At 47.5% G+C, this 108,938-nt stretch overlaps 1 protein-coding gene and 1 pseudogene across 1 annotated transcript; one reads left to right on the top strand and one right to left on the bottom strand.

Moving 5' to 3' along the window:
* Positions 1 to 26,758: 26,758 nt before the first annotated feature.
* Positions 26,759 to 71,982, top strand: LOC136548582 (carotenoid 9,10(9',10')-cleavage dioxygenase 1-like; annotated as a pseudogene).
* Positions 71,983 to 78,852: 6,870 nt separating this feature from the next.
* Positions 78,853 to 85,122, bottom strand: LOC136551612 (nucleobase-ascorbate transporter 2-like). Its single transcript, XM_066543167.1, has 14 exons — positions 84,534 to 85,122; positions 84,280 to 84,472; positions 84,073 to 84,170; positions 83,647 to 83,823; positions 83,376 to 83,476; positions 82,877 to 82,952; positions 82,264 to 82,508; positions 82,087 to 82,183; positions 81,831 to 81,917; positions 81,504 to 81,562; positions 81,316 to 81,407; positions 81,130 to 81,207; positions 80,869 to 81,029; positions 78,853 to 80,661 (listed from the first exon to the last, which is right to left on the bottom strand). Exons 2-14 carry the CDS (start codon positions 84,371 to 84,373, stop codon positions 80,449 to 80,451), a joined length of 1,578 nt encoding a protein of 525 aa, XP_066399264.1. The 5' UTR covers positions 84,374 to 84,472; positions 84,534 to 85,122; the 3' UTR covers positions 78,853 to 80,448.
* Positions 85,123 to 108,938: the final 23,816 nt, after the last annotated feature.

The following is a 108,938-nucleotide window of genomic DNA, read 5'->3' as shown; positions in this document are numbered from 1 at the left end:
AGCTATCGTCGGAGATATTTCTCCTAGCCACCGCCTTCCTATGAGCTCGCAATGGCTATTAAAGCCAGCCATGGCTGCCAAGCTCACCATCCCCACTCCCATCGCCAACTCGCTCTCTACTCTCCCTTTCTCTCTCTTCCTCTCCCTTCCCTCCTTCCCCTCTCGGAGCTACCTACGCCGGCGGCAATCCTCGCCGGAGCTAGCCCCGTCGAAGCCACCGCCAAGACCACCGTCGTGCTGCTCTTGCCATCCCTTCCACTCTGCTTTGCTCTCCCCCGCCTTGCTTTGCTTCATCCTTGTCCACCTCCCTCCATCTCCGTCTCCCTTGCTCTGCTCCTCCCTTCTTTCCCCACTTCGTCGGCGACCGCCACCGGCCTACGCCCCGGCTTGCCGTCCCCGGGACCACCACCGGCGTCACGCGCCCTCCCCTCCGCCTTGCCCCTCTCCCCCTTCTGCCCACACTCCCTCTCTTTCCACGCCAAAGCGCCACCAGGCACCATTGCCGCTGCCGTCACCGGTACTCTGCTCTCCGCCAATCCTCCTCTCTCCCTCTCCCTCCACGAGGACGAGGATGAGGACAACGGCCAATGGCCCGTGACCGAGCGGCCACGCCACATGAACCAATGGCCGCGCCCCATGTCGCCCTTGGGACCCACGGGGCAGCTAGTGACCCACTCTCTCTCTCCCCCCCCCCCCCTTTCTTCCATAGATCCGGTCCACTTCGACCATAGAGAGGGAAAGAGCCGGTCCACCGATCGGTGCATAGCACAATGTGGACCAGCGCCAATCAGCCCCGAAGGATGACTGGACCCACGCGTCAGCCAAGGAGAAAACGCTACGCGCACCCAGAAAGTGTACACAGAGGAGTGAAAACCCATTTTCCCTATATCAAAAAAATTCTCAGAAAATTACTAAATAAACTAGGTACACCCCAGATCCTATCCAATCATGTACATCCCATTTCCATCATCCCAATTTCCAGAAATAATTCCCAAGCCTATATTCCACGTATAGATTCCTTATTAAAACTTTGTTAATTCATATGTTTTTCATCCTAGCTCCAAATAAATTGATTCCACCACCAAAATTCTTCTAAATTCAATCTCCATTTATACATACCATTTGTTCTATTATTTGGTGCCCATTTAAATTCTAGTTTGATTGCTTTCCTTTTTCTATATTTAATTAAATACTAACAATAGTAGTAGCTATCACTGTAATAGTAATTAACCCCATATATTCACGTATGTGTATGTACTGTGACACATACTTGAATATATCCGTACCCAATCATCTAAAATAATAGGATATCTATACATACAAGGATATGCTCGATACCCGGGTATATGTCTATGCATGGCTAACCCTAGCAACCTAGTTACTCAATTCTACTTAATCATGGGTATATATAACGCTAAGCCGATGAAAGGTCCTAATGGCTAGAGGGGGTGAATAGCCTATTAAAAATTTCTACAACAACACTTAATAAATCGGTTAGATAATTATGAGACGAAGCAAGTGTTGCGCTAGCCTACTAAAATAGCAAGCTACCTACCACAATTCTACTTTATATAGTTTCTATCCACACAAAAGCTATGATACTACACTAAATTAATGTGCTCTCAAAGGCTATCTAAAGAGCCACACTAACCAAACTAACAAGCTCTCACAACTAGCTACACTAAAGAGCTTGACAACTAGTTTACGGTAAAGTAAAGAGAGTGAGCAATTTGTTTATACCGTCGTGTCGAGGAAGGAGCCAATCAATCACAAGAATGAATACCAATGAAGACCAATCACCTCGGAATCAAATGATGAACACAATGATTTTTTATTGAGGTTCACTTGCTAGCCAGCAAGCTACTCCTCGTTGTGGTGATTCACTCACTTGGAGGTTCACGCGCTAATTGGCTTCACACGTCAAACCCTCAATAGGGTGCTGCACAACCAACACAAGATGAGGATCACACAAGCCACAAGCAATCCACTAGAGTACCTTTTGGCTCTCCACCGGGGAAAGGTCAAGAACCCCTCACAATCACCACGACTGGAGCCGGAGACAATCACCACCCCCCGCTCGATGATCCTCGCTGCTACAAGCTATCTAGGTGGCCGCAACCACCAAGAGTAACAAGCGAATCCCATAGCGAAACACGAACACCAAGTGCCTCTAGATGCAAACACTCAAGTAATGCACTTGGATTCTCGTCCAATCTCACAAAGATAATGAATCAATGATAGAGATGAGTGGGAGGGCTTTGGCTAAGCTCATAAGGTTGCTATGTCAATGCAAATGGCCAAGAGAGTGAGCTTGAGCCGGCCATGGGGCTTAAATAGAAGCCCCCATGAAATAGAGCCATTGTATCCCTTCACTAGGCACAGCACGGGGTGACCAGACGTTTCAGTCATATTGACCGGACGTTGGACCTCAGCGTCCAGTCACGCGATGTGTGCCACGTGTCCCCTCTCTTTAAATGTTGATCGCCCGATCTCAACTGTCAAGTGACGACCGGACACAACAACTCAAAGTGACCGGATGCTGGACCTCAGCGTCTGGTCGTTTCTAGTAAGCATCTAGAAATAATTTTTCATGACCGAATGCATCCAGTCATGCTCGACCGGACTCACCCAGCGTCTGGTCACTTGGTGTTTCCCCTGTGCATGACCATGTCAGTGTGACTAGACGCAGCCAGCCAGCGTCTGGTCGTTTCAGCGCCAGCATCCGGTCGATGACCGACGCTGTGCTTCTTCTGCTGCTACTAACCGGACGTGCTGGTCCTTTAGAGACCAGCGTCCGGTCACTTACAGTGACCATGTTCACCTGAGTTGAGGGCTGAAAGGTCCTTGTGTGGTTTTGGTAATTGAGTGACAACTTAGATGGACTAATTGTGTTTATGTGAGATACACAGGTGATTAGTCCACAGGTACATGTGTGTGAACAACATATGCCATGAAGGTGAAAATAGCATGGAGATGTTGCAAAGCTCACACATGTGATGATGAAGGAGCTTAAATGCACATGAGACATGACATTGAGTCATGTGATCAAGGTGGAGAAGAGCAAGAGAAGACTTGGCTTGATGGACCGGTTGCAAGCATGAAAAGCAAGTCGAAGGCTTTGGAGTGATGGACCGCGTGGCGGTGAAGCTTGAGCAAGACTTGGCGCCGATGGACGATGGCAACGGTGAAGAGCAAGTAAAATCAAGATCGATGAACCAATATGATCACGTGATGATATGAAGTGGATCATATCATTGTTGATCGTATTGGTGCATGTGTTGCATCAACATTGGAGGAGATGGAATGGAATGCGCAAGGCAAAGGTATAACCTAGGGCATTTCATTTCACCGGTCATAGGTGTGTAGAGAAGTTTATGACTGGGTTTAGGATAGATGGCCATACTATCAAGAGGAGCAAATTTGTTTGCATATCGGTCATCTAGTGCCACTCGAGTGATCTAACTTTGCATCGTCGCTAGGATCGAGTGGCGTGGCAAGTTGAGTGGCTAAAATCCTTTGGAAAATGATTATGAAAAGCTAACACACATACACATGGTGGTGTACACTTGGTGGCATTGGCACATTTACATAGGAGATGGAATTGGAGTTGATGTGGATCAACTTGGTGAAGAAACTCCACCGATGAAGTGCCCGCCTGTAGAGTGCGGACAGTCCGACGGTGCCACCGGCGCACTACATAGAAAAGACAGGGTCTCACAGAGTGCATTGGACGCTGGTCACGTAGTGACTAGACACTGGTAGGGCACATCCGGTCAGGCTGATGCATGGTGACGCAAGAGCTAGAGTATGACCAGACGCTGGGCTGCGTCCAATCACGTGCGACCGGACGCGTCCGGTCAAGGTTGGTACCTTACTATAAATGACCGGACGCTGAGGGTCCAGCATTCGGTCAGTTGAAGCTACTTCGTCTAGTCAGAAGATGACCATTGAGATCGAAAGAATGCCGCTGAACATAGGTGACATGTGGCTATCATCGGGCAACCGGATGCTGAGGTCCAGCGTCCGGTCAACACGACCGGAGCATCCGGTCGACCCGACAGTTGCCTAGTGAAGGGGTAGCAGCTAGTATAGCCCTTGGGGCTATAAATAGAAGTGTCCTTCGGCCATGGCTAGTGTTGAGCACCTTAGGGGACTTTGTGTCCATGCTTGAGAGTGCTTAGGAGCCCTCCGTCTCACACATACTTGATAGTGATCATCCGATTGTGTGAGTGAGCGATTCTAGTGCGATTGCATCGTGAGGTTGCATCGAGTGGCACTAGGTGATCGAGTTGCAAGCCGATGGTGCTTGTTACTCTTGGAGGTTGCCACCTCCTAGATGGCTTGGTGGTGGTCTCTATCGAAGCCTGCAAGAAGTTTGTGCGAAGCTCCAGAGAAGAGCTTGCGATTATTTTCATATACATTAAGCTTGTGTTGTTGCTCTTGTAATTAGTTAGCTCGTGTAGCTTACTAGTTACCTGCTTGCTTGAGTAGCATAGAAGTAGCTCCCTTGCATGGCTAATTTGGTTTGTGTAACCTTGTTAGTCACATTGCTTAGTTTGTGTAGCTAAGTAATTGCGCTCTCTAATTTGGCATTGGTTGCCTTGTTATTGAGCATTAAGTGGCTTTGTGCTTTTGCTTACTAGCATGTGTAGGAGCTCCCTTGTTGCTTAAAGTACTAGTGGCATAGGTTTGTGTGACCTTGCTTCTAGAATTGGTTAGGTGAGCTCTACCTAGCCCGGCACCTTTGTTGCTTAATTAGTATCTTTGGAAGGTGCTAAAGAACATAGATAGAGGGGTGTAGTCTTGGCTAGACCGATCGTCTTAATTCCGCACTTATTTCGGTTAGCCGACACGTTTAATTTTAGAAAAGACTATTCACCCCCCCTCTAGTCCGCCATCTCGACCCTACAAGTGGTATCAGAGCTAGGTCTCTCATTTGTGGTCTTCACCGACCCGAGAGAATGGTGTCTAATGGGCTAGATGTTTGTGAGGCACATATTTTTTATGGCACAAACTTTGCACTTTGGAAAAATCATATGATTGATCATTTTCGTGCAAAGGGACCTAAATTTTGGTGGGTTGTCACAAGTGGTCTCACCCATGTCTTGGATCATAGAAATCTCACCAATGCTCAAAGAGTTCTCTATGAATTTGATGCACATGCTTGTTGTTTTCTAATGGATGCTTTAAGCTTTGATTTGATGAAACAAGTAAACATCAAGGGAACCGCTCGTGAGATATGGGAGTCCATCAAGGAAACCTTCGGTGATTCCTCCACATGGGATGATGGTAAATTCAAGAAGGAGGATGAACCCAAGAAGGAGGTGCATGAGTGTGTTGAGCATAACCACAATTTGGTGATTGTGGAAGATTGCTCTACCTCACGGTCAAGTGATGATGATGATGATCAATCTACTACAAGTTCACTTGACAAGGTTGATGATGGTGCCACAAGTGTTGCAAGTGATGATGCTACCCCATGCACACTTGATGGTGATGATGGTTCATGCTCAAGCCATGATGATGCTACTACAAGCCCATCTAGTACACCACATTGTCTCATGTCACAAGGTGACACCAAGGTATCAAATGATGATGTGGTTGATCATGTTGATTCATATGATGAGCTTGTTAGTAGACTTGCTAGCATGACCATGTCTTTAGAAAATGAGAAAGCTAAAACATTGAAATTAGAAAATGAAAACTCATTTCTAAAGAACTCTTGTGAAGAACATAAGAAATTACTTGATGCATATAAATCTTCACTTGATGAGCTTAAATTGAATCATGAGACACTACTTGTATCTCATGATGAATTATTAGAACAACATGCTTCTCTCATTAAAGTATTTACAAAGAAACTTAAAAATAATGAGAGCTCATCACATGGATCAAATGATAAATTGCAAAATATTGCTAACCCTTATGATGTAGGCAAGAAGCATGTATCCACCTCTTATGACGATTTATTAGATATGCCATGCTCTTCACATATAGATGCTTGTTCTACTTCTATATCTTGTGAGACTAACATTTTGAAGGAGAACATTGAGCTCAAAAGTGAAGTAAAGAAATTGAGCAATAAGTTAGAGAGGTGCTACAACTTAAAAGTCACCTTTGAGCACATGTTGAGGACTCAAAGAAACTATGGTGACAAGTGTGGCCTTGGCTTCAAGAAGAAGATGACAAAGGGTGAAAGAAAGAGAGAAAGGAAGATGAAGAAGCTACAACAAAGAAAGCTCTCTCATACCATGTGCTACCGGTGTCATGAAGTGGGACACCTTGCAAATGGTTGCCCTAACATTGAGAAGCTCAAGAAGATAAAAGAAGAAAAGAGGCTAAAGCATGTTAAGTGCTTCAAGTGCCGCACTTAGGGTCATCTTACCTCAATGTGCCCAACCAAGCAATTGGTGAAGCAACAAGTGAAGCCTAAACCAAAGCCACAAGTTGAGCAAGAGAAGACACCCCAAGTTCAAATCAAGATCAACCATGAAGATGGTGGTGATTTGATGATAAAGAAGAAGAAAACAAGAAGGGGTGGAAAGACAAGGCATCCAATGCAAACTCAAGATGCCAAGATGATGAGCAAGAATGAAGATGAGAAGAAAGATCATGCTCACATCAAGTGCTTCAAGTGTGGAAGTGTGGGACACTTTGCCTCTAAGTGTCCTACCAAGCTTGAGAAGAAGGCTCAAGCAATCCATGAGAGGCAAGGCAATGAGAAGCACCACATGAGCAAAGAAGAGAAGGCTCAAGCAAAGAGAAAGTGCTACTCATGCCGGGAAAGGGGACACATGGCACATTCATGTCCCCTAGGTAAAATTTCTAAGTCTATTTCAATTAATGATCATGATATGCTTAGAAAGGATGGTGATGGTACCTCTATGATTGCTATTGCAAAACATCTCGCTACTCATACTAAGGCATCTCCTAAGTATGTTGCTCCTAACTTGAGAGGACCCAAACTTGTTTGGGTACCATCAAAAAGTGGATGAATGTGTGTAGGTACCATGGCATTGGAGGCTTGATTCAAATTGTTTTCATATTAATCATCATATGTTGAATCAAGTATGGAAGCTTAGTGCATATCCAACCCAATGCTTAGTGAAAATTGAGTGAAGTCCAAGTGCTATCAATATACAAGTGCTACAATTCAAGTAGTTGGTGATTCATTGGATATTATTTGATGGCTTGCAAATATTTGAGTTAAAGCTTGCTAGTTGGATGATCATGAGCTAACCAAGGTATATCTTTTGTTGATCATTTCATTTGGGTGCATATGAGGTGATTGAATTGGATAAATATGCAAAGTTGCTTGCTATAAGTCGATTGAATGGATAATTGATTAGTAGTCAAGTTTGGATTGATTTGTGTTGGATAAGTTCATAAGATGACATTTAGTAAGTGGTTTAAATGGATATATGTCTTATGGAAGTATTCAAACAAGTTAGTATCAAGTTTGATTCATATTTGATTGAGTATAGCTCAATTGTTGAAATCTGTCCTATATTGTAAAATCTAAGCTAGCTGTGAACTTAGCCATGTTTGAGAGATCAAAACCTACTGGATTGCCATAAAAATTGGTGTATATGCTCTAGACTTATGGCATAATATGCTGTAAAATTTTCATGAGAATTGGATAAGAAATACTTCAGTTTTGGAGTGGATCTTGTCAGCTATAGTGTAGCAGTTTTCAGCATATAGCAGTGGTGGAAGAATTAAAATATGGTAGCAATCTAGAAGTCAAATTGAGCTCAAATTTTTATAGATGCTAAGATAACTTAGTATTGCACACCTCCACCAAATTTCGTGGCATTTGGATTTATACTTTGGGAGATATGCTTATTTCTTTGAAGGGTACAAAATCTGTCAGAAAAGTGATAAATGTTGGATTGATCAAGAGTCACCTTCATTGAAAGGTCATCAAAATGGAAACACGTTTACAAGTGTTTGAGGTACCTAAGTTTAGTTTTGAGATGATCTAAAAGCATGACAAAATATGAGTACAAGGCCATTTGATTGTGAAGTGTACTTTGCACACATTCAGTACTCAAATTGAAAGATCAAGATCAAACTCAAGATAAAGTTGAAAGGTTAAGTTCTAGTGACTATTGGAAATCATTTGGTAGAAAGAAAAGAACTTAAACAAGAAGAAAGAAAAGCACTTAAAGAAGGAATCAAGTTCACTCATCAAGTTAAGTCCATCACTTGGATCAATCAATCAAGTTATTTCAAGTAAGTATCAACAATGGTTCTTGGAAAAAGGTCACTTCTCCCTAGTGTAGGGGCTTGCCGCCTATGTGTAGGTAAACCAAGTGTGGTACTTGGAAGGCTAACATGGAAGTGGTGATCCGAGGAACATTTAAGATGCTTAGTTGAAGCAATCAAAAGGGTTGATCAAGAAAAGCAAGCAACACCCAAAAGAGAGCTAATCATGATATTTCATGTGGTATTCTCAAATTGATACTCTAATGCAAGCAAAGATCAAAAGATAAAGAAAGTCAACCACAACAAGAAAGTGCACTTGATCATAAGTGGCATTCATTTCATATGGGTGAAGAATGAAATTCAACATGGTATCTATTGGTCTTCACCAAGCTTATAATTGGACTTCACATTGCTATTGGAGTAATGAATTGGAATCTATGTGACTATCCTCTACTCCAACATAGCAAAGGTATCATTGTAATGTGCATGATCATTTCATCCCTTACTAGTATGTGGTTAGTGCATATAGTACATGCTTCATAGGATCATGCATAACAAATGAAATGTTTAAATTCATAGTCTACCACTATTGTTTGAATGATTACTTGATCTAGTGGTTAGTACATGAATTTGTTCATGAGCTAGTGAACCCAAGTACTTGACTTAATTTGGATTGCTAACAAGTGACAAGTACAACATTGGCAAGATAACCCTTGCAAGAGGTGTGAAGAAGCTTGTCATTGGTTCAAACCACACTTGGAAGCTTAGGCAAATCATTTTAGTTCAAGTCAATCATAGAAGCTCATGATAGTGATAAGAGTACAAGCACAAGACAACAATGCAAATGGATATCTAGTTTATTTCAAATGGTATCTAGACTCAAGTATTTTATCAAGAATCTACAAATAATGTCTAGATCAACTCACAAGTGATATTCTATAAGTGGTACTCATGAAGATAGCAAATGTTCAAGAAATGATCTTTATTGATAAATCAAACAAGTGGTTCCATACTAGAAGATTCTTTCAAATAGTATTCACTTCCTACAAGTATCAACCATGAAAGACGATGGTTCCACAAGTGATCCTCAACTTTAAGTGATCATCAAATGAAGAATGCATCCCTCACCTACAAGAGCTTAAGTGTATCAAATGGATGACCCATGCTATCACATAGGGGGAGGTGTCCCACAAATTGATATCAAGATCAAAAATCTTATGTGTGGTGTCTCAAGAAGCCCTACACAAGATACAAGTGGTATCTACAAGTGGTGTCATTCCAACAATCAAGTGATGTCCATAAAAAATGCAAGATTCAAGCCTCAACCATCTACCCCAAATGCATACCTTTGCATCAATAAGAAGCTTACCTTTTATGGAAATTGATGACAAAGGGGGAGAGATTATACAAAGATATGAAAGCTTGATTGAATAGGGGAGAGATTGTACAATGGGAGAGATGAGATATAAAAGAAATAGAGGTTGGACATGAACATGGGTAAAGAGGGAGCAACATTGGAGAAAAGAGGCGGATCAAAATTCTTGGACAAGAGAAGCACACAAGTAGGGAGAGCAAGCTCATGAACTTTGATTGATTGCATTTGATATGTGCATATTCATGTGCTTGCTTGCATTGCATAAGTTTTCAAATTCAAAATGCATGCTTGTGTGGTGTATGCTAGTTGTAGAACTTGAATGATGATTTGATAACTAGCATGCATAGGATGATAGCTAGACACTTGGTATGCTTTTCAAGTAATGCTAGTACTTTGCTTTTAATGTTGATCTCACAAGGTATCTAGTGTTTTTATTGCCAAATGATATCTAGCTAACCATGGTGCTAAGGATGAACTTCAAGGTGCAACTCCGATTGATACACGCTTCAAAGGTTTATTCTATACACCTTAGCATCATTCGGTAGTAATTACTCTCCTACAATTTAAATCTATGCATATGTACAAACTTAAAGTCAAACACTCTAGCACATATGTAGGGGGAGCTAATACTACCATTTTGGGTTTGTGGTACTTGTCCAAAATCATTTTCACATGTTAAAATTGCTTGGGCAAGCAACATGAATCCAAAAGAGCTTAATTTCCATATCTTAGTAGAGTTGTCATCAATTACCAAAAAGGGGGAGATTGAAAGGTCCTTGTGTGGTTTTGGTAATTGAGTGACAACTTAGGTGGACTAATTGTGTTTTTGTGAGATACACAGGTGATTAGTCCACAGGTACATATGTGTGAGCAACATATGCCATGAAGGTGAAAATGGCTTGGAGATGTTGCAAAGCTCACACATATGATGATGAAGGAGCTTAAATGCATATGAGACATGACATTGAGTCATGTGATCAAGGTGGAGAAGATTAAGACAAGACTTGGCTTGATGGACCGGTTGCAAGAATGAAAGGCAAGTCGAAGGCTTTGGAGTGATGGACCATGTGGTGGTGAAGCTTGAGCAAGACTTGACGTCGATGGACGATGGCAATGGTGAAGAGCAAGTAAAGTCAAGATCAATGAACCAATATGATCACGTGATGATATGAAGTGGATCATATCATTGTTAATTATGTTGGTGCATGTGTTGCATCGACATTGGAGGAGATGGAATGGAATGCGCAAGGCAAAGGTATAACCTAGGGCATTTCATTTCACCGGTCATAGGTGTGTAGAGAAGTTTATGACCGGGTTTAGGATAGATGGCCGTACTATCAAGAGGAGCAAACTTGTTTGCATATCGGTCATCTAGTGCCACTCGAGTGATCTAACTTTACATCGTCGCTAGGATCGAGTGGCGTGGCAAGTTGAGTGGCTAACATCCTTTGGGAAATGATTGTGAAAAGCTAACACACATACACATGGTGGTGTACACTTGGTGGTGTTGGCACATTTACAAAGGAGATGGAATTGGAGTTGATGTGGATCAACTTGGTGAAGAAACTCCACCGGCAGAGTGTCCACCCATAGAGTGTGGACAGTCCGACGGTGCCACCGATGCACTACATAGAAAAGATAGGGTCTCAAAGAGTGCATCGGACGCTGGTCATGTAGTGACCGGACGCTAGCAGGGCGTGTCCGGTCAAGCTAACGCATGGTGATGCAGGAGCTGGAGTATAACCGGACGCTGGGCTGCGTCCGATCACGTGTGACCGGACACATCTGGTCAAGGTCGGTACCTTACTGTAAACGACCGGACGCTGAGGGTCTAGCGTCTGGTCAGTTGAAGCTGCTATGTCTGGTCAGAAGATGACCATTGAGATCGGAAGAATACCGTTGAACGCAGGTGACATGTGGCTGTCATTGGGCGACCGGACGCTGAGGTCCAGCATCCGGTCAACATGACCGGAGCGTCTGGTCGACCCGACAGTTGCCCAGTGAAGGGGTAACAGCTAATTTAGCCCTTGGGGCTATAAATAGAAGTGGCCTTCGGCCATGGCTAGTGTTGAGCACCTTGGGGGACTTTGTGTCCATGCTTGAGAGTGCTTAGGAGCCCTCCATCTCACACATACTTGATAGTGATCATCCGATTGTGTGAGTGAGCGATTCTAGTGCGATAGCATCATCAGGTTGCATCGAGTGGCACTAGGTGATTGAGTTGCAAGCCGGTGGTGCTTGTTACTCTTGGAGGTTGCCACCTCCTAGATGGCTTGGTGGTGGTCTCTGTCGAAGCCCACAAGAAGTTTGTGCGGAGCTCTGGAGAAGAGCTTGTGAGGGGCATTGTGCTTGCCGCACGGGAGTCGCGAAGAGCAACTTTAGTAAAGCGTGTCATTGAGCTACCCTCACCTTCGGGGTAGGTTCTTGCGGTGCCTAACATGCGGGCTTGGTGGGTGATGCCAATTAGCCGCCGAACCACCAAGTGAGCAGTCGACACAACAGGTACTAGCGTGTTGGTAAACACGTGAACCTCGGGAGAAAAATCATCGTGTCAACCTTGTTCTTCCCGTTGGTTTGCATCCCCGTTACACAAGCTTGCGATTATTTTCATATACATTAAGCTTGTGTTGTTGCTCTTGTAATTAGTTAGCTTGTGTAGCTTACTAGTTACCTTCTTGCTTGAGTAGCATAGAAGTAGCTCCCTTGCGTGGCTAATTTGGTTTGTGTAACCTTGTTAGTCACATTGCTTAGTTTGTGTAGCTAAGTAATTGCGCTCTCTAATTTGGCATTGGTTGCCTTGTTATTGAGCATTAAGTGGCTTTGTGCTTTTGTTTACTAGCATGTGTAGGAGCTCCCTTGTTGCTTAAAGTACTAGCGGCATAGGTTTGTGTGACATTGCTTCTAGAATTGGTTAGGTGAGCTCTAGCTAGCCCGGCATCTTTGTTGCTTAATTAGTATCTTTAGAAGGTGCTAAAGAACATAGATAGAGGAGTGTAGTCTTGGCTAGACCGGTCGTCTTAATTCCACACTTGTTTCGGTTAGCCGACGCATTTAATTTTAGAAAAGACTATTCACCCCTCTCTAGTCCGCTATCTTGACCCTAAAGGGCGCCGGTGGCACCGTCGGACTATCTGCACTCTACGGGCAGACACTCTATCGGTGAAGTTTCTAACCCTTACTCAAATGTGCCAACCACCAAGTGTATCACCTTGTGCACATGTGTTAGCATGTTTTCACAAACATTTTCAATGGTGTTAGCACTCCACTAGATCCTAAATGCATATGCAATGAGTTAGAGCATCTAGTGGCACTTTGATAACCGCATTCCGATATGAGTTTCACCCCTCTTAATAGTATGGCTATCAAACCTAAATGTGATCACACTCTCTAAGTGTCTTGATCACCAAAACAAAATAGCTCATACTATTTTGTACCTTTGCCTTGAGCCTTTTGTTTTTTCTTTTTCTTCTTTTCAAGTCCAAGCACTTGATCATCACCATGGCATCACCATCATCATGTTATGATCTTTATTTGCTTCACCACTTGGAATGTGCTACCTATCTCATGATCACTTGATAAACTAGGTTAGCACTTAAGGTTTCATCTATTTACCAAAACTAAACTAGAGCTTTCAATCTCTCCCTTTTTGGTAATTGATGACAACCCTTTCACAAAGATATGAATTAAAATTCAATTGAATCCATGTTGCTTGTCCAAGCATATTTACTATGTGTAAAAGGATATGGGCAAGTTTTATGAACTCCATATGGTAGCAATTGCTCCCCCTACATATGTACTAAGAGTTTGGATTGTAGCTTGCACATATGCTTAGATAGGAAATATAGGAGACAATGTCTACCTAATGATGCTAAGGTATAAAAGATGGACCTTTGAAGCATGATACCAATCGGAGTGCACCATTATACCATTCTTAGGACCATGGTTAGCTCGATACCACTTAGAAACACTTTGGAAATGAAATCACTAGATAACCTATGCATGCTAGATTTTCATTTCATCATTCAAACCTACAACTAGCATACACCACACAATCATGAATATTAAAATTTAAAACTTTTGCCTTGCAAGCAATACATATGAAATGCACATTCAAATGCACCATACAAGTTCATGAGCTTGCTCCCCCTATTTCTGTGCTCAAAGTTTTAATTGATCCCTTTCCTTTGTCATATTTCTCCCCCTATATCAAATTCTCCCTTTTGTTGTCTTTTCACTATCTTTGTACACTATTTCTCCCCCTTTGTCATCAATGACCACAAAGGCTCAAAATGTAGATAGGTTGAGATTATCAATGTCAATCAATGGGATGAGGATAATTTTCCCAAATTTGGTCCAATCTAGATCATTTACCAAAGATATTTAACTCGGTTTGATCCAAGGACAAGCTTCTTCACACCTCTAAATAAGGGTTATCTTGTACCATGTTGAGTTAAACACTTAGAGCTCATTTTCTAGATCAAACATTAGGTTTACAAGCCCACAAACATGTCATATGTTACCACTAGATCAAAATAAGCATAGAAGCAATAGTGGTACCATATAATCATTAAATTCATTTTATTTTCATGAATGAGCCTATTAAATGTGAAAGATGTCTAGATGCACTAAACATGTCCTTAGTAAGGATGTATGCCATGCCAATCAACTTTTACCTTGGATTGCTCGAAGGAGAGGCATGTCATATAAGTGGGGGGTGCATCAGCACATATTTGAGAAATCCAATATGTTCAACTCATTCCTTAGCTTGAAAAACATTTTCTCATCCAATAGCTTGGTGAATATATGGGTAAGTTGATCTTTGGTGCCTACACTCTCAATGCAAATGTCCCCTTTTTGTTGGTGATCTCTTATGAAATGGTGGCGGACATCAATGTGCGTTGTTCTTGCATGTTGAACCGGATTGTTGGTCAACTTGATTGCACTCTCATTGTCACATAGCATGGCACTTCCTTGAACTTGATTCCAAAGTCACTCAAAGTGGCCTTCATCCAAACTATTTGTGCACAACAACTACTGGCGGATATGTATTCGGCTTTGGCGGTTGATAATGCAACACTATTTTGCTTCTTTGATGACTATGAAATAAGTGATCTTCCCAACAATTGACATGTGCCTGAGGTGCTCTTCCTTTCAACCTTGCATCCTGCATAATCCAAGTCGGAGTAACCAACTAGCTCAAACTTTGCTCCTTTGGGATACCACAAACCAATATTTTGTGTCTGCTTCAAGTACCTCAATATTCTCTTGGTAGCCTTCAAATGACTTTCTCTTGGTGGTGCTTGAAATCTTGCACACATGCATACACTAAACATGACATCCGGCCTTGATGCGGTCACATAGAGTAGGCTTCCAATCATAGACCGATACAATTTTTGATCCACCATATTGAAGCTTGCATCACTATCCAAGTTGCCATTTGTTCCCATTGGTGTGCTAATGGCTTTACTATCACTCATGCCAAACTTCTTGATCATGTCCTTGATATACTTGCCTTGACTCACAATTGTACCATTCTTCAATTGCTTGATTTGAAGACCAAGGACGTAACTCAACTCTCCAATCATGGACATCTCAAACTCGTTAGATATCATCTTTCCAAATTCTTCACAAAAATCTTGATTGGTTGATCCAAATATGATGTCATCAACATAGATTTGCAACACAAATAAATCTTTTCCAATCTTCTTGATAAAAAGAGTGGTGTCAACCTTGCCCATTATGAATCCTTTAGAGAGTAAGAAGTCCCTCAATCTCTCATACCATGCTCTAGGTGCTTGCTTCAAGCCATACAATGCCTTCTTCAACATGTACACATGGTCGGGCTTCGTAACATCTTCAAAACCAGGAGGTTGCTCAACATATACTTCTTCAATGATGTAACCATTGAGAAATACACTCTTAACATCTATTTGATAGAGCTTGATGTTGTGAGCACAAGCATAGGCTAGCAAGATTCTAATTGCTTCCAATCTAGTAACCAGGGCATATGTTTCTCCAAAGTCAAGACATTCAACTTGTGTATAGCCTTGTGCTACCAATCTTACTTTGTTCCTTACAACTATCCCATCTTGATCTTGCTTATTTCTAAACACCCATTTGGTTCTAATTACATTGTGTCCCTTTGGTCTCTCTACTAATTCTCATACTTGATTTCTTGTGAAGTTATTCAATTCTTCATGCATAGCATTCACCCAATCAACATCCTTCAATGCTTCATCTATCTTCTTTGGTTCAATGGATGACACAAATGAAAAATGCTCATAAAATGAAGCTAATCATGATCTAGTTTGCACACCTCTTGAAATATCACCAATGATAGTGTCCAATGGATGATCCCTTGCAATATTGGTTGGTTGAAAGATTGGAACTTGATTGCTTGCACTTGCTTGATCATTGGGTTGAGATGATATACTAGCCACTTGATCTTGTTCATTATCATGAGAGCCACTTGTACTAACTTGATTTGTATCATCTTGCACATTTGAGTTAGAGAGCACTTGCACTTGATCATCTTCATCATCATTCACTTGCCTAGGCCTCAATTCACCAACATCCATGTTCTTCATGGCATTTGAAAGTTGAATGCCTCTAACATCTTCTTAGTTCTCATTCTCTACTTGTGAACCCTTGGTTTCATCAAATTCAACAACATGAACTTCCTCAAGAGTACCATTATCCAAATTCCAAACTCTATATGCTTTGCTAGTGGTTGAGTATCCAAGTAGGAATCCTTCATCACATTTCTTGTCAAACTTGCCAGTCTTGTGCCTTTCTTCAAGATATAGCATTTGCAACCAAAGACCCAAAAATATGCAATGTTGGGCTTTCTACATTCAAGAGCTCATATGGTGTCTTCTCTTTCAATGGGTGACAATAGAGGCAGTTGCTACAATAGCAAGCCGTGCTAATAGCTTCAGCCCAAAAAGATTGACTCACATTGTGCTCACTAAGCATAGACCTTGCCATATCAATGAGTGTTCTATTCTTCCGCTCAACAAGGCTATTTGATTATGGAATGTACTTGGCCGTGAATTGATGTCTAATTTCAAATTCATCACACAACTCATCAATTCTAGTGTTCTTAAACACACTGCCATTGTCACTTCTAACTCTCTTGATGGTTGTTTCAAACTCATTGTGAATGCCCTTGACAAATGATTTGAATGTTGCAAACACATCACTTTTGTCCACTAGAAAGAATACCCATGTGTATCTAGTATAATCATCCACTATCACAAAGCCATATTTGTTTCCACCAATGCTAATGTATTGTGTTGGCCCAAACAAGTCAATATGCAATAACTCAAACGCTTTACTAGTGCTCATCATGCTTTTCTTAGGATGGGTGTTTCCAACTTGTTTTTCGGCTTGACCACCTCCCTTCCACCACCACTACATTCTACTAGCCTCCACCAAAAACCACCATTATCCATCCCCACCAATTAATAGCCCAACCTATATTACTTGAAACCCCTTATGAATTAATGAAACTATAATTATGAGCTTGATTATGATAATGTGATTAATGATAGGGTAACGGTTACCTTGATATGATATGAGCATTATGAACTTGAGGATAATAACTATGGAACTTATTAAACTGGTAAAACTGGATTAAACCTCGATAGGGTGAAAGGTAATAATGGCTAGAGGGGGGTGAATAGCCTATTAAAAAAATTCTACAACAACACTTAACAAACCAGTTAGACAATTATGAGGCGAAGCAAGTGTTGCGCTAGCCTACTAAAATAGCAAGCCACCTACCACAATTCTACTTTATATAGTTTCTATCCACACAAAAGCTATGACACTACACTAAGTTAATGTGCTCTCAAAGGCTATCTAAAGAGCCACACTAACCAAACTAACAAGCTCTCACAACTAGCTACACTAAAGAGCTTGACAACTAGTTTACGGTAAAGTAAAGAGAGTGAGCAATTTGTTTATACAGTCGTGTCGAGGAAGGCGCCAATCAATCACAAGAATGAATACCAATGAAGACCAATCACCTCGGAATCAAATGATGAACACAATGATTTTTTATTGAGGTTCACTTGCTAGCCAGCAAGCTACTCCTCGTTGTGGTGATTCACTCACTTGGAGGTTCACGCGCTAATTGGCATCACATGCCAAACCCTCAATAGGGTACCACACAACCAACACAAGATGAGGATAACACAAGCCACGAGCAATCCACTAGAGCACCTTTTGGCTCTCCACTGGGGAAAGGTCAAGAACCCCTCACAATCACCACGATCAGAGCTGGAGACAATCACCAACCTCCGGTCGATAATCCTCGCTGCTCCAAGCCATCTAGGTGGCGGCAACCACCAAGAGTAACAAGCGAATCCCACAACGAAACACGAACACCAAGTGCCTCTAGATGCAAACACTCAAGCAATGCACTTGGATTCTCTCCCAATCTTATAAAGATGATGAATCAATGATGGAGATGAGTGGGAGGGTTTTAGCTAAGCTCATAAGGTTGCTATGTCAATGCAAATGGCCAAGAGAGTGAGCTTGAGCCAGCCATGGGGCTTAAATAGAAGCCCCCATGAAATAAAGTTGTTGTATCCCTTCACTGGGCACAACACGGGGTGACCAGATGCTCCAGTCATATTGACCGAACGCTGGACCTCAGCGTCCGGTCACGCGATGTGTGCCACGTGTCCCCTCTCTTCACATGTTGATCGCCCGATCTCAATGGTCAAGTGACGACCGGACGTAGCAGCTCAAAGTGACCGGACGCTGGACCTCAGTGCCTGGTCGTTTCCAGTGAGCATCCAGAAATGATTTTTCATGACCGAACGTGTCCGGTCATGCTCGACCAGACTCACCCAGCAGCCGGTCACTTGGTGTTTCCCCTGTGCATGACCATGTCAGTGTGACTGGATGCAGCCAACCAGCGTTTGGTCGTTTCAGCGCCAGCATCTGGTCGACGACCGACACTATGCTTCTTCTGCTGCTACTGACCGGACGCGTCGGTCCTTTAGAGACCAGCGTCTAGTCACTTATAGTGACCACGTTCACCTAAGTTTAGGGCACTGGTGAAGTTTCTAACTCTTACTCAAATGTGCCAACCACCAAGTGTATCACCTTGTGCACATGTGTTAGCATGTTTTCACAAACATTTTTAAGGGTGTTAGCACTCCACTAGATCCTAAATGCATATACAATGAGTTAGAGCATCTAGTGGCACTTTGATAACCGCATTCCGATACGAGTTTCACCCCTCTTAATAGTATGGCTATCAAACCTAAATGTGATCACACTCTCTAAGTGTCTTGATCACCAAAACAAAATAGCTCCTACTATTTATACCTTTGCCTTGAGCCTTTTATTTTCTCTTTCTTCTTTTCAAGTCCAAGCACTTGATCATCACCATGGCATCACCATCATCATGTCATGATCTTCATTTGCTTCACCACTTGGAATGTGCTACCTATCTTGTGATCACTTGATAAACTAGGTTAACACTTAGGGTTTCATCAATTTACCAAAACCAAACTAGAGCTTTCATAGGGGGTGAGTGGGGTAATTTATGGAGGTAAATTACCTTAGCAGGATCGCCTGGTGAAGGTTCCTATGGGAGATACTCGCCTCGGTAACATAAGGACCGGTTCGTAGTCCCTCTCACCTAGTGAGATACAACGTACAGCCATATGTCTATATGGGTAGATTTGATCTCCCACCCTGTTAGATAGAAGTATAATTTCTACTAGGAGGCTGGTGTAGGCAGCGGAATATCAGTAGCAAACATGGATGCTATGTGATCTTTCATGGTCTGGTTGGCATGGATGCTATATGATCTTCCATGCTAAGCTTTAAGAGTTTTTGGCCACGTTTGAGCCCATGATTATTGTTTTGGCTGTGTTCGAGCCATGTTATTTATTAAGATGATTAGGTATCATCATGTTGGGACAATTAGGTATCTTCTCAAGATTAGTGTGTTTTCAACCCCTAAGAAGCCATGGTAGAGTTATATGGACATCTAAGGTCATGTACTTTTAGGTACGGGTCTCGTTAGACCTGTGTAAGCCATGATGATGGTGTTGGACTGTGTCTATCTTGTGGGGAAATTTGTACACCTCTGTAGAGTTTATTGAATCTATTCGAATAGCCACATCCTTGGAATAGGCAGATGCTAGGATGGGATACTATGATTATACTTCTACAACTATGATAATATGGTAAGACATACTCTACTGATTTGGTAAATTGCAAATAACCTCAGAAACTGCTAAGAATGGTTATGCTCTACTAGGGTCCAACCTATAATTATGATTACTTCACCGTACCACTTTTACCTCAACCACCTCCACCACCATAACCCACTCCACATATAGCCTTCTCCTTCCACTCCACCTCCACCCAAGTTTAGGGCTTGTTGAGTACTTTATGTACTCAACCCCCTCCATTCTATGTTTTTAGGAGTAAAGCTATAGGAGCACATACTCAAATAGAGCTATCAAGGACTATGCAAGGATAGGACACCCGGGGTATACTCGAAGATGGAGCCATATGAATACTTGAAGGAGCTATGCTAGGACAACTATTAGTGGAATATAGGAATATGCTTAAGGAATAAGTCTAGAATTACGTCTGCAACCCCAAGTTGCCTGTAGGAATGGAGCCACATTGACATAGGACCACTGTCTTAAAACTCTGATATACGATATAAGGCCAATGGTCCTAGCTATGTAACCCGAACCATGTAATATGTTTTACCCATTAGCAATAAAAGTATGGTTTTTGATATCAATCTTGTTCGAATTGTGCATATCAGCTACTGATCCAGGGACTAATACATGATGCACAGAGGACCCTTAATTAGGGGCCCGACATATAGCGGCCTCATCCTCTACTGGTGCATTGGGTTTCGTTATGTTGTCTGCAATCCAACGACTAAGAAATGGTTGTATTGCCTGATGGCATCTGTGTTTTGATGGTTAGGCTCGCTTGGGGTTTGATCCGATAGTCTCCTCACACTTCCATGCGATTGAATATGTCAAGAATGATGGTGAGTCCATATGTCATCCGCTATCCTAGACCTACTAGGAGTCTATATATCAATAGACTTCACTATATTCCTTATGTTCCCTTGTTCTTGGAGACATTAGCTGAGTAGTAAATCCGCATCTGTTATATCTCTTTGTTATGACATGTCTTCGTTAAGGTAGGGAGTTCTTTTGATTCAGTATAAAGGGCCATTTTGACTTAGTAATAAAACAAATGGTGTGTTGAACATTATTAACTTTACTACTTCATGCAGGTCAGTGTGGATGCTTTTCAACAGATTTCTTGCTATGGCTCAGAGATCAACAGGAGGGGTTCCATGGTGCATTGGCTACCAATCTGAATGATGCATATTCACTTTGTGAAGCAAGCACTATTGGCACATAGCAGGAGCACAACTACCTAGTTTTCGTTATGTAAGTCTGTAGACAACTACCTAGTTTTTGTTATGTATGTCTATACTCTTATTTGTGGACATGATGTATGCATTTGATGATTATATCTATATGGTGTTTGTTCAATAAGCTATTGAGGTCCATTTGAATTAGTTATTAGATTGTGAAAACGGATGCAGTACCATTATGTAAAGTCGGTTACGCATAGATCCACTGTTGATTATTTTGTCATGACCATCATACCACTTGCCATTGTACACTCCTCACTGTCGGAGTGTACCACTATTCGATGGTGAAGCAATTGTCAACACCACCGGTACAACATATGACGTGATGGGATCAAAAGTTCATCACTGGCGAAACGTTAAGTAAGCCGACACCGACTACACAATCATCAAAGGCAGATCATACTGCAAAGCAATGGTGATCATGACCTTTAAACAAACGGGTCACACTTCCATGTGACGATGATCTTCATGTGGTTACAGACGGGTTAGGTTTTAAAGCGACGATGAACCCACACTTAACACCGATGGGTCATGGTAAAAGGCATCGTTGATCATGAGTCGTACACAAACAGCTCATAGACCAATGCCGTGGTTGTCAACTGACTGTGATAACCAGGACCATCACCGTCGAGAACTCGCTGCCAAGGCCAAACACCAGCTGTGATGAGGGTTTATGAACCGGCTAGATAGGGTTGCTGTGTGGTTCCATCAAATGTTAGATACTAAACAATTTTTTGAAAGAATACTTTGCTGTAGTTGCTAAATCAGGCAAGCCATTTGTAAGTATCATACTTCTGGCTCTTGAGATGTTAGCAGAGTTTCATCCCTGTAGTTGAATAGTTTATACATTTTTCTCATGTGAATATTGCATTTGTGGTACCACTTGCAACATTGTACATTTTAGTGGAACCTTGTTCCTCCAAAATGAACAATATTTAGCCAAATTAGGTTGAAAGTTTTTATTTTTAACCTTTTTAAATCAATATTTTGAAAATAACCATCTTAGAAATATTTTTCATAGATCTAACACTTTTGATCATATCAGTTCATGTGGCACAACAAAATAATGTTGTTGCACCACATGCATTGGCATGGCAAATATGACATGCTTGCGACATGGCGAGGCGTACCTCCGTCATTCCAACCAAAGTGGCCGGAGTGGCATGACAATGACCGAACATCCCACTAATCAGATTGGTGGGGCAGGGGGCGCCGCCTGCCCTTTCAGCTACATTTCTCTCATTCAAATAAAATGTTAAGCAGACTCGAAATCTCATGAAGTTGGACACGTTAGTTTTATGTGATGTAAATATTCCATTTTAGTGATATGCAAATATTGTGATGTAAGTATTCCATTTCAAAGTAGGCTATGTGTTATACATACAACAAAAGCACTTGTAGATTCTAAGTCCTAAAATAACAAACTTAATTCAGCTCCTTCCTCGCTTAAATTCACTTTGTCAAAGTGAACCTAAAAAATTCCAAACTTTGACATGGATGTACAATGATATGCAGATGTTATATTTTAACAATAATTCCATTCTCGATGCATGTGGTGCGACAACCACTACCAGAATTCTGATTTACCTTGTGGGCTGAAATCAAACCTCTAAGGAAATTGTATTTTCCTTAGCGGTGCAAGAAAACCTCCAAGGTAAGCTTTATTTCTTGAAGGTTTCTAGTAAGCACAAGTAATATGGAGATTTCCTTGATTGTTACACTCAATCTCCAAGGAAATCACATATTTTCTTGGTGTTCTTCGAAGCTTCCAAGGAAATAGTTAATATTCTTGAGTCTTGTTGCCAAATGCCAAGGAAAATACATTTTTTATTAGGTGTTCTTGGAAACTCAATATTTGTAAGTGTTGCTGCCAAACTACTAAGAAATGTGCCAGCTTTCTTGGGGATTGATCAAAATTACATACCAAAGTGAATCCTTGTTTTCCTATACATATATTCCTCTAGACCATCAATAGTAATATGCCACCAATTGTATACTTTGAAAACTATTTGGCTCACTTAGATATATGTGACATGCTACAATGTGCACCCATCGACATGTGGCTTTAATTCCATGTCATCAAAATTAGTACCTAACCACCAATAGAATGTATAATCTATATGCATTGGTGTTATAATTGTATATATAATTTTTGCACATGCTTGCTTCAGATGTTTATGGAATGATATGTAGTTTGTTAAAGGTATATTACAGTGCAATAGTGACTTGTATGTACATATTTAGTTTTGTAAACCCACAACATAACTTTCTAGTCCTTTAATTAGGTTCTTATAATTATAATGTGTCTACATTACCCACTTGATGGTTAATACACATTAGTTTCCTACACACAATTCCTCACAAGTTATTTATGATTGTGTTATGTGACAACACTTTGAATTAGCGGTGAACATAGTCATAGATCCTTATTTGTCTATAGAAATACATAGTGCTGCCAATGAACATGTGGTTCCAATCATAGGTCCCTAATACTAAGTAGGGGTACGATGAGCTTGGCCAAAGGAACATGGGGTAGGGAGTTTATATAATTAAGCACAAAACATGAGGAACCGAATGGCAACAAGAGTGATGGTGAATGGGAGCCTCAAAATTCTATTCACAAGCATGACACAGAGGCCTATATCCAGATAACACCCACGAACCTCTCGAACCCAACTAACCAAAGTCATGTAGTCACAGCGGATGAACCTTAGAAACTAGGTTGGAAGGATGAAGAAACAAATAGAGGTCAAAACAAGTGAGAGATTGACCTCAGCAAAAACCAGCCTAGGCTGGTTTTCAAAATTCAGCACATTTAAGAACAAAAGTCAAAACCTAATTAAATGACCTCCAAAAATCATGAGATCTAGTGGAGTTTATAACATCACAAAAGAACATTTCCACCAAAAAAATCAGCTCCAATCGAAGCAAGTTGGAAAAACCTGGCTTGGGCTCGTTTGTACTGGCCTGAGATGGTTTCTACTATTTTAGCATAATTCTCTCTAAGAAAATTTTGAAATCAACAAATGGGCTCCAAAAAATCTGAAACTTTGTACACACCTTGAATAACCTATTTAGGATCTATCCCCAAGAGATCAATTCAAAAAGTTCAAAGCTTGAACAGAATTTCAAAATCCCTCTTAAATTGTGGTTTTCTCAATTTTCTCAAAATGGAGATTTCTAGGAGCTCGTGGGAGATCTACCAAGGGCAGTGACTATGTGTATTCTCAAGCCCTTATTGCACCTAAAGATCATTCAAGTACGTCCCAAATAAAGCCTCAACATAAAGATCTTCAACAAAATCATCAAAAAGAGGCTTGAAAAGAGGAGTTCTGGGGTTTGGAACAATAGACATTGGTGCTAGGCTTCAAGGCATGTTTTGAAAAGATCCAAGGGTTCTAAAACACTACAAAATCAAGGTTGCAATCTAGTGTCCCAAAAAACTCTAGAATCAAGGTTGCAACCTAGCCAAACACCAGATAAAAATCACTAAAATGGCTCAGAAAATCAACAAAAAGGACAAATTTCAGATCTAGGAGGAGAGAAGAAGTGGTGCATGAACTTGATCTTTGGATTATTTCACCATGTGCGATTATAAGCCACTCCTAGTATATTACAAATCTTGGACTGCAAAAAGCTCAATCAAAGAGCCTCTCTTCTCTCTCCCTCTCTCTAGGCTATGCAAAACTCTAAACCTCACAGGTGAGATCCTAATCCGTCACTAAAGGCGTTCAAAGGTATGGCTTCACATCCATCCATCTGTCATATATATGGGCACTTGGCTATTTTTCAAGTTGCCCTTACATGAAGCACTCAACCCAAATACCCTCAGGGGTACAACCGCCCAAGTTTGCAACCACACATGTGCCGATCCACCACTCCCCGCTTTTGAGGCCCAAACCGGTCAAACCCGTCGCCGATGGTTTTTTAGACCCAAACCAACAAAACGTCCATCCCAAGTTTTGAGGACTAAACTAGCAAACCCTCATGCACACCTCGCCAGTCACCAGGTGTGACTTACCGATGTCGATATGCATTCGACCTTCATGTCCTCATCCTAGAGATCCACCAAGTTCTAGCGATGCCTCACCATGACTTGGTCCATCCCAGTTGTTGACTCGGTCGACACCATCTCCATCACCATGTGCTCTTGCTCTTCATGTGCCAGATGCTAGCCACCCATGGTCCATCATCGACCTCTAGTCCCTTGGTCCAAGCCTACTCATCCACCCTTCACCACTCTTCGTCCATCATGCACATACGTCCTCGCTTGTCCTTCTCCATCACTTGTCAACCACCTCAACACGCACAACACCTATACATTTACAAGCCAAGAGACATGTCACACCACAAACTCAACATAACATAACACAACAACACCTCCGTTACACATTAGCATAATCAAGCACATATGAATATGTACCTAACAGGAAAGCCTCAAACCTCTCAACTCTTGTGCCAATCATTCATCACAGATGAACGAGACTAAGGCACTTATCAACTTGGTCTCTCAAACATTTTTTAAGAGAATTATCTATTTGGCACTGGAAAAAATCATTCTTCCTTCTAAGGCACTACCAGAATCAAAGTTCCCTATATAGCACCAAGTTGAAATTTCCTTCTCTATTTGGCACTACTGCCCATTTGTCTTCACTAACGGTGCTAAGTGGCCATCAAAATGACCCATATGCCCCTCTCTATATCAGAACTATGTGGCGTCAAATAAGAAAAGCATGATTGTTTGTGGTGTCAAGTAAGGAAAGCATGATTGTCATGGTTGTGAAATAAGAGATTAATTAGTTCCAATTTCAATCAAAGATGGTTTTCATTATATGTATTTTCTAAAACTAATAAAATAATAGATAAATCACTATAAATCATCAATATTTCTTTTTAATTCAGAAAAAATATGCACTTAGTTCAATTTTTTAGAAAGTAAATATAATCTATCTCCTCAAGATCTACAACTTTAGTTTTGATATTTCTTCGTTCATGTTCATTAGAACAATTTGAAATTTTTGAATTTTAAAATATAAGAACTTCAAATAGAATTTGAGGACTATAGATGATTTTAAATAAAATAGTTGTCAACTACAAAGTAGTAGGTCTCAATGACATATACAACTTTGGTTTTGATGACCTTTCCATTTGACATCATTTACGGTCCTCAAATTCTATTTAAAGATCTCATATTTTCAATTGCAAATCTTTTGAATTGTTTGAATGAACTCGAATGGGGAAATGGCCAAAACCAAAGTTATAGATCTCAGATCAAACCTACTACTTTGTAGTTGATGACTATTTAATTTGAAATTATTTATTATCCCAAAATTCTATTTCAAGTTATATTTTGAAATTCAAAATTTTTAAAATATTCAAATGAACATGAAAGAAGAAATACCAAAACTAAAGTTGTGGACATTGAAGAGACAGATTATATTTTTTCTAAAAAGTTATACCAATTTCATATTTTCCTAAATGAAAAGAAATATTTATAATTATATCGATTTATCTATTATTTTATTATTTTTAGGAAATACATATATAATGAAAACCACCTTTGATGGAAACCAGAACTAATTAATCTCTTCCCTATTTCACAACCACGACATTCGTGTTTTTCTTTATTTGACACCACAAACATCATGCTTTTTTTATTTGACACCATATAGTTCTGATATAGAGAGAGGCATGTGGATCATTTTGATGGCCATTTAACACCCTTAGTAAAGAAAATGGACGGTAGTGCCAAACAGAGAAGGAAATTTCAACTCGGTGCTAGATAAGGAACTTTGATTTCGCTAGTGTCTTAGAAGGAAGACCGATTTTTTCTAGTGCCAAATAGATAATTATCTCAATATTTTTAGGATAGGTTGTTTTTAAAATATTGATTTAAAATGTTCAAAATTGAAAAATCAATTGGGCGATAGGCTTTCAGGTGTACCAGAGATTGCTGGATGTGCTGGTTGATGCAACCTTCTAATTCACTGGTCAACCTCTGTATCCCTCCGAGGTGCTCCTACTTAGTTCAAGAGAACTCCTCTCTAGCTCCATTGTATAACTATATATAACATGCTTCTGAAAAAACAATAGCCTAGAACTTGCTTCTGATTTTGGGCTGAGCTTGCAGAGCAATTTCTCACCGGTCGACGAGATCGGTGAAGCCATAAAGATACACCAGATTGAAGGAGCGATACCAGATGGTTTCCGCAAGGGGGTGTACATCAGAATTGGTGATAGTTTGAGTCGTCTTTTCTACTAGTTTTTGTTACGACGCCCCATCTAAGCCAGCCCAAGGAAGCCCAACGTCCAAGGAAGAGCGCGAGGGCCTGATCTAGGAGCATCCACGTCTATGGCCCGGAATGGGTCTATAACCGATGTGAGCTGGCGAGAGCATAGAAAAGCAGAGATAAGGGAGAGCACGCTTCTTCATCGTCTATCTTGTAAGAGAAGTTAAACTCTGTTCATGTCGGTCCTCATTGGTTCGAGCGAAGGAACTCGTTATCGTGAGCGAGAGATTGATCGGAGATCCTACTGGAGTCCGCGCCGGTCACCCACGAGCACTACATGCGCCTGCAGCGAGCCCGGGGAGCGATGGATCCGGTCGTCGCCAAGACGTTCGACGAAATGCTCAAGCGGTTCAAGGACTTCGACGCACGTTCCGCAGATAACTGGGAGAGTCTAGAGAAATGCTTCGAGAACGCGTCCGCCGCCCTTCAAGAGCATGAGCAGGCCATCGACAGCCACCTCAGCTCCTTGGAGGACTTCGCCTACTCCCAGTACACCGCCATCATCGTCGCCGCAACTGGGGCTCCAACTTCGACTCCCGCGTCTCTGACCTGGAGCAGTGCATGGCAGACTTGGAGCTCATCCAGTTGGCCAAGATCTGCAATGAGCACGATGACCCCATGGAGGCATTGGAAGGCACCACCGGGGAGCTCCAAGGCTGGCACACAGAGGTCGACGGCAACATTGACGACATCCGCCGCCACATCAATCCTCCAGCGATGCAGCCTCAGCAACCACCGTTGACGGCACGTCGGGAGTCGGTCGCCGCTGTGCTTCATCCTGGTGGATCCATGGTCGACTGGCCCACCGAGCACTGCATCGAAACGATTACACGGGAGCAGCCCTATGGTTCGGTCACGGCCATAGTTCCGTCCCCGGCCAATGGTACGTGTCGCGCTCTGTCGACAAAAAATGCTCGACAGTCCACCAAGGCGGTACCCACGATGGTAGATTTGTCATAGAGGTGCGCGTGTTTAGGAACCAGGTGGTCACACAAGGCGTAAAGACAGCGATTTAGACAGGTTCAGACCGTCTGATCAATGTAATACCCTACGCCCTATGTCTTTGGTGTATTGTATTGAATATGAGATCTATGTAGATGTATGTAGCTCTAGCGACTAGGGAACCCCTGCCTCTCCTTATATACTCTAGAGGGTAGGGTTACAAAGAAAGTATCCTATTTGGTACTATACAATATCTTACGGTGCACGTCGACCAGTGTCGTGCATGTCTTGATCTTGTGGGTTGGGCCACCTCTGATGGTGCGGCCCATGTCTTATCTTGTGGATACCGGGTGTCATACTTCCATAGCTAGTCTTCAAGCCTGACAGTAGGTGACGTAGTCATGTGGTGTCAGGGTCAGAAAGTAGAAGAAAGGCAGAAGACCGGCCGAGCAGGCAACCAGTCCACGGGAGGAGCTCTGAATTGAAAAACGCGCATTCACTGTAAGGTGAAGTGTGCCCACTTAGTCTTCGAGCCTGCTGAAAGATAAAAAATGAATCTTGTAGCAGGGGCTATAACACCCTAGGTATTTGGCTTCCACAAAATTACATTTCATTTCATAAACATGTGCATCATTTATCTCATCATGCCATTGTCACTGAAACATACATATGCAACATTCGCAATTCTGTTTGTTTCATACTTGATTTGCTTGTGAATGGTAGTAGTGCAACATGTGAATGCAACATGAGTTTCTCATACCTTGAAACATGGCAACATGGTAGGAATGTGGCAAGTTAAAATTGCAACAAAAGTAATGAAACATGTGAAATATGGAATTGCAACATTTGAGTGAATTGATTGTTTTGTTGCTTCATCACATGTGATCATTAGAAATTGGTATAGCACTTGTGTAAAGTGGTTGATTATGGTCTAATACACCTTAACTACACTTAGGGTAATTGTTGGGACATTGTTCATGTGGATCAAAATGACAAAAATGCCCTCAAGTGGAGGTTTGACTTTGAATGACCCTTAGAGTGCCACTATTTGACTGATTCAAAAGACTAACTTAGAGACCTTGCATGGCTATGCACCCTTTACCAAAGTTGTAGCTAATTTATCAAGGAACAAAAGTTGTTTTATGATCAACTCATGAAAATGTGTGAAACAGCCTCAAACATGGCCCACAGGTCATTATTGATGGTGGATTCAACACTGAAAAATGTTTCTAAGTCCTAACTACATTTTCAGTTTGATTGAGCCAACTTTGGCTTGATGTAACTTCTGATCCATGGAGAATTAGATTGTGATCCTTGAATAGAAGTTGGAGATGGAAGGTAGGGCTACAATTTTCATGTACCTAGTTTTCGCTATTGATCAACGGTTTAGTCGTGATAATGTGTTGAAGTTGCACTGTCAGGTGGATCATGTAACTAAATGGGAACTACAGTAACTGACAGCATTCAGAAAACAAACGTCGCGTGGGTGACACCCGTCGTCGGCCGGCTAACCGCGCTGCCACGCGCCGCGGGCATCCTGGCGCTGCTGGCCATGACATGAGCACCCCGCGCGCCTGCCCGACCGGGTCGTCAGATCCATTTGCATCTCCTTTGCCTCCACTGCGCGCAGCGACAAGCCACAGCAGCTTGCCATCGCCTTGCGTGCTCGCCACTGCAAAAACGTGTCGGCCATCTTGCCCCTAGCTTCGCTGTGATCTCCTCTCCATCCTCCACCTTTTAGTCGGGTCATTTGAGGCTTGGTAAGGGCGTATTCGCCATTTCTTCCACTGCCGCCATGGCGAGACCTCGCTGGAGTTGGCGCTCCACGCGGCCAACTGCCATCACGGCCTTCCCATCCCCTCTTCCTCGCTGGTTTAGCTTGGTAGTGAACACCGAAAGCTCGTACCGAACTTAGCCACGCCCTACGGGGTCGAGCCTCGCCGGAGCCAGCCAAGCCGTGGCCGTGCACCGCCATGGCCATCGCCATTGCCTTTAGCCACGGCAATAACTTCAATAGATGGTTCCACTAGATGTGCATGGGTGAGGCGAACACTGTAGCACCGATGACCTCGTCGAAGCTGTCACCGGCGACGAGCTACGCCGTTGGCCGTCCTTCCCTCCCCTGTCTGTCTCGCTAACGTGAGGGGCCCCCTTGTCAGCGGAAGCACGTAGGCGGGAGTCTAACCTAGGTCGCACCGAGTTTTGGGCTACGCCAGCGCGTGCGTCGTGGGCCGTCGTGTGCTTTCGGGCTGGCCCAGCAGTAGGGTTAGGGTTTCAAATTCATTTTGTTTTATTCTTTTCACAAATTTGTGTATATATTCAAAAATATGTATCTCCTAGTTGGTAGATTCAAATGATGTGGTTCCAATTTTGTTGGGTTCATGATAATGTCTAGTTTATATTAAAAATATAATTTATGCCTTGTTCTGTTATGAAAAATGGAGTTGATAATTATCTCTTTTAATCATGAAGGAAATAGGGGTAATTATATCTTTTTCTATGTAGCTCCAAATGGCATGAAATTTTTATGGTGTACTGCTCATATCATGAATAGCTTATAGTTAAATTTTCATACATTTTGGACACTGTATGTAGGAGTTAGGAAATTCTCTTGTTTGCATGGATGGATCTTGTGTGAATTTTCATAATTTTCTATAGATCCAGTAAAGGTAAAATTTGGTGAGTGCTATTCTTATGCTAGGATGATGCTAGGAAAAATGTGAAATCTATTTCTTGACACTTTTCATTAGGGTTTCCTAATTATGCTAGAAATAGCCCTACCATCTGTTATTTTGGATACAGCAAGTTTTGCTTGCCCAATTGCTTTGAAATTTTTATGGTAGTCTATGTGAAGCATGAGATAGCTTCTGTAATTTTTGTAGATTTTTCTGAATAGTTTTACTATATATTGCTTTAATCACCTAATTAACTAAATAAATTAGAAAAGAGCATTAAATAATTTATTTAGAAGTTGGCACTATACTTTCTGATGTTCCTCTGATATGTGCAACAAGTTGGTAAATTTGGTTTGGTCCAATTATGCATTTGCATCATCACTAAATAATTAATTTAGTAAACCTGTCATTTCTGGAGAGATTTTAGGTTTACTGGAATTCGATTTGGTTAACGTAAGAATCATGCTTTGATGTTTACAAATGATTTGTAGAGAATTTCATAAGCTTTCCAGAATGTCCTCTTGCAAGTCATTTGAATTTATAGAACTCTGGTTATGATTGAATTAAGGAACTACTCGTTGCATGTAAAACCTTAACTTTGATTTAAGTATGCCTTTACTATTTCCTAAGCTTGTGGTAATGTTCCTAGGTGTTAGGCCTTTAACTGAAGATGAGCACCTTTATCTTAGGTTATGCAAGTTAGGTAAGTAGATCTCATTCTTCAAGTTAAGTTAGATACATGTTTTAAAGTGATTTAAATAGAGCTATTCTTAATCGGTAAACGAGTGTCCAGTGATGTTTCGTTAAACACTTACGGTGATCCATTCATCATGAGCATCATGTCATTCCTTATGCATCCATGATATTTATCTTGTGCATCGGCATGCAATAGGTGTACGGAAGGTATGACACTACCGGAATTCGAGGAACCGAGCAGGGAGCAGCAGCAGCCAACACCGGAGGTTCAGGAGGTGTAGCCCTCGGGAGAAGTGCCAGACGAGGTCGCCGTTGAGTGCACGGATCACTGTCCGTGTAACTTTGTGAAAGGCAAGCCCCGGAGCATATTAAGCCTCCTAATTTTCGAAATGCAGTTAAAGTATTATTGTTACATATATATATTGTTGCATTAAGTTTAGGTGTTGGATGTAAACACTTGCTGCATTGGTTATCCAATCCTTGTCCAGATATTGATACCCTGAATCCTATGTAGCTCAGGTTCATGTAGTGCTTAGCCCTGCTTAAACGCGGTAGAAGTCAGGTGATTTCCTGTCACCTGCGAGATATAGGGACATACATATGGCACGGTTGGCTATATTTGCTATCGTGGAAAAGAACCTGTCTTAATTTGAAGTGAAGACCGGGCGGAGGCTTGCCGGTTTGTAGTGACTCCGTCTATGTCACTTAAGGACTGAATCTTGGAGCCTTTCCTGTTCATGTTGAACGCATGCCTCTCTCTTAGTTGGACGGGTCTGGAGACCGACCACGAAGCCGAGTAGCTCAACTCAGGCCGTGAGTCGATAAGTATAAAGTATGCCTCGGAAGGGAGCCGTAGGCGTGAGTCCAAGGGCAGGTGATTTAAAAGTCTTGATCGTCCTGGTAGAAGGGTAATCCCTGAGAGCGCTGGTGCTGATCGACCCCGCGAATTTGGTTCCTGAGTTGTCCCAAAGGTGACCCACGGCTACCCTTGCAAAGTATGCCAGGGTGAGAGTTGGGAATACCCCCTCAGCTGAGTTGTAATTCGATTCGAGTCGTCGTCTCTCCCGGTTAGTGAGAACTTGACGGGCTTATCTCTAATGTAGATACACTAAATAACATAATGGTTCGGAAATGATGATATGATGATGACAGCCTTATCATACCTGCTATGGTTAATATTGTTTGCTCCTAATAAGTGAGTGCTCTAGTACAGGTGCAAATCTAGTGGATAGGTAAATGATGATAAACTTGATGCGAAGTTTAAATTGGTTACTTTATTTATAAGCTCTTTTATGCAACTGTGTCCAGGTAGCCCACCTCATAAGCCTTGCATGACCCTTGGTGTCTTTTATTTCTGGTTTTGACAGGTAAGTCTAGCTGAGTACCTTCTCGTACTCAGGGTTTATCTCCCACCAGTTGCAGATGACCAGTTCTACTTTGGTTGCTGCAAGTATTGCCTTCTCTCGGCTGGGGATGAAGACTAGACCGTTGGGCGCGGTCTCTCCTAGTTCTCATACCTGAAGATGCTTTTGTGGAACATGACTAAGATCTGGCAATGTATTTGAAACTATGAAGTTATGTACTAAACTATGTTGCTTCCGCAAATTTGAACTTGTTTTGTAATATTTTATTTGCACTCTGATGGATGTAATCCGGATGCCACTTGCGAAATGTTGTAACGAATGATGTGTTGTGTTGAATCACTACGGTCTTGGTTTGTATGTCGAGAGTTGGTTGAAATTATTCGTGATCTCCGGACTACCGGGATTATAGGAGCTTAAGTACAGGAATTTGATCACTTCGGTGATTGTTTTTGTACTTACGTTCTTATGATTTGGTCGGTTCTATTACAGGGTCAAAGAAAAAGAAGTCTAAAAGCTTGTCGTCATCGTCTGACATGCGCGTATCAAGACCCCAGATATGCTGCCCAAGATCAGCACCCTGATGCGAACAGCATGGGGCAACTTGATAGCACACCGATGAGGCATAGCAAGATCCGACCATCAAGGGAGTCTCCGGCGTAGATGGCGACGTCCGAGCACCGAGGAGTTCCCGGCGTAGCTGGCGATGTCCGAGCACCGAGTAGTTCCCGGCGTAGCTGGCGATGTCCGAGCACCGAGGAGTTCCCGGTGTAGCTGACGATGTCCGAGCACCGAGGAGTCCCCGGCTTAGCTGGCGATGTCCGCAAGGTGAAGTGGGGTGAAGTGTGGCCACTTAGTCCCCGAGCACGAAGAATCCGAGCGCTGAGGAGTAACCGGCGTAGCTGGCGATGAAGCACGAGCGACGAACAGTCTGGTCAACTGGTCGGCGGCGAAGTGAGCATTGAGTAGAAACGACCGGCGAACAGTCCGATCAACTGGTCGGCGACGGAATCCATGAACCAAGTGGTCCGACCAGTTGATCGGTGGAGAAGTCCGAGCACCAGGTGGTCCGATCAGCTGGACAATGATCCTGCCATACAAATATGTAGAACGGGTAGTACATGGTATAAAAATATATGAACTTCGAAGAAAAATCAGCAATGACGATGAAATGGCGTATACAGCTCGGCGATCAGTCGATGTGAAGATGTATTTATATTTAATACAAACCGCCCTAACAGTTAAGTGTGTAGCTGAGTATCTAGCCCTAGCTAGCCTGTTAACCATAACGTGAAGCGCGGAGCCTGTGTGCGTGTAGAAAGAACAAAGCGTCGCTAAGGAGCCACTGCCGACCACCCATAACGCAGAGGGCAAACTCTCATGCACATATAGGGAGGAGCTAGAGACAGGGCCGTCTCTGGGGACATTCGAACATCAACATAACTATTTAGGGTTTAGAAAATTGTTTAGAGAGCAAATGTTGAAAAAACAGCATGGAGAAATATTATGGCGATATACATGGATCTCATATACAAAGGCAGAGTCGCACATCGACTTGTCCCCTGACCCTGCGTGAAGTCTGGGATCGGATTTGATGACAGAAGCCTATGTACGTGTGCATGCGTGACGAGCACATATACACATACTCATATATACATGCTGAATTTGCATGCACAGGCCATCGCGGCGTCGTTCGTGGAGAGCACGGCAGGAGCGCGGAGCCTTGAGCACGCAGCACGGAGCGATGACGGAGATGTTGTCACCGTAGAGTGCGCCGCGAGATTGCATCACGCTATCGCTCGACGCGCTTCGATGTCGAGCCTCATCGAGTAGGCTAAGGGACGCCGTCGAGGTCGTCGGAGTTGCTACGAACAACATTGATCTTGAGATCATCTAGTCCGCCCGAGATCAGCACGTACTCCCCTACCTATACTAACTGTCGATAAAAGATGATCGACAGTCCATCGAGGGGTACCTACGATGGTAGATTTGTCGTAGAGGTGCGCGTGATCAGGAACCAGATGGTGACACAAGGCGCAGAAACAGCGATTTAGACAGGTTCAGGCCGTCTGATCAATGTAATACCCTACGTCCTGTGTCTTTTGTGTATTATATTGAATATGAGAGACCCATACATCTCCTTATATATTCTGGAGGGGTAGAGTTACAAGAAAATTATCCTATTTGATATTATACAATATCGTACGGTACACATCAACCAGTACCATGCATATCTTGATCTTATGGATTGGACCACCTCTGATGATGCAGCCCATGTCTAAACTGGGGACCATGCCCCCCACACGCTCCCAATCCTGACCCTCGCTCACCCGATTCATCACCTCCTGTCCGTCCACCACCCAATCCTACCAATTTTCCCCAACCCAATTCATCTCACCACAATCCCAATTTCGGCCACCTTCCCAAAATGCATTTCCCCAAGTTCGACGGCGAAGATCCCCAGTATTGGATGACCTGCGCTCATAACTATTTCGACCTCTACGCCGTCGATCCATCTATGTTGGTTAAGTGTTCCACTATGCAGTTCACCGGCGCAGCACGCCGCTGGTTCCAATCCGTCGAGCGCCAACTAATTGGCCTCGATTGGCCATCCTTCTGTCGTCTGATTCGTGAGTGCTTTTGCCGCGATCAGCACGAACGGCTCCTTCGCCAACACTTCCACATCAAGTAAACGACCACGGTCCAGGACTATGTCGATCGTTTCGTGGACTTGGTCGAACAGCTCACAGCCTGCACACCAAATCCAGACCATCTTTCTTACATAACTCGCTTCATCGACGGCCTCCATGATGACATCCGGGCTATTGTTCTCGTTCAACGTCCTTCCACGCTGGATGCTGCTTGTACTTTGGCGCTTTTGCAGGAGGAAGCCGTCGAGCCGGACAGCAGGAAGGAGGTCCGCAAGGCTGACCATTACTCCTTCCACAAGCCGTCGGCACCCAGGGGAGCTCTACCACCACCTCCTCCCCAACGTGCCACTGCTTCTACAACCCCTCCTGACGACAAGAAGCCCGCGGAGGAACGCCGTCATCCACCGTGCGCCGGGTCTGTCGACGATCGCCTTCAGACCCTAAGATCATACCGCAAGGCCCGCGGTCTCTGCGTTCGTTGCGCGGAACGTTGGCAACCGGGGCACAAATGTGCGCCCGCCCTCCAAGTCCATGTACTTCAGGAGGTTTGGATCCTGTGCCAGGAGGAATTCTCAGAACTTGAGGAGCAGGACTCTCCTGCCGAGCCAGCGCACCAGGTGTTCATGATGTCCTCAGCAGCAGTATCTGCTCAGCCTGCTCAACGAACCATGCAGTTTGAGGGCTCTATCGGTGGACTGAGTGTTGTCATCTTGGTTGACTCAGGAAGCACTGAAGCAGCAATTCTTTTATCAGTTCTACTGTGGCAGATCAGTTAACTGGTGTTCGTCAGTTGCAGTCACCTGTTTCAGTTCAAGTCGCTGATGGTGGATCAGTTACCTGCACTCAGGAAATGCCTATGGCTGAATGGTCTGTACAGGGGTACACCTTCCATTCTACACTGAAAGTGCTTCAGCTGGGATCCTACGATATGATAGTGGGCATGGATTGGTTGATGGCATTCTCTCCTATGAAGATACACTGGCAACAGAAGTGGATGATGTTTCCGTATGGTGCCACACAAATTCTGCTTCAGGGTATTGTTCCTGCCAATGACATATGCTCAGTCGTGCAACTCTATCACATTGCCAGTGATACATCTGCTGCTGACCAACTTCCACTCCATCCGGCGGTGCAGTCCCTGTTGGATGAGTTTGCTGATGTCTTTGCTGAACCTTTAGGCCTTCCCCCTCGGCGATCCTGTGACCACAAAATACCGTTGGTGCCCGGAGCCCAACCGGTATCAGTCAGGCCATACCGTTATGCTCCAGCTCTCAAGAACGAGATAGAGCGTCAGGTTTCAGATATGCTACAGTCGGCTTGATTCAGCCTAGCAACAGTGCCTTCTCCTCACCGGTTCTGCTGGTCCACAAGAAGGATAACTCTTGGAGGTTCTGTGTCGATTATAGGATGCTCAACGCACTGACAGTAAAGAGCAAGTTCCCTATACCAGTAATTGATGAACTTCTTGATGAACTTTCACAAGCCAAGTGGTTTTCAGTACTGGATCTACGCACGGGGTTCAATCAGATCCGCCTGGCACCCGACGAAGAACCTAAAACAGCATTCCAAACTCATTGGGGACATTTTGAATTCACCGTCATGTCCTTCGGCCTGACTGGATCACCAAACACATTTCAAGGTGCTATGAACACTACGTTGCTTCCGCTCCTTCGCCTCTGTGCTCTCGTCTTTTTCAACGACATTTTGATATACAGTAAAACCTTTGAAATCTGGTTCACCTCCATCAAGTGCACACTCTGCTGGCTCGGGACAAGTGGCAGGTCAAGCTCTCAAAGTGCCAGTTTGCACAGCAGCAGATAGCTTATTTGGGCCATGTAGTCAGTTCTGCTGGAGTTGCAACTGACCCATCAAAAATTCAGTCTATCAGAGATTGGCCTATACCTCAGGATGCCAAGCAACTGCGTAGTTTCCTCGGCCTCGCTGGTTATTATCGCAAATTTATGCGTCACTTCGCAGTCATAGCTCGGCCATTGTCTGACCTGCTCAAAAAGGGGACCTTGTTTGTTTGGACAGCAGCCCACACTACAGCTTTCAACACACTGCAGCATGCCCTTATGACAGCGCCGGTTCTGTCCTTGACAGATTTCTCGAAGCCATTTCAACTGCAAACAGATGCAAGCGATCTTGGTGTCGGTGCCGTGCTGTTACAAGACGGACACCCATTGGCCTTTGTCAGCAAGGCACTCGGTCCTCGTACCCGCTGCCTCTCGACGTATGATAAAGAGTACCTGGCAGTATTGGTTGCTATTGATCAGTGGAGGGCCTATCTACAACATGGCGAATTTGTGATCTTCACAGACCACCGGAGCCTGGTACACATCACTGACCAGAGACTTCATACTCCATGGCAGCTTAAGTTATACACTAAGTTGGCCAGCCTGCAGTACAAGATCATTTACAAGCCGGGCAACTCAAACCAGGCTGCTGAAGCTCTGTCAAGGCACCCCTCTCCTCCGGTCCAGATTCAGGCAATCTCCTCCCCCACTCCTGCTTGGCTTTCTGATGTAGTGGCCGGCTACTACTCGGACCCCTCCACACTCAAGATTATCCAGGAGCTGGCAATCAACCCGGAAGCCCATCCACCCTACACCCTTCACGACGGGATCCTCAGGCTCAATAACAGAATCTGGCTCGGGAACAACAAAGAGCTGCAACAGCGTGTCATATCTGCTCTCCACGACAGTGCGGTGGGCGGCCACTCCGGCTTTCCTGTTACATTCAGCCGGTTGAAGAGACTGTTTGCCTGGCGGGGAATGAAGACTGATGTTAAGCAGTTTGTTGCCAACTGCTCCGTCTGCGCGCAGGCCAAGCCAGACCGTGCGCGGTACCCTGGCTTGCTCGCTCCACTTCCAGTGCCGACCGAGTTGTGGCAAATGGTGTCCATGGACTTCGTCGAGGGGCTACCCCGCTCTGGAACAGCTAACTGTCTCATGGTCGTCGTGGACAGGTTCAGCAAATTTGCCCACTTCATACCACTTTCACATCCTTTTACTGCTCAACAGGTCGCTCAGCTGTTCCTCGACACCATCTACCACCTTCATGGACTACCAACGCACATCGTCAGCGACCGCGATTGGGTGTTCACCAGTGTGTTCTGGCGCGAGCTGTTTCGCCTGGCCCAGACCACCCTGTCCATGAGTTCGGCGTACCACCCGCATTCCGACAGACAGACGGAGCGCGTCAACCAGTGCTTGGAGACGTACCTCCGCTGCTTCGTCCATTCCTTCCCGCGCCAATGGGTGAATTGGATCTCGCTGGCGGAATTCTGGTACAACACCAGCTTCCACTCCTCCCTGAACCAGTCGCCGTTCGAGGTACTCTACGGACACCCCCCAGTCGCCGTTCGAGGTACTCTACGGACACCCCCCTTGCCACTTCGGCATATCGGCTACTTCAGTTTCCTCTTCACCGGATGTTGATGCTATGCTCTCTGAACGCGCAACAATGCTGGCGTCGGTGCGTCAACACCTTCACCAAGCCCAACAACGGATGAAGACCCAAGCTGACAAGCGATGCTCGGAACGCTCCTTCGCGGTTGGTGACTACGTCTTCCTCAAGCTCCAACCATACGCACAATCCTCCTTGGCGCCGCGCACACATCAGAAGCTCTCGTTCCGCTACTTCGGGCCATACAAGGTGATCGACAAGATTGTCACCGTCGCATACAAGCTGGAACTCCTTCGTCGAGCGTTCATCCGGTGTTCCATGTGTCGCTGTTGAAGCCGGCGCCTCCCTCCAAGTCTACTGTCTCGGCTGCACTCCCAGACATCGACGACAACCTACAAGTCCCTGAAGTTGTGCTCCAACGCCCCATGCACCCCAGGAGCGATGGTGCGGTGGCTCAAGTCCTCATCAAGTGGTCCGGCCTCGACACATCGCTGGCAACCTGGGAGGACGCCAAAGCTCTTCGCCAGCAGTTCCCGAATGCATCGGCTTGGGGACAAGCCGGGACCCAAGGGGAGGGGGATGTTACGACGCCCCATCTAAGCCAGCCCAAGGAAGCCCAACATCCAAGGAAGAGTGCGAGGGCCCGGTCTAGGAGCGTCCGCGTCCGTGGCTCGGAATGGGTATGTAACCGATGTGAGCTGGCAAGAGCGTAGAAAAGCAGAGAGAAGGGGGAGCATGCTTCTTCATCGTCTATCTTGTAATAGAAGTTGAACTCTATTCACGCCGGTCCTCGTTGGTCCGAGCGAAGGAACTCGTTATCGTGAGTGAGAGATTGATCGGAGATCCCAGTGGGTCGCTAATGTTAGATAATCTACTGCTTCTTTGTATGAACACACAGCAAGGGAAGACGACGCCGAAAAGGCCCTCTGCTGTGGTGCCGTAGCCGCCGTAGAGGCAGACGCCGAACGGCTCACCTGACGCACTGTAGCCACATGCAGGGACAGGCACAGAAGTCAGTCCTGCTGTGTTATCTAATCACTGTAGCAGCATGGGAGCTGTACTAGAACTAGATGGATAGAGTTGTATATATATTTTGCCACTGCAACTCAACAAAGGGAGTTCAGTTTTGCTATCTCCTACATAGGGCTCCGGTCAATGCTGGTGCTTGTACTGTGTGTGTTTACTCTGTTCTCTCTCTTCTTCTACCTCTAGCCATAGTGTGTGTGGTCCGACAGCCTCTGTCGTGCTCGGCCGTGGTCGGCAAGACTGGTGAGTGGTCGACTCACCTGAGCCGGTGATCCTATGGGCTAACAAGTGGTATCAGAGCGGTACAAGCGCTGTCGTCGGACTAACCGCTGGCGATGATGAACGGTTCGAAGATGGGCGACAGCAGTGGCACTGCTGTGGTTGCCCAGCCACCACCGGAGGTTGTTGTTCGCACGGTGCGGGGGGTCAGTGGCACCAGTTGGCCGACGCTGACTCGCACCAACTATGGAGAGTGGTCGGTGACTATGAAGGTCAAGCTCAGAGCCCGACGGCTCTAGAATATTACTGACAAGGGCACCGACAATGAGGAAGATGACATGTCAGCGTTGGAGGCTATCCTCGCTGCTGTACCGGCGGAGTACAGGGAGCCGTTGGGGGCGAAGAGCTCTGCTAAGGAGGCGTGGGAGGCTATTGCGGCGATGCGCGTCGGTTTCAACCGCGCAAAGAAGGCGACGGCCTAGCTTCTGAAGCAAGAGTACGCCTGTCGGTGTTTTGGAACCGGGGGTCCCTCAACCAACGAGTGAATTTGTGCTGCGTGCCCCTAATCCCGAATGGTGATGCAAAGAGACACAAGGTTTATACTGGTTCAGGTAATCGAGGCCCTACGTCCAGTCTGAGAGATCGATCTTATGTTCCTTGCACCGGAGTGCTCGTAGTAGGGGGTTACAAGCTAGGTGAGAGAGGGAGCTAGCCCTAGGTCTCGGCGAGGGTGGTGCGGGCTGCTTGAGGCGTTGTTCTCAAGCAGCGTAGAAGTGTGTAGTTCTATCGGTGTGTTCGTCCTTTTTTCCTGCCCCCTACGAGGCCCAAGTCCTCTCCTTTTATAGTTGAAGGGAGGATGAGGGCAGTACATGTATCACTATGCGGCGTCGTGCCAATAGGAGTGGCATGTCCGAACCCTGCGGCCCGTTCCGGTGGCGGCGTGGCCGTAGGAGCGATCCGTCCTTGGAATACTAGAGCGGCGTGGTTGTCCCATCAGGTCCTGTGCGTCGTGGGAGCCCCGGGAATGTCTCGGAGCGGATGTGGCGGCGAACGTGCAAGCGCTGGTGGACAGATTGTGTGCGAGGCCGAGGCTTGGTCGGTGCCGAGGCTTGTACTGCGGTGGGGGGTCTCGGCAGGCATGAACCCCGAGATTGCCGAGGCCCCGGTGTACAGTGCCGAGGCCTTGAGCGGGCGGCGGGTCGTGGGTGCAGCGTTAGGACACAGTGGCCAGTAACCCCCGTCATACCCTGTCCCAGGCGCTGATCGTGGACACAGTGCTGGGACACAGTTACCGGTAACCCCCATCATACTCTGTCCCAGGCGCTGATCGTGGACACAGTGCTGGGACACAGTTGCCGGTAACCCCCGCCGTGCCCTGTCCCAGCCGGTACGGTGCTGACGTGACTTCGGGTCGCGTCGGCCATTCTGTGACGTTGAGCCGCTGTCCGGCTGAGATTGCGGGAGTGGTTGAAGGTATTAATGAGACGTGACGCGCTGTCGAGAGGGTCGACCGAGGCGGGGGCCGACGGACCACGGACAAGCCGGCCTCGAGCGACATAGAGAATGAGGCCTCGTGCGAGACGGAGATCAGGCTCCTTGCCGAGGCCTCGTGCGAGAGGCCTCGCACGATACGGAGAACGCGCTTCCTGCCGAGGCCTTCCGTGGAGAGCCTCGGGCGGGGCGGAGACTGCGTTCCTTGCCGAGGCCTTCCCTGGGGAGCCTTACGCGAAGCGGAGTTGGCGTCAGGATGCCGAGACCTCCTGCTCTACAAATGGGGGTGGTGTGTCCGAGCCCTGTAGCCGGCCACTGTTGTGGTATGGTCGATGGAGTGGGCCCGTCCTTGTCGTGCAGAAGTGACACGCCGGTCATACTTGATCTTGTGCGTTGTGGGGCTCCAGTACAGCTTGACGCAGGACATGGCGGGCGACGTGCTGGTCATCGTGCGATGACGTCGTAGGGAGCTGTGGCTCCGCAGATGGCGAGGCCGAGCCATCGTGGGGGCTCGGTGGACATGGATCCTTGGGCTGCCGAGCCCCTGAAGCAAACTGCTGAGGCCTTGGAGGGAATTATTGGTCCTGGGTACTGATTCCAAGGCCACAGTATCCTAGACGTGGCTCCCCATGCTGCGTTGTTCTCGGAGTAGGAGTTGGCAGCATAGTGAGGCATGGGCGTCAACCATGTGCATAGTGGTTAGCACAGTGGCGGGTAACCTCTGCCCAGTCCTGCCCCCTATCCTGTCGGCCATTCCGTTGTACTGTGCCGAGCATGCGGCCGATGTCAGGGGCAGCAGTTGGCTGAGTTAATGCGACACGACGCTTTGTCAGAGGGACGGGTGAAGGAAGAGGCAGCGGAGTGCTGCCGAGCCCGCCTCGCACGAGACGGAGGGTGTAATATCCGGGCCCAGGGCTTAATAGGATTAATAGGATACTCATACCAATAAGTTGCAACTTCTTTTTTGGAAGCCCATCTGCAAATAACTCTGAGGTTAAGCGTGCTTGGCTTGGAGCGATGGGTGACCGATCGGGAAGTTCTTCCCGGGTGTGCACGAGTGAGGACAAAGTGCGCAGAAAAGACCTGTGTTGGTCTGTGAGGGCAGTCTATATCCTAGAGAAGCTACTAGATGTAAGCGGGCCCGGCCTCAAAGAGGCAGGACGTTACAGAATGGTATCAGAGCCGACTCTCGCGGTTTCACGGGCGCGTGTGTCGCAGTTGCGCAGGCATGGTGCGCATGGCTGGTGTGGATCCGGCGTGGTCACACAGCATGGCACATGCGCTGGCTCTGGACACACGGACGTGGCCAAGAGAGGACGCTCCTGGCTTGGCATTGATCGACGAGGACGTCGATCTCTTAAGGGGGTGAGGATGTAATATCCGGGCCCAGGGCTTAATAGGATTAATAGGATACTCATACCAATAAGTTGTAACTTCTTTTTCGGAAGCCCATCTATAAATAACTCTGAGGTTAAGCGTGCTTGGCTTGGAGCGATGGGTGACCGACCGAGAAGTTCTTCCCGGGTGTGCACGAGTGAGGACAAAGTGCACAGAAAAGACCTGTGTTGGTCTGTGAGGGCAGTCTATATCCTAGAGAAGCTGCCAGATGTAAGCAGGCCCGGCCTCAGAGAGGCGGGACGTTACAGAGGGTCGGCGGCCCAGCCGAGGCCTGCGACGAGAGGGGGTCGGCCAAGGCCTTTGGTGGGGGATCGCCCGAGGTCAGCGGTGAGGGGGCCTCGGGCGAGTCGGAGAATCGGCTGAGGCCAGCAGTGTTTAGCTAGTTTCGATTTTTACGAAGTCTAAGCAGTCGTTTTTTGGTTCTTGCTTAGGGTACCCCTTCTCACGGTATCCGACAGTAGCCCCCGAGCCTTGGGGGGAGTGGTGGCATTCCCCCTGAGGTTCTGACGAGGATTGGCTCTTGATAGTTCCTGTTGGGATGGTGTTTTGTACTTGAGGTTTCGGTGGGTGCGCGCGAGCGCACCCGCCGGGTGTAGCCCCCGAGGCCCTGGAGGAGTGATTTCACTTCTTCAGGGGCTTTTTTCTCTTTCGAGTGAGGGGTTTTCATTGTGTTTGCCGGGCCCGTGGGCGCGAGTTCGGATCACAGGGCCTCGATGATGCTGCGGAAAGAGCCCCTTAGCCTCCGCCTGGAGCGAGAGGGCCGTCAGGGGTTCCCCCAGCTTTTTGTACGACCCTCGTGCTTCCTTTTCGCTCGGAAGGAGGGGTGGAAGATGCCATGCTACCCTCGGCGGGCGCGAGCGACGGCATTTCCGGTGAGCTATTATCGGGTAAGTCCGAGTGGAGGCCCATACCCCGTTCGTTGGGGGTCGGCTAGCGGTCCGGAGACGCGCTCCAAGAGTATCGGCGGGTTTCTCTAGTGGGTGCCGAGGCCGTTCGCTGGGCCTCGGTGGCTCGGTGCCTCCCTACGGTGGGATCCCATTCGGAGACCTCCCTGCCGGTCTCGGACACGACACAGGGCGTGCTCGTACAGGCTCGCCCGTAGTCGTCCCTGACTCTTTTGCCCTGGGGCGGCTGTCGAAACCCCTGGGGGCCCAGCCTTCGAACCCCTGGACCGTAACGGGCTCGGGTCGCTTGTCTTTATCTTGGGTGCAGGAAGAGCCCCCGAGCCTCCGCACGGAGCGAGAGGGTGGTCAGGGGTCCTCCTGACTTTTTTGTCCGTCCCCCGCACGTCCTTTTTGCTCGGACGGGGAGCTGTTTGCCGAGCCCACTCGTGTGCGAGCCTGAGCCGCTGGGTCTCGGCAAAGTTGTAGGAGGAGCCCCCGAGTCTCTCGCACGGAGCGAGAGAGCGGTCAGAGGTCCTCCTGGCTTTTGGTTCGCCCCTCGTGCGTGAGGGTCTGTCCGCCGAGCCCCCCTCGGGTGCGAGCCTAGGTCGCGGGGTCTCGGCGTCTTTTACAGAAGGAGCTCCCTAGCCTCTGCACGGAGCAAGAGGGCCGTCAGGAGATCTTCTAGCTTTTCGAATGACCCTCGCGCTTCCTTTTCGCTCGGAAGGAGGGTTTGTTTTGCCGAGCCCCCTCGTGTGCGAGCCCAAGTCGCTGGGCCTCGGCAATGGTTCGCAGGAAGAGTCCCTTAGCCTCTGCGTGGAGCAAGAGGGCCGTCGGGGATTCTCCTGACTTTTTATTCGACCCTCGCGCTTCCTTTTCGCTCGGAAGGAGGGGTGGAACATGCCACGCTACCCTCGGTGGGCGCGAGCGATGGCATTTCCAGTGAGCTGTTATCGGGTAAGTCCGAGTGGAGGCCCGTACCCCATTTGCTGGGGGTCGGCTAGCGGTCCAGAGACGCGCTCCAAGAGTACCAGAGGGTTTCTCTAGTGGGTGCCGAGGCCGTTCGCTGGGCCTCGGTGGCTCGGTGCCTCCCTATGGTGGGATCCCATTCAGAGACCTCCCTACCGGTCTCGAACATGACACAGGGCGTCCCAAGCGTTTCGCTTGCTTGGGCCTCGGCCTCGTATAGGCTCGCCCGTAGTCGCCCCTGACTCTGTTGCCCTGGGGCGGCTGTCGAAACCCCTAAGGGCCCAGCCTTCGAACCCCTGGACCGTAGCGGGTTCGGTGCCCAGTTCCTTTGCCTGAAAGGAATCGGGGGGGTTATTTCTCTCCCTATAGCTAATAACGGTAGGCGCGTCTTTTGAGGCGGCTTTTTCAGGGAGGCGAAACGGCGCCTGCTGCTGCTGTGGTCGGACGCGGCGTGGCGTCAGCCGACGGGATGTACCTGCACGCGCGATTAATGAGGAGGGAGTGGGCGCGTGGGCGATAAGACCGGATCTGGATAACCGCGCCGGATTTTTTGGGGAAACTTCCCCGATTTCGTCGCTCGGTGGTTTCGTCTTGTCCCTGCATAAATACGCAAAGAGCCTCGCCCTCCCCCTCCTTACCTTTTCCGTATTCGCTTTCGCTACCTCTGTGCCGTTGCTAAGAGCATAGAGCGCCAGGGAGGAGAAGGGCGAGAGCGAGAGACTGAAAGAAAGAGAGAGAGAGATTACCGTCGTAGCAGCGACCTCCACCGCGCAATGGCTGGTGGTCCCGTCATCCTCCCGGCGAATCCCTGGGAGCGGTCTGACGTCACCAAGGAGAAGCTGCAGTCACTCGTGGAGGCCAGTCTTCTTCGCCCGATCACCGACCCTGACGAGCCGGAGTGGATTGCTCCGGGGAATGAGTCGGAGCCGAGGCCGCGCGATGGCTACGTGGTGAGCTTCGTCGTCTTCCACGAACGAGGCCTCGGGTCGCTGGTGGATAAGTTCATGCGGGCGCTCCCGCACTACTATGGCGTGGAGCTTCACAATTTCAGCCCCAACTCCATCGCGCAGGCGGCCATCTTCATCGCCGTCTGTGAGGGGTACTTGGGGATCGCTCCCCACTGGGAGTTGTGGCTCCACTTGTTCTGAGCGACGTTTACCACCAAGCCGGGGGGAACGAGGGGGGCTCGGAAGGTGCAGAGGGCTGGCGGCTGCACCCTTCACATGCGCCAAGACCGGCAGTCCCTCTACATCCCGGCCCAGCTGTCATCGTCCAACCGTCGTTGGTACGACGGCTGGTTCTACCTCTGCAATGACGATGGAGGACTTCCTCCTTATACCGGGCAGGTTGTAGAGAGTCAACCAGAGAAGTGGGGATACGGCGTCATCAAGGTTGATCAGCCTAGGCTGGAGCCGCTCTTGCGGGCCTTGGGGAAGCTGCGTGACCGCGGCCTTTCGGCGGCCGTGGTCGTGGCGGCCTTTCACCACCGGAGGGTGTTGCCGCTGATGGCCCGGCGGCGGCGGCTGTTCGAGATGACCCCGAGCGACCCGATTGCCGGTACCAAGATGTCCGCCTTCGCCCTTACCGACGATGAGACCCTGCGTCGGGTGAGAGAGGCGGTAGACGGGAAGCCGAAGATCGATGATTTGATGCCGTTCCCGATGCGCCCGCCGCGGGGGTACATTTCACTAGTGAGTTGGATGTTGCCGACGCTTTCGCGGCCTTCTTGTTTTCCGCCTTTTTTGTCTGTTGTCTTACTTTGTCATTCCCATAGGGGATAAGAGACATGCGAGACTCCCCGCCGCCCATTCCTGAGGACGCCCGGCTGCGAGCCATGAACAGGGCGCGCGCCGAGGAGGAGAAGAAGAAGAAAGATGCCAAGGAGGCGAAGCGCACGAAGAAGCTCCTCGCACGCGAAAAGCTGGACGCCCGTTGCCGGCGTCAGAAGCTCGACGGTCTCCCGTTGGAGCCGTCTCCCTCGTCGTCGGTGTCGGATTCTTCGGGCGACGGCGGCGGGCGCGAGGTGGGGACGGCCTGCCTAGAACACCTCCCCGACATTAGGGAGATGGTGCTCGGGGCGCCGGCAAGGAGCCTGACGCTCCTAGGAGGAGGAGGTGTCCCGGGGCCGGTGGTGGCCTGTCCCGGGGCCGAGGCCGACACGCCCGAGGCGCGGGTGTCGGAGGAGCGTGCCGTCAGCCTGATGGGTTCGACGGTGGAGGTGGAGCGAGCGACGGTGGGGGCGACCCCGTCGTCTCCGCGGAGGGTCGAGGAGGTGCCGGGGTCCGGCGGAGGCCAGCTGGCACCGGTGGACACCGAGGCCGCGCTGCTGCCACCACCGCCGCCGTTGCAGAGGAGGCTGTCGGTGTCGAAGTTGCTGCATCCCTGTTCGCGGTAAGCGTCTTTTCTGGTGTAGTCCGTGGTACTTCTTGTTTGTCCCTTGGTCGCACGCTAACCTTGGGAGTGTCTTTGCTTCCAGCCAGAAGCATCTGGTGGAAGATCCTGCCTTGGCGCCCCGTAAGGCGCTCAAGGTGAACGTTAGCTCCTCCGCCCATCAGGTAGCGGAGGCACAGGCTGGCGTGCAGTGTGGCGCGGTGTCGGGCGGGGCCATTTCGGAGGAGGCGGCTGCCCAGGAAAAGGGTGCCGAGGCGGCCGGGGAGCGAGTGGAGGAGGAGCCCACGCCTCGCGATGTCGTGAGTCTTGGGGCGAAGGAGGCTGGGGAGTCCACCATTGCCGAGGCCATTGAGGGTGAGGCCGGAGCCCCTGAGACCTCCGAAGTCAGGGCGGTGGATGCCGGGGCCATCGAGGTAGAGATGGCGGAGGCCAGAGCCCCTGGATCTGTCGAGGCCGAGGCGATGGAGGTGGAGACGGAGCAAGTTTTGGCACCGCCCCTGGTTCAGACAATCTCGTCTGATGATTCCTCCCAAGGGAAGGAGGCGGCGGATGTCGAGGCAGCCAGTACCGCGGAGCAGCCAGTCCCAGATCCCGCCGAGGGGAGTTCGGCCCTTGCCCGGCTACGGCCCGAGCCCCATGGGTGGAACTTCCCGCGTGTTTTCTGGCGGAACCGGGCTGATCCCGAGGGGGAGCCTGTGTTCGCCCTTGAAGATACCGCAGAGGGGGGGCGGTGGGATACCCTCGAGCAGTACCGCCAACTGGCAGTGCGGTCGCTACAGACAGCGATGACTATTATGGGATGGGACTTGCCCGGTGTCACCCAGGTAAGTACTTTCCTCTCCCGTGCCGCGTTGTTTTCTCTCCGAGCCCCCTCGCAATGTTTGACGTGCGTTTTTTGTTTTGCCTCTTTAGGAGCTCGAGACCCGATCCCTTGGGAAATTGGTATTCCTACGAAGGGAGAGGGATATCTGGGACCAGCTCCGGCGGCAGAAGGGCCTGCTCGCCGATGCTTAGGGGCTTTTGTCGGCACGGAGTGCGGAAGTGGAGGACCTCCGCCTTCGTTGTGCTGACGTTCAGGCCGAGTTGGCCACGGCTAAAGAGCAGTCTGTCCCTCTAGTGGCGAAGATCAAGGAACTGGAGGAGGAGTGAGACGCCTTCAGGTCTCGGGCCCAAGAAGCGACGGCCTCTGCCAAGGCCATAGCCGGGCAGCTTGGTGCGGAGCAGAGCGAGCATCAGCTGACGAAAGTCACCTTGGCCGAGGCTACCAAGGCGGCCGAGGCCTCTCGGGTCGAGGCCTTAGACTGGAAGAGCAAGGCCGAGGGTAAGTTCTGCCGAATCATGCTCTTTGTTCTTTTTGTTCTGGTTCGCGTTTGACTCCTGACCCCTCGTTGCGACGTAGATCTAGAGAAACAGGCCTCCCAGGCGGCTAAGGCCTCCGTCGCAGCACAAGCGGCGCTGGATGTTGAGGTCCGGGAGCATGAGGCGCTGCGCAGCGCAGTCCGTACCGCCTGCGAGGCCCTGGACGTCGAGGGAGTCCAATCGGCCAGCTCCCTTGGGAGCCGCCTGATTGCCTTGAGCGGCCGCGTCCACGAGAGGCTCCGGGGGGCGTTGCACACGGGTGTCAAGCACGCCCTGGCCGTCATCTCCTTGCACTACGCTATCAACCTCGAGGCTATCAGCGATGGCTACGTGTTGCCAGAAGATGACGAGGAAGCTGATGCAGAGGTCGCGAAGCTGTTGGAGGCGGCCGAGGCACCTGGCATAGCGCTGGCTGGTCTATTTGAAGAAGAGGTGGTCCCTCCCGCGCCGGCCGCCGATCCTTGAGCTTTGACCTGGGCCAAAAGGGGCCATGTAACCGAATTGAGTTAGTTGCCGTATCGTGACGTTTTTGTGGCCGTCAAGGCCTTTAAAGTATTTGCGTACGTGGATCTTTTAACCGTTTTCTGTTCTACTTCCGAGCCTGTGCCCTCTGTCTCGATCTTGGGAACCCGCAAAGAAATCCCTCGGAATCTAAGCCGTCCTTCGGCGAAGGGTGGTGAGGGAGCTGCCGTAGCCCAGAGGCGTAGGCCGTTCTCACGACTCAACCGGCCCTTTGGCCTCGAGACAAGCTTTTGGTCTTTGGGTTTCTTGTGAAGGTCCCATCGGAGCGCGAGAGAGTTTGGCGTAGAAATTTTTTGAAAGACCATTAACAAACGGTGTTCGGGACTTAGGGGGTTCCCCCTTTTTAGCCCCCGAGGGAGGCTTGGCTTTGTAGAGGCAGAGCCGAGTCTCCCTTATAGCGCTATTGTGACGTTGAGCCCCTACTGATAGACAAGCTCTCTGTACAGAACTTCCTCGGAGCCTACGTTGTCCTTTGGGTGAAAAGGTGGTGAGGGAGCTGCCGTAGCCTAGAGGCGTAGGCCGTTCTCACGGCTCGGCCGGCCTTTTCGCCTTTGAGACGATCGTACTGTCCTTAGGTTCTATACAATCGACTTGTCTATAAGGGGGTTCCTCGAAAGATTATAACAACTAAGAACGCTTCTTTATTGCATTTCGAGAAACCATGTAAGCGACGTTTGGAAATTCAAGGGTAGAAACGACGTAGCTGTTCTATGTTCCAAGCGTTGGTGAAGATTTCGCCCTTCTCGTTGGCTAACTTGTAGGTCCCGGGCTTCAGCACTTGAGCGACGATGTATGGCCCTTCCCAGGGTGGGGTCAGCTTATGGCAGCCCTTGTTGCTCTGCCTCAGTCTCAGCACCAGGTCACCCACCTTCAGGTCTCGGCTTTGGATGCGCCGGGCTTGGTAGCATCGTAGGGCCTGCTGGTACCTAGCTGAGTGCAGCAGCATGACGTCTCGGGCTTCCTCTAGTTGGTCGAGGGCATCTTCGTGGGCGGTGCGGTTGCTTTGCTCGTTGTACGCCTGTAGCCTCAGGGAATCGTATTCTAAGTCAGTGGGGAGGATGGCCTCGGCTCCATAGACCAGGAAGAATGGTGTGAATCCCATGGCTCAGCTAGGGGTGTTTCGTAGGCTCCAGATGACTGATGGGAGCTCGTCAAGCCATTTCTTGCCAAACTTCTTCAACCGGTTGAATATTCTTGGCTTAAGGCCTTGTAGGATCATGCCGTTGGCACGTTCTACTTGGCCATTCGTCCTTGGGTGTCCTACGGCTGACCAGGCCACCCGGATGTGGTGGTCGTCGCAGAATGTTAGGAACTTGCGACCGGTGAATTGTGTCCCATTGTCAGTGATGATGGTGTTAGGAACCCCGAACCTGTGGATGATGTCCGTAAAGAACAGCACCGCTTGCTCGGATTTGATCTGAGTGATCGGACGAGCCTCGATCCATTTGGAGAATTTGTCGATGGCTACCAGCAGATGGGTATAGCCCCCGGGTGCCTTCTGCAGAGGCCCAACCATGTACAGCCCCCACACAGCGAATGGCCATGTGATGGGGATGGTTTGGAGGGCTTGGGCCGGGAGGTGCGTCTGTCGAGCGTAGTACTGGCATCCCTCGCAGGAGCGTACTAGCTACGTGGCGTCGGCCACCGCTGTTGGCCAATAGAAACCTTGGTGGAAGGCGTTACCCACGAGCGCCCGAGGCGCCGCGTGGTGCCCGCAGACTCCCGCGTGCAAGTCCCAAAGTAGGGAGTGGCCAGCCTCGGTGGTGATGCATCGTTGGAGAATACCCGATGGGCTACGCCTATACAACTCGCCGTTGCAGAGGACGTAAGTCTTGGCTCATCGCGCAAGCCGCCGGGCCTCGGTTCTGTCCGCAGGAAGCTCTCCTCGAACGAGGCGATCAAGGAAAGGGACTCGCCAGTTCGTTCCTTGGTCGGCCTTGGGAGGCTCTGCGTCAATCGCCATGGCCTTGGGCTCGGCTGGCGGGGTCTCGGTGGTAGAGGGGGCCTCGGGCCCTGTGTTGGGCTCGGCCGATATGCCCTCCTCCATCGCCAAGGCATAGTCGACGGATGGCTTGTGGAGGTCTCTGGCGAAGACGTTCGGGGGGACCGGGGCCCGTGCCGATGCCATCTTTGCTAGTTCATCCGCGGCCTCGTTGAACTTTCGCGCAACGTGGTTGAGTTCGAGATCGTCGAACTTGTTCTCCAGGCGACGTACTATCATGCAGTACGCCTTCATTTTGGGGTCATGGCAGCTTGACTCTTTCATCACCTGATCGACGACGAGCTGGGAATCACCCTGTACGTCGAGACGTCGTACTCCAAGTTCGATGGCGATTTGCAGGCTGTTGACGAGGGCCTCGTATTCGGCGACATTGTTGGAGGCGGTGAAGTGAAGCCGGATCATGTAGCGCATGTGTACCCTGAGGGGCAAGACCAGGAGCAGGCCCGCACCAGCCCCAGTCTTCATCAGAGACCCATCGAAGTACATGGTCCAGCATTCTGATTGGATCTGAGCGGGTGGCAGCTGTGTGTCGGTCCATTCGGCTACAAAGTCGGACAGGACCTGTGATTTGATCGCTTTCCAAGGCGCAAAAGACAAGGTTTCCCCCATGAGTTCGACAGCCCACTTGGCTATTCTACCCGAGGCCTCCCGATTTTGGATTATCTCTCCCAGAGGAAAAGATGACACCACAGTCACCGGGTGGGACTCGAAGTAGTGACGCAGCTTGCGTCGAGCCAAGACTACGGTGTAAACCAGCTTCTGGATGTGGGGGTAACGCATCTTAGTCTTGAAGAGCACTTCGCTGATGAAGTAAACAGGTCGTTGGACGGGTAGAGCATGTCCCCTCTCCTGCCTCTCGACTACTACGGCCGCGCTGACCACTTGGGTCGTCGTGGTGACGTAGAGTAAGAGGTGCTCGCCCTCGGTAGGTGGAACCAGGACGGGGGGGGGGGGGTTGGTGAGCCGTGCTTTGAGCCTGGCGAGGGCTTCCTCGGCCTCGGCGGTCCAAGAAAAGTGCTCGGACTTTCTCAAGAGGCGGTACAGGGGCAGGCCTTTTTCGCCGAGGCGCGAGATGAAGCGGCTTAGGGCCGCAAGGCATCCCATGACCCTCTGCACCCCTTTGAGGTCTCGGATCGGGCCCATGTTGGTCACGGCCGAGACCTTCTCTGGGTTGGCCTCGATTCCACGTTCCGAGACTATGAATCCTAAGAGCATGCCTTGGGGAACCCCGAAGACACACTTTTCGGGGTTGAGCTTGATGCCCTTCTCTCTGAGACAAGTGAAGGCAACCTCCAAGTCGCCGACGAGATCACCGGCCTTCCTGGACTTGATTACAATGTCATCCACGTAGGCCTCGATGGTTCGCCCGATGTGTTCGCCAAAGACTTGGATCATGCACCGTTGGTAAGTAGCTCCTGCGTTTCTGAGGCCGAACGGCATGGTTACGTAGCAGTACATGCCGAATGGAGTGATGAAAGAAGTCACGAGCTGGTCAGACTCTTTCATCTTGATTTGGTGGTAACCGGAATATGCATCAAGGAAGGAGAGGGTTTCGCATCCTGTAGTGGAGTCGACGATTTGGTCAATTCGTGGTAGTGGGAATGGGACTTTCAGGCACGCTTTATTTAGACCAGTGTAGTCCATGCACATCCTCCACTTGCCACTTTTCTTTCTGACTAATACAGGGTTAGCCAACCACTCTAGATGGAATACTTCCTTGATGAACCCGGCTGCCATGAGATTCTACACTTCTTCGCCGATGGCCCTGCGTTTTTCCTCGTCAAATCAGCGCAGGCGCTGCTTTACCGGCCTGGAGCCTGCCCGGATATCTAAGGCGTGCTCGGCGACCTCCCTTGGTATGCCCGGCATGTCCGAGGGACTCCACGTGAACATATCGATGTTCGCACGGAGAAAGTCGACGAGCACGGCCTCCTATTTGCTATCGAGGGTGGCGCTGATCTTCAGTCCTTGGCCGTCGGGGACGGCGGGATCGACGGGGACGAGCTTGACGGCCTCTACGGGCTCGAAGGTCCCAGCGCGCTGCTTGGCGTCGGGAACCTCGCTACCAAGCTGGTCGAGATCGGCGATGAGGGTCTCGGCCTCCACGATGGCCTCGGCGTACTCGATGCACTCGACGTCGCAGTCGTATGCATGTTCGTACGTGGACTCGACGGTGATGATGCCGTTGGGGCCTGGCATCTTGAGCTTGAGGTAGGTGTAGTTGGGGACCGCCATGAACTTGGCGTAGCACGGGCGCCCCAAGATGGCGTGGTAAGCCCCCTTGAATCCAACCACCTCGAAGGTGAGGACCTCCTTGCGGTAGTTGGAGGGAGTGCCAAAGCAGACGGGTAAGTCGATGCGCCCGAGGGGTCGTGTGCGCTTTCCTGGCACGATGCCGTGGAAGGGTGCGGAACCGCCTCGGAGCCGTGACTGGTCGAGCTCTAGGAGCTCCAGAGTGTTGACGTAGAGGATGTTGAGGCCGCTGCCTCCGTCCATGAGCACTTTGGTGAGCCGGGTGTTACCGATGATCGGGTCGACGACAAGCGGGTACTGCCCGGGGTTTGGAACATAATCGGGGTGGTCATCCCGATCAAAGGTGATTGCCTCCCGAGACCAATCGAGGTACTGGGGGGTGGCCACCTTGACCGAGAAGACCTCCCGGCGTTCCCTCTTTCGCTGGCGCGCCGTGAGGCATGCCGAGGGTCCGCCAAAGATCATGAAGGCGTTGTGTACCTCGGGGAACCCATCATCTTTATCGCCGTCCCTTTCGCCGGCGCCCCTTTTCCTGGCCTCATCGTCATCGGGGAGCCCAAGCCTGGCGTAGTAACGCCAGAGCATGGTGCACTCCTCGAGGGCATGCTTCACCGGACCTTGATGGTAAGGACAGGGCTTCTTCAGCATGTCGTCAAATAGCCCGGGGCCCCGGGGGCCTCGGGGATTCCTGCGATCTGCCGCGGCGACATGGACGGCCTCGAGGACCTCCTGCTTCCCTGGGCGACCCTTCTTCTTTCTCTTGGGGACGCGGGTGGGCGAGGCCTCGGGGGCCTCGTCTTTCTGCTTCCCCTTAGCGTCGTTGTTGGGGAAGATGGCCCCAACCGCCTCTTCGCCCGAGGCAAAGTTGGTGGCGATGTCGAGGAGTGCGGCCGCTGTGGTTGGTACGTTCCGGCCCAATTCTCAGACCAGGTCTCGGCAGGAGGTGCCAGAGAGGAATGCTTGGACAATTTCCGAGTCACCGACGCGGGGCAACTCGGTGCATTTCTTGGAGAAGCGCCGGATGAAATCTCGAAGAGATTCGTCCGGCTTCTGGCGGCAACCTTTGAGGTCCCAGGAGTTCCCGGGGCGCACATAGGTGCCCTGGAAATTCCCGACGAAGACCCTCACCAAGTCGCGCCAGTCGTGGATCTATGCGGGAGGAAGGTGTTCGAGCCAGGCTCGCGCTGAGTCTGATAAGAACAAAGGGAGGTTGCGGATGATGAGCAGGTCATCTTCCACACCGCCTAGCTAACAAGCCAGGCGATAATCGGCTAGACATAGCTCGGGGTTCGTCTCGCCGCTATACTTTGTGAGGTTGGCAGGTTGCCAGAACCGGGCTGGGAAGTGAGCGTTGCGAATGGCTCTACTAAAGACCCGAGGGCCAGGTGGCTCGGGAGAAGGACTGCGGTCCTCTTCACTGTCGTAGCGACCGCCTCGGTGTGGGTGGTAGCCCCGGGCGGCTCTGTTGCCGCAGCGCCGTCGCCTGCCAACTACTTCGTGGTCACCTTGTGCCTCGTGCTGGTCTCTAGGTCGATCGCGCACCGAGGGGGCCGCGTTGGCCGTCGGCGCGCAAGCGGGCTCGGGACGGACCGAGGCAGCCTAGCCCCGGTGAGGTCACGCCGTGGGTTGCTCCGAAGTGCCTCTGCACCGGCGGGAGGCGGAACTTTCGGCCTGCTGTACCGCAACGGTCTTGAGGAGGTCGCAGAGCTCTTCGCGGACCCGTCGCCCCTCGGTGGTGGAGGGCTCGGGCATTGCTCGGACCAGCATCGCGGCCGCTGCAACATTCTGGCTAGCCCAATTAAAGATTGGGGGTGGCTCTCCCCCCTCATTGTCGTTGATGCGGTGATGGACGTCGCGGGCCCTCCCTCGGGCTCCTCCGCCCTCACCGTGCCCTTGCTGCTCCTGCTCGAGAGTGTCCCGAAGCTGTTGCAGAAGGAGTCGGTCTTGTTCGACCTTGGCTTGAAGCTCGTGGAGCTGCTCCAGGTCTGGGCGTCGATGCCCCCCGCGGACGAGATTCTCGTTTCGTGCCGCCGGGGCTACAAGACGCGGACGTGTGGCATCGCCCGCCCTTGCCTAGGGCGGGGAATGGTTGCCTGTCCTCTCGTCTTCTTTGCCCGCCCTTGGCATCCCGAGCCCGACGTGGAAGCACTCGCGAGATGGATCGTAAGTCCCTTCGTCGTCGGAGTCAGAATAGCCGAGGCAGTAGTCGCTTGCGGCCAAGAATTGGCGCAAAGCCCCAGGGTTGTGGAGTTCGGAGAAATCCACCCTGGGCCATGCCTCGGCCTCGTCCGAGGAGTCGAAGTGGGTGCTTAGGTCAAGAGCAAAGCGCTAGCGGCATTCCTCAACCCAAAGGGGCATGGGGACGGTGCTGTCTCCATATTCTGCCCCGCCGGGGTCGACTCTTCAGGGAGTGGTGGAGTGGAGCTAGACGACTGGGCATCGCCGCGAGCCACCGGCGATTTTCCTTTGTCTAGGCTCAGGCCAGACAGGTCCCCAGCCAGGGACCCCGTACCAACAGCTGGTCGCAGGATATCGGCGGGGAGTGGCGTGCCGCCCTAGGTTCGCGTAGCGTCGGGGTGGCCTTCCTCGCGTCGCGCCTGGCGAGCGCGGCGAGAGCGGCCGCCCGGGCGCCACCTGCGCCTGGGCTGCCGGGGCGTGACTTCATCGTCGGACGGTGGGGCTCGAGGGGCAAGGAGCACCATGTCGTACTCATGCCCTAGAGACATGAACTCTAGGCTCCCGAACCAAACTATGGTGCCGAGACGCAATGGTCGTATGGGGTCTGCCATCCGGGTCCTGCTGGGACGATGAAGCTAACACGCAGCGTCCCCTACCTGGCGCGCCAACTGTCGGTGTTTTAGAACCGGGGGTCCCTCAACCAACGAGTGAATTTGTGCTGCGTGCCCCTAATCCCGGATGGTGATGCAAAGAGACACAAGGTTTATACTGGTTCAGGCAATCGAGGCCCTACGTCCAGTCTGAGAGATCGATCTTATGTTCCTTGCACCGGAGTGCTCGTAGTAGGGGGTTACAAGCTAGGTGAGAGAGGGAGCTAGCCCCAGGTCTCGGCGAGGGTGGTGCGGGCTGCTTGAGGCGTTGTTCTCAAGCAGCGTAGAAGTGTGTAGTTCTATCGGTGTGTTCGTCCTTTTTTCCTGCCCCCTACGAGGCCCAAGTCCTCTCCTTTTATAGTTGAAGGGAGGACGAGGGCAGTACATGTATCACTATGCGGCGTCGTGCCAATAGGAGTGGCATGTCCGAACCCTGCGGCCCATTCCGGTGGCGGTGTGGCCGTAGGAGCGATCCGTCCTTGGAATACTGGAGCGGCGTGGTTGTCCCATCAGGTCCTGTGCGTCGTGGGAGCCCCGGGAATGTCTCGGAGCGGACGTGGCAGCGAACGTGCAAGCGCTGGTGGACAGATTGTGCGCGAGGCCGAGGCATGGTCGGTGTCGAGGCTTGTACTGCGGTGGGGGGTCTCGGCAGGCACGAACCCCGAGATTGCCGAGGCCCCGGTGTATAGTGCCGAGGCCTTGAGCGGGCGGCGGGTCGTGGGTGCAGCGTTAGGACACAGTGGCCGGTAACCCCCGTCATACCCTGTCCCAGGCGCTGATCGTGGACACAGTGCTGGGACACAGTTACCGGTAACCCCCGTCATACTCTGTCCCAGGCGCTGATCGTGGACACAGTGCTGGGACACAGTTGCCGGTAACCCCCGCCGTGCCCTGTCCCAGCCGGTACGGCGCTGACGCGACTTCGGGTCGCGTCGGCCATTCTGTGACATTGAGCCGCTGTCCGGCTGAGATTGCGGGAGTGGTTGAAGGTATTAATGAGACGTGACGCGCTGTCGAGAGGGTCGACCGAGGCGGGGGGCGATGGACCATGGACAAGCCAGCCTCGAGCGACACAGAGAATGAGGCCTCACGCGAGACGGAGATCAGGCTCCTTGCCGAGGCCTCGCGCGAGAGGCCTCGCGCGATACGGAGAACGCGCTTCCTGCCGAGGCCTTCCGTGGAGAGCCTCGGGCGGGGCGGAGACGGCATTCCTTGCCGAGGCCTTCCTTGGGGAGCCTTACGCGAAGCGGAGTTGGCGTCAGGATGCCGAGACCTCCTGCTCTACAAATGGGGGTGGCGTGTCCGAGCCCTGTAGCCGGCCACTGTTGTGGTATGGTCGATGGAGTGGCCCCGTCCTTGTCGTGCAGAAGTGACGCGCCGGTCATACTTGATCTTGTGCGTCGTGGGGCTCCAGTACAGCTTGACGCAGGACATGGCGGGCGACGTGCTGGTCATCGTGCGATGACGTCGTAGGGAGCTGTGGCTCCGCAGATGGCGAGGCCGAGCCATCGTGGGGGGCTCGGTGGACATGGATCCTCGGGCTGCCGAGCCCCTGAAGCAAACTACTGAGGCCTTGGAGGGAATTATTGGTCCTGGGTACTAATTCCGATGCCACAGTATCCCAGACGTGGCTCCCCACGCTGCGTTGTTCTCGGAGTAGGAGTTGGCAGCATAGTGAGGCATGGGCGTCAACCATGTGCATAGTGGTTAGCATAGTGGCGGGTAACCTCTGCCCAGTCCTGCCCCCTGTCCTGTCGGCCATTCCACTGTACTGTGCCGAGCATGCGGCCGATGTCAGGGGCAGCAGTTGGCTGAGTTAATGCGACACGACGCTTTGTCAGAGGGACGGGTGAAGGAAGAGGCAGCGGAGTGCTGCCGAGCCTGCCTCGCGCGAGACGGAGGGTCGGCGGCCCGGCCGAGGCCTACGACGAGAGGGGGTCGACCGAGGCCTTTGGTGGGGGATCGCCCGAGGTCAGCGGTGAGGGGGCCTCGGGCGAGTCGGAGAATCGGCTGAGGCCAGCGGTGTTTAGCTGGTTTCGATTTTTACGAAGTCTAAGCAGTCGTTTTTTGGTTCTTGCTTAGGGTACCCCTTCTCACGGTATCCGACAACGCCAACCTCAAGTTGAAGGATGGTGAAACGGTGGAGGATTTCTCCCTCCGCTTGTAGACGCTCATCAGCAAGCTGAAGAGCCACGGCGTCACCATCGACGAAGAGGAGGCGGTCTCCAAGTACCTCCACTCCGTGCCGGCAAAGTACATCCAGATCGCTCTCTCCATAGAGACGATGTTGGACTTGTCCACCCTTACCATTGAGGATGTGACAAGCCATCTGCGGGCGGTGGATGAGCGCCTAGAGCAGGCAACAGCGACAAAGGACAACAGCAAACTGCTGCTGACAGAGGAGGAGTAGGCTGCTTGGAGGAACTCCGGGGTATCCTCCTCTAGCCGTGGTGGCGATGGCAAGCGTCGCGGCAAGGCTTCTTCGGTGAAGAAGAAGCAGGTCGACCCCAACGCTTGTCGGCGCTGCGGGAAGACGGGCCATTAGGCATGGGAGTGCCCAAATCGCAAGCAGAAGAAGGCCGAGGCTCATCTGGCGCAAGCTGATGATGATGATGAGGCCACTATCCTGATAGTGATGTTCTATGGACTACATGACGTCGAGGCCGAGGAGAAGGAAGAGGTAACATCGGTGGAAGGCCCTAAAGGCTGTCAACCTCGATGAACCACGCGCCCAAGTCCACCTCAGACGTGTGGGCACCGACCAGGAGCAGCGGTGGTATCTGGACTCTGGTGCCAACAACCACATGACGGGCTCTAAGGCAGCCTTCTCCGAGCTCAACAACGATGTTACTGGTACGGTGAAGTTTGATGACGGCTCACGGGTGGCAACCTAAGGGCGCGGCACCATCATCTTCAGGTGCTAGAACAGGGAGCACCGCACGCTAACGGATGTATATTACATCCCGCAGCTACGTTCCAGCATCATCAGCATTGGTCAGCTGGATGAGCGCGGTAGCGAGGTACTGATCAAGGACGGAGTCCTTAGGATCAGGGACCGGGCACAGCGACTTATTGCCAAGGTGAAGAGGTCCCTGAACCAGTTGTACCTGCTTGACCTAAAGGTATTGCAGCCCGTGTGCCTAGCGGTAAGGCACACTGAGGAACCGTGGATGTGGCATGCCTGGTTCGGACATCTCAGCTTCGACGTGTTTGGTCGGCTGGAGAAGATGGTCTGAGGGCTATCCCACATCAAGCACGGAGGCGAGCTATGTGACAGCGGCTTGGCCAGGAAGCAGAGGAGGCTACCATTCCCAAAGGCGGCCAAGTATCGCGCGAAGGACGCTCTCGAGCTCGTCCACGGCGACCTCGGTGGGCCGATCACGCCAGCTATAAACCATGGTCGGTGGTACTTCCTTCTGCTTGTGGATGATTGCAGTCGCTACATGTGGCTGCAACTCCTGACGAGCAAGGACTAAGCGGTGGCGGCGATCAAGAAGTTCAAGATGCGCGCGGAGAACAAGAGCGGCAAGAAGCTCCACGTGTTGAGGACTGATCGCGGCGGCAAATTCACTTCGGTGGAGTTCGCTGCGTACTGCATGGATTAGGGTGTGGTGCGACACCACACCGCACCGTACTCGCCACAACAGAATGGCGTGGTGGAGAGGTGGAACCAGACGGTGGTCGGCATGGCTCATCCATGATGAAGGCCAAACACATATCGACAAGGTTCTAGGGTGAGACGGTGACAACGGCGGTGTTCATCCTCAACCGCGCTCCGACCAAGGCCCTGACGGGCAAGACGCCGTTCGAAGCTTGGTATGGGCGCAAGCCGAGCGTGTCCTTCCTCCAGACATTCGGCTGCATCGGCCACATCAGGAAGACGAAGCCGATCCTCACCAAGCTAGAGGACAGGAGCACACCGATGGTGTTCTTGGGCTATGCGGAGGGTACCAAGGCGTACCGGCTCTATGACCCACGTGAAGACAAGGTACTTGTCTCGTGCGACGTCGTGTTCGACGAGAAGGTGGCTTGGGACTGGACCAGTCCAAGCACGGGGGAAGCTGGCGGCTTCACCAGCACCTTCATCGTCGAGCACTTGGTCATCCACGGTGGTGGAGATGCTGGGGAAGAGGTGTCGAGCACTCCTGGGGCGGTGCTGAGCACTTTGAGAGGGATGCCGAGCACTCCGGGACGAGTGCCGAGCACTCTTAGAGGGATGCCGAGCACGCCAGGAGTGATGCCACTCCAGAAGGGATGGCGAGCACGCCAGGAGTGATGCCACTCCGGAAGGGATGGTGACCACTCCAGGACGGGTGCTGAGCACTGCCGTAGTGGAGCCAAGAGGTCTTGCAGTGGTTTCGACCACTCTAAGACTGAGGCTGAGCACTCCTACAGTGGTGCCGAGCACTGCAGGAGTAGTGACGAGCTGTCCAAGAGTAGTGCCGAGCACTACAACCGGGGTGCCGAGCACTCTAGGTGTTGTGCCGAGCACTCCGGCGGAACATGGAACTCTATCAACACTGATTGAGTTCGCCTTACCTCCAAGTGGCATCACTGAGTTCGTGGATGCCTTCCACGAAGGTGAGGAGGTGTGGTTCCATAGGCCGGACGACATCGTCGGTGGCACAGGGCCCTCAAGACTGGCTGGTCGGCTGCTCAATGACCAAGAGCTGCTGCTCGTCAGTGCAAAGGAACCACCCACGTTCACGTTGGTGGAGCGCGATGGAAACTGGCGACGAACGATGCTGGAGGAGATGAAGGCGATCGAGGAAAATGAGACATGGCAGCTCGTCGATCCACCTCCAGAATGTCGTCCGATCAGCCTGAAGTGGGTGTACAAGGTCAAGCGGGACGATCTCGGCGCCATTGTCAAGCACAAGGCGCGCCTCGTCGCTCGAGGCTTTGTTCAGCGCGAGGGCATAGATTTTGAGGAGGTCTTTGTGCCAGTAGCGCGCATGGAGTCTGTTCGTTTGCCTTGGCAGCAGCAAAGGACTGGCGCGTCCATCACTTGGACGTTAAATTGACCTTCCTCAACGGTGAGCTAGCGGAGACGGTCTTCGTCAGGCAACCTCCAGGTTTCGCCGTCAAGGGAGAGGAGGACAGGGTGATCCGACTGCGCAAGGCGCTCTACGGGCTGCAGCAGGCCCCACGAGCATGGAATGCCAAGCTTGATGCCACGCTAAGCGATCTTGGGTTCCAGCGGTGCGCAACCGAGCACGCGCTCTACACGAGAAGACGGGGGAAGAAGGAGCTCGTCGTCGACGTGTATGTGGTCGACTTAATCGTCATCGGCACGCGCATGGAGGACATCAACAGCTTCAAGCGCGAGATGGCGGCTCGTTTTTGAATGAGCGATCTCAGCGCACTCTCCTACTACCTTGGCATCGAGGTGAGATAGGGGAAGGAGGAACTCACGCTCGGTCAGAACGCGTATGCCTCGAAGCTGTTGGAGCAGAGCGGCATGGCTTAGTGCAAGCCATGCGTGACTCCGATGGAGGAGCGGCTGAAGCTGACGAAGGCCAGTACCATGGCGAAGGTGGATGCAACATCGCCGACGGTCTGCGTTACCTAGTCCACAAAGGCCGGACATTGCATTCGCCATGGGCTATGTCAGTCGCTTCATGGAGGATCCCAGAGAGGATCACTAGGCTGCGATGAAGCGGCTACTGCGCTACGTCAAAGGGACAGTGGATCAAGGGATCATCTTTCCTAAGACCGGCGGGAGTAGGCTGCAGCTCACTGTGTTCAGCGTTGCAGACATGGCGGGGGACATCGATGGACGACGGAGCACCTCTAGCATGCTCGTCTTCCTCGGGTCGGCTCCAATTTCATGGTTGTCGCTGAAACAGAAGGTAGTGGCACTATCTACGTGCGAGGCAGAGTACGTAACGACGGCCACAGCGGCATGCCAAGTTGTGTGGCTACGCCGGGTGCTGGGAGAGCTGACCGGCGAGGAAGCTCACCCACCAGCACTGATGGTGGACAACCAGCCCGCCATCGCACTCACGAAGAATCCGGTTCTGCATGACCGGAGCAAACACATCGACTAAAGTTCTACTTCCTCAGGGACTGTGTCGATGGAGGGCAGATCGTCATCGAGTTCGTCGAAACTGGTCGACAACTCGTGGACGTCCTCACCAAGCCTCTCGGACATCTTCGACTCACGAAGCTGAAAGAGATGATCGGCATGGAGGGGGTACAAGGGATAGCAGTAGGATTAGGGGAAGAATTGTTAGATAATCTAGTGCTTCCTTGTGTGAACACACAACAAGGGAAGACAACGCCGAAAAGGCCCCCTGCTGTGGTACTGTAGCCGCTGTAGAGGCAGACATTGAACGGCTCACCTGCCGCTCTATAGCCACATGCAGGGACTGGCGCAAAAGTCAGTCCTGCTGTGTTATCTAGTCACTGTAGCAGCATGGGAGCTGTACTAGGACTAGATGGATAGAGTTGTATATATAGTTTGCCACTACAACTCAACAAAAGGAGTTCAGTTTTGCCATCTCCTACACAGGGCTCCGGCCAACGCTGGTGCTTGTACTGTATGTGTTTACTCTGTTCTCCCTCTTCTTCTACCTCTAGCCATAGTGTGTGTGGTCCGACAGCCTCTGTCGTGCTCGGCCGTGGTCGTCAAGACTGGTGAGTGGTCGACTCACCTGAGCCGGTGATCCTGTGGGCTAACAGCTAACAGTTTTGTTGTTATACCTATACTCTATCATATCATATCAAGGAGAGGAATTGCTTGGAAAAGCCGACGCTGAATCTATTCTGAACTGATAAAATTGGTTCCAATCCACTCTTTGGTGCCCAACATTCGACGACCTCAATCTTCGGACAATCCAGAAAGATATGGGTTGAGGGTGAGGGCATGCTCCATGCCCTCTACTTCACCAAAAGCGCTTCAGGCTCTTCTTGGTCACTCTCCTATGCCAACCGCTATGTGCAATCCGAGACGTTCAAGCTTGAAACAGCCCGGCAGAAACCGTGCTTCCTCCCTGCCACTGAGGGCGACTCTGCAGCCACCACCTTCATGTTCAACTATGTAAGCAAATAGAACTTTGCAAATCTAGATTTGATGTAGTACTATATATTAGTCTATGAGCTCAGTTTCTTCAACCATAGTAAAATTTCTCTTAGTCTATTACTTTATGTAATTGCGATCTAGTACCTGACACTTGAAACGAGTGAACATGCAACGCAGCTGAGGTTTGGCAAGGTGAACAAGGACATCAACAACACCAATGTGTTTGAGCATGCCGGCAGGGTGTTCGCTATCGCTGAGAACTCTCTACCTTACGAGATCTGCATAGATAGCGTCGACACTGGCGATACTTGGGACATTGGCGGGGAATGGGATCAGCCCGCTTTCACGGCACATCCAAAGGTATGGATAACTACTTAGCTTTACCATGCACAACCAAGCTAAATCGGTTGATACTACTATCAGTGATTACACTGAAGCATCAATTGGGAACCAGAATATACAATTACTAAATATCAAAGTTTATGGTGGCTATTAGAAACATGACGGTGACTCAACTGTCTTAGCTAGCAGGAAAATAACAAATATCAAAATAATGGTACTGCTGTCTATGTAGCACCAATATCAATGTTTACCATGACAAATAGAAACAAGATAGAAACTCAGCTCTCCTAGCAGGAAAATACCAAATACTTCTTAGCATGGGCATGTGTCTCACTTGTTGTCTTGCCAACCAAAAAAAAAAAACCAAGACAGTGACTCAGCTGTCCTTGCCAACCAAATATAGTCAGTATGAGGTAGACAGAAACTATTCATCCTTTGAACCTAATACTTAGAAACAAAGAGTAAGACAGTGACATATGTCATATCAGGAAAAGTAGCGTGCCTATATATCATTATCATATATAACAAAATAAGTATTTAAGCACTCCGAAAATAATTATTCACTAGATGGTTTCAACTTGCAGTCGCAACAGAATCCACAAATTTAGTCACACACACAAAAAAAAACAGAATCAATTAATAATTAGTTATATTGCACAAGCACATGACTCAATTACTTAGTCACTAAGCCACTCGGCCATTAAGCCACTCGGCCACTCGGCACTTAGTCAGTCAGATACTCAATCACTTGCCTACTCAGCTACACGTCCCCTCAGTCACTCGGTCACTACACGCTACTTGGCCACTTGCCCACTTGGCACTTAGTCACTCACTCACTCTATCGCTAAGACGCATGGCCAACTGAATCAATTAGTCACAATGCCACTCAGCCACTCGGTCACTAAGTAAGTTAGGCACAAGCCAGTTGCATATATATAGGTGAGGTGCCTTATAATACAAGACAGTACAAGTATAATGTGCGGTGGCTATACAATCTCTAATAACTAGAAACCAAAATATGATACATCTTTCTACACTCTATTGATATGCAGAACCAACGAATTCATTTTTATTCACATGAACGTAACCTAGGTAGCTCCTGGATCAGGGGATCTTGTCATCTATGGAATAAATGCAAAGAAGCCATTCCTAGTAATTGGAGTTGTCTCAGGTATCTTATTTACAGTAGTTTGCAGTTTTATATCATATTCTTTATACCAAGGTTGGTAAAACAAGTTGAAGTTCCAACTTACTGCAGCTGATGGAACGAAACTAAAGCATAGAGTTGATCTCAAGCTGGACAGATGTATATTTTGTCATGAAATAGGAGTTACTCCAAAGTACGTGCAAAATTCATTTTCCTGAATAAATTGCAAAGTGAAACATATTTCAGTAGGGGTTGTCATTTTACCTTTTTAATATAATTCCAGTAGGGGTTCACATCCCTCCTGTTTCATCAAAAAAAAAGTGAGTGATATTTCTAAAATATCACCATATTGATAAGTGATGCTAGAATTGATGAATTTCATTTACAACAAAGCACTGATGAATTCAGTCTCCTGATGTATATAGGTACAATGTAATCATGGATGTACCACTTACTTTCGACATCAGTGGACTTATCAAAGGTGGCCAGTAAGTAATTTTGAAAACCTTTTCAGTTAAAGATATTGCTCTACTTGATTAAATTTGCAAACATAATATGAAAACCCTCGGCACAGGTTGTTGCAGTTTGAGAAGGAAAGTTATGCGAGAATTGGGGTTATGCCCCGTTATGGCAATGCAGATTCAGTTATCTGGTTTAATGTTGAACCATTCTGCATGTTCCATCTAATCAACTGTTTTGAAGAGGGTGATGAGGTATAACAATCACGAAACTGGTTAGCTTGCTCCATAGAGCTTTAATATCATCATCTCCAGTTACAATCATGAGACTGGTTATTTATTTTCTATTTTATCATCACTGCAAAGAATATATGCTTTATAGATACTACTCTTCCCCGGTTAAATAGGTTGTGGTACAAGGTCTCCGTTCACCAGACTCTATAATACCAGGTCCAAGACTTGCCCTGAACAAGTATGGATTGTCTGAGCTTACAGAAGACGACAAGCACATGAAACAAGAAATTAACAAGGAATTTTTCTTTCGGTTATACCAATGGAGATTAAACTTGAAAACAAACTATGTCTCAGGGGAATATTTAACTGGAACAGAGTTTTCAATCGAATTCCCAACGATCAATAACCAGTACACAGGCTTGCAACATAGTTATGCCTATGCACAAGTTGTGGACTCTGTAACAATCTCTTGTGGCAAATGTGTGAAAGGTATGTCATTTAGAAAAACACGTGAAAGGTATGACTGAAATCGAACATAATTTTACATGTATTTACTAGCTTAGAGTCTAGGAAAGAAAGTAAACAGTAACCTCCAACAAGAAGAATGAAATAAAGAAACGAAGCACCACAGAGGACTGGTATAGGTTACATTTCTGTTCATGGTGATGTTATATCTCAGCGTGACTGTCAAGGGCGTTAGGCCCCAAGATGGCTGGCCCCTGACTGCGGAGTTCGTAGTCGCGGTCCGTAGTCGCCGGCAGGGTTATACCCCCACGCCGCTATCCTTCGTCGACCAGGATTCACCCTTGGTCGCCGGCTTGAGAGAGATAGAGAGAGATGGGAATATTTGGTAATATTTCTTGTTATCCCAAAGAGTCTCCGAACAAGAATATATAGCCTGTGGCCCAACTAAATAAAGTATCTAATCTCCCTATATCTAGGAGTAATAATAGAAAGCTAATCTATTTTCCATACTAACAACCGGTAGAGTTTGTGTCTTGCGCGTCTCCCTGCACGGCGCTGGTACGCTCATACGCACGCTCATGGGCTCGGCGCACATCACGGGCCCTGTGGCGCCTTGTATATGTGCGTCCTACCATGACATCTCCCTCCCCGTCGAGATTCAGCTCGTCCTCGAGCTGAAAAGCTGGAAACCTGTCACGGAACAGCGCAGTATCCTCCCAGGTGGCCGACGCCGCCGAAGAACCCTTCCACTGGATGAGGACTTGTGGAACGCCGCGAGCTAAACGGTAGCGCACCGCTTTTTCAGGCTCTGGACTGATGGCGCCATGGTGTAGCAACGGTAGTGGCGGAGGAGCAGCTGGCGGGGTACCTTGAAACTTCTTGAGCAAACCAACATGGAAAACATCATGGATACGTGCGCCCGCCGGAAGAGCAAGTCGGACAGCCACCTCATTGATTAGTTCAGTGACACGGTAGGGCCCGACAAACCGTGGCTTGAGCTTGCCACCTCCTGCCTGAGGAAGCGATGAGGCCAGCCGGTGACGAAGACGAAGAAGAGCCCAATCACCAACCTGATAGCTGACTTGCCTGTGTGCGCGATCGTAGTGCCGTTTCTGTGTTGCTTGTGCCTGCTCCAACCTGCAACGAATATCGGCCAGAAACTCTGTCCGTTCAGCCATGTTTTTGGCAACGGCAGGTACCCTGGAGTCACCCGGCTCATAGGACCGAATGGAAGGTGGATCACGGCCATACACCACACGAAAAGGAGTGTCTTGCAACGACGTTTGGTATGCTGTGTTGAACAAATATTCTGCCCAAGGTAACCACCTGAGCCACTGGCGAGGCCGATCCCCCGTAAGACACCTGAGGTACATCACGATGACACGATTTGCTGATTCGGATTGGCCATCAGATTGAGGATGGAAGGCCGTTGTCATATGTAACTTGGTCCCCAACAAACGCATGAGCTCCTGCCAAAATGTTGATGTAAACACCGGATCCCTGTCAGACACCATAGACTGAGGAACGCCATGTAACCGAACTATGTCAGTGAAGAAAGCCTGGGCTACTGATTCAGCCGTGTATGGATGTGCCAAAGGTATAAAATGGCAGTATTTGCTAAATCGATCCACCACTGTGAGTATTACTGACTTGCCACGAACGCGGGGAAGAGCTTCCACAAAGTCGAGTGCAACATCCGTCCAAACCCGCTGTGGTACTGGTAGTGGCAACAGAAGACCAGCCGGGTGGAGATGTTCAGATTTGTATCGCTGGCAAACACCACATGTACGTACCATGTCCTGCACACGCTGCTTCATATTAGGGAAGTGAAAGTCGCGCCGAAGCCGATGTAGAGTTCGTTGGACACCCTCATGACCATCCTCATGTATCACAGCCATGATTTCCTGGATGAGCTGAGATCTAGGCGGAATGTACAGGCGCCCAGAGAACTGTACCAAGCCGTCCACAACAGTCCAGGGTGCTGAACGCGCCCCGGAGGCGATCTCCGCTTGAAGGGCGACAAGTGCCGGGTCGTCGAGCTGTGATTGCCGGAGCCGATCAATGAAGTCGAAGCGGGGGGCTGAAAGAGCCAGCAGCGCCCCATCCTCGGTGTCCCTTCTGGACAGTGCATCTGCCACAGCATTTGACACCCCCGGCTTGTACTCAACAGAGAAATCAAAGCCCAGCAGTTTGCCCACCCAATGATGTTGTGGGATGGTGGACAGGCATTGATCCAGCAAGTACTTTAAACTGTAGTGGTCTGTCTTGATAGAGAAACGACGACCCCAAAGATACGGCCGCCAATGTCGTATAGCCTGGACCAATCCGATGAGTTCGCGCTCGTATGCCACCAATGCCCTGTGCCGCGGCGCTACAGGCCGACTGAAGAAGGCTATAGGATGGCCTTCTTGTATGAGAACAGCCCCGAAGCCGTGAGAGGACGCATCACACTCGACGACAAACCTCTTGGCGAAATCTGGCATAGACAGAACCGGTGCAGATGTCACCGCGGCTTTAAGTGCGTCGAAAGCCGCGGTAGCCTCTGTGCTCCATGAGAAACCCTCCTTCTTGAGAAGAACAGTGAGTGGCGCTGCGATAGAGCCGTAGTTGTGGATGAATTTGCGGTAGTAACCCGCTAAACCGAGGAAGCCACGCACTGCCCGCGCCGAGCGAGGGACCGGCCAATCGTGGATGGCCTGCACCTTGGACGGATCCATTGCCACTCCCGCCTCGGAAATAGTGTGGCCGAGGTAGGCAACCGAGGGTACCCCGAACGCACACTTGGAGCGCTTGACGAAGAGGACATGTCGGCGAAGCTCACTGAGGATCGTACGAAGATGTCGAAGATGATCCGCCCATGTCTTGCTGTAAACCAAAATGTCATCAAAGAAAACAAGTACAAAGCGGCGGAGGTAGGGTCGTAGGACATCGTTCATGAGGGCCTGGAAGGTTGCTGGAGCGTTGCATAGGCCGAACGGCATGACCAGGAACTCGTAGAGGCCCTCGTGGGTACGGAACGCCGTCTTGTGGACATCTTTAGGACACATCCGCACCTGGTGGTACCCGGAGCGTAAGTCGAGCTTGGTGAAAAACCGTGCGCCATGGAGCTCGTCCAGAAGCTCGTCTACGACCGGTATGGGGTACGCATCCTTCACTGTGAGAGCGTTCAGTGCACGGTAATCGACACAGAACCGCCATGATCCATCCGGCTTCTTGACGAGGAGGACCGGAGAGGAGAAGGCGGAGTCGCTGCGACGCACAATGCCCTGCGAAATCATGGTAGCACACTGTTTCTCTAGTTCATCCTTGTGGACTGTCGGGTACCTGTACGGCCGTACAGCCACAGGGGCGGCGTCCGGCTTCAGTAGTATCCTGTGCGTGCGCCCCCGTTGTGGTGGCAGACCGCTCGGTTCAGCGAACACATCGCTAAAGGAGTCGAGCAGCTCATCCAGGAGCGGCTCCCTGGCAACGGCAGTGTGGATGCGGGGCGATGCTGTTGGAGGAACGCCGCACCAGCAGATGTCCCGGCCTGCGTGCTTGAAGGCAATGGTGCCGGCTGCCATGTTCCAGACGATGTCCCCTAATGAGGCCATCCAGTTTGTTCCCAGGACAACGTCATAGCCCGCCAGCGGCATGACGTACAGGTCGACGTCAAACTGGAGGCCGTCAATGAGGACCGGCGCGCGACGAAGAACCCCTGGGCAAGAGATGCGCTCCCCATTAGCCACTGTGGCCGTGAGGCGAGGGCGCGGCTCAATGGGCAGGCCGGCTCTCTGAGCAGCTTCCTCCCCAATGAAGCTGTGCGTGGAGCCGGTGTCGATGAGTGCGATGAAAGCCGCCTTTCCTACGCATACACGGAGCTGAATGGTGCTGCTGATTGGTACCCCGGCGACCGCGTGCAGGGAAAACACTGGGGCTTCTTCTTCTGTCACTTCCTCGGCGACCTCAACGCCATCAATGTAGAAAAGACGCCGACAAGTCCTGTTATGGCCCCGTGTGTAGGGTTCATTGCAGTTATAGCAGAGTCCGAGGCGACGTCGTTCTGCCTGTTCCTCCGGCGTAAGGCGCTTGGCCTGATTGGCCTGCCCGCGTGGTGGGAGCCCTGGAAGGGCCAGAGGCGGAGCTGGTGGGGCGGGTAGGACCGGCACAGCCGGAGCCGCCGGGGGCCCGGGGCGCGGTGCTGGTGCTGGGAGTAGCCCGCGCGGTACAGCCTTAGCCGGCACCGGTGGTAGTTTGTCGAGCTCCATCAACTCCACCTGGCGTGCTAGGCTCATTGCTGCGGCGAGCGTCGCTGGATTGTGAATACGGACAGCGTGGCTCAGCGGCGGCAGAAGTCCTCCTGTGAAGAGTTGGACGCGTTGAAGCTCGTCCAGGTGACCGGCGCGAGGAAGCAGGGCCTGGAAGCGATTGGAGTATTCCTCCACTGTCCCTGTACGTCGGCACTCGGCGAGTTCGAACAACGGCGCGGAGCGCAGGGGTGGTCCGAACCTCAGATTGAGGAGGTCCTTGAACCTGCCCCAAGGAGGTGTGCCTTCATCTTCCTGGAGCTGAATAAACCAGAGCTGGGCGACGTCCTCCAGATTGTAGGAGGCCATCCAGACACGCTCCTCCGCCAGAGTGCGCTGTTGGCGGAAGTATGATTCGCACTTGTTGATGAAGAGCATAGGATCGGACTTGCCATCATAGCGGGGAAACTCCAGCTTTTGGAACCGAGGCGGGCGATCAATCTCGCGATGGCCCTCGGTGCGGTTGCCACCGCTGGTGTCCGACGTCGAGGCAGATTTCTCCTTCATCCTCGCCATGTCAGCCTTCATGGCCGTCAAATCGGCGGTAAGGACTTGCAGCATCTTGACGACTTCAGCGAGGCTGGGTTGCTCACCCATGGAGGATGTCACAGCGGAGGGCTGAGTTGGTGGTGGTGGTGCGGCTTCGGTGGAAGGGGTGGACTGGGGTTGAGAAGACGAGGATCGCCGAACTCTAGATACCAAGTTGTCAAGGGCGTTAGGCCCCAAGATGGCTGGCCCCCGACTGCGGAGTTCGTAGTCGCGGTCCGTAGTCGCCGGCAGGGTTATACCCCCACGCCGCTGTCCTTCGTCGACCAGGATTCACCCTTGGTCGCCGGCTTGAGAGAGATAGAGAGAGATGGGAATATTTGGTAATATTTCTTGTTATCCCAAAGAGTCTCCGAACAAGAATATATAGCCTGTGGCCCAACTAAATAAAGTATCTAATCTCCCTATATCTAGGAGTAATAATAGAAAGCTAATCTATTTTCCATACTAACAACCGGTAGAGTTTGTGTCTTGCGCGTCTCCCTGCACGGCGCTAGTACGCTCATACGCACGCTCATGGGCTCGGCGCACATCACGGGCCCTGTGGCGCCTTGTATATGTGCGTCCTACCATGACAGTGACTAACTACTATCTAATTTGCAGTCAATCCGAAGTATAGAGGTTTTGCAAAATTCTTCCTTGATAAGAGAAACAACACAGAGGTGCAAAGCATAAATTTTTCATTGGTCTAATTCTTAATTCTTCTGGATTCCCATGCTTAACTATGACAAAAAACAGATATCTGGGGCAAATCTCATAAAAACGCAGTATCACTGGCTTAGTAAAGATGAGTTCTGCTCTGGAGCAACATTTGTACCGAGAGTTGGTGGGTCACATGAAGATGATGGGTGGATTATTTCATTTGTACATGATGAGAAAACTAACACATCACAGGCAAGTGTTGTCTATTTCATATACATCAATGATCCCATTTGTCCTACAAGCATACAGGGAAATCAATGATGGGACCTTAATGTATTAATGTTACAGGTGCATATAATTGATGCTCAAAGATTTGAAGATGCTCCTGTTGCAAAAGTAGCACTACCACGAAGAGTACCTTATGGCTTCCATGGAATTTTCATCACAAAATGATGTGATGCAATTCCATCACTTGTTAAATACTCCCTCCATACTAAAAAATGAAGTTGTTTTGGACAGCGACACGGTCTCTAAAGCATAACTTTGACTACTTATTTTTATAAAGATATTTATCAAAAAGTGATATATGTAAAGTATTTTTCAAGACAAATCTATACATATGGTTTTCACATTTTCAAACTCAACAACTTAAAAGTTATTCATGATTTATATTCTCAATGTTTGACCCAAGCCTTATCCAAAATGACTTCATTTTTTAGTGCGGAGGGAGTACTAAAGAAAATTAAAAAAAAAAAACTTTGCATGAGTTGCTGAATCAGCCAAGCCATTTCGGTTCTTGAGATGTGTCAGTACAGAGTTTCATCCCTGTAGTTGATAGTTTATACATTTTTTTCCTTAGTATTGTGTTTGTGGTATCATGGACTACATTCAGCTAAAATGGGCAATAAGCTTTCAGTTGTACTACCGATTTCCCAGGAGGACAAATTAGCACGACTACTCTGTTGGTACCTTGAGAGAATATGTACTATGGAGCACAAAAAAAAGGTACCACAAACACAATACTCAAATGGTTTGAGAAATCGGGTATAATCCCAGGAGGACAATTAGCACGACAGCTCCAAAAAGGTTTCAGAAAAAATTTACTTTTGGTATCTAATCCAAGAGCGAGATGAAAACTAGACACATGAAATTTACTCGAAGAAATTTCAGCATCACAAAATGTTATGGACTGATCCCAGCTGGATCGGAGGCCCAGTTGCCATCTATCTGCAGCACCACCCGAACATGTTACCTGTATCTCAAAGTAAGGATTAAGTAAGTTGCGTAATTAAGTGATTAGCTACAAAATCAGCCGATGAGCTGTTTTGGAGACATGCAAGATTGCATCAGATTCCCCTCTCATAGATCTTCCTCTGTTTTCTTCCTAGCCGCAGGCTTCCATCTTCCCTGTTACTAATCCAGCCAATCTACTCTACCTAGTACCTACCCTACCAACTTAACGCCATGTTTCTCAAGACCCTATACTGGAAACAAGAAGCTTACTCTCAACATCTCACCATGGTTGGATGGTTCTTTAGCGTGCAACTCTTTCAGTCTCTACAAAGAGCAAACCACTCAAATATATATTAGGAATGACAAACTAAATGAAGCAATATGCATATGGAGCATGTAGCAGCATCAAATTTGACACATTTTCTTGTAGACTTACATTTTCTTTTCTTTTTAGCTGAACTCGATCTTTCTTCTCTTTTTGAACTTCTCAAACAAGATTACAGGAACTGACTTTACCATTCTTGCTCGATCCATAGCCATGGAGAGAAAATCATCTTCTTGTTTTTTTTTTTTAATTTGGGGTGTTTTGAAAAGGAGCAGTTCTAGTTCTAGATTAAGCATTGCAGTTCCAGCTAAGAATATATAAAAAAACGGAAAATATGTAAGCAGTGCGGGCTGCTTTGTGAGACAACAAATATGGTAAAACTTTTAAAAAAAAAACTACTCCTAAATTGTAGTTACAGGATGAGGATGCTGGAGACGGGGAGAGACCTACTCGGATGCAGTTCTCTGTCAATCTGTCATGCTGACGGCCACCGGGTTCGCTGGTGAAGGCGGCTCTGCGTCGTCGACGGAGGAGGTGGTTCGCTCGGATGTGGCCTTTGAACAGAGGCGAGAGACGGCGGAGGATCGGGGGCCCCGCCGACGCCATCAACGTCCGTAAGAGCTGGTCAGCGGCGTCCGCGACGTTGTCAGGACTGGCGGCGGCAAGCTTTGGCTTTCGGGAACGGGCGGGAGGGCAGGGCAGAAGGGTTTCTCCCATTTCTGAGTAATTTCTTATTTGCCTCTCTAATTCTTTTTGTATTATTGTACTAGGCTAGACATTTGAGAAATTTTAGGATTGTTGGAAAAAACATGACCATCAGTGAGATCAGATGATAAAAAAATAGAAGGTAAGTAGCTGAGGTACTAAATAGGTAGGGATAGTATCAAATCATGTAGGATAATACCAAAAATCACGGGACAAGATTTATTTTTCATTTTATTATATTTTATTTTTAAATAAGGGTGAATTAGTCATTTACGTGGAACTAATTCATGAGTAGGACCAGCGTCTCCCGTGAGCCAGCGGCGCACATGGCCTGGGTGCCGTAGAGTCACATGGGAAATTGGGAAGCCTGGGCGTGGTAGAATATGATGAGCAGGTCCTCCACTGTGACCCCGTTTGGTATAGATTCTTGGCCTACTCCTGAATCCATTTTTCGGCTCCACCTGTCAAACATCTCTGACCTGCTCATATCTTAGGAAGAAGCTTCAGAATTCCTGCTAAGACAAGGGAAGAGAGAGAGTAGGAGCTGAATTTGTGGATTCTTTCGGCTTCCTCTAGCAGTAGCGGGCCCCATCGTGGCGATGGGTCTCCTTTGCCCCCAGCGCGTCTGCGAGGGCGGCGGCGGTGCGTCTGCTGGACACCGGCGCCAGATCCGCTGGAACCGGGAGCGGGGCCTGCCCGGGCAGCGCGAGGCGGCGGTGCTGGTGAGGCACGCAACCGTAGAGGTTGTGGGGCGCGCGGACAGCGAGATGCGGGGGCAGGGCTAGGGCGATGCGCACTGCTCGGGAGCCGCCAGGAGCCGTGGCCTCGACACGGGGAGGCTCGACGAAGCCGACGCACAGGGAAGAGGAACAGGGGAGCAACGACCTACGCGAGGCCTATCCGTGTGCGGGGTGATAAGGTAGAGATAAAGTAGTGAGAAAAAAGAATAAATAAAAGGAGAGAAAAGGAGAGAAAAAAACAAAAAAAGGGTATTCTGGACATTTCATCCCTTTTCATCCTAAGAAGAAGTTGTTTTGTCAAACGGTCTAAAAAACAAATTCAGCTCCTCATATGAATCTGCTCCATAGGTGAAGCCATAGCTAAAGCTGTTTTGGCTGGAGCTGGAGCTCTACCAAACGGACCCTATGGTGGGGTCGAGCATGTCGACGACGCGGAGCTCTAGGTCGCAGCACGTCTTGGCAGAGGCCTCGGCGGTGGTGACGGTAGAGTGGAGCGAGCAATAGAGGAACGCGCCCCGGGTGAGTACGGTGGCGGCAAAAGCACATCCAGAACGGAGCCCGACCATGCCCGCGGAACTCGTTGTTGCAGAAGGGACAATAGATGAGGATGAGGATGGGCTCGCATTCCTCGTGCGTCAGCTGCACCATCATTAGCACCGTCGTCTTCGGGCGCGGAGGCTGGGCCTGGGCGGTGGCGACCAGAGGTACGGCATCATACGAGCTCCGCATGAGCTCGCTGCGCATCCCACGCTTGCTACTCGCCTTCTTTGTGGGGCTCCTAGCTGTCGCCGCGCCGCCACGTCATGTCGTGCATTGTGTACCCGCTCGTCGCCCACGGCATCGTCAAGCCAGGGCTGCTCGCTCGCGTGCTCCTGAGAACTTCGTTACTCGTACGCGGCAGCGGCGGCGGCCCAAACACTTGATACCCGAGGTCTTCGGTGCGGGATCGATGGAGAAGCGGGTTAGGTAAGTTTTAGAAGGGAACAACCTCAGTTACTAAAATACCCTCAATAATGTATTTCTTAATTAATTGCTTAGAAAATAGAAAAAGATGAGGTACTTTTCCAACCATTGTTGCACGTATAAATCTGCATTTATAACCTCCATTCTTATCGAAACTGGACAATGCAACGAAAGAATTGAATAAAAAAATAACAGAATTAGATCAAATTATAAGATGACAAAACAAATAACTATGCATGGATGTCTTCTATATTTCTTATATATATTGAAAGTAGTAATTGCACTTAGTAGAGATGACATGAATAGCTTATATTATGAGGTTGGAAGTTAGCGAGTTGACATTGGTTATTAATGAGAGATGATGTATATAGCTTGTGGGAAGATGATGTAGATAGTCTACATGTTAAGATAGAACTTATAGTGAAAATTAGATTTATAAGAGAGATATATATAGATAGGCTCGGTGGCGGAGCTTAGTGAGGGCCATACTAAGCTAGAAAAATCTTTAAATGAAGGCAACATATCTATGCAAACCAACTAACCTATGTAAATTTGGAAACTACCAATTAGAACCACTGGATGCTGATCCAATGGATGGGGTGAGGGGCCTTAAGCGCAAAAAAAAGGACAGCGGGTGGGGGGCTTAAGCGCAAAAAAATCCCACCTCTCACTCCATTCATTGGATCAACATCTAGTGGTCCTGATCGACAGTTTTCAAGTTTACACAGGTTAGTTGGTTTGCACCTGATACGTTGCCTTAAATAAAAGTCTTAGTTGGACCATTTTAAGTGGTGATGAAACACTAATATGTCCCCTCTCTTTACACTTCATATCATATTGGTCCAGTCTCTTTTCATGGCCAAGCTCCGCCACTTGATATGCTATCAAGAGTGGGCTAATTCCCTAGACAAATATGTTAACATATACAATACCACATGCGGATTTTATGAATTAAATTAGGGGGTGTTTGGTTCTTTAGCCACTCCTAAAATTCATGTCACATCGAATATTTAGATACTAATAAGGAGCATTAAATATAGATTAATTATAAAACCAATTACATAGATGGAGGCTACTTTGCGAGATGAATTTTTAAGCCTAATTAATCCGTCATTAGCACATCTTTATTGTAGCACCATGTTATCAAATCATGGACTAATTAGGCTTAAAAGATCCATCTCGTAAATTAGTCGCAAGTTGTGCAATTAGTTTCGTAATTAATCTATATTTAATACTACATGTATGTGTCCAAATATTCGATGTGACAGAAATTTTAGGAGCTCCCGCAGAAACCAAACAGGCCCTTAATGTTGTAGGTGTTATTGTGTATTTTCTATATGATTAACTTAGACAAAAAATAAAAACAACCCACAATTTAGAACTGAAGGGAATAATAAAATGTGTTTGTAGTAGAAATATACCATCAATGGAGCTATATGGATAGTTACCGCATGATATTGTGAGACATCATTTTAGTGGAACATCATTTTTCCAATACTCCTTTCAATTGACCATTCCAATGCCAAGAAATGAAACTAAAATGTCACGCCACTGAAACTTAATCGCTCCTTGAAAACTTCCAACGGAAGGACAGTAGAAAAAACCAAAAAAATGAAAAAGGATGCAGTAGAAAAAACAAAAAGCAGCACACTAGAAAAAATTAAGAAAAATTAAGAAAGGAAAAAGGAAACAGTGAAAATTAATCGCTCCTAAAACTTCCAACGGAAGGACTGTAGAAAAAACAAAAAGAAAAGAAAAAAGAGGCACAGTATAGAAAAAACAAAAAAGCAGGACTGTAGAAAAAAGAAAAAACGGAAAAAAATCTCCGACCTGCCGGAATCGAACCAGCGACCTAAGGATTTACTCTGCATATCAACTACAGTCCTCCGCTCTACCAACTGAGCTTACAAATAATAGATCTCATCGTTAATCAACGTTGATGACGTTAGTGGCAAGATGATGGTAAACCCTATCCAGCCAATCATTTACGGCTCATCCAAACAATCATTTGGACGGTCTAACTATTGCAAAAGTTCACGATCTGCATTTTACATTATTGTTAGTGTTAGTGGCTCTCCAAAGAGTAGAATAAAGTCACAATAGCATAACAGAGTTCTCTTTATATGATCCAGAGTTTAAAATTTGTATCAAAAGACAAGGTATTATGGATCATCAACCCACTCTCTCCTCTATGTGTTGCCAAGTCTACAGATTTGATGATCAGATTTTTCTTCCTTTTTGCAAAAAAAATCTAGAATTCACCTGTTTTTTGTGGAGATTAACATCGTGATTTAAAAGGAGTCTCCAATTAATAATTGCTATCATTAATAGTCTACAGATTTGACTGCCATTATTTAAATTTCCTATACACATTCAGAACACAAGATTGGCTATTAGATTAATGAAAAATTAACTTTTAATAACCCTTTATATTTAAGACCATATATTTCTATAGAAATTGCTATCAAAGGGTACGGTCATATTGTAGTCTATGTCCTAGTAGAGTTATATTTGTGATATGAGGAAGTAGTAGTTAATAGTCTTTTTTTTATCAATAACTATATATTGTGCAAAAGTTGAAATACTACTATTAATTAATATATACTCCCTCCGTTCCAAATTATAAGTCACTTTGACTTTTTTGGTACATCCATTTTGCTATACATCTAGATAAATAATATGTCTAGATACATACGTCCTATTCGCTTGGCTTATAAGCCGTACTTTTTCAGCCAACGAACAACATTTTTCTCTCACAACAAATCAGCCAACAGTACTTTCAGTCATGGCTTATCAGCCAAGCGAATAAGGCAATAGCAAAATAGTTGAACAAAAAAAGTCAAAACGACTTATAATTTGGAACGGAGAGAGTAGATACTAAAATGCGAGATGAAGAATAATTCTTGCAATAGCTGGATATCTTCTATAGCTTTTGGGGGACCAGACACGAAACCATGCCACTAAGCCACGGAAAACACTGTTCAAAAGCAAGCTTGCATATAAGGCTTGAAATGAATTGTTCATAGGATCACTAAACTCACATTACATCAAAATCTGACATTCTGATTCGACACCGGTGGTCAACCTAAACGATTTGGTTTTATGTACAATCGATTGGTAGCAGGGAATTAGTTCTTCCTTTGTCCAGCCTTTTGTTGTTCTACTGTATCAAAAGCAGACCTCATTGTTAGGTAATGCTTGTGTTAGAGTATGTCAGGGGTCTATTGGGCTTGGGTTGGCTATATATCCCATTAGTGTTAGGGTTAATTAGAGATAAGAGTCGTTTACTTAAGGGTCAAGTAAGCCTGGCTTGGGAGTTAAGTAAACCTCTCTATATAAAGAGAGGAGATGTATCAATCTAATCAAGCAAGAATTAAGAAGAAATCCCTTCCCTCTTGCTCGGCCGTAGGCAAGGCCTCCGGCCGGCTCGTGTGAACAGTACCCGCGGGTACTGTAGCATCCGCCTCTCCCTCAACTCTCTCCCTCTCAATCCTCCAGCCCCATAACATCTGGTATCAGAGATCTCTGGTTCGATCATGCGGTTCGATCATGTCCACCCCCTACCATCAGCGCCAGCGCCGTCGGCCGCGTCGGCGTTGTCGTCCGCATCCTCGGGAGCGCCCCTGACGTTGGAATCTTTGGCCGCCGACGTGGCTGTGATTGCCCGCGGCATGGCGGCCATGCAGGCGACCCTGGCCGCCCTCATCCCACCACCTCCCCCTCCACAACAGCCGGCACCATCACCACCTCCACAGCCATCGTAGCCGCAGGCGATCTTCCCATACGGCATGCCCCAGACCAGCGGGACGGGGGTGCCCCTCCACTTGCTGCGGTCCCAGGGCGTCCCCATCCAGCAGATCAGGTTCCCATCGTCACCGTCACCGCTTTCGGCTTGGATCGCCGGTTCGTCGAAACCCATCTACACGGCGCCCAGTACCCAGCCGCACCTACCGTTGCTCCCAACCACCAGGGTTGTCATGGCGCCTGGCGGCGCCCTGGCTCCGGGCGTCCTCGACGGCGGGGTGGACGGCCCCTTGTTCCACGGCGACAACCTGATGCTGACGCTCTCCGCCACGTCGCCCTCGCTGGACAGCACGGGCGCGGCGCCCTCGGCCGCCGCACAGGACCCACCGCCGCCCAAGTTTTACAAGTTGGAGTTCGCCACATACGGTTGGGGAGGCACATCTCTCCACCTCGTTCTCCATCGAAAGTCCTCCGCTCTTCTCTGTGCGGTGCAGACCAGCAGCCGTCTGGCAGGGAGAAGGCGCCACTGGCCGCGAGGACGCCTCCGCTGGTCGCTGTTGCAACCACTTCTAGGTGGCCGTACACATGCACCCCTTTCGTCTACATGGTGTCCATGGGATACAGGAGGCTATACACATGCAGGTTTGGCGAGCGGATGGTGTCCACCTTATGTTCAGGAGTCAAAAATAAAGAGTCACAGTCTATTTTAGGTTGAGAATAATAAAATAAGCCAACATGTAAAAGACTTATTTTTTAGGTGTTAGGAGTCGAGTCAGCGTTATAAGTTCGTTAGGTTGCAGCTCGAGGACGAGCTGCATGTTCAGGTGGGGTGTAGTGTTAGAGTACGTCAGGGGCCTATTGGGCCTAGGTTGGCTGTATAGCCTATTAGTGTTAGGGTTAATTAGAGATAATGGTCGTCTACTTAAGGGTCAAGTAAGTCTGGCTTGAGAGTCAAGTAAACATCTCTATATAAAGAGAGGAGATGTATCAATCTAATCAAGCAAGAATTAAGAAGAAAATCACTTCCCTCTTGCTCGGCCGTAGGCAAGCCCCCGGCCGGCCTCCAGCCACCCTCGCGTGAACAGTGCCCGCGGGGGTACTGTAGCATCCGCCTCTCCCTCAGCTCTCTCCCTCTCAATCCTCCAGCCCCATAACATCTTGCTTCAGTGGACCACTTGACATGCAGCATGTTCTCAATGACAATTTGCCTTAAGTTGGGGGAAAGAATCTGTTGAGGTTGAAAGGCAGAGTGTAGAACTCTTCGTTCCTGCTGTCGCCACGGAATGTCCGGAAACGCGCCCACCATGGCATTCCTCGGTCCCTAGCTGCATCACTTACATCAAGTGTGTTGTCAAGGAGTACTGCTACAAAGAGGGCGACTGTGGGTGGTGATGAGAAGATAGTGTTGATGTAGTCATTGAACTGCAACAAACAAAGAAAATGCACAACAATTCAAACTCAGCTTTTAACAGTATAGAATGCTAAACGAGACACAATGCATCAGCTTCGAGGTACTATATCATGCCACCAGCTTCGAGTTACTATATCATGTTAGATGTTTTCTTCTTTTTGCTGGGAGCTAAGTTTATGTTGGAATTTGAATTCTGCAGTATATAAAAAAATACGAACCCATCCAGCTTTCGTGTGCGCTGGGCCTTGTTGAGAACTTGTGGAATACCGAGAGAAGTACTCTGGTATAGATAAACCCAGGAAGAGTGAGACACCGATGATGAAGAGATTACGCATTGAGTTCATGTTGGTGAACTGCATAAAGGAGAGCCCCACAGCAGCTGAACACATGACCGTATCAATTAGCTCTACAGTTTAAAGTATAACAAATTGCTAGAAAAGGATATTTTCACTTTGTCTACTATGCTGCTTAGTGCTTACCAACAATTCCAAACATAACACAGTAAATGGCAGCGAATATTGTGAAAGGAATTGAGGCAAAAAGTGCTCCAAATTTTCCTGCAATCATGATAATTTTGGAATTCGTTTAAATAAGAAAGAACATGTATAGAATTCTGAAAAACTAATTGATGCAACTTAATATCACTTGCTAGGGACAAATGTTACCTAGAATGGAGAAGAAGACCATGAAACCAGCAGAAATTTGTATCACTCTTCTGCTACCAACCCTTGTTGATCCTAGGAGACCAACGTTCTCACTGTGTTGCAGGCAGAGATTCAGCATACTCTTAGACATGGAGCTGAAGAACAATATCAGCATGAAGAATTTTGTATCAGCATGAAGATGCACTTACACAGAAACAGTAGAACCAGTCCCAGTGCCAAACAGGCCATCTAGTAGGGTGCCAATGCCCTGGATGTATCACATATTTGAGAAGAAAAAGGAGAGAACATGTTTAACTTGCTTTAACATAGAGCACATGCAAATATTTTAATTTCTCTTCAGCAAAACGTTGGTTATTTGACATAAGTACAACTGCAACAAAGTATCAGAAAATTTTCTAGCCAACATCCATGAACTATAGGAAGATTATTTGGACTGAAGTTCATAAAAGGAAGATTATTTGCCATGTCAGAGATATTGACCAATTGCTGTAGGAAGCTAGGATAACATCACTAACCTGCCACCCAATGCCTCTGCTCAGGACGTATGCTGGTGGGGGTGTCGCACTAGCCAATCGTGCAGCAGCTTTGAATGCTCCCGTGGTCTGCAACCCTCAAATATTGTCCACTGAATTAGATGTATTGAAAAAAAAAATCCTAAATAATGAAAACCAACAAATTTCTACAAGGCATGATATATAAACCTCTTTGAAAATTTCTCTGTTTTTTTTAAAGGAATTTCTCTGTTTATTTTTAGTAAGTATGTCATGGTACCTCTATTAAAGAAACCATCACTGCAGCCATCATACCGAATGCATGGTCTGCACTGAATGTTGGTGCACCCCATTGTAAAGGGTATGGAACGCTTATCCTAAGAGAGTGGAAAGTTACATGAAAATGTAAAACATGGATGTTAAAATTAGACAATGTGACATAGGGAAGTCTCCAAACCATTCTGATGAAGATATGAGATTGCCACGGTCTGTCCGACAGTTGATCTGGGTGACAAGTGCTGTGTGCTTGTATGCACCACTTGCTGTGAGGATGTGGGCATATACCCATACAAGAGCGATGCACATTAGGAGTGAGAACCTCTCCAAAACAGGAACATGACGAATATTCACGTGCTTGAGATACTGGGAAAGCACAACAAAGAGTATAAGCATTGGAAGACCAATCTCCACGCATTTCCCAACCTGGAAATATTTTTCTTGAATTAGCTTATAGGACTCAGTAGAGCATAACAATAGAATGCCAGCTCTTGGGTAACAGTTGAATTATTGCACGGATAATAGAAGGATAACTAATGTAAATTTTCCAACTTCAACAAAATCCGACACACAAATATTTTTCAGTTATAAGATAAGACATCTTCAATTATAGTAAAGCATTAAGATCATATCACCATGTAAGGAAGAAAAAAAAGAGAGTTCTTAAACAATTAACAATGGAAAGAAAAGAAATAAGACTGTCCAAGACAACATTCTTGAGTATGAAAACTGAAGGAATCAATGTGGATGGAATTATTTATACATAACAAAAGTACGTCCACTAGAGCTTTTACCACTGGGAATCCTCTCTCGAAAAGGCCAAGCCCCACCAATGCAACCACGGGAACCATCCCAAGTGGGCTAAAGAACCTGCAACATGCACATCAAAATTTTATGTTCTTATTCCTGCCGTGGATCAGAAGGTAGCAGCCATTCCTATCACCTTTGTATATACGTACTTTTTTTCTACCTTTGAATATCATATTAGCATATTGTACTTTTTTCTAAAGTAATGCCTGCAATTCAAACTGACAGACACAAAAGAGGATGGATAGCAAAAGTGGATGATCCACATATTGACCATGTGGCCACTATAACAAGACTGTCGACATGTCATGCTAAAGTTCAAACATCTATTATACCAAAGGGCCCCTCAGCGGGAATATAGTAAGAATCTAAGTGAACCATTTGTACTTTCGGATATATCAAGGAAATAATTTGTGCACTAGATATGGGTATGGATGCATAATTCCATCTTGCATCAACGAAGGCCAAAGGGAGAGTTACATGTACCTAGAACATATTGCCCACAACTGGCTATATCCAAGAATTATTTGGATGCTTGAGGATACAATCAGTGAACCTTGTATGGCTCTCATAGTCTGCAGGAATCTCTGGAAACAAGACAAACGCAAAAAAATAAGCTTGGGGCCGGGGTACAAAACATGGGATTTTTCATCACTAGTGCGGCGGTTCATGATATCAACCTGTCCAGTCTTCCATGACCGTTTGTTTTGTTTTATAGGGGTATAAAAACAATGTTGGAGGATCATTGCATACTTACAGTATGGCCATCCGCTATCTGTGCGAACGAGGGATCACGGATTATGGAGAGGATCGAAACCACATACGCATATGAACCTCCCATGATTGTGGGAAGACGAGTCCCAAATAGCGTCTGGAGCAGTGTCTTGATCCCGGTAACAAATAGCAGTGTTTGAACCACCTTGGCCTTGTCATACTTTGAGTAATGAAAAAAAAAGGAGAGGAACAAAATAGATTTCTGTAGTCACAATGAATTCTTCCATCAAACAAATGATACAATGACATTTTCTCTTTAGTTTTCAAAGTTGTAAGTTTACATGGTACAGCAAAAGCAGCATTTCTTTCTTTGATACGAACGCTATTGAAATCCAAAAACTCGGAAGGTTGAACATGAGGCAACAAAATCAAGAAACCACACGAGTACAGGTAAGGATGGGATTCTCACATCATTTCCACCCATAAGCGGAACCAGCAAGGTGGGGATCATGACGGCAGTGCCCAGGGACAGTATGTAGTGTTGGAAGCCCAACGCAATCCCTTCGCCTGTAACACGCACACAGGAGATCAAGAATCAGCAAGCTCCCTCTAGCTATACACAAATGAACACAGCAACGCTCCACCACCAGTTGAGTGTGGGACATGACATACATACCCCAGGAAGGATTGGAGTCGATGCAGTACTCGAAGCCCTGGAGCTGGTCCATGGGCTGATGATGCACCATGTCCTCAGGCTTCACCTCGGCCATTTCTGAATTTGTTGGAGCAATTAGTGCGGCGGGATGGGAACTTTATCTATTGGGTCTGAAAACTCTGAATAACCTGCCGGAAGGGTCCAAGATCTGAACCTGATGGAGAAGCGAAGTGAGAGCGAGAAAGGTTAATCAAGAGCAGCAGGCACCGTCATACCTTGAGAGCAATCTTGGCAGCAGAGCAAAGCGACCCTGAGAGAAGAGCAGAGCAGAGCAGAGGCAAAGGAGAGAACGAGCGGGAGTAGCAACAGCCAGCCAACAGCGCTGCGAAACCCAACCCAACCAAAGCAGGGTCCAGGGAGCAATGGTAATGCCGGGGTAGATAAACGCGAATCCAGCCAGCGACGTTGGCCGGGGGGACAAATGTCAGCGGGCGCAGCGGCGGCGGTCAGAGGTCGGCGAGGAAGACGACGAGGAGGAGGATGGTGGCGACTGACTGCGAAACAGTAAAAGCGCGCACGCAAGCGAACAAAGCAACAGCAAGCAAAGGAGGGACCGGACCGGGGGAGATGAGATGCCGCTGATGACGAAGAAACCGCTGATCGATGCGCCAAGGATGTGTCGATCGAGCAAAGGCCGCAAAGCAGCGAAAGGAAAGAGAGAAAAAGGACGAAAGCGGCCAAAGCGGAAAAGGATGCAGAGGTGAGGCGGCGGCAGCACCGTAGCTAGCAGCAGCAGCAGCAGCAGGCCATCACCATGAAAAGGCGCGGCGCGAGTGGGAGAGATGAGTCATGAGTGGACGCGCAACCGACTGTTGGCCCCTGACCATGGCACTGGCAGTGGCCCCCTTTTTCTTCAGATGCTATGCTTTGCTCACAACGCAGCCCCACTCTCTAATCTCTACTAGTACTATTTCTCATTCTCTGATAGATTAACAATATTAATTAATATATAAATATATAAATAAGCGCCGCTTTGTCTGTCGTCTCAGATTAATGTGCCACTGACATGTAGGGATTTACTGAAAAGCTCCGTCCTGACCATGCACGCATCTGCTGGCTGCACCGCGGACTGCAGCTGAGACTGGTCGTCTCGCTCCCTCGCTCGCTTCAGACTGCAGAGGGCAGGCAGTGCAGGATTGGCCCGTTGGACGCAAAATGCAGCTGGAAAGAGGAAGAGGAATGAATGCCGGTTGACGGCCTGACGGGACGGGTTGTTCTTACTCATGGCTAATTTGGTGTGAGAGAAAAATACTATTTTTACTATAAATTTATAGTCATTTTATGACCAAGCGAACAGTCTGCTTGCGCCCGCTCCCCCCGAAGAGGAATGAATGCCAGTTGACGGCCTGACGGGACGGGTTATCCTTACTTATGACTAATTTGGTGTGAGAGAAAAATACTATTTTTACTATAAATTTATAGTCATTTTATGACCAAGCGAACAGTCTGCTTGCGCCCGCTCCCCCCCGAAGAGGAATGAATGCCAGTTGACGGCCTGACGGGACGGGTTATCCTTACTTATGACTAATTTGGTGTGAGAGAAAAATACTATTTTCACTATAAATTTATAGTCATTTTATGACCAAGCGAACAGTCTGCTTGTGCCGCCCCCCCCCCCCCCCCCCCCCCCCCCCCCCTCTACTACCAGGTGGAGCCGACATGGCAGTGGCAAGATTCTTTGCGAGATACGGTCAGGCGGTGAAAGTGAAATCCAGATCGGACCTGCCTTGCCCGTGCAAATTCAGAGCTGCTGCCCTCGCTTGTTTCTGGTAGCTACTGTAAGTAATCGGAAATGATTTTGGTCACCTAGACCGGGGGCTGTATGAATTCAGTCCCGAGTGTTAAGCCCATCTTTGACCTTCCCTAATCAATTTGGCTGTCATTCGTATTCATATAATATGGAGAAAAAATCCAAAGCATTTCCTTCCTAAAGCAAAAGGTACGGTAGTTTTAGCGATAAAGTGTACATATAAAAAAGGGCAAAACTACAGTAAAGGCACTGCCACGATTCGTGAGCCGGGTGTGACTGTGAGGTTCCAGCACCGGCATTTGTCAGTAGTAATCTCGTATCGTTGCGCCTTGAAAAGTGTGTGTAAACCATAATTGCCCAATCAAACATCGATACCGTAACCTAACTCAATTTGCCTCTACAAAACACACGTTAGTCATAGTAATCTTGTGTTATCATTAATCACCGAAACTCAACCAGGGGCCTAGATGTTTTCAATCTCCGCTTTTTGGCGATCGATGGCAACACTACCTCGAGTATGTGTAAAAGAGATAGGTGAGGTTTTCAACATGCTTTTATATAAGCATTTGACAAGTTTCCACAGCTGTAGTGGTGGTTTGGTTTGCGGTTTGTAGGTTCACCAAACCATGGACATGCATAGCTTATAGTCATTCTTTCCTGCAAACTGTTAATAGACACATATCCAAGAGAATATAACAAATTTAAAACACGGGTTGTTGTCCATAATTTTTGTGATTTTTCTCTATGCTAATGAGAGGATAGTTTTAGGATTACTTTAGCATAGATTTTATTTATCATGTTTTATGTGTTTGCTGCATTCTAGCATGGTTCAAGGCAAAGATAACATGCTATAAAAGATAAGTGAATAAACATTGATACTCACAGTTCTTCCTTCCATGAAGAATGAGATGGGTCCTCTTTGCATAAAGTTATTGGAGTTTATCATATGCCTTGATTTATCTCTGATGTGAATTCATCTCAGGACTTTTCCAAATTGAATTTGAGGGTTTTCTGCAGGGGTTAGTTCAACAAAATAACCAATATCTACTAAAACATACTCTTGGTTCAAAAATCGAACTAGACACTATGTCTGATTTAATTTAGGAAAGCAATTTAACATCAGCACCATGCTTAATTTAAAAAGCCTTTGGAAGTAAGATCAACACACCTATTGGTTTAAAAATCAAACTAGACATGACGTCTAATTTAACTTAAAAACATCTTAAACTAAGCACCATGCTTACTTAAAAAGGTGTATGAAGATACTCCAAACCTAAGCATACTATAGCAACACAAAGGTAGCATGAAAGCAATACAGAGATTTATTCAAATAAAGATGAAAGAGCATAATCATGGTGAGATATTTTTTTTCTTTTTAAATGCAAGCGATATGGATACATGCAATGAACTAAATACATGCAAGGAATTAAACATGCCATGAATTTAACATGGGAAAACTTAAACTAAACGGAAGTAGATGCAAGAATTATTCAAAGTAAACATGTAGTGGAATGCAAAAATTAAAAGATAACTGCTCATCAATTTTAATGTCCATGTGAGCAAGACTATCTCATCTTTCTTGATTATACTTACCATGACTCACAATTTGAGATAGAATTTGTGAGTAGTGCAGCGTCTATGTTCGTCACATGGGATGAGATTTGAATTCTTGTGACAACGACCTTTTTCTCCAATCTACACATGGTTAGAATAAGATATATATATGTCTGTACAAACCTGTGAGATGGCAGGGTTCTAGTGTTGATTAATGTTCATGCACCCTGGGTTCTTCAATGTTTCTTCTTCTTTTTTCTTGTGGAAACTTGCCGGAAGGTCGCAACGACAACTGTTGTCCTGTCTTTTCCATAATTTAACAGAATAGGGGTAATCCCACAAAAGCTAGTCACAACTAGATTAGTAGATATGAAGCTAGTATCAAAATCTTTACGCCAATTGTTTCCCCGGTAGCGGCACCAGAAAGCTTGTTGGCATTTTTAAACGCACATCGATAAATCCGCAAGCGTACGAATACTGTTGTAGCTTTCACCTAGAAGTATTCTAGAGTATCGTATTTATCCATAGAGAAACAATGGTTAAAGAAGTTGATAGTTCACCATCATGTATCTACTAACTAGTATATCAACTAAACTAAAGCGGTGGTAAGTGTTATATGATGAGAGTTATGAATAATAACACACACATAAGATAATTCCATAAATGAGCAGTTTAGCTAAATTGAGAGGACAACGGGTGAGTTCAAGGTTTCTATAATACTTCTCTATTACTTTAATTCTATAGGGTATAACTAATTCATTGGTAGATATAGTGTCGGGTTCATAAACCCGGGGTCTCTCATGGACCTGCTTCCCAGCAAAAGCTCGACCCAGCAGACGACATTGCGAATGACGCATAACTCCTGGGCCAGCCCAAATACCTAACGACAAGCCAGAAGGGCGATCCAATCTCTGACCGGAAGGCCTGACCAAGAGGAACGGCACCCGCTTCTGACTCCGGCCCACCTCTCTGACTGGAAGGCCTGGCCGAGAAGGAACAACGCCTGCTTCCGACTCCTGTCCACCTCTCTAACCGGAAGGCCTGGCCAAGAAGGAATAATGCTCGCTTTCAACTCCGGCCCGCCTCTCCAACTAGAAGGCCTGGCCGAGAAGGAATAGCGCTCGCTTCGGATTCTGGCCCACCTCTCCGACCAGAAGGCCTGGCCGAGAAGGAACAATGCTCGCTTCTGACTCTGGCCCACCTCTCCGACCGGAAGGCCTAGCCAAATGCCGCTTTCGACTCTGACCCACCTCTCTGACCAAGGATGCACCAAACCTCTGCTTACGGCTCTTCTCCAACTAGCATAGTTAGAGCCGACTAGGACCAACCAACCAGGGCTGCCCACTCAGTAAGGACCCAGGAAATAGATGGAGCAAGTAAGGCACGGCGCTCAAGTCAACCGTAAATACTAAGGACCATACCCTATACACCTGTAGTACCGACATGACATGTCAGAAGGGTGCCCTACAACCTTCTAGGCATGTGAGAACCCAAGCAGTATTATGGGCGCCGATGTTTTGTCCTATAGTGTTATGGGCGCCATCAATCCCCATACCAGGCAAACATGGTAAGACCCCTCACATGCCTCTAGGCATCAACAGTGTTATGGGCATCGTCATTTGCCATACATGGTGAATGCGATAAAAACCTCCCACATGCGTCTGACATAAACAATATTGTGGGCGCCTACCATCATCTCATACCCCAACAGCGTGGGCAACAAGACTTAGTAGCATACATACTCTCTCTCTCTCTCTCTCTCTCTCGCTTGTAAGGCCATCCCCTTCATCTATAAAAGAGGATGCGCTCTCTTCCAACGAAGAGGATCGATCCATCTACTTCTCTCCAAGGGAGGACTCAAACAATTCGAACAACCAACGATCGATTCACCCTCTGCTAGCTTTAGACACTCTAAAGCTACATAGAGCACACGTCGAATACTTAGCGCACGTAGGAGATCCTGTCACTCTCAACCCATCGGTCCGGAGTCCGACCGGACCTCTTTCACCCCCATCTTTCTCCCTCTCATTTATAACCCCACAGCAAACTTCGAGCACCTGGGCTCAGGAATAAAGTCAATGACCGACTCAAACTGGACGTAGGGCACGCTGCCTGAACTAGTATAAACCTTGTGTCATTGAGTGCTAGGCCACATTCGATCACAACGTATGGCAAAACTACAAATATTTATGTGTTGGTCACTTTCTGCACCGACATATAGTGATCACACACAATAACACTTTGGAGCAACAATACCTTTCCAATTCTCGAGGGGGAGAGAAAGTGTAGTTGGGGGAAGGTTGTCTAAAGCTCTATGAACACCAATCCGAACGTGGTAGATTACAATGACCTAATAGAGTTGTCACCTCTGGGGCTACCTCAACTAACCATAGGATTGGGTGCAATCTTAGGTAACCTATAGTCTAGACACCATGTCTATACTACCGATTACTACTCTAGCCACGTATGATAACTAGAGCACTCGATGCGATTAGAGATCCTTTGCTAAGATATGATAACTATACTAACTATACACATGAAAGACATAAAAGTGAATAGAGAAGATAACTATATTAAAGCATAAGTCTTGCAAAGGTAAGATACAAAGATATACTCAACCTCTGAAGATTTCTCTAGAACCTAAGCATAACTCAACTCTCCCTAACTCTCAGCTTAACTATTCTACTTCTACATCTTGAGAGCTTTGAGGAGATTTCTCTCTTATGGTGTATCTTGATCCGATTGAGAGATGGCTCTTAATGGATTGATGGCCTTCTAGAGGGCGCCTTATATAGGGGGGATGGAGTAGGGGGCAAGGCATTGTCACATCATCGATCCACGTCAACTCTCTCGATCACCGTTGGATAAACCGACTTAAAACTGCCTTAAAATTAATAGTGTGAATCTTAGAAACGTATACGAGGTGGCAGAGAGCGAACGAGCTTTTGAGTGGGCCGACCGACCTAGGGGTTGGGCCGGCCGACCCACTTTCATGGTGGTTGGGCCTCCCCCTCTAGTGGTAGGTCCTTGACTCCATCTTGAGTTGCTTTTTGTAGTTTTCATGAGTTAAATCACTTGTTGTCGTCGGTTTGCTTGTTTGGATTGCATGATAGTGGTCCTAGGTGCTGTTTTCTGGAAAAATCCTCTTGCATTCATATATTCACCAAAACTCATGGAATTCATTAGTTTAAAACCCTATACCTATGTTTGGTGATGGAATTAAGTATATATGTAGGATATGTTGATGGTTTATGATTGATATTAACAACAATCAACAATGAGGCTGAGAATGCTAGGTCTTTTGATTTGGATCATGAGGCTTGGGTTTTGCTTGTTGGTTTTCCTAAGGATCTGAAAAATGCAGTAGGCATAGCAAAGGCAGTCTCTGGCTTTGGCATTATGGTTCACTGGCATGAGCCTAATAATATTGCTAGGGTGGTTGTTAAAGTTTACCTCAATGATGATGCCAAGATTCCTGATTCAGTGAAGGTCAATGCTGGTCTCCCCCAAAAAGGTAGGTTTTGGACAGAGCCATGTTTTGTTCTAAAGAAACAGTGTGATTGAGTTATAGGATGAAGAAGCTTTTATGACTGTTGGTCCACTACACCCTCAACCTCCTTAACCCCATCGCTGGATGGGCCCAATTCCACCAGTAAACTCAGATGCAACACCTGTGGGCTCCAACAATGGATCAGCCATGAATCTTGATGGAGGCCTAAACCGCTAGTAGGAATAGCTGGCCCATGTGGATGCTAAAGCACACTACAAGATGAGGTTTAGAATGTGGTAGATGCAGGTGATGTGCATGTTGGTTTGATGTAGGCCACTAGAACTGAGGCAAGGCCCATCATTGCTCCAGAAAAAATCCCAGTGCTTGAGGCTATATAGGCTCCCACTCCTGCCTAAAGTCAGTCATTGCTGGTCCATCCTATGGCCCATCAAATGTAGAGGATCCCCTTATTATAGTGGTGCTATCTATCCTAAAAAAAGGTAATCTATCAGCTCCCCTCTTATCCATCTTCTAGTTTTTTGAGAAATTTAAGCATGTTGGATATTAATCACGACACCTTAATACCATCTTACTTCAATGACAATCTCATACAGGTGCATCTTGCCCTTTTGCTATCTCCACAGATTGGTGGTAGTCATGCCTGAAAGGATCAAGATGCCCAAAAGGGGGGTGAATTGGGCTAATTCTAAATTCTCTTGCAATAATCAAATCCTACGGATAGCCCAATTAACCCCTTGTGCCTAGAAAAGTGTTTCTATCAAACTAACGCACAACGGACTTGCAACCTATGTTCCAAACTTACTCTAGCATGCAATTCTATGGATGTAAAAACAAGTATTGAATTGCTCAAAGTAAATACTCAAAGTAAATAGACAGAGAAAGGAACGCGGCGATGTTTTGCCGAGGTATCGGAGAGTCGCCACTCCCCTCTAGTCCTCGTTGGAGCACCCATGCAAGGGTGTAGCTCTCCCTTGATCCGCGCAAGGATCAAGTGCTCTCTACGGGTTGATTCTTCAACACTTCGTCGCGACGAATCACCCAAAGCCTCTCACAACTTGAGTTGGGTCACCCACAAGCTCCGCCAGGTGATCACCAAGCTTCCAATCACCACCAAGCTATCTAGGTGATGGCGATCACCAAGAGTAACAAGCACGAACTCTCACTTGACCATGCGAAGCCTAATGAGAAGATGGATACATACTTTGCTACTCTTGATTTACTAATGAGGCTACTCTCTTAGATTCTCAAATCTCAATCACCTCACTAGGACCTTGCTCTTCTTGGCACTCACAAATGTGTTTCTCAGCTGTTGGAATGAGCAAAAGTAACTCCACACATGAGTGGAGCTTCTATTTATAAGACAGCCTAAAAAACGAACCGTTATGAGCTTCTACGGGGTGACCGGACGCTCCGGTCAGTTCAACCTGTGAGCTAGTGAAAATGTATTGACCGGACGCTGGCAGGGTCCGGTCACCACTAATCGGACGCGTCCGGTCGCATGAAACCCTCACTGGATGCTTACTAGACTCGACCGGATGCTGAACCCTCAGGGTCAGATCAGTACTGACCGGACGCGTCCGGTCACAGATTCCCTTCACTGGAACCTTACTGGAGTCGACCGGACGCTGCCTCTCAACGTCCAGTCACTTGACCTCTCCAGCATCCGATCGCACCGAATGCAATCACTTGATCAAATGAACTGACCGAACCTTGCGGCTAGTGTCCAGTCACACCAAAGCCAGCGTCCGGTCAGCATTTGACCCTCCATTCACTTCCAACTCTCGATCATATGTGAATGAAGTTTGCTCCAAAAAATCTTAGGCATTTATAGGAGCTACCTAGAGCTAGTTTTAACAAGTGTGCACCACACCTAACTCACTAGACTCAACTAGGTCAAGCTACCCATCCATACCCCTCTTAATAGTATGGCCAAAGGAAAAACAAAGTCCTAAACTACTCTAAGTGTCACTCCAACTCCAATCGACACTTAGAACTAGTCATCCTTAACCTTGTCGTCCATCCTTTGAAAACCGAAACGATTTCCATCATAGGGGCATGACCACCTCGATTGCCCAATCGATCTCCATTACCATAACCTAACTTAATTGCCTCTACAAAACACACGTTAGTTATAGTAATATTGTATTGACATTAATCACTGAAATCCAACTAGGGGCCTAGATGCTTTCAATCTCCCCCTTTTTGGTGATTGATGACAATACCACTTCGAGTATGTAAAAGAGTGAGGTTTTTGATAGGCTTGGTTCATATAAGCTTTTGTCAATAAGAATAAAAGTGTTAGGCAAGCTTATATGACCCAAGCCAACACAATGTACTCAAAGGATATGAATTAAGCATGAGTACAAGTAACAAAGCTCATTTGCTTCAAAGTATAAACGCGGAAGCAAAAGCAAATGAGCATTACACAAGTGATATGACATAACAATGAATACAAAGTAGAGAGCACACATGTCATGTATCACAATCACGTAGATAGCACTATCACATAGATAGATATAAAAGTATGCATGAAAGTAAACACACGAATGCATAAGTAATAGTGTATCACACAAATCAAACTCCAAATGTATATAATAAGCTAATACTATAAAACTAGCTCTCCCTAAATCTCGCTCCCCCTGAGCCTACATACTCGAACCCTTTCCCCCTTTGGCGTCAAACACCAAAATCTAAGGGTCGGTCGGTGGGGCTACAGCGGATGAGCCAAGCGCTGAAGTACGTGGAGCAAGATGAAATCGGGCGCCATCATCATCTAACCCTGAGCTCTGAACTGATTGACCCTCTGTGGCAAGAAGTGTCGCTGAAGTGGTCTGGGTCTGAGCTGGGGCAGGTGCTGCCTGTGATGCTGCAAGGACGTCTGTCGTAGGATCTAACAAGGCGACAGACGAGGGTAGCCTCTGAGTAGTCATGATAGCTGGAGCTGCTGTAGAGGGATCGGCGGTATGCATATGAGGCGGTGTAGGCATGCCGGCCAACTCGCTGAAGGATGGTCCAAGACTCCTGGAGACTGACATGTCAGGCACAAATAGCGAGGGTGACTACTCTAGTGAGAAGCCCATGTGATATGGAGTGAACTACGGGGCTACAACTGGTGAGGACAACCATTGGGACATCTAAACTATAGGTGAAGCAAATGGAGCTGGAGGCTGTCCATGACTCTGAAGCCCACTGGGCTGTACTGCTGGAGTCGTCGAAGTGGTGGCATGCGGAGCAAGCTGGGGTGAAAGCTGTGGCTGTGGGGCCCCAAGTGCTGTGACGACATGCTGCATAAATCCCATGAGCTACTGCTGCATAAGTAACTGTTGGTGCTAAAGGAGCTGTTGCTACCACTAGAACTCGTCCTGACGAGCCTGAAACTGTGCAAAGTTGGTAGCTGTCTCCTGAGCCTATCGTGCCTGCTCCCGCTGCATCCGCTCAAGAATGGCAATCAATGCAGGGTCCGTCTGTGGTGCTGGTGGTGCTGAGCTAGAACTACCAGCCTCTGCATCATGTCTGCGTGGAGGCATCTGAGGTATCGGTTGATAGTCGTCATCCGAGCTATCACTAGACTCGGTCATCCCCTGCTGTGCCTCAAGCTGCTCCTTCTCTATAGTGGCTATGCCTCTAATGATCTCATCCTACTGAGCTACTGACTCGGGAACATCTGGATAATGACTGGGCTGAGCGGGTGCCTGTGGAGTGCTATGCCTGATCCTCTATGCCATGTTATATGCTGGAAACTCTATGGTGGCACCTCTATACTCTGCAACCATCTCAGGGGTCCGAACCTGCACTGACTAAAGCATCAAGAAAGTGATCCAATGTGCATATGGAAGCTGCCTGTGACCCTTGAAGCCCTCAGCAATAATATCCTCCATCTCTGATAGAAGGAGGTCCCAAATGTCAAACACGGTCTATTGCATCAGGGCGTTGAGGAGCTAGAGCTGTAAACGAGTCAGACCCTCCCTGTATCCCAATCTAGGAAGCAGTGTCCTCCTGATAATGGCCTCTAGCACTCACGCTGTAGGAGTCAGGTCACTAGGGTTCCTACTCGACCCCTCACCAAAAGGCTCCTTGAAGCAATGTCACACCAGATCTATAGGGGGCACCATCCCTCCATGAGGATGCCTGGGAGGCTCCTGCTATCCATAGCATACCTCATGCAACTTGACAGGCTGATCATGTAGCCTCAGTATCTCCCGGGCCCTGAAGCTCATCACCCGGTAATCTCTGCCGTTGAATGCAAAGTGAATGAAGTTGTGATGCGGATCAACGTAGAGTGAAGCATAAAACTGCTAGACCCAAGATGGTACATATACTCCTGTCTGGCCAATCAGATCTGCGAGCCCCAGCAAATATGACAAGTAGGGGTGGATATGCTCTTTGGCTGCTGCCATAATAGACTCTAAACTGTAGACTCTCTGAGATCTAAACACTGCCCCACTGTTCAGATATGCGTTGTAGAAGTCCTCCTGGAGTGGTGTATAGAACCCCTCTGTTGCTCTCTCATCCCTCCTCGAAGGGAACCACACGTCAAACTCAACAAAACGCAGCTGGCGAACCTGCCTGGCCATAGCGGCCCTCAAGTCAAGGTGTACCACTGGAGGCGGACCCTATGGTCTGGGCGGTGGGCATGAACCCCTACGCTATATAGCTGGCCTCACTAGAATAGTAGCACTAGTATGACCAGAGCGGTGTAGCTGGGGTGCCTGCTCGGTCTCCTCGGCCTGCTAGCCCTCTTGAGTCTCCTGAGCTGGCTGAGGCTCTATTGGTGGGGGCTGCTGCTGTGGCTCCTACTAGGGCTCTCCCTGACGCTGAGGCTCCTCAATAGCTAGATGATGACCTGCCATTATGATAGTCCTAGGTGGACTACCATGAAGTCACTCAATCTCCCTCAGTCTGCCCTGCGCATCTGGTGCTAGCTGATCTGCTATGATGACTTCACTGTGGGCACTGCCTCTCTCGGCACGCTCTGCGGCCTCAGTGACTGTAGCTACTCTTGCTGTCTCTGCGTCGGGGTACTTGCGCTTCTTGGATGTCACCTGCTTTGTTGCTTTGCCCTTCGGTCCTATAGGCTGGTGAGGCGGGGGCCTTCGATCATCATCACCTGGACCACCACCAACGTTCTTGGTGCGAGCCATCTGATCTGACAAGAAGATGAACTGCCGCTGACGAAGATCAACTATCAAACTAACACTCCCAAGGCTTGGCCTCGATCCGTACTCGCGAGCTTGGCTCCGAGTTGACTGCCAACTGCCATAAGAACCACAATGGCACCGACTCGCTGCACGATGGAATAGATGGATATACAAGTAAATACAATATTTCTAATAGATGCAAAAGACCTAGGAAGCAAGCAATGTAGGTGCGAAATTGAGACGACGGGCATGCTACCTAACGATCAGTGATCTGGGAAAAGAAGAGATGTCACGCGGGGGAAACCTCGGAACCGGTTGGATCTAGGGTTGCGAACCACTTTGAAGAATTCAGTAGCCCTGGATGATTTAGGTCAATGCATTGAGATTTGATCTAGGTCACAAGCAAATCAAGATTGGAACAACGGTCTGGCCTTACCAAGGAGGAAGTAGGGCTAGGGCGCAAGAACTGCTGCTGTGATGGCACTTGGAGGCTGGCCCGAGCGCTACGACCGATTGGCGTGGTGGAGGCGGCACGCTGGCTGGCGGCACTACAGGCGCGGAAGGCGCGTGGTGGCAATGGCACCCTGGCTGGCGGCGCTGGGCGCATGGTCTTGGCTACGGCGGCACAAAGGTTGCGAGAGGTGCTCGGCCACGGAGCAGGGGCGAGCGTGGGCAAACTCCGGTGACAAGGAAGCTCAATGGCGTGGAATAGATGCGGTGGCACGGTGGCTAGGGCACGGCTACGGTGGCGCGGTGGTTATCATGGCGGCGTACGGGGTTAGGTCAAGAAAAAAAACGCGATGTCTGTGGTTAAATGAGGTCCCCAAATGCAACAGATAAGGAAACAGAAAGGAGTCCTGAAGCCGCGCGAGATCCACTGATCGGACGCTCCGGTGGTAGCGACCGGACGCTACCACCCAGCGTCCGGTCGATTCCAGAGAGGTCCAATTCCTCTAGAATTAGGACCGGACGTGTCCGGTGGTCCATGACCGGACGTAGGTAGGGTCCGGTCAGTATAGCCTGTTCCTTCTCCAAACGATCGGACGCTGGAACCCTTCCTGACCGGATGCACAAATGCAGCGTCCGGTCACTCCTTCAGCAGTTCACCTCCTATGAACTGACCGGACGCTGGACAACAGCGTCCGGTGCAGCATCCGGTGTACCTTTTCCAGCAAAACTTCAAAGTACCTTTGCGCTGCCTATTCCCAATCAAGCCCCAACTTGAATAAGATCCAAATAAACACTAATTGGGACTGATGTGAGTGACCTCTCTCAAACCCTCATATTTTTCAAAATATTTTGCCTTAGGCTATAATTCTTTTTAAGAAAATAGGCAATAAGAGGGCAAATGGAACAAAACGACAAAACAACATTCATGCATATCAGCATATGCAATACTTGTAAGTAAATCTAGTTGCTTGTCAAGTTTGATCCAAGGTTAAGCTTCTTCACACGCTTTTTGGCGGTTATCTTAACCATGTTAGACAAGCCCTATATGCATTGCCAAAAAAATAAACATGTTGTATTTTACAATGAATGCAAGGGACAACACAAGCTCAATTTTTAGTGAAGTTGATAAAGTCAAGTACATTGAGCTCATTCCACAATCTACAAAATGTAGCCTCATCTAGCGGTTTAGTGAAGATATCCGCTAATTGATCTTTGGTTCTTACACCTTCTAGTGATATATCATTTTTAGCAACATGATCTCTTAGAAAGTGATGGCGGATATCTATGTGCTTGGTGCGAGAGTGTTGAACCGGATTATTTACAAGTTTTACCACACTTTCATTGTCGCACAAAAGAGTTACCTTTTCTAGAACTACACCATAGTCTAGCAAAGTTTGTTTCATGTATAATATTTGTACACAACAAGCACCCGCGGCAATGTATTCTGCTTCGGCGATGGACAAAGCCACACTATTTTATTTCTTGGAGGACCAAGACATAAGTGATCTACCAAGCAAATGGCACCCTCCGAATGTGCTCTTTCTATCAACTTTGCATCCGGCGTAATCCGAATCGAAATAGCCAATTAATTCAAATAAAGCTCCTTTGGGATACCAAAGGCCAATGCTTGGTGTGTGCTTAAGATACCTAAGGATTCTTTTTACTTCAATTAAATGTGTTTCCCTAGGACTAGCTTGAAATCTAGCACACATACACACACTAAACATGATGTCGGGCCTAGATGCGGTTAAATATAACAAGCTACCAATCATAGAACGGTAGAGAGTTTGATCAACCGGGTTACCTCCCTCATCTAGGTCGAGATGTCCATTGGTAGGCATTGGTGTCTTGATTGGCTTACATTCATCCATCTTGAATCTCTTGAGAAGATCTTTTGTGTATTTCTCTTGAGTGATGAAGATGTCTTCTTTCATTTGCTTGACTTGAAAACCAAGAAAGAATGTAAGCTCACCAATCATTGACATCTTGAACTCCTTCGACATCAATTCACCAAATTCTTTGCATGAGTCTTCATTTGATGATCCAAAGATGATATCATCAACATATACTTGACAAATGAAGATATGCCCATCAAGCTTTTTGATGAATAGTGTGGTGTCGACCTTTCTAATGGTGAAGCCCTTCTCAATGAGGAAGTCCCGAAGACGCTCATACCAAGCTCTTGGAGCTTGCTTAAGCCCATATAGTGCCTTGGACAACCTATAAACATGATTAGGATATCTAGGGTCTTCAAACCCAGGAGGTTGATCAACATAGACTAGTTCATTAATAAAGCTATTTAAAAATGCACTTTTCACATCCATTTGATATAGTTTCATTTCATGATATGATGCATATGCAAGAAGGATACGGATGGCTTCTAATCTTACAACTGGTGCAAAGGTCTCTCCAAAATCCAAACCTTCAACTTGAGAGAACCCCTTTGCAACTAGTCTTGCCTTGTTCCTCACAACAACACCTTGATCATCTTGCTTGTTGTGGAACACCCACATTGTTCCAATGACTCTTGCACCTTTTGGTCGCTCTTCAAGAGTCCAAACTTCATTGCAAGTGAAGTTGTTCAAGTCTTTGTGCATGGCATTAATCCAATCTGGATATTTAAGAGCTTCTTCTACCTTGGTAGGCTCATAGCAAGAGACAAAAGAGTGATGAGCAATAAATGAAGTAAGTTTTTGAGATCGAGTCATTACACCCTTTGATGGACTTCCTATGATGAGATCTTGTGGATGATCTTGTAGGAGAGGTGTATTTCTTCTATTGACCACTTGAGGAGGAGGTTGTGGAGCATCAACATCTTGTGCTTGTACCACCATTTGCTCATGGGAGATATAAGTATCTTCATTTTCTACTCTCCCATCTTTTTTCACCATCTTGTGGCACACTTGATGAAGAAGGTTGGTTAATGACTTGTACATCATCTTCATCATCTTTTGGCTTGATGTCTCCCACCAGAATATTCTTCATAGCCTCCCTCAATGGTTCATCACCTACATCATCAAGATTCTCATGTGTTCCTTGGGAGCCATTAGATTCATCAAATTCCACATCATATGTTTCTTCAACCAAGCCGGTGACATGATTAAATACTCTATATGCTTTGGACTTCAATGAGTAACCAACAAGAAAACCTATATCACAACATCTTTGAAACTTCCCTAGGTGTTGCCGCTTCTTGTAGATGTAGCATTTGTAACCAAACACCCTAAAGAATGAGACGTCTGGCTTCTTCCCATTGAGCAACTCATAAGGTGTCTTGCCAAGGAACTTTTGAAGGAATAGGCGGTTGGATGCATAACATGCGGTGTTGATTGCTTTCGCCCATAGAACTTCGGGAGTGTTGTACTCATCTAGCATTGTCCTTGCAAGAGTGATCAAAGTCCGGTTCTTCCTCTCAACTACACCATTTTGTTGAGGAGTATAAGTTGCGGAGACTTCATGTTTGATTCCAACTTCATCACAATAGGATTTAATGTTTGTGTTGTCAAATTCTTTGCCATTGTCACTTCAAATCTTCTTGAGCTTCACTTCAAATTCATTTTGAGCTCTCTTGGCAAACTTCTTGAAGCAAGATGCAACTTCGGATTTGTCATGAAGGAAGAATACCCATGTATACCTTGAATAGTCATCCACAATCACAAGACAATAGAGATTCCCTCCCAAACTCTTGTATGGTGTTGGTCCAAATAAATCTATGTGTAGGAGTTCTAGCACTCTTGTGGTTGACATGAAAGCTTTGGTTGGATGAGTATTTGCAACTTGCTTGCCGGTTTGACATGCACTACAAAGCTTGTCCTTCTCAAACTTCACATCCTTTAATCCTCTCACCAAATCATTCTTCATAAGCTTCTTGAGTGAGCTCATCCCAACATGAGCAAGTCTTCTATGCCATAGCCACCCAAGTGTTGTTTTGGTGAATAGGCAAGTCTTCAAATTTGCATCTTCGGAGGTGAAGTCAACTAGATATAAGTTGTTGTACCTAAATCCATTGAATATCACTTGATTGTCATCTACTTTGGATACACCAACCTCCTTCTCGGTGAACAAGCATTGGAAACCAAGATCACACAATTGTCCAACGGATAGCAAGTTGAAGCTCAATGAAGCAACATATAGCACATTGGAGATGGAATGATCATTTGATATTGCCACTTTGCCCAATCCTTTAACCTTGCCCTTTGAATTATCTCCAAATGTTATTTTCTCTTGTCCATCTACCTCTTCATCTAGTGAGGTGAACATATGAGGATCACCGGTCATATGTTGAGTGCAACTACTATCAATAACCCAATGACTTCCACCATTCTTGTAGTTCACCTACACACAAGAGATTCAAGCTTTAGGAATCCAAACTTGTTGAGGGCCCTTCACCTTCTCAACAAGTGACTTAGCCACCCAAATCTTCAGGCCTATTCTTGTTGGGGGGGTCCTAAGAACATGACTTTCATCTTTCCACTAGAATCTTTTCTAAGCATGTAGTGAGCATTGAAAGCAAAGGGTCTAGCATGCTTGGGCAAGGGTTGTGGCGGTGGAGTTTGACACTCATGAGCAAAGTGGCCTTCTTGTCCACACTCAAAACATCTCTTTGGCTTTGATTGTTGTTGTTGAACTTGAGCCTTCTTCTTCTCTATACTTGCCACATATCTAATGCCACTTCTATCCATCTTCATGACAGTGTTCATGAGTAGCTCACTTTGGAGATGCTTGCCTCTAGCAAACTTGCTCAACCCAATCTTGAGATGTTCTTTCTCCATCTTGAGCTTCTTGTTCTCTTCCTTGAGAACATCATTGTTCTTTTCTTCCTTGAGCTTCTTATTCTCATCTTTGAGCTTTTCATTCTCAAGGATCAACTCTTCATCATGATCAAGAATTTCTAGCCCAATGGTGTTGTGGCTTTTCATCTCTTCAAGATCTTTCATGAGCTTTTCATTTGTATTCTTGAGCTTGACATATTCATTATACTCATTGCACTCAACCACTTTCTTGCCTTTGCCACTAGTTCCTTGCTCAATGCTCACATCAATTAAATCATCACATGATGTAGCTATATCAATCTTAACAACATGGTTAGTAGCATCATGTGGCTCATTTGGTAAAAATTCTTGAGCAATAACAAGAGTATCATAGTTGATTTTGAGAGTAGTGTATTCATCTTTTAGCTTGTTGTGGCTAGTGATGAGCTCATTGTGCACCCACTCAAGTTTATCATGTTTATCTTTAAGCTCTTTCTTAGAAGATTTGAGCTCCTTGAGTTTGGATGATATAGCATCATTAGTTTCTCTAAGCTCATCATTGGCCTTTTCCAATGTGTCACATTTTGCTAAAAGTGAATCATTTTTAGCATCAAGCTTTTCATTTGGAGCTCTACTCTTTCTAATGATCTTAGTATATTTTCTTAGTATTTTTACAAGATCATCATATGTAGGTGAATCATCATCATCGCTATCGCTATCATCATCACTAGCTTGCTCATCATCACTACTATCATCATTCTTAGTTACCTTGCGTTCACCCTTGGCCATAAGGCATAGGTGTGTAGAGGATGATGGCAATGGTGGCGGTGAAGATGCACGATCAATAGCAATGGTGGCCACCTTCTCATTGTCACTATCATCATCGGATGATCCACTTGATGAATCAATGTACGTGAGCCAATCACCGACAATGTAGGCCTTTCCACCCTTCTTCTTCTTGTAGAAGTCCCTCCTTTTGCCATCTCTCTTCTTGTATGGCTTATTCTTTTTCTTCTCATCTTCATCTTCATTGCTTGAGTCATCTTTCTTGCCCTTGTTCTTGAACTTGTCTTTCTTGGGCTTTGTGCATTGATGAGCTAGATGGCCAAGTTCGCCACAATTGTAGCAATCCATCTCGGAGATTGGCTTTCTTCTTGAGCTACTGAAGAACTTCTTCTTCTTGCCGTCAAACTTGATGCCACTCTTGTTTAGCCGTTTTAGCATCTTGGCGGTCTTCTTCACTATGAGAGCAAGACTTTCTTCATCATCTTCATCACTTGGGCTCTCATACTCAAGTCTTGCTTTGCCCTTATCTTGGCTAGCTTTGAATGCTAAGTCCTTCTTTTTCTTCTTTGTAGAGGATGAGCCATCTTGTGGCGTGATGTGCATGTACATCTCATGAGCATTGATCTTTCCCAAGATTTGTGTTGGTGTAGCAGCGGAAAGATCACCTTGATATAGCACGGTCACAATGTGCCCATATTTTTCAATGGGGAGGACACTCAAGATCTTTCTCATAACGTCGGATGGTGACATTTGAGTAAGTCTGAGCCCATTGACTTCCTCTACAAGAACATTTAAATGAGAATACATCTCATTAGCACTTTCTTTGGGAAGCATCTCAAAAGAATTTAGCTTTTTAATCACAAGATGATAGCATTCCTCACGCTCACTCTTGGTTCCCTCATGGAGCGCATAAACGTTCGACTATAGTGCATGGGCGTCTTTGTGGTTCCTTACATGGTTGAACACATCTTTGCAAAGGCCTCTAAAGATGGTGTTTCGAGCCTTTGCATTCCATTTTTCATAGTTAACCTCATCGCCTTGTAGGTTAGTAGCATCCTGAGGTTTTGGGAAGCCTTGAGAGGCGGCTCTAAGAATACCAACGTCTAGAGCTTCTAAGTACTTCTCCATGCGGATTTTCCAATATGGAAAATCATCTCCCTCAAAGATAGGAGGAGGTCCATCGCCGTGAGACATCTTGCTCAAAGCGATTAAGCTTAAAACGTGAGCACGAGGCTCTGATACCAATTGAAAGGATCAAGATGCCCAAGAGGGAGGGGGGTGAATTGGGCTAATTCTAAATTCTCTTGCAATAATCAAATCATATGGATAGCCCAATTAACCCCTTGTGCCTATAAAAGTGTTTCTATCAAACTAACGCACAACGGACTTGCAACCTATGTTCCAAACTTACTCTAGCATGCAATTCTATGGATGTAAAAACAAGTATTTAATTGCTCAAAGTAAATACTCAAAGTAAATAGAGAGAGAAAGGAACGCGGTGATATTTTGCTGAGGTATCGGAGAGTCGCCACTCCCCACTAGTCCTCGTTGGAGCACCCGCGCAAGGGTGTAGCTCCCCCTTGATCTGCGCAAGGATCAAGTGCTCTCTACGGGTTGATTCTTCGACACTCCGTCACGGCGAATCACCCAAAGCCACTCACAACTTGAGTTGGGTCACCCACAAGCTCCGCCGGGTGATCACCAAGCTCCCAATCACCACCAAGCCATCTAGGTGATGGCGATCACCAAGAGTAACAAGCACGAACTCTCACTTGACCACGCGAAGCCTAATGAGAAGATGGATACACACTTTGCTACTCTTGATTTACTAATGAGGCTACTCTCTTGGATTCTCAAATCTCAATCACCTCACTAGGACCTTGCTCTTCTTGGCACTCATAAACATGTTTCTCAGCCGTTGGAATGAGCAAAAGTAACTCCGCACACACGAGTGGAGCTTCTATTTATAAGACAACCTGAAAAATAAACTGTTATGAGCTTCTGCGGGGTGACCGGACGCTCCGGTCGTGTTGACCGGACGCTCTGATCAGTTCAACCCGCGAGCCAGTGAAAATGTATTGACCGGACGCTAGCAGGGTCCGGTCACCACTGACCGGACGTGTCTGGTTGCATGAAACCCTCACTAGATGCTTACTGGACTCGACCGGACGCTGAACCCTCTGGGTCCGGTCAGTACTGATCGGACACGTCCGGTCACAGATTCCCTTCACTAGAACCTTACTGGAGTCGACCGGACGCTGCCTCTCAGCGTTCGGTCGCACCGAACACAATCACTTGATCAAATGATCTGATCGGACCCTGCGGTCAGCGTCCGGTCAGCATTTGACCCTCCATTCACTTCCAACTCTCGATCATATGTGAATGAAGTTTGCTCCAAAAGATCTTAGGCATTCATAGGAGCTACCTAGAGCTAGTTTTAACAAGTGTGCACCACACCTAACTCACTAGACTCAACTAGGTCAAGCTACCCATCCATACCCCCTTAATAGTATGGCCAAAGGAAAAACAAAGTCCTAAACTACTCTAAGTGTCACTCCAACTCTAATCGACACTTAGAACTAGTCATCCTTAACCTTGTCATCCATCCTTTGAAAACCAAAACGATTTCCATCGTAGGGGCATGACCACCTCAATTGCCCAATCGATCTCCATTACCATGACCTAACTTAATTGCCTCTACAAAACACACGTTAGTCATAGTAATATTGTATTGACATTAATCACCGAAATCCAACTAGGGGCCTAGATGCTTTTAATGCCTTGGAAAAGCTAGCCCTTGATTACCTAGAAGATGAGGAGGAGGAGACTGAAAGTGATGTGGATATAGAAGTGCTGGAACTGCCCCCCTATCTTCAATACTCCTTGGAAGAATAGGGCCACAAGGGTGAAAGAGAAGATTGATGACAACTTCCTAAGGCGCAGCAAAAGGATTTCTCAAAAGCTAGAAGGATACAAGAATGCTGAAAGTGCAAAGAAGTCTAAGGAGGCTGCACCAGCTGAAGAAGAACTAGTGCCACTTGCCATGATTCCTCCATCTGGCATGAATGTTGCTCCACATCTCCCCAAGAATATCCTTCAAGGCATTAGTAAAGGCTTCCTATAGATATAGTCTTAGACTGTTTCTGCTGCCCTCCTAGAAGAAGTTGATATAGATGTTTAGTTGCTTATCAGTTGATGCCTGTGCACTAGTCTTTTTTAGTGTAACAGGAGGGGTCGCCCCCTACTAGGATTTTATTAAAATTTAAGTATAGAGAATGTCTAGTACAAAATCTCAAGAAACAAAGAAAGTAACAAAGAAAATAAGCAGGATTACACAAAGTTGTCTATCCAAAACTGAATCTGTAAACTTAAATCTTCTTTAGCTCGAAGTTTAACTTGAGCTAATTCCTGCCTGAAGACTTGCTTGCATGATTGCAAAGAATGTTGTTGGTTTTGGAAGATTGCATCATTTCGAGCAACCCAAATAGACCAAAACATTGCAATAATAATTTTCATGAAGAATGGTTTGTGAATTTGGGTTCTAAATAAGAAGACTGAATCAATTAGATTATCTTGAATCAAATGGGCCAAACCCAACATATTCCAGCAAGATAGAGCAAAAGGACACTATAGAAATAGTTGATTTAAGGATTCCTCTGTATCTAGATGTCAAAGCACACAGTTGTAACTCTCAAGTTCCATATTTCTCCTTTTCAGAAGTCCACAGGTACTCAAACAATCTTTGATGGCTAGCCAAAAGAACACCTTTCTCTTTGGTAGACAGCTTGAGTTCCACAGCCAATTATATATGGGTGGGACTGGAATAGAGCCCAACAACTGTGTATAAGCTTTACTTGATGCAAAATTAGGGGAACCCCATATATAAGACCATTTATCCCTGAGCTGGTTCAAATGGAAGTCTTCTAATTCAGAAAGTAAAAGCTAAAATTCAGCATGAGCTTCCACTGAGAGGGGGATGTGAAAGAAGTCAGACTTATCTTCTGCAGCCATGAAATCCTTTACTAGGATGTGTTCTTCTTTAGCATAAGAGAAAATGTGAGGCCATTGAGCACTAAAAGAATCACCATGCTGGGTATTTGACCAGAAAAGACAAGTGGATCCATCACCAACTGTTACAGAAGCCATGTCTTTGAAGGAGTTGAGCAGTTTAAGGACATCTTTCCACTAGAAGGATCCCCTTCTTCTATTTTGAATTGTAAAGTTTGCACTAGTATAATAAGAATTCCAAACTAGATGAACCCATGGGATATCACACTTATTGAAAAATTTATGTAGATGTTTAAGCAGCAAACTCTCATTCTGAGTATAAAGATCATGAACTCCTAAACCACCATTTTCTTTTGTATTACAAACAAGCTTCCAGGCTGCTTTTGGAGGTTTTTTGGAGTTAATGTCAGATCCTATCCATAAGTAATGCTTTCTATATTTATCAATTTGCTTTATCACAGTCTTTGGCAAGAGGTAGGTGCACATTGTATAGGTTGGCAATGCACTCAACACAACATTTGTCATTTGCAATCTACCTGCCTAGCTTAAGAAAGATGATATATTGACAAGCCTTCTTTCACACTTAGATACTAAAGGCCAAAAATTAGCCGCAGTTGGTTTGGTAAGACTTAGGGGTAAACCAAGATATGTAAATGGTAGAGAACCAGTAGAGCAACCAAAGGTGTTTGCCAAATGTTGTAGTCTTTGTTTAGACACATTCACTAGGACCATCATGGACTTAGAATAGTTAACTTTCAGACATGTGGATTCTACAAAGGTGTTAAGGATGGCTTTCAAAAAGAAGAGTTGCCTTGCATCACCTTGCATAAAAATAAGGGTGTCATCTGCATATTGTAGTATTGGGAAATCTTGATCATGAGGTAAATTCACTAGTAAAGATAGAATTCCTTGTTGTTTTGCTGCATTCAGAATTGTTTGGAGGGAATCAGCTGCCAGAACAAATAAAAGTGGTGACAAGGGGTCCCCTTGCCTAACACCATGTTTACAGTGAAATTTTTTTCCAGGTATGCCATTGAGCAATGCAGCAGAGGCACCAAATTGAAAAATCAATTTCATCCACATGATCCACCTGGCTAGGAAGCCTTTGTTTTCCATTATTTGGATCATGAGCTCATGTTCCACTTTATCAAAGGCTTTTTCAAAATCAAATTTAAGGATAATGATCTCATTCCTTGTCTGGTTGTAGAGATGCAAATATTCCAAAGACCAAGCTAAGCAGTACTGAATTGACCTAGCTTTAATAAAACCATACTGATTTTTATGTATCAACCTAGGCATTGCAAATTGGAGTCTATTTGCCAAGATTTTGGTTAGCACCTTGATGGAAAGTGTTAAGGAGTGAGATTGGTCTGAAGTCTAAAACTTTGACAGCATTGTCATGTTTCAGAATGAGGGTAATATGTGACCCATTCAGGCTTTGAAGACAGACATTGCCATTGTAGAAAGCTAAACAAAACTAATAGAATTCATTGCAAATTATAGGCCAACATTTCTTTAAAAAATAAGTATTAAACCCATCTGGCCCTGGTGCTTTATCAGATGGCAAATGTTTAACCACAACATCAATTTCTTCTTTAGAAAAAGGATTAACCAGAAAGGATAGATCTAGATCAGGCTGTATCAAAGTAGGTAAATCAAAGTTCATACCTTGGAAGGAAGAAACCCCCAATCTATCTTTGAATGGATCCCATATCAAATCTGCTTTAGCATTATGTTCAATAACAATGACTCCTTCTGAATTTTCCAAAGTAGTGATCAAGTTTCTTCTGAACTTGATGGAGGCATTAGCATGAAAAAATTTGGTGCTAGCATCACCTAGGGTAATCCATTTCATAGACCCTCTCTGTTTCCAATATATATATGTTGCTGTCTGAGCAAAGAAGATAATTTTTGTTCAAGAATATTTTTGAAATTCCATTCAGGGATAGTTAAGTCTTTGAATTCTTCTAAGTAGAGAAAAAAGGTGAGCGCCAATTTTACATTCTGAATAGCAATTTTGAGACTAGATAAATTCCTTTGCTATTCCTATAGGACTCTTCTTAGATTTTTGAATTTAGCTGTGATAATCTTAGCTGCATCATTTTCATGGGTTGGGGTAGACCAAGTCTGCTGAACCAAAGGCAAGAAATCTTGATGCTCCATCCAATAATTCTCAAACCTAAAAATACTCTTTTTGGGAATGACAGTAGAAATAGAGATGATACAAGGAACATGGTCAGAAGTTTCATTAACCAAAGAGGAAGCAAATGTATTTGGATAAGAAATAGTCCAAATAGTAGAGGTAAAGAACCAATCCAATCTTTCCAAAAGAGGTGATGGTTGCTTATTACTCCAAGTAAATCTTCTTCCTTTAGGAGGTAACTCAACTAAGCCAAGAGCACTAATGGTGGTCACCCCAGGGTTTGTTCCTATCTTTAGTGCTTATGTATAGATTAAAGTCACCTACCAGCAACCAATTCATAGTATGTGGCATTTGTATGTTTTTAAACCACCGTAAAAATTCTCTCTTTTCTAGGTGCAGTGCAAGGAGCATAAATATTAGATAGAACCCAAGAATCATTATTGTGATTAGATGAAAATTGAACAGAGAGGCAATAGCTATTCTCAAAAATATTGTTGCCTGAAAAAAGATAGGACTTCTAGATGATAAT

This window comes from Miscanthus floridulus, chromosome 4, assembly GCF_019320115.1.
Source record: "Miscanthus floridulus cultivar M001 chromosome 4, ASM1932011v1, whole genome shotgun sequence".
Lineage (NCBI taxonomy): Eukaryota > Viridiplantae > Streptophyta > Magnoliopsida > Poales > Poaceae > Miscanthus > Miscanthus floridulus.
This window is presented reverse-complemented; position numbering and strand designations above follow the sequence as displayed.

Coding starts and splice junctions, on each gene's coding strand:
- LOC136551612 (XM_066543167.1), bottom strand. CDS start 84,373: ATGGCCGAGGTGAAGCCTGAGGACATGGTGCATCATCAGCCCATGGAC. Junction 82,509..82,876: donor TCGAGAGAGGATTCCCAGTG/GTAAAAGCTCTA, acceptor AAATATTTCCAG/GTTGGGAAATGCGTGGAGAT. Junction 81,563..81,830: donor GCAGAGGCATTGGGTGGCAG/GTTAGTGATGTT, acceptor TGATACATCCAG/GGCATTGGCACCCTACTAGA.